The 144,179-nt window shown below is 38.6% G+C and overlaps 2 protein-coding genes, 1 non-coding gene and 1 pseudogene across 4 annotated transcripts; all 4 read right to left on the bottom strand.

Annotated features, from left to right (window-relative positions):
• LOC128317438 (4-galactosyl-N-acetylglucosaminide 3-alpha-L-fucosyltransferase FUT6-like) overlaps window positions 1-17,191 on the bottom strand; it is a 17,663-nt pseudogene extending 472 nt beyond the window's left edge.
• A 7,944-nt stretch (window positions 17,192-25,135) lies between these two features.
• trnar-ucg (transfer RNA arginine (anticodon UCG)) lies at window positions 25,136-25,208 on the bottom strand. Its single transcript has one exon. It is a non-coding gene; the product is annotated as a tRNA-Arg (tRNA).
• Window positions 25,209-25,857: 649 nt separating this feature from the next.
• Window positions 25,858-43,227, bottom strand: paqr5b (progestin and adipoQ receptor family member Vb). Of its 2 annotated transcripts, XM_026937444.3 has the most exons (8): window positions 43,080-43,227; window positions 40,072-40,199; window positions 32,805-33,010; window positions 32,513-32,639; window positions 31,976-32,017; window positions 30,957-31,053; window positions 29,292-29,436; window positions 25,858-27,675 (listed from the first exon to the last, which is right to left on the bottom strand). In XM_026937444.3, exons 1-8 carry the CDS (start codon window positions 43,131-43,133, stop codon window positions 27,413-27,415), a joined length of 1,062 nt encoding a protein of 353 aa, XP_026793245.1. In that variant the 5' UTR covers window positions 43,134-43,227; the 3' UTR covers window positions 25,858-27,412. The 2 variants fall into 2 exon arrangements, with proteins under 2 accessions (XP_026793245.1, XP_026793246.1); XM_026937445.3 differs by lacking the exon at window positions 31,976-32,017.
• Window positions 43,228-55,098: 11,871 nt separating this feature from the next.
• On the bottom strand, window positions 55,099-121,389 carry glceb (glucuronic acid epimerase b). The gene is made up of 5 exons (XM_026937441.3): window positions 121,196-121,389; window positions 81,475-81,589; window positions 69,046-69,554; window positions 62,799-63,038; window positions 55,099-61,177 (listed from the first exon to the last, which is right to left on the bottom strand). The coding sequence occupies exons 3-5, from the start codon at window positions 69,539-69,541 to the stop codon at window positions 60,153-60,155; spliced, it is 1,761 nt and encodes a 586-aa protein (XP_026793242.3). The 5' UTR covers window positions 69,542-69,554; window positions 81,475-81,589; window positions 121,196-121,389; the 3' UTR covers window positions 55,099-60,152.
• Window positions 121,390-144,179: the final 22,790 nt, after the last annotated feature.

The following is a 144,179-nucleotide window of genomic DNA, read 5'->3' as shown; positions in this document are numbered from 1 at the left end:
AGGATTTTTCCCTTGCAAGACTGTTAACATTAACTCATCCATAATGATAGCTTTTGTTTTTGTAAAGAACATTGTAATGGTACAGCTGAACCTACCTTTCCTGAATGAGAATATTTCCTGTTTACTGATGCCAAAAAAAATCTTTGGTGTAAAATAAAACTTAAAGGTTAATGGGGGGGCATGGTGGCTTAGTGGTTAGCACTGTTGCCTCGCACCTCTGTGGTTGGGGGATCGACTTCTGCCTCCACCCTGTGTGTGTGGAGCTTGCATGTTCTCCCCGTGCATCAGGGGTTTCCTCTGGGTATTCCTGTTTCAACCTCCATTCCAAAGACATGCACTGTAGGCTGATTGGCATTTCCAAATTGTCTGGAGCAAAGTCTTCATAATTTTGTCTTGGAGGCCCCAAGACGACAGGGACGGTTCCGACTGCGAGAGGACCGTTTAATTTCTCTGTGATGTAGTCCTTGTGAATGGAGTTCTCAAAAGCAAGGTAGAACTTACAGGTAGCCATAGTGGAGTATTAGTCTTCATCTCTCAAGCGCGCTCCAGCCATTCTTCCAAAAATGCGCACATCGATGTACTTCTTTAACTCATTGTAGTACTGCATCCTGGTCCCTACTCCTGTATGGCTGGCAACGTTGGACACGAACCAGCAGAGGAGCTTGTCCTTCTTTGGGATCACGAAGTCCTCATTAGGCTTTTTGCTGACAGTGAGTCGATACCTCACAGAAATGTCTGCATCCCGTCTGTAGCTCAGCGTGAGGTTAAAAAGGTTCTCCAAACCTGGTATCTTTGGCGTGTTGGTCGGCGATTCTACATGTTGGGTATGTGAGTGTGTGTGATTGTGCCCTGTGATGGGTTGGCACCCCGTCCAGGGTGTCCCCCGCCTTGTGCCCTGAGCTTCCTGGGATAGGCTCCAGGTTACTCTGCAACCCTGTGTAGGATAAGCGGTACAGAAAATGGATAGATGTTTAATGTAATGTTAGTAGAGTTAACAAACCAAAAGCAACATATCTTTTTGCTTGTTAAATCTACTAACATTACATTAACCATAACATTAAAATCATCTTATTAGCTGGTGGAGCAACTCAGGGCAGATGTATTGATAACATTAGTCCTACTGCCTCATCTTCAGCTGTCCCAATCTTTTCTGCAGATGCTTCATTGAACTGAGTGAGGTGTTAAAATGCCATGTTGCTTGTAGTGAATTTGCTAGCATTACTATCAATTAAACCTAGAACCAACTGTTTTCTAAAAGCTACATCTTGACTCTCAAGGACACTAGCGGAAAAGAGGATGTGGTAGGCCATCACTGGCAATCCAATTAGGGATTCCTTAATTTTATTTTACTTGAAAGAAATGCAGAAAGCTACCAATGTAATAACTACTATATTAATATCCATTAACTGCATGTCTGGCTGTCTGCTATTGATTATTAAATAGGAGAATATGTAAGGAATAAAACACTTCAGGGCATGCTATTATAGGAAAATAATCAACAACAGGGTTATGTGATGCTAAACACAAAGCAGAGTTACTGTTCACACACTGAAGTTGATTAGTTTCCAATAACAGCGTGTCCTGAAGTGTGTTATTCCACTTATACCACAGCAATTTGCCAGCGATTGCAATTTTTGCAAAATACTGAAAATTAAGCAACAGCTTCCGACCAATCAGAAATCAACAGCACTATTTTAGCACACAGGATTAGTTTTAATGAACAGTGATGTAATAATGACTACCACTATTGTATTTATTCCTATTAAATCTCAGGTTCTGTCTGATTCTGAGAGGCTCTTCATAGATTCCTTCCCTTATTACAGCTGCGTGCAGCAGATCCCAGATCAGGCTCCACGAGCAAGCCAGGGGAAGAGCGTCAGTCTGGTGAACACACTCACCACGCTGTTTGGATTGAAAATAAATATGGTGGTATATTATTACTGGGCCAGTCAACAACCCTGGACTATTGAAGTGGCCTCATGGCCAGTTTGTATATGTATTTTTCATGCAGGATTATGCCCAGTTTATTAGAAGCATGCAATGCGTGCTGGTGAAAACAGGCCTGAATAGTCTCCTCCGTTACTGCATAAACAAACACGGACCTGGGATATGCAGCTCAGCGAGAGTCTCCTGTGTGTTTTCCATGTGGTATCAGAGGTCAGCTTCTCAATCCACAGGTAAATTTTGCTTGGAAGTGAGAAAAAAGATGGATAAATATTATCAACAGACCCTGGTGGAGAAAAAAGCGTGTTATCCCTCTTTCTCTTTGACCGCGTTGCCAGACATGGAGTGCTTAGGCAGATTTCAGAACTGACCGATGTGCTTGTTTATTTTTCCCATGCCTACTGCAAATTCCAACATTTCCCCTAGCAGAAAGGATCCATGTGTGTCTGGGCCAGCACAGCTGAAAAGAGAGCGTGAGGGGAAGGGGAAAAAAAGAAGCAGTGTAGGAAAATATCAACAAGTTGTCATTTACATCAGAACAAGAACAAATAAACCCAAGAGAAAGGAGCTGCTAAGGAGTTAGGAATCTGTCTCATGTGGCTTCAGGCAGCCTGCCAGCCAAATGTAATATGGTTTTATATACAAAGAAAGTGCCTGGTTTAACATAATGAATATTCAATCATGCATGGATATGGTAAAGCAATTTCACAGAAGTAATTGAAAGCAGATTTTGTTTATAACAAGGTGGGGGGAGAAATAATAATAATAAAAAAAAGCCAAAGAGCTAAACTGTTGACCCAAAGGGGCCCAAAAATCTCTCGCTAGATTAAGTGTTTACAGTGCAGCCATACACTCTTCTAAATGAGCCTGAATTCCAGCCAGACCTGAGTGATCCGGTTACGGAGTGATGTAGAGTTTAGGAACCGGCTCCACGGGACATAATACCACATTTATGAGGAATGAAGCGAAATTCAGGCCAATGTGCAGCCCACACAGCTCTTTCATTCATCAGTCCATGGCTTTGATTAGGTACAAACGTCCTACCTCATATCAACACACTTCTGTTACAGCACTGCTACTTGTTTCTGACAGCACAACTTCTGTCTAAGGTTCCAGAAGTGACCACACAAGTTAGAAACTTGTAATAAAAAAAAAAACATCAAATGTCTTCTAAAGTGCAAGAAAACTAAAATGGCTGAACATCAATATTTTACATCACATGCTCGCTGCTCTTTCTTCTCATGAACAAATAATTCTCAGACTCTTATACACATAGAGTGATGATACTCAAGCAAATATAGATTCTACAGTTTTAGTCCTCCATCCAAATTTCATCTTCATGGAGGAAAAAAAAAGCTTATACCCTGGTAGAAGCTGTCAAAAAAAAGAGTAGAGCCTAAGCGGATTTCACAAGCAGCAAGTGTTCACTTTAATTCTGCAAAATAAAGCAGGTTATCGGGTTTATTTTGCGATTCCAGGCAACTTTAATAAATCAGCTTAGCCACAGCATAACAGCTTCATTCGCCGCAAATCTGTCCCCGGCAATAACATGCACCACTAAGCACAGATTAATTTAATAACTCCTTAATATTCTCAGCAGAGCAGGGTACGGCGCAGTCCATAACATATGGGTCTCCTTGCAGAGTAGAATATTGCCGCGGATGCAGATTGAAAATTACATCGTCATGTCATTTATATTCTATTCAGTCAAAGCTGTGCTAAAAAGTCCAAATCATCTCCCCACCGCTGGGGAGACTGTAAAATCTCCTTGCGGTAAAAGATTATGAGCAGGCAGTGGCATCTCATAGATTTAGATTTCATAAATTTCATAGCTGACACCGCAGTTCCTATAAAAGCTCTTCATTTTGGTTACGGTGCACGCCGGGGATTGCAGTTATTCACTAGCTGCCACTGGGAGTAGTTGTAATTTGTGCTATAGACCTCATATTGAATTAAATGAGAAAATCCCACACTACTATTCTTATGCATATTGTCTGTCTGCTTTCTCACACAACTCCAAGCCCTGTGTCCCCTGACATTATCATGGCTAATTGACTTACTCAGTGGTTTTCCCTGCTTTGGTTTTCCTCTGAAACCTCAAAAGGCTTCAAATGGTTGCATTCATAAAGCCTTCAAAAGCGGTTACAATGAGTTCTGGTTTTGCCTAGCTAGATAAATGACGATGGAAAGGGAGAGAGGGAGAGACAGAATGACTTTTTTAATGTTCAGACATAAATGTTTCAGCCATTTCCACTCCGGCAATCAGCGCAGACGACTGCATACTATCTATCAAACTTATCACCGGCCTGTTCTTATCAAACTTTATTAAAGCAGTAAATAAATAAATGTGAATAAAGTTGTAGTTGATTAAAGTCGAGAGAAAAATAATCTGAACTGGGCATAACCCTTTACTCTTTACTCTCTCAGGGCTGTTTTCACATTTGGCAACTTAAATCCAAAATTTAATTTCTAACTCTATGCAATAAAAAAAAATTATCCAAGATCCACTTCTGATCTGCTCCAAATGAAACAAACAAACAAAAAAATGATTAGAACAAAATAAAAGAATGGTTAGTAATGCTCTTATGATAGCCTGCTCTGCTTATAGGACACTTCGGCTATAAATGAACCCAGACACGGCATATAACCAGAAATGTGTATTTATTTTTAACATAAGCATTTTTTTAACAGAGCTACATTTCTGTGGAGCTCTTCTCCTTTATATATTTGTATGTTTTGGTTGAGGATTTTTCCAGTAAACCTTTAGCGGTTGTAGTTATCAGTGTAGCTATGCATAATACAGGATAGTAAGTAATGTTTCGTAAATTGAAAGTTGAGCTTTACCGAGCAACGCGTTACCTCGCTAAGATGATAGCCTCTATTAGCAAGTCTTGGAGGGAGAGCTAGCTTCTCAGCTAATTTGCCTAATGTATTTTATTTCTTTTGGCATGTTAGGCATTTTACAGTGAAGCCGCTGATTCCATCCTTTCTGCTTTGCTCTTTAATAAAACGCAGGTGAGTGCTTCCATAACCCTCTTTCAGAATCATTTTTTTCTGTCGTAAAGTTTTCGGTCAGTGAACAGATCGTATGTGTATAAAATGGCGAGCAGCAGTATGTATTTAAGATGGCGGGCTAAAGGTATTCAAAATATTCAAAATCAATTTGTCAGAAATCTTCAAGTAAATGTTTAATAATCGATAGCTGACATACTGATTAATAGTAGCGCCATTTCTACATGTGGACTTATTGTAATTTTAAATAAATTTTTGTTTAATACTTTAAATTGCTTTTAATGTGAATACTTCTTATTGGTATGTATGTAATGCAATTTCTCACTGAATAAGAATTAATAGATATACATTTCATAAATATGTGTCTTGGCACTTTTTCTTGAGGCTTTTTCTGTAATGAGTTTGCAGCTGAACTTGCATTTTATGGCAAAGCCGCTGACTCCATCCTTCCTGCTTTGCTCTTTACTAAAACAATTCAGGAATAAACATACAGTCAAAGGTTGATTTCTGGTGTTCTGTGATAAATACTGACACCACTTCCTCTGCTTAAAGTTGTAAGCTGTTTTAAGGGAAAATAGCAGGGCTGAGTAGCTCCATTTGGACAGGGGAAGAGCTAATTTCCGGGCCAGAAAAATGTACAGGGTTCTGAAACAGGGAAAGCTCTGTTTATCTAGTCCAGTATTATGAATCACAGTTTTTTAGGTGTCATTAACATGACACATATCTAAAAATTACAAAATGCACCTTCAAATCTTGCCTTGACATATTCATAGTCAGTGTTTTTCACTCTCATACACACTCTGTCTGTTGTATTAGTCATCGATAGGGCTGAGAACGTGAATCATTGCAGTTGTCATTGGCGGGATGCTCCGGATTTAACAGGTGAACATCATCTCTGAACAAGGGAGACAGGAAGCGAGTGAGGCCACTGAGGGCTTCAGAACCTGTTTGTGTGCTTTGAACACACGGCGCCGGCTGTACAAACACACCACGTTTAATTAGATGAGATAGAGGTGGGAATGGAGAGGGAGAAGGAGGGAGAGGGACAGGAGGCCCTCATGTATTTTCCATTAATGCTGAGGATAGCACATGAGGAGTGGGCTGAGGGTTAGGCAAACATAGCCTGCTTGAATTTATCACACTGTGTGCACACACATACATGCAGGGTTACGAGGCCAGTATGCTAGAACATCATCAGAAGACAAACACAGGAATGATAATGAAAAAAAAATGTTGTTGGGCACAGATGAGTTGGAGTAAATAGCTCCATGATTTTATCATGTGCAGTCCTGTGGAACTTCCTCTACTGTATTTAAGAACTGTATGTAAATCTTATTTACTATAAATAAATAGTTGACGATGATGATATACTTTTGATGCTCTTTGTCACATATATAGCTACTCTGTTTTCTTTAGCTTGTATCATTCATTGTTTGAGTGCTCAACTAGTCCACTCTTGAAAATTTGCAACCCTCATATTTAATTATGGTGCTTTCCCTTCAACTGGTGCAAAACCGCTTTGCACTTGTAACTCCTTTAGAGGGGCTGTTTGAATTTTTCAGTGCCCTCTGCTGGACGCGAGATGATTTGCAATTGTACAGTAAACACTGATGAACCTAACTTGCTCCTTTGACTTCCCCAAAAATGACCCCACTCCCTCAGCTTTAAGGAATGGCAGTGGCGATCATTTCTGTGTCAAAGAAGAAGTAAACAGAATCCTAAAATGAAGAAACGATAGATCTTTTGCATTGCAGTATTGCAGATCGCTGTTTTTCTACGGTATCTGTGAAATGTTATGAATATTACAATTTGATGAGCACTTTTAAATGTTACAAGCTGGACCTTTATTACTATAGAGTAAACTAACCTTTGTTCTGGATTGGGTGGAGCTAATTTTAGTTCCATAAAAAATGCAAATGGAAGCTTGGAATGAAAAAACTAGTGAGATCCATTGCACAGAAATTTGTGTAGCGCTCCGAAGGTATTGTTGCAATTATACGCATATTATACAGTAGGTCTAGAGTCACACAAGAACAAAATCACAAACTGACAAAAAAAAAAAATCACAAACTCTACCTTGAATTGTATGCTGCCTTAGTCATTAACTTAATAAATTAACTTAATAAATAAAAGGACTAATGTAAATGTACAGGGTTTTTTTTTTTAAATCTTAATCTTTTTTTCCTCTTAAAAAATACACCAAGAGTCACCAAGGGTCACACAAGAGCTAAAAACTTCCATTTATCAGAATGTCACAGCGCCTGTTCAACTGCCCAAATGCTTGTGCCATGTTCCAACAGTAACAGTCAAGACAGAGAGATAACTGCATATTTAGGCAGTAATTAGTGTGTGTGTGTGTGTGTGTATGTGTGTGTGTATGTGTGTGTGTGAACTGCAGACAGCAAAAGGCCTGCCCGATATTTGCTGGAGCTCCGTTTAAAGGCACTGCTGGGTAAACAGACTGGGGAAGGTCAATATTATCATAGGCTGCTCTGAGAACACTGGGCCTGTGGGGCTGCGGGAGGAACTGACAGCTGCTTCCCTTTTCACTCGCACTACACACTGATCAAACACGACACAAGTCCTAGGGTGGTAATTCTTCAGAATGTCAAACAAGGCAGTGTTTATTTTCTTTTTCCCAGAACACACTTTTTGACAACTTTCTGAACAGGACTTAACAAACACACAAAGTGTTTGTGTGCTTTTTAAATATCCACCCAGACATTAGTATATATTTTAACTCCCAGTTTATGCACTGGTCAGAATGACGTGCAGATTACTTGCATTGTATGCTAATGAGAAATGGTCAGGTTGCTGTTGACCTGCAACAAGAGCGGTCATTCTGGAAGGGTAGAGGGAAAAAAAGTAAGAAAATATTGAGCAGTACGATGCTGCCATCTCCTGGTAAGATCGTAGCAAGTCACATCAGTTATCCTATACGCGTGTTTCTTTGTCTTGATATACAGACACGCTCTCTCTCACTGTTTCTCTCTTCACATACACACACTGGCCACTTTAATAGAAACACCTTATCCACTCAGCCAATCACGTGGCAGGGGCACAGTGCATAAAACCATGCAGATACAGGTCAAGAGCTTCAGTTATTGTTCACACCAGTCATCTGAATGGGGGAACATATGATCTCACTGACTTTAACCATGGCATAGTTGTTGGTGCCAGATGATTTGGTCTGAGTTTCAGAAAATATTGGGATTTTCATGCTGTGAACATTCTCTAGACTTTTGTCTAGACTTTATAAAGAATGGTGTGAAAAAACAACAAAGCACTTGACCTGTGTCCACATGATTTTTTTTGCTTTGTGCTGCTGCCACATAATTGGCTGATTGGATAATTGCACGAATGAAGTGTACTAGTTTTCCTACTGAAGTGACCAGAACTCATTTTCAGCAATTAATATTTATGAAATCATTGCAATTTTTGCAAACTATATTAACTTTTCCCCCCACTTCAGTATTACGGGATATTGTGTGTAGATCCATGACCCACTTTAATCCATTTAATCCATAAATTCCAGGTTGTGACCAGAGAGAGAAAGAGTGAAACACATTTTTAGCCTTTCCCTGATGTAACTCACTCTTTTTTTAAAAAAAAACTTTCCTTATTCATTTCACCCTAACCTGTTTCCAAAGCAGAGTGCTCTGTTTGTGAAAATAATATCACCACATCGCATGGCACCACAGAAGCAATCACTTTCTGTATTTGTCTTTCTAGGAAGAGATTATTCCTACAATCTAGGCAGCATAATTCAAAGATAAGAGCATAATTCTTCTCTTGATCCCCCCAAGATTTATTTCCTCTGACAGCACACAGTATGAATCTCTTCCTCGTTCCCTGTGTTTAAATAAAGTGACAGGTACAAACAGTCTCATAAAGGGAGCCACAGACTCTTTATCATCAGGCCTTTTAAATATGTCAGAGTGTAGAGGAAAGAGCAGTTAATCTAAGCCAATAAGCCTTTCTCAGCAGGGCATTAAAACACACAGACATGCTCACATGTGTGTGCCTGTGTTTGAGCGTCTCCGCCTGCTTTGACATTCTTCATCGTCTGTCAACACAAGACGGAAAAGTGAGCAAACAGCATCAGTCGGAGTGTGTGCACAGCAAACGATGCCCTAACAGACTGACAGAGAAAGAAAGACAGAGAGAGCAGGCAGATTTGCACTGGGTCAGATGCTTGACAATCATCCTTTTTTTCTCTGCACTTTGGATCACATTTGTATTTCGAAATACAGAAGCTTAATATTGGATGGATTTTGATTAGCAGACATTCAAGTATCTCTGTAGTGTTTAAAATCAACTCATCAAAATCCATCCCATAATTTAAATCTCTCATCTGAGAGACTTCAGGCTTGCAATTGATTATATACAGTATATACTGTCCATGGGCTACCTGAAAATAAAAGGAATGCATATTTAAGGCTTTTTAAAGCTACTTTGAATGTAATTTAAGACAACGTACAACGTACTCAAGTGTGTACAGACCTACAGGGTTCTCTAAGGATTCTTTGAATGATATATGGTACTAGCTTCCTAAATATGCAAGGGTTTTTGTGGTAAAATGAATTCTTATTTTGTGAAAGGCCCTTGTAATTTGTATAATTTTAGTGCTTTAGTGTGCAAATTGCATATGTGAATTTACATTAAGAAACAATGCAAAAACTGCATAATATGTCATTCAGGTCACACCATCAAAAAAAAGTTTACTGGTGTATATTCCAACAAAAAGGCTTCTTGAGAGTTGTTTGGGTAGTTCAGGGTATTTTGCTTCCTAACAACGTTCTACTGGGAAGTCTTAGTACAAGCGAAAACCTTGGTTGTATGGTTCTTTGGTTAACAAGACAAAAAATATCTTAGGATTCTAGATTTAACCATTTCAAGGCCATTTTTTTTCATTGTCAGAGAGCCCACAATGACCCAGTACCCAACAAAAGAGAATACTATAAATTCTGTTTCTGTAAATAAATAAATATTTTTTTTTTATATTTTAGGGTGATCTGTTTTACATTTACATTTACATTTATGGCATTTGGCAGACGCCCTTATCCAGAGCGACTTACAATAGTGCTTTGAAGTCTATCAAAAATACATTCTGATATTGGCTCACTAGGTTACAAACTAGGCATACCATCAGTCCAAAACTCTGTTGGGGAGGCAATAGACAAGCGCTCAGACAATTTTTTTTTTCAAGGTTTCAAGGGATTGTAGGCAGGATTTAGAGTCTGTACAAACTTAAAATTTCCCATGTTGTGCATTTTCAATATATTCCAGGGCTAAAAGCAATGCACGGCCCTCGGCTGTAAAGATGGAGCTTTGTCCTGGAATGCAGATGCCATGGTGCTGGTGTCTAACTGCTAGTGCAGCAGATATACTGTATGTCAAGAAACTGCTCCTGGTATACACATCTGGGTGAATCATTGACATTTTATTGTAAGAAATAATTTTTTTTTTTTTTTAAATGTCCAAGCTTTCTAAATGGGGTCTTACACATAGCCCAAAAGGACGGCTGTACATGGGTTTGGTCTCCTACAAATGCTAGGGAGAAAAAAAACCCTGAGAATAGGCTGGACTGTGTTGATTAGGCCTGTGTTAGGTTGCATACTGAAGGGCCAGTTCCCAGCATCAGTGAGGGCTCACTGGCTTCAACATATAGGCTCTGAACAGTAGAGGTCTTAAATGCCCTCAAAGCAAGTCACAATCCTTGATTATGTACAGCGTCCAGCATCTTTATGTAGGATTTTCTAGCAGAGGCATATATTATATTTCCAGAGTGTTATTGGGATCAGAGCAGTGTCCTGTACAGGTGAAGTACTAATGTACAGTCTGCGCACCATTTTGTTTTCAGCAACACTTTTATAATATCTAACACTTAAAGACATATGTTCTTTAGGAATTTCATATGTGGGATTAAAGACAGTCTGTTGTCAAAAAAAGTAATAAAAACCTTATGATGTAGAGGAAAAAGTGTGTATGGACAGTTTTTGTTTTAGAGAATTTGAACCCATTACTGAATCTTTATACACAATTGTAACTGCTGTTCAATTGTATTCATGTTTCTTCCCCTTCTAGCAGATCAACATAAAGACTGCACAATATGCTAGACCCAGTCACATTCACAATACTGTCATTTTTAATACTAAAAAGAGGAACAGAACGGATGCTTCCCTGGAAGTACTCCCAGTTCTTGTGTGTGTTAGCTTGCCAGGGTAGTACCTGCCCTGACTTTAAAGTGTCTATTGGATAAAAAATTGAAGATTAAAAAGCACATTTGGTACAGGTTTTTTTTAAGATGCCATATTTCCATTTTGTCATATGCCTTCTCTAAATCAGAAAAGACCACTACAACATGTTCTTTTTAATAAAGGCATCATGTACATAAGATTCTAATCTAACAAGCTGATCAAGTGTACTCCTTCCCCTTCTAAAGCCACACCAGAATTTACTTATCTGACTGTAGGTTTCTAGCTTTCACACAGGATTATTAACCATTCTCTCCATGGTTTTACAAAGACACCGTGTCAGAGCTATAGTGTAGTAATTGTTGTGATCATTATTGTTGTATGTTTTGGTTGTATGTTTTGTAATGTCCAAACTATATTAAAGTATTTAAGAAGAAGAGCTAGGACACTATGGGGAAGATGTTTTATATATCGATAATGAATCTTGTCTGGCCAAATGGTAGTGTCATGGGACTTCTTTAAAGAGTTCAAGGGTTTTTTCCATTGAGAAGAGCTGGTTATACTGTATGGTTCTGTATTATCTGAGTAGAACTCGAGTTGTTTCTGTTCTTGCTGAACACATATTGCTTGGAATTCACAAAAAAGTTTTGCATTTCAAATGTCTCTGCTAGCTTGTTTGCTAGTTCATGTTTTGTGGTAAGTAGTGTGCCCTGATGTTTGATATGCCGTATTTGATATTTGTGGTCCACCCCCCTTGCCCTTCATCTTTCACATCATATCCAAAACCCTCTTTGTTGGTGTATTTAAAGTTAGGCTTTATACAAATTGTCTCCAATGTTTTTTCTTTGTTGCATTAATAACTCAGAATTTTGTTAGATTCTCTGTTTTTGAATGTCTGTTAAAAAGTCTTTCTGCCTATGGGCCTCAGTAACCTTTTTACAGTTTTCATCAAACCATGGATTACATCTTCAATTTGCTTTTACTGATGTCTTTGGAATAGCTTTATCTGTGACTGATATTAGAATATCAATATTACAACCACTTTATTGAGTCCTGAATACATTAAAGCTCTATACTAAACTTCTCCCAGCAAAGGGGCTGAAAGGAAGCTTCCATCTTTGCAAGCTTTTGTTGCACATCTGCTTCTACCAAGGTCATAATCAAGAGGTAATGATCACTCCCACATAGTGTAATCTTATACTTCCCATGAGAAATCAAGCAATAATTCAGGTTCACATATGGTCAAATCAATTGCAGAATATGTCCCATTTACTGGGCGCAGATTTGAGCTGTCATTTAACAAACACAGGGCATTTTTACTCCTCCGTCATCTTGCCTTTAACATTGTAATAGCTGCTTCTCCATAATGGATTGTGGCTGTTAAAATCACCCATGAGAACATATGGGGATGGCAACTGACCTATTTGGTTTTCCAAGTCTTGTAGCGTCACCAAAACATCAGGTGGTATATAAACGGAGCACAATGTGCTGGGTCTGTAAAGTGTACTGCTGTTGCTTGCAGGTTGGTGTCTATTGCGATGTGGCTAAGGATAATGTCGCGTCTAATTAAAATGGCTGTACCTCCAGAGAGATGTTGTGTGTTTGGGCCATAAGCACTGAACATTGTAAAATTTTTCAGAACAATGAGGCTATTTGGTACAAGGTGGCTCTCCTGAAGACAAAAGGCTAGAGGATTAAAAACAGCAGCTAGGTGCTGCAATTCTACGAAATTGGCTCTGATACCATGACAATTCCACTGACTAATATGATTACTCTGTGTAAAGTAGGCAATACATGTATTATATTATACCACAGTGTGGTTGAATGTTTGAATCTGAATCTGGGTCAGAAGGTGTGCAAGGTTTTGTTAGGAGATGTTTATTTAACATTTATGGACGGAGTCCATTTTGTGTCTGTGTGAGTGTGAGTATGAGTGAGTGTTAGAGAGATAGAGAGAGAGAGAGAGAGAGAGAGGCTGGTGTGGGAATGCCTGATTAAAGCAGCTATAACGTAGGCGAGAACAGAACTAACTTGTCTCTCGGACATTCCGCAACTTTAAATCTAACTATAAACTGTAAAAACGCAGACGTGTTATTCATTAATAAATAATATCTTGTAATCATTGGCAAATCACTGTGCTATGAGCAGAATAACACACTGCTCTATGCAATGCAGTTGGGGGGCAGAGGGGCTATCTTTTTTGTATAGCAAAATTAGATAGCTTGGTAAGGGGCATGTCATGTGATACAGATTCTAAGATTATGAATCTCTGCCAATTATCATATAGTAAACAAAATGAACATCCAGTTACTGAAAAAAGATCTAAATCTTGATCCAGCATCCTTCTTTTAGGGGTTTGTTTGGTAGCCATGACTATGTACATTTTGTTTCATCACCCCTACTCCTCACCCACCTTGGAGCTCAACAATCAGATGCACAGAGCTGCAGACAACATGCAGATAGGCACCAGGGATATAGGGATGGTATACATGAGTGATTAAATAAAGTGCTTACACTGTTTGATTGACACTTAGCCAACCCTTTTTGGAAAAAGATTGTTGAATAATATGGACACTTTAGTAAACATTTCATTTGCTTGCTGCTAGATTAATGAGGTTAGCTAACCTGGATAGGTTGTGTACATGTCTCTACTTCTGTGTGTTATAGAACAAGGTACTTGAGATATCTTGTCATGACGGGTTGCTGTATAGTCTTATGCTAGAACTGGCATATTGTCTTCTGTTACCATGATATGCTAGCACTTCATAGTAAATTCATAATGTCATATGTCAACATTTGGTTTAAAGATCCACCCATGTGATTGACGTGTGTGTGTGGATGTGTAAATGTGCCTGATTATTACTTTATGAAACAATGCTAAACCACAATAACCACAACAGACAATTTAATTTTTATTTATTTTCTTTTGTCTTGTTTGTTTTTATTTATTTATTTAATAAATGTCATTTATTTATTTAATTTTTATACACATACAAATATAAACATGAAAAAAAAAGTTTGTTGTCTTTGGTTCTATTTAGTATTTTCATTTTTTATTTGATTTGATTTGATTTGATTCATATAGCAGTTTTAACAATGGACATTATCACAGGACCCTTACAGATATCCGGATATAACTATAGATTTATCGCAATTGAGCAAGCCAGAGGCAAGAGTGGCAAAGAAAAACTCCCTCAGATGACATGAGGAAGAAACCTTGAGGGGCTCCAGACTCAAAAGGGAACCCATCCTCTTCTGGGAGACCCCAGAAACCGTGATTATATGTCATTATACACTGATGAGCTAAGACATTATGACCACTCACAGATGACGCGAATTCATGACAATCTCATAATAATTTCAAAGTCAGGGATATATTAGATGGTCAGCAAACATTTGGTTCTTGTAGTTGACGTGTTGTGAGATAAACGGGCAGGCGTGAGGACCTGAGCGACTTTGACAAGGGCTGAATCGTTATGGCCAGAAGGCTGCGTCGGAGCATCTCTGCAACAGCAAAGCTGATGGGGTGCTCCCGATCAGCAGCGGGGAGTGTCTACTGACAGTCATCCGGGGAGAGACAAATCATGAACCTGTGAGAGGATGTTGGGCGCCCAAGGCCCGTTTATGTGCGAGGGTAGCGAAGGCTATCCTGTCTGGTCCGAAGCATATAATAGTATATTTTTTTTATTATTCATTTTTATTTCTTTTAATTTTCTGGGGTTTTTTTGCCTAACCTTACTTGTCCCATACTTGTTTAATTTATTTTTTATAATTTATGAATTTATTTATATTTTTATTTTGTATTTTTATTTTTTTAATATTTATTTATTTTATTTGTATTACATTTGATGTTTGATGGTTTTTTTTCAACCTGCTTTACCACTTTCTCACCTGCTTAATTTCATTTTTTTTACCTGCTCCTTGGTTGGCTGTGGACCCTGAAGCGATACACACAGGTGTATTCAGGGTGACCCCAATTTCTGAGGATCCTCAATGCCACCAGCCTATACACCTCACTCAGAGAGTCCTGAAAAACACCACAATATAATATAAACTGTTCAGCAGTTATCACAAACCTGTACAGACAATCCAATAGATTTGATCTAACATGGGATTCCATGTCAGCTCCAGTGCACACTGTCATTAAAGTAAAAGGGGAATGTACAGAATACTAAGAAATTCTGAAATTCAGCTAATTATTTCTCAGATTCTACTTTACACTCAATTTACGTTACACTCAAATTACAAAATAAATTAGAAAAGTATGCAAAATAGAAACATTTTCACTAGTGCTCTCAGATGTTTGGACCCCACTTAAATATATATATTATTGTTCAAAATAAATGGATGATGTGAGTGGAACATGTCCATGTTATGTGTGTACACAGCCCGTTTGTGCAGCTTTGAATCGGTGTAGTTGTATTGTAAATACTGAGATCTGTGCACTAGTTTGAATTTATGAAACTTTACACACCAAGTCCCTTCTGCCTTCACTCACACATTTTACATCTTTTATTAGTGGAAAAATTGTCATTTCCTGTGAGTTGAATTTAGCTCATGTGCAAAAAAAAAAAAAGTTTCAAATTGTTCTTTCTCACTGGAATTTTGAAGGTCTGGATGGGTTCTCCGTTCTGGTCATAGGTGAATTTTCCCAGAAGTTTTCCTTTCTTTGTCTCATTAACTATTCCCTGTAGAAAGTGTAATAAATTGTAAAATATCATATTTATTATTATCAGTTATTATTATTAGATTATAGAGCAGAAATCAAGTTTAGCACATTATTATTGTTGTATTTTGATTGATTTGTGGACTCAATGTTTTCACTAGTTTAAAGTGCATTATATAAAAAATTAACTAAATAAATAGATATAAAAAGCTTATTTGTGGTCCCATGTTATTAGTCAGACAAGAGGGAAAAGATTTACTAGCACATTTTTGGCTCATGTCCAATAGCTAATGTGTGTGTAAGTGTTTGTGGTGACTCACATAAACTGCAAAGTCTTTCGGGGCACTTCTGATGTGGCCAGTAGGCGAGAACACTTTCGGCAGGTGCTCCATGGCAATGTGTGTGATTCGTACAGGGTGGGGCAGAGCGATCACCAGGTGCCCTTGAGAACCTTTAAATCCCCAGCACTTACCGGGGAAGATGTCCGACTGTAGTGATGCAAACAAAAATAACATGTCCATTTTAGATAGAAAAGGAATCATTAACAGCTGTGTTTGTGTTTAACAAAAACAGAATACTATCACTGATGTTAGTAAGTATAGGGTGAACTATATAGTACCAAACATAGCACCATATTGTAGGTTACATATAGTAAAACATTATTCTGTGTGTCTTACCTGTAGAACTGTTTCAGGTCCATGATTTTTGCACCATATACTGAAGTTAAACTGATTGCAGTATCTGGGTTTATGGGTCTGTGAACTGGTTATCACAGTGGAGCCTACAAACACACAATGATCAACAGTTAAAACATAAGTGAGAAGCAGCACGTGTTAGCAAGACAGTGTGATTAATATCAGTGTAATATAATATCTCTGTCTTATACGTAAAACTGTCTTTAAACCTTTAACCCTCCTGTTCTGTTCAATACATAGTCATGTTCTGTCACACTGACCTGGGGCATCTCACTACATGTTACAGCAAGTTATAAACAGCAGGAAATGTGTTATAAATCACTCAATATATCTGACTCTCATCTCTTTTACTAGCAATATAAACAATACTGATAAGGTTCATTCATCCTTTCCACATTTTGTAGTGTTACAACATGGAACTGTTGTTGCATCTCTAACTGATGCTCCACTGGAGGTTCAAAGTTTTGGGATATTTTATACCCTGACTGATACTTTTCCAGAACTTTGTCCCAGACTTGTTTTGGCACAACTGGGAGTCGAACTTGTGATCTCCAGTGAAATGTTTTTCTAGTGCACCACTCGGGCGATCCAGTTTTATCCCATTTTTAAGAAAAAATCCATATGGCTCATTTTCACATGAATGTGTTACCTAAAGACTCCAGCGCGTAGTCAGCCATTCCAGTATTATCAGTCCTCAGTGCCCCGTATATGATTTTTTCCAATTCCTGAGACATAAATCAATAAAATGTTCATTGTGGGATGAAGAACCATCATATACGTATAAAAATCAGCCCAAGTCATCCTATTTGGCCAGCACTTTGATTCACTGGCATAAGAAATGAAATATAATGAATTAAAAGTAGACAGTGCAGTTCCTGCAGAAACTGCGAGTGTGTTGCAATGCAAATCTTCAACGCTGACTGATTGTTACACACACACATCATAAATCTTCATTTATTACACATTACATACATAATGTTGCATTTAAACCTGGGCTAATTAATCCCTTTTCACCATCCACATTTCCGGTATGAGACAGAGGAACTAATTTGTCCCTTTCCCCTATTCATATTGTGTCTATGATAGAGAAGCAGGAAGCGTGCTTAAAGACAGTGCGGTCGAAATTCAGAAAATAATCACCAAATACCACCAAAGCGTAGCTACTGACATGGTTTGTTTGAGGAGATCCACACGATCAGTTTGACGCCTATTGTGTAGTTTCAGCTGGGATTGATTTATGACTCTTTAAAAAACTCAGAAAATATTTAGCAAATCGCTTAGCTCGTGGCATGGTTCGGTTCAAGCTTCGCTGATCAGTTTCTGCCAGAAATGTGTGGTTTGATTTATGAGTGTTTAAACAGAAATGAACTTTTTGGAAACGTGAAACCTAACTGCACCTTAATTTGAACTGCAGTTAATGCGGGTGTTGACTTGCCCTAGTGTCAAACAAATGCTCATAACTCCCAAAATTTATTTTGAGTTGATTAGATATTCAGAGGTTTTTGAAAGGGAGAGTAGCTGCACAGTTTAAGGCTTGAATGGAGATTCTAGTATCAATATGGAATTAGGTCTGCGCCAATATCTCAAAAACTGTGGAACAAATTAGTGGTAAGTAATAATAAAGAATAATAAATTTTAAGAATTTAAAATTTATTATTATATATATTATATAGTAAGAATAATAAATTTTATTATAGTGCTGGCCGATAAAAGGATCTCCAGTTGAATCACGATAAACGATATACTTTTCCTCAATAATTATGATAAGCCGAGGATATTCAAATTCAATAAACTTTCATTTCTAGTTTCCTGTCTCACATGCCAAAATAGACAACGGATTTAACCTTAACGAGTTGACGTAAAGCCACCACAACAGCCAATCAGGCTGCACCTTGAATTGCACACCAACTTGAGGGATTCAGGTCTACATCAACAGTAGCAAGCTATGGAAAGATGGCATGTAGAGAGAGGCCAGAGAGAAAAAGTGAAGACGAAGGTAGGCCATCAGCTGTTGATGACATTGCTCCAGATAAAGGGCACAGCACTCCCGGTTCAGATATCAGTAAATCAGCAGTTTCTGAAACACTCAAACCAGTCAATCTGGCACAAACAACCATGCCATGGTTAAAGTCACAGAGATCACGTTTTTCCACATTCTGATGTTTGATGTGAAGAATAACTGAAGCTCTTGACCTGTATCTGCATGATTTAATGCATTGTGCTGCTGCCACATGATTGGCTGTCTGGATAACTGCATAAATCAGCAGGCGTACAGGTGTTCCTATTAAAGTGACCGGTAAGTGTATATTATGGTCTGACAATAAATATTTAAATATTTTATAAGTAATGAACATTTGGTTTATTCAGTCTGCATTATTTAGAAGGATTTTCTTGAAAAACTTTGACAGTTTTATTAAATTCTATACCATGATCATTATCGTAATCGATCAATATGGAAAAATTTATCTTGACAACATTTTCTGGCCATTTTTCACCCAGCTATAATTCAATCTATATCTATACTCTACACCCTAAACACTATGTGCTACACCCTGCAGTAACATTAAGTCTTGAGGCAGTCATGTCACTTATCGAGAAGTGATAAAAATGATCCTGTGTGTGTAGGTGTATGTGTCTCACACACACACATTTTCTTACCTCACATTCTAGTGTCTGCTTTTTTATGACTTGTTTCAGTGAGTTGATGTTTTCCTGAAGCAGAAGACAGAAGGAAACAAAGAGAGAAGAAATATACCCTAAACTATACACATTATTCCGTTTATCCACATTAATCAGTCAGGTCCATAAATATTGGGACAGTGACACAGTTTTGGTAATTTTGCCTCTGTACACCACCACAGTGGATTTGAAATGAAGCAGTCAAGATGTGACTAAAGCGTAGACTTTCAGCTTTAATTCAAGGGGTTTAACAAAAATATTGCATTAACCGTTTAGGAATTACAGCCATTTTTTACAGAGTTCCTCCATTTTCACAGGCTCACAAGTAATGGGACAATTGACTGATAAGCAGTTTCATGGCCAGCTGTGGCCTGTTTCCTCCTTATATCATGATAAATTAAGGAGATAAAAGGTCTGGAGCTGATTCCAAGTGTTGAATTTGCATTTGGTAGCTGTTCATGGGAACTCTCAATATGCCGTCCAAAGAGGTGTTGATGCAAGTGAAGGAGGCCATCATTAGGCTGAAAAACCAAAACAGACCTATCAGAGAGATAGCAGAAACTTTAGGAGGGCCAAATCAACAATTTGGTACATTCTTAAAAAGAAGGAATGCACTGGCGAGCTCAGCAACACCAAAAGGCCTGGGAGACCACAGAAAACAACTAAAGTGGATGATTGCAGAATTCTTTTCTTATTGAAGAACAACCCCTTCACAACATCTAGCCAAGCCAGGAACACTCTGGAGGAGGTAGGCCTATCATTGTCAAAGTCTACAATCAAGAGCCACCTTCATGAATGTAAATACAGACGGTTTACCTCAAGATGCAAACCTCTGGTAACACTCAAGAACACAAAGGCCAGATTAGACTTTGCTAAAAAACCTCTAAAAAAAGCCTGACCAGTTCTGATGCAAGATTAACTTGTACCAGAATGATGGGAAGAGAAAAGTATGGAGAAGGAAAGGGAGGGCTCATGATCCAAAGCATACCACATTATCCGTCAAACATGTGGAGGCAGTGTTATGGCATGGGCATGTTTGGCTGCCAATGGAACTGGGTCACTGGGGTTTATTGATAATGTGACTGTTGATAGAAGTAGCAGGATGAATTCTGAAGTGTACAGAGCTATACTTTCTGCTCAGATTCAGTCAAATGCTGCAAAACTGATAGGACAGCACTTCACAGTACAGATGGATAACAACCCAAAACATACTGTGAAAGCAGCCCAAGAGCTTGGAAATTAAATGTTCTTAAATAGCCGAGTCAGTCACCTGACCTCAACCCAACTGAGCTGCTTTTCACTTACTGAAGACAAATCTGAAGGCAGAAAGACCCACAAACAAGCAGCAACTGAAGATGGCTACAGTAAAGACCTGGCAAATCATCTCAAGGGAGGAAACTCAGCATTTGGTGATGTCCATGGGGTCCAGACTTCAGGTAGTCATTGACTGCAAAGTATTTACCTCCAAGTAATAAAAATAATCCTAATATTTATGATTATATTAGTTTGTCCCATTACTTTTGAGCCTGTGAAAATGGAGGAACTTTGTAAAAAATGGCTGTAATTCCTAAACGGTTAATGCAATATTTTTGTTAAACCCCTTGAATTAAAGCTGAAAGTCTACGCTTTAGTCACATCTTGACTGCTTCATTTCAAATCCACTGTGGTGGTGTACAGAGGCAAAATTACCAAAACTGTGTCACTGTCCCAATATTTATGGACCTGACTGTACATTACACCCTAATTGAGGGGGGTGCAAGTTCTCAAAAAAAACTGGGAAGCAGGGTTCATGGGGAAAAGGTTTAAATACCCCCCGCCCTACAGTAACAGCAGTAAACTTGTGTATCATCAGTAAGTGTTAAGGCAGTAATGTCACTTACATTTGTTTTCTCCCCCAAGTGGATAACACTACTAAGGAGGGCAAAAATAACTGCACACATAAACACACAACACATACATGGCATCAACACACATGTCCCTAGTAGAGCAGATGAGTTTATACACACACTACATTGTAGGTTTATCAGGAAACGCTAGTGTATAGCGTGCTTGTTTTTAATAACTGATAGAAAAAAATAATGAATGCATGTACATACTTACAGGTAAACAGCAAACAGATGTAGAAAAAATAAACAAGGACAGTGCATCTGAAGAGAGATGGAGGGACGGCATGGTTATGCAGAGTGTGTACACACACACACACACACACACATACACCCACACACACACAGCTTACATTATGGGACCAAGAGGAATATCTTCTCGCAGTTCTTCGGCTGCCTGGATGGGATCCTCTGAAGGAGGACCCTCTAAACAAGTAAAGAATAAACCATTATTTTACACAGATAAACAACAGTTAACGTGTGTGTGTGTGTGTGTGTGTGCGTCTCACCTGTGGGAGGATGCATAAATTCACCTCTCAGATGTTCATGAGTGAGAACAGGAACTGAAAGAATCACACAGAATAAAGAGTGCTTTAAGCATGCTAAAGTGACACAATGCAATTTTTTGCTCTAAACATGACACAGACTTATTATTCTATATTTCTGTACAAAAGAAACTCTGGCTGCATGTTAACTGAGAAAAGAATCCCAGAAAAATGATAAATAATGAGTAGCTCCAAAGCTTCGCCCCATAGGTCCCACATGGCCTTGTGAGACACTTTGTCGTCATGGAGACGCCCAGTTGACTTACGATTTGGTTGAAAATACTAAACCGTGTAACTTTTGAAGAATATTTGATGTCTCAGAGCAAGAAAACAGGTTGAAGCTCTGCCGTTTAGCAAACTGAATACAAACAAATATATTCGTACATCATTCGTAGGAGCATTTACACAATTTACAAATGTGATATTCATGAAAATCCTGTTATTTTTAAAAATCGTTTGTAGTGAAGTGAAGTGACGTGACTTGTGGCCAAGTATGGTGACCCATACTCAGAATTTGTGCTCTGCATTTAACCCATCCAAGTGCACACACACAGTAGTGAACAGTATTGAACTTGTATACTAAGTTCTCCTCTGAGCATGTTGAAATTTACATAAAAGGAGACTCACTAATGTGAACCTCGATTGATCAGCTATAAATCATATAACCGCTGATGAGTTACTGTGATTTTATACACAGATTATGAATTGAATTATTTCAATTACACACAAATGTAAGGAACATTTTGTGAAATTCTGCTGTTTGATAATAATGAATGGAAAGAAAGTGATCCAAAACTAATCCATTTATTAAAACAAATAAGACTATTAATAAGTCATTCAATTCTGACAAAAGTAATGGCACCCTAAAAAAGGAGGAACAGTTATTGTGCCTCTATGGTGGCCGACACTCTGCAGGGGCTAAGCTGCATTATTGGAACACTTAACGCATGCTGTGCTTAGGAGGGGCTCTTTTGTTGTTGCTTTGCCTTTTTTGGAGTTTTGTGGGCAGAGATAAATATAAATCATCTCTGCAATGAATCTGATTAGTAATTTATGGCTGATGGGTATGAGGAAAATCAGCAAGATTTTTTAGTGACAAAAGCATTTACACACAACTTTACTAAAAGATTAACAAACAAAGCCCAATGTGTCTGTTTTGATTTTATGAGTGAGTTTATGTTGGAGTTAAGGCAGGTTGCACTCACTGTCTTACAAATTAATTCAGTCCCTTCCAGTATGGCGGATATGTTGACATATCATAGTAGCTAACAACCAGCTAATGAGCATCTACCTTTTTTTTTCATATCTATGTTACTATGGGAAGAGAAAATATTTGTATCTGATTGGCTGTTAGATGTGCATCCAATTTTCTTGATGGTGAGATTATGATGAAGCAGACATATTACTTTATAGTCCATCTTAATTAATGACCTGTTACATGTGAAATTGTCCACTTTGAGGAACTCACTTGCTTCTAGTCTCTCATAATCACGTATGTTGATTTCACTAAATGAGTAGAGATAGGCCCCACCCACTCTGCGGTTCCTCCTCCTGAAGTTCCTGGGGTGAGTGAGAGAGAAAGAATAAACAGATATAAACAGATATAAAACATAATGAATTAATTCACATCTATTCCACCCACACCCACACAGACACACACACGCACCTGGCAGGGTTCTCCCTATAGGAGATTTGTTGATTGGGACGATAATACCCGTTCGAGATCAATCTGGGACTGCGGCGAAACATTTCTGCAGGATGAGAGGAGAGAAACAGAAGAACTAAGCACAGTTACTGTAAACTAAAACAAATACTGAAACTTATCAAGCTAAAGTCTTTCAACATTATAGTACGAACAGTACTGTATTATCACTATGTTATCATCTGCAACATTTCTAGCTTGAAATGAAATAGTTATAAAAAAAAAAAAAAAAAAAGCCCCATTTAATTACAACATTCAACTATTACTTTGTTCACTTTTCTAGATTGCAGTGAGTCACAATGTGTCCTAAAACACATCAGCTACCAATATTTAAAGATGTAATCAGTGATTTTAACAGAACTTATCTGAAACTGGCTGTTTTGAAAGTTAGAATTTCAAAAATAAACATTTAAAACACTCTGTGCAGCGTTCCATTCAAAATACCACGACCCAACTCACATGTCCACATCTGGCTTGTGCTAGAACGCCTGAATACAATTCATCTGTGATTTTTGACAGAGTACCAATAACCATGATTTATAGTCAAGTTTATCAGTATATGATTTTTAAATTACAATAGCTAATGTTAAGAACACAAAAACAAAACTCAGCTTTGAAACTTCTGTGTAGATATGTGATTATAAATGTTTACAGAAACTGTAATCCTGAAATCCCTAGAGGATATCATCCACTACACAGCCATTAGAGCTGTAAGCTGTGGAGTGTAAGATAATTACACAGTGTTATAGACATATATAGCTAGATGAGTATACCTTTCTCTTGAATTGCTGCTTTCTGGTTGCTTTGAATACTCACACTCTCTGTGTTTGTGAAATTATGAGCTTTGGAATGAACCTTTGTCGTAAGCCATGCCTCTGTGATGTCATGATTCCGTGTAATAAAGTGTGTGTGTGGTGGGGGGGGGGGGGGTTCAACATTAAAGGTTTCAACAATAATTAACAGTAAAGCAACACACTAATTGTTCTCTGATTATTATTATTATTATTATTATTATTATTATTATTATTATTATCCATCCATTTTCTGTACCGCTTATCCTACACAGGGTCGAGCCTATCCCAGGGGACACCATGGATGAGGTACCAACTCATCACAGGGCACAATTATTATTATTATTATTATTATTATTATTATTATTCCACCTGATTTTCTGAATATATCTCCTACAGTTTTCGAGATATTGCCACGAAACCAACTCTAACATATCCGGTCTGATCCCAAATAGTGTACCTGTGCACAGATTTTGAAAATATTCATCCATTCTTCTGTTACACTTGTTTTTTCATTCTTTCCCCTCATTCATTTGAATGGGAATTTAATTTTAACTGCTCTAATTCATTCAGTTCCCAAGCTACAACCACCAAACTTCAAATGGTCAAACCTGGGGATATCAGGACCCACGCAAAATTACAGACAGATTGCACTCATCCTTCTTTTTCTATCCATCATTCAAATGTAGGTTTTGTCTGAATTCACTCTGTGAAGTGAAGTGACTTGTGGCCAAGTACGGTGACCTATACTAGGATTGTATATTGTATTGTATATTGTATATATTGCTCTGCATTTAACCCATCCAAGTGCACACACACACACACCCAGAGCAGTGGGCAGCCTTTTTTTGGGGGAGAAGCAGTTGGGGGTTCGGTGCCTTGCTCAAGGGTCACCTCACCTCAGTCGTGGTATTGAGGGTGGAAGAGAGCGCTGATCATTCACTCCCCCCCACCTACAATTCACCTTTGGGTTGCAAGTCTGACTCTCTCTATCCATTAGGCCACGACTGCCCCAAAACCTCGACCCCGGCAGGACTCGAACCTGCAATCTTCTGATCCGAAGTCAGACGCCTTATCCATTAGGCCACGAGGCCGCCTGACAGGCTGATTAGATAACTGCATGAATGTGCAGATGTACAGGTGTTCCTGATAAAGTGGACAGTGAGTGTATAGAAAGCATTTCTTGAGATTTTCAAAACTCATGTCTAATATGACTTCACAGTGGCAATAAAAATATATACTAAAACAATGGATTATATAGTATGTACTGCAATCAGCCTCTAGATGTCAGCAAAGAACACTTAGTCATTGGATCAATCCTTGTTAATGGAGCGTCACAGTGGCGTAGTGGATAGCAATGCTGTTTCACAGCGCCCGGCTTTCTGATGTGACCCTAAACTGTGGAGTGGCATATTCTCCCTGTGTCTGTGTGGGTTTCCCACTTCCCAAAACATACCAGGGACTGGCAACTCTAAATTGCCCTGAGGTATGAGTAAGTGTGTTAATGTGTGTGTGCATGGTGCCCCGTAATAGACTGGCATCTGATCCACGGGGTGTTCTCACCTCATACCCAGTTTTACTAGCACAGGCTCACAATCCACTGCAACCCTGACCAGGAAATAAAAGAATTACTTGGCAATTTTTCTCAATCGTTATAAAACTGTGTGAATTTTTTTTTATTATAAAGGCATTTACATTAGAAATATCTTTGACACAAAAAAATAATTAAAAATACACAAAAACTCATTCGTTTTTAGCTTTTAATTAGCACCATAACATCAACAATAGTCATGATATATCCACTGTATACTTCTCACCACTGTTTTATTTTATTCTTTTGACAGGACACCCATGTGCATTATTGTGCTCTATAGAATTATATGCTGTATGGCCAAAAGTTTGTGGACACCTGGTCATCACACCCATATGTGCTTGTTGAGCCCATTCCAGATTTAGTCCCCCTTTGCTGTTATAATAACCTCCACTCTTCTGGGAAGGCTTTCCACTAGATTCTGGAGCGTGGCTGTGGGGATTTGTGCTCATTCAGCCACAAGAGCATTAGGGAGGACAGGCACTGATGTTGGGCGAGGAGGCCTGGGGTGTAGTCTGTGTTTAATTCATCCCAAAGGTGTTCAGTGGGGTTGAGGACAGGGCTCTGTGCAGGACACTAGAGTTCTTCTACACCAGTTTCCTCAAACCATGTCTTCATGGAGCTCACTTTGTGCACAGTGGCATTGCCATTTCGTGAAGCCCGTATATCATATACTACATGAACACACAAAAAAAACTGAAAAACACATACTCACATATTTGCCCATATATACATACACATATACACACACAAACCTCACTCAGTTATACCTCCTGAGATTGCTTATACTTCATGAATTCTAGTTGCATGTCACAAACGTTGTGTGAGGCACCAAGGCCTGAGATGATCAGCAGCATCATACAATCATAGACATGTGAAGAAAATACTTATATAAATACACACACACACACACTTCACTTATTACTTTGTATAATTCTAATAAACTACCTACCTACCTGATTAAAGGAATACTCCAATGTTTTTAGCCTAATCTCTAGCTACTACATTTGTCTATGTGCAATTCAAAAACACAAGATCTCTGACATTTGCCTGCACTGCAAATAACTTAATAACTTAATAATAATAATAATAATAATAACTCACTTATAATGTAAGTCTGAGGGCAGTTGAATGTTTAAAATATGGGCCTGTGTAATGCAAATGTACATTTAAAACACCACCTGTTACTCTGACAGTAAAGATCTTAGGATAAATATAGTCCCGAAGGTTTTGTGGCAGCCGTATCTGATCAGGTGGAAATGGAAGTATTGCCTGTTCACCACTACAACGTAGCTATTAATGACAAATTCTAAAAAGGGAGTCCCATATTTAACCGCCGATTTATACAGATTGAGAGCTTAATTTACAAATATCTTTGTTAAATTCATCAAAGCAGCCTACAAAAATATGGGTTTTATTATAAACATTGACTCCACACCTGGCTCTAGACTTCCGTTATAAGTAAGTTTTGAATAATCAGGTTTTCCATTCTTTTCTCAGACTAGAAAAAAAACTCTTGATCAGACTTTCACAGTAGATTACGATTAGGTTGAAAACTGCTAGATTATTCCTTCACTTTTCAGAAATGACTCAAATCCCTTGTGCATTTTTTTATGCTTTGAGCCAAAATGTTCTTGTTTGTTGTAACCCTGCTTTAGATCTGTTCCAAACTTCCAGTGAGAACTCAGAGAGCTCTAGTTAGTGCCTTCATTTCTTCTTTGCTGCCTCGGACCCTTTTCGGGTTGCGTTTCCCTGAACAGGGCTGTGAAAAAGATGATAACTGAAGAGGCAGATGATAGTCAGGCTAATGACAATGGACAGCATGGTGGCTCCCAGAGTCCCTCTGAAGGTAATGGCAGGAGCGTGAACATACAGCCACGGCCGTCTCAGAGCCATGTCCATCTGTATGGCCTGCATTTGGAAGTGTGTGCCAATGATCCCACACACATGGAACAGCTGGTGGCTGTGGCCTGTAGGGGACAATGGGAACGGGTAGTTTGTGTTGTGAATGACTCATGATGATGCTGAAGCACAGAATAACAGCAAGACTATAGTTGTATACTGTGTAACTTTTCTAGACCTATGACCACTAATACATCTTGGGTAATGAGGCATTGCAACTTGCCAGTCATATGAAAGGGCTTGTTGGGTTCATTTGTACCTAATGAGCTGAAACTGAAAATACACTTAATCTAGTCACCTTTTAAAGGGCATTAATTCAAAGTTAAGGTCATTGCAAGAAAGCAGGTATGCCTAGTCCTTCGGTTGTGCTTTTTAGAACGAGCAGCATGGAAGACAGCTGTAAACACACTGCACACTGACATGTTATGCCTTTCCTAACATACCCTAATGTACTGTATCTTGGTGGACAAAAGCTTTTTTTTAAGAAAGTGTTTGTGAGGCTAAAGTTTGGTTGCTACTTAATAATAAACAGCTCCTCCATGTTTTTACCGACCAAAGAGACAGACCCAGCTTCTTGTTTTCTATTGACTCACAAGGCCGAGGTTCACACATTCAAGTTCACTTAGATAAATAACTGCATGTCTTTCACATCACGCCTCTGTTAGCCTTTAGTGAATTGGCTTTTCCGGCAGGTGAATTTTATTCACATTTGGTTTGACTACTGTTTTATCAGTGGCAGCAGAACAGCACATTTTCTTTTAGATGTTTCCCATATCACTGTAGTGAGGGGTCAAAAATTAGTAAATGCTACAGATAAACCATAAATGTTGGCACCTCTGCTATTGCTGTAGCACACTGGGTGTGATGAATGTGTAAAAATAAAATGTAATATTTTATGGACAAAGTGGTCGCTCTGCCAAAAAGTGGTCAGTAATTTTATCTGTAAGTTGGAATGATAGCACATGACACATTCAGAAGCCATGATGTGGACATGTATCTCCCCTTTTTTTCAGGGTAAAAAGATGAAAATATATCTTTCTTGTACCTGTAAAATTACCGAAGGAAGTAACCTAAATCTCACTTTATCTAGGCCTGATTTGAAGAAGGCAGTATAAGACATATGGCAGAGTTCTAACAAAAATGTAAGAAAGATGGTGAATGCTCAACATAAACTGATTAAATTTGTGTGTAATCTGTGATATTGGTATACATAGATATAAATGATATAAGTCTCCAGTATCAGCACTTCATCTAGTCATTGATTAATATCCTATAACATCAGGCTCCATCATGTTTTATACCTTACTTATATCAAATTCAGAAAGGGAGAGGCAAATGTTTTTACATTTTTTTGCTATTACTATGTTAACATTCAGAAATTATTGTTACTTGTGATAATGAAGGAACATTTGTGAAACCTAACAAACTAAATCTCTTGTTTGTATACATTTCTACATACATATGTATTTGGTAGGGAAAGAATTTTTAAACAGCATAGCATAACATTAATAGTGTACCTATTTAAGATTTCCTTATAATACTCAAACTCTCATCGCTTCATGCCAGTACATATTTTGAGTGCATACCATTTTGCAATAAACAACACAGACCTACTACACACCCTGCCACTGAACTGTTGTGCAAACACACAGAGCAGGGCTGGGAGTGACAAATCATACCTTACCTATTAGGTCGAAACGTCCAGGTGCCAGCCTCTCGGGCAGATGTGTGGCAAACAGAAAGCCTGTGAGGAAAGCCAGGAGTGTGTGATAAACGTGGAGAGAGTTTACTTCATTTGCAGTGCAGCCTTCTCCCACACACAGGAAGATCTAGATAAAACACAGTTTTGTATTGCTATCAAATGCTGTTTGACTTCCAAACTAAATAAAAGGATATGATTTAGTGAACCTCATATACAGTTGAGTACAAAAGTTTACACACTTTTAACAAAATAAAAAAAAGACAAAGAAATGTATGGGTTGATTTTTAGTTCATATTTCAGTTCTTTCAGGTTATTTTTCTGTTTATTAGGCTTTTTGTTTTGGGTAGTTGTATTATTGCAGGATACACAGGATACACTATTTTCTCCCCAATGGCCTACTTGCACAAATACTTCTGTATTATAACTACGATGGTTCCTCTACTTCTGGCTCATCCACTATAATAGCAATGGCTATTATAATAACACTTGAAAAGCTCCTTTTAGTTAGCTGGAGTAAGGCTTCAAACTATATGCTTTGTCATACATACATAACTATGAAGGTAAGAAAATACTTAATAATAAAAATGAACACCTTATCTAATGTTTGGTGTTCAAACATGACATTAGATATTGCTGTCTTGCTGTTCTGACAAATGCTACTGGAGATATAACAACCACGCTATTTCAAAAAGGAAATACGTCATAGCCCTGCAAGCAAGTAGCCTGTTTGGTCATCTGCCAATTCCCACCCACCAGCCAGCTCCCACCTATCATATGACAGCTCTCCACTGGGGAGGGTGAAGGCTAACACGTGCTTTCTACAAGACACGTGAAGCCAGCCACTCGCGTCTCTTTGCTGTTCATACTTCAATAAAGGGCAGCATAACACACAAGGAGGAAAATATTATGTGCTCTCTTTTGAGTACTTTAACTCATATTCACCCATTATAGCTAGTGTTGCTATGATTGACGTTATAGGCTCAGAGATTATACCATTCCTCCTACACAGAGAGATCAACTAGATTTGCTCCCTTGGCCCCTGGCCACAGATCACTGCGGCGTCAGGATTTGAATTCACGATATTGATACTTTTATTTGGAAGGAAACTGTAAAATACTGTACGTTTTATTTTTTGTTCTATTCAGAAACCATGGGGGAAGCAGTTTTTTTTTTTTAAATCCTGTTTTCTGCTAAAATCACTGCTGAAGCAATTTTTGTTGCCTTTGAATTTTTGTTTTTGTGTTATGTGTTAACTAGGCTGGATACATAATGCCAGGGAAAACTTATTTTGCCAACAATTGCTTCTAGGCTAAGGTTTTACACTCACACTGAAGGCCTGATTTGTCTTAATTACATCCATATTTGTTGGCGAGGGTTGGGACATCATCACCATGCCAAAAGAATAAATAACAGTTGAAGAGAAGATGAACTTCCAGGCCATCATGCATATGGTGAAGATGCTCTTTTGCAGATCTTTCAGTTGAACCCACGCCAGCAATACATAAATCTTTCACAACAGTCTACTGCAACAGGCTGCTACTTTTTTCAGATGCATATTAGATGAGCAAATACATCTAAAAACAAAGAATTTGTCCAGATTGTTGCTGTAGTATTTGTATGTGGGTGTGCATATGGTTGAAGACTCACCCTATAGAAGAGAGGAATGTTGTCGAACAGGTAGGGGTAGGAGAAGGCTAAAATGCGCAGCACTTTGCCCAACCTGGCTCTCTTGCTTTCGGCAAATCTGGGCAGAAGAAAATCAGAATATAAAGGTGTGGTAGTCATAATGTGCAGTGAGCTGGGATTTATAACGTGACAAAGGGCGTGTTGTGAAACTGAACAGACAACGGCAAATCCATGATTCATTAATACAGTTTTGCTGCCATTTTACCACTCGTGCAACCCGGCAAAACTTTCAATTCCTATAAGTTTGATCCATCATTCAGTCAGCAACTTTAAATTACATTTATCATGCAGAAACCTTTCATCTGTATTGTTGATTAGCAAGCAGTCTACATGCATGAATTAAGCCAAGTAATACAAATGGTAGGAAACAGAAGAGAAATTGTTAATTAAAGGAAAAGCCCACGCTGAAACACAATAAAAAAATTTTATTGAAATATTTGTGATTAGCAGTAACTGGTGATAGTTCGTTGATTGACGCTGTGTTTGTATTATTCCTGTGTGAAGAACACAGAACACAGTTAATGTTGGACTCAAAGACCAAGTTGGCTACACAGCTTTGATGGTGGCATTAGCCATGACAGTTGAAGCCTTGGAAGCTGATCTGTTTGAGAATGACGCAAGAACTAAATCCTACAAGATGAAGTGCGGTTGAAATCCCACCAGCACTGCTATCAGCACGTAGCCGAATGACATTGTGGGTAATGTAAGAAACCATCAATCAAAGTGAAAATAGGCCAAAATGTTGATGAAAGATGTTTAAACTAAAAATGACTTTCATTATAATATATATATATATATATATATATATATATATATATATATATATATATATATATATATATATATATATATATATTTATTTATATAGACATCATTTGAAGATCACGTTAATTAAAAATTAAAATTCAAGAGTGGATTTTTCCTTTATGGGTCAGGGATTTGTGCACACAGTAGTGAAGGTAACCAAATAAAGCATTTACCTGTTCACAGTGTTATGGTTAGAGTGTGGAGGGAAACCAAGCCTTAGCAGAAGAAAGAGGAGTAAGAGAAGCATTTAGCTACAAGCGGTTAGTGGCACTTACAGATTGCACAGCAAAACCTATATGAGACACATAAGAAATCTCATTTTTAACACTATTTATTGTACATATATTTAAAATACCTTGACTATGGATTTGCATGAATTGTGTTTTAATTGTGAAGGTCAGGCTAATGGAAACAGAAGCACTACATTATTTCTATCTCACTCTTTCCTCCTGTAGTTCAGATTTCCAATTGTGAACACACGCTAAACAAACTCACACTATTCAGGTCATTCATAATGGACTGAAAGCCTTTTACTGAGGTAAAATTGAGCACTGATGTAAAATGTACTCTATTATTGAACAAGATTGCACTGTTTATCCTTTTTTAAAAGGGTGCAACATATTGGCATGACATGAAGTGACTTTTGTTTCTATTCTCGTTTAGGATGGCAAATGGTTTCACTTGAGACAATGATAGACGATGACCTTTACCTGGAGTAACAGGCCATGGTAGTGGATATCACAGTGTTGACTACCGCCACAGGAACATAATATCGGTGAAACATACTGTTCACCCATGCATCTGGCACAACATACGCAGAGTAGGCAATAGCTGAACCTAAACATAGCCAGAAAGGTTCATTGTTAATGAAATACAATACGACGAAATCCAAAGCTTGAGTGTCTTCTCTCATGGCAGTGATTGGTTTATTCAATGCAATGATAGCTATAAACTACAGTAAATAACTGCATCACTAAAATTGTCTGTTTGCCCCTGCCATACCCAAGCTGTATAGACTCAGCGCTCCATAGTCAAAGAAGTAGCAGATGTGGCGGGAACATGTGGACATGGTGCTGAAGGTGTGAGCACAGCTGGATGCCAGCGGGTACACGCAGCAGGACAACAGGAACACAAGCAGTGGCCATGTGTACACATCGGTCCACACATCCTCTATAAAGACCACTGTCAACAGCTTGTACAGAAAATACCTGAGAGAGATAGAGAAAGAAAGTTTGTGCAGTCACAGTCTCCTCCGAAAATACTCGACCGGCAAGACCAATTCTATTGTTTTTGCTATACACTGAAGACATTTGGATTTGAGATCAAAAGATAAATATGACGATAGATCAGAATTTCAGCCTTCCTTTCCTGATATTTACACCTTGATGTGTTAAACAATACCCCCCAATTTTTAAATGAGCAGAAGTATAGGAACAGAAAGTCTTAAAGTAATTTAAAATAAATAACACTTAATATTTGGTTGCATATCCCTTGCTTGCAATAACTGCATCAACCCGGCAATCCACTGACAATCAACAAACTGTTCCATTCTTCTTTTGTGATGCTTTTCCAGGATTGTATTGCACCTACTTTCAGTTGTTGTTTGTTTTGGGTGGTTTCTCCCTTCAGTCTCCTCTTCAGGAGATGAAATGCATGCTCAATTGTGTAAAGGTCTGGGGATTGACTTGGCCAGTCTAAAACCTCCCACTTCCCCCAGCATATCATAGATATTTTCAATCATTTGTTAAAAAAATAATAATAATAAAAATTTGAGTGTTTAACATCGCCAGTTCCAGTCTGTGTGGCAAACAATGAAATGAGAGGGCATCTCACTTCTTACCTATTTCATCTCAGACACCCATGAACACTGGTCTCATCTGCCTCAAAACACTGACTTTGTTTTGCGACCAGTTATGATTAGTCTGGTCAGCATGATGCCCAGCTGTTTTCATGAATGTGAGAGATACTGCACGGGCTGATGGAGTTTTGTTGGGAGCGCTCTTTTCAATGATGAAACTGTGAGCCTTCGACTGTCACTGTGTTTTTTCACTGTCTCTTTTATGAAATGATTAGTTCCTGTTAGGAAATCAGTTTTGCCGGCTACATCTTCGTTATCCTGCTTTCAAACAGAAGTTGCCATACATTGTCTGCCTTATGTTATCGTACCTGAGTTTTGAAATGCCTTTCTGTGGTTGAACTTTTGCATGAATTCCTTTAAGTGGAAGGTTGTTGAAATAATGTCTTCCTCTTGTTCACTAACAGTAACTAAATCAACTAGTGGTTGATGATAGCTGCATTGATCGATGATAGAGTAGCTGATAGCTTAGCATCTGAGAGAGAGAGAGAGAGGGGCTGTTCAAACAAAAATCTTTCATTTTGCTATTTTCAAACAACGTGTCAATGGTTGCTCCCAGAAGCTTAGCAACTGTAAGCTGGTATGTATTAAAGAATTAAAGCACAAATACAAATAGTGAAATCTAAATAGTTAAAAAAAAAATAAATAATAATAATCCAAAGCTGTCACCACTGGTGAGCTAAAGAAGTGGTGGTTTTCAACCTAATATTTATCCATCACATTTATAGTGTACGATGAAATACCACAGACAAGATTTTGAACATGTTTCCCTGTACAGAGAAAATAACAGAAAAACCTGTTCACTCGAAATTCACTAATAAGAGAAATCTAAGAGCAGTCGTTAAATTTGGTCAGTGAATGTAAAATACAAGACAGTGCAATGTCAATTAAAAGCGAAAACTCTTAAATTCTAATAATTAATGTCTTATGATAGAATGTATGTTTGATATTATATATTTTCTACCTGGATATACTTGATATTGCATTTACATTTGTATATTTTGTTTAGCAGATGTTATCGCTTAATATATTTGTCAGTGGAGAATATATAGAGAGAAGAATTCCAATGTGCAGTTTTCCAAGTGTCAGCTGTGCAAATGACAAAAGACCTTCACTTTGAACACACATGAGAAAAACTTTTACTAAAGCTGTGTATGTATCCAACTTTCCAAAAAATATGGTAAAAAGTAATTGCATGTGCTATCTGACCCAAACAACTATGCTAGTAACAAATAGCCACAATCCTCCTTCTGAAAAAGCACAAATTGTACAGATATAGAGCTTCATTTACAAGTACCCTAAACTGCAGAATTTAGGAAACCATTCTTCTTCAATGTTCTTTTTTTTTTTTTTAACCCTTTTTTCTCCCAGTTTGTCCATTTGCCACTTCTCACTCACTAGCCAGCTCTCATCTATCACATACATGAGCTCACAGATGCACATGATTGGCTAGTGTCGTTTTGATTGACAGGAGACAGAGTAATGCCGTCCCTCCCAACCAGTGAGCACGGCCACATTTGCTCTCTTTGTTCACGGGAAGCTGTAGCATCGTTGGAATTCTCACAAAAACAGAGTATAGAAATCATTTCTACAAATGATATTTCGTATAAACTTTTATTAATACCTGAGTGACCTATGAGTAGTCTGTCTGTTCTTGCCTCAGTTCACAGAAATGTGCCAGAGTTTTTTGTGTATGTGTGTGTGTGTGTGTGTGTGCGCGTGTGTGGTAAGCGCACATATCCAATGGATACACTGGATAGCGATTAAGTTGGGGGTGGAACGCTGGAGTATTCCTTTAATTATAACAACATGATGTTTCACTTCTCTGGCTTAACAGTAAGTCCCATTTAAAAAGTTTCCATTACAATAACTAAAGAATGCAGCAGTACATAACATAGCACTCTTTAACACAATACAAATATTCAGAATTACCTTGGTCACACATTAAAAGATTAAAATTATGTCTAAGGCAATGCTTGAGATCATCCCTGGTATGGGAAAGGCATTTGGGCTGATATGGGAACCATGGTAGTGAGCATGATTACAGTGTTAATGATCTGCCATAGAAAAAACAGAGAAAAGCTTAACAATTGAGGGAGTGCATTGTATAAAACTGTTGACATGTCTAGACATGTTAGTGATGAATTAGTTATTACGAGACACAAACACACACAGAAATCAGAGCTGTCTAATCAGCTTTGTCTGATTGTTAGCACCGGATTGTGTTTGCATGTTGCTGTAAGTAAAGTCTATAAAGGCTAAAGTTACACAACAGAGCTGAGAGAATAGTATTGTGAACGGGAAATATTTGCAAGAGCAACCACAATCAGGCTGGAGCAAGCACACATTTCACAACCACTCCTGACAATAACGTGTCAATGAGTAATTTGTTTAAAACTGCTCCTGGTGAATTGGAAGATTCCAGGCATGAAACCTTCCACATGTGTGAAGGTTAATCAGTCATAATCAGGGAGTTAAGAAAAACATGGAGTGTGTATTTGAGGTGAAAACAGAACTGACCTTACAGTGCAATATTTGCACTCATAAACACACACACACACCCCAAACCCTGTCATATCGTTATTTATCAACATTAGCTCGCCAGCTACTTAAACACAATGCTGCACTGTTTTGCTAGCTAATATTCTCATCATTAGTAGCTATTTTAATTTAGTAGCTAGCCAGGGTTATTAAGATTACTAAGTTATCTAATTGTAGTCTAAGTATTATATGAGTTAGTCAAATCTAATGTGGTACATTTGGTTAAATGTAGGATTTATTTCTGATTTTAGCTATTTTATTTCAATTATTTCACTATCACATATTGTGACATAGATTGTGACATCTATTCTGTGGTATAGCTGTGGTATACACCGATCAGCCATAACATTAAATCCACCTGCCTAATATTGTGTAGGTCCCCCTTGTGCCACCAAAACAGTACTGACCCGTTGAGGCATGGACTCCACAAGACCTCTGAAGGTGTGCTGTGGTATCTGGCACCAAGTCTTTAGCAACAGATCCTTTAAGTTCTGTACGTTGACAGATGGGGCCTCCATGGAGTGGACTTGTTTGTCCAGCACATCCCACAGAAGCTTGATCGGATTGAGATCTGGGGAATTTGGAGGCCACCTCAACACCTTGAACTCTTTGTCATGTTCCTCAAACCATTCCTGAACAATTTTTGCAGTGTGGCAGGGCGCATTATCCTGCTGAAAGAGGTCACGTCCATTAGAGAATACCGTTGCCATGAAGGGTGTACTTGGTCTGCAACAATGTTTAGGAAGGTGGTAAGTGTAAAGGTAATACTACATGAATGCCAGGACCCAATGTTTCCCAGCAGAACATTGCCCAGACCATCACACTGCCTCAGCCAGCTTGCCTTCTTCCCATAGTGCATCCTGGTGCCATCTCTTCCCCAGGTAAGTGATGTACACGCACCCTGCCGTCCACATGATGTAAAAGAAAACGTGATTCATCAGACCAGGCCACCTTCTTCCATTGCTCCATGGTCCAGTTCTGATGCTCACATGCCCATTGTAGGCGCTTTCAGCAGTGGACAGCATGGGCGCACTGTCCAGCCCATTTTTCCTGCTTCCAACACATCAACTTCAAGAACTGACTGTCCACTTGCTGCCTAATATATCCCACCCCTTGACAGCTGCCATTGTAATGCAATGTTATTGACTTCACTTGTCATTGGTTTTAATATTCTGTCTGATTGCTGTATGTACACATTAAATAAGCATTAAAGTAAGAACGCAGTATTCCTCACACTTCATTATTATGTACACTGGACCTTTTCCTACTAATAAAACAGCAACATTATAAATTACGCTTGCCAGTTATGTGTTCAGTATGAACTGATATTATTTTTATTTATTCTTTGTTTCATCAAACTTGTTTGTGAGATCAAACACAATGTGATTTATATTAAACTCTCAGCAGGCAGTGATAGAATCCTGACATGAAATGAAAACTGGTAGGGGTGGGGTAAGCTTTAGCGAAACTATTTTGGCTAATTAAATATTCACATCAACACATCAGTTCACTTCTATCGTAAATTCAGATGTGAGGAAATGTATTAACTACAATGTTTTTTTTACATAGAGAGCACAATATAGTATTATATTAGATATCAAATAAATATGAAAATATCATTTCACTTAACACTGTCTCTGCTGTGCACTGAAATTTACTAGCTATAGGCTTATTATCTGACTGAATCACGAAATGACTGCTAAAATAATCACCTGTACGACACTGTTCACATTCCTAGGCCTACTGCATAATTAAAACCATGAGCCAGTTTGTTTAGCAGGCTAAGCTAATCTTTCAAGCTAAGTAAAGCTAGGCTATTATACTGTGTAAAACAGTATTCCAGATCACTAAAAGCTCTGCAATGGCAAAAAACATTTTCTGTAATGTTGCGTAACTCTGACTAATACAAAAATGGTTTCTGTGTCCCAGGAATTACCAGCTGACAAAGATGGGGTACCAGTTTGGCAAGCTTGGTAAGGCCATCTGCCAAAACAGAGACCAAGCTTGTCAAACTTGTACACCATCTTTGCCATCTTTGAATTTTTCAGCAGGGCTAATCACACGAACGGTATCAAGTTTGCTAACATTATTCTAACTTATTTCAAGTAATAAAAAAATCTAGTAGGTTTGTTAGCAAGCTAACTATTATGTTGCTTAAACAAGTAGCTTACTTTGCTAGCAACGTTAGCTAACATTAGACTAAACATTAGCTAACATTAGACCTTTCTATTGCTGCTAGGTGCAAATAAGCCCCAACAAAAAGATACATCCAGTTCTGTTTACTACGTAAAATGTCTATGTACCTAAATAAAGCTGTTATGCAGATCTTTCTTGAAAGTTCATCTCCTGAACATAGGGCTTTGTTTAACTGTCTTCCACTGATAACATAAAAAATGATGTAGTTTTACATGAAAGGTAAACTTAGATGACGTGATCTTACAAGAGTGTTTTCATATTTCAGTTAGCTTGTCCCCAAAGATATGAGGAAGTGAAAAGAATACTTTCATGCTTTGATTAGTGCTGGATGATATTCATGATTAATTAGGTTAAACGGAATTAATGTTTCAACTTGATGTTCAATATGTTCTAATTGATTGTACATGTTAGTGTTATAGTCAGTGTTTTAGACTTAACAAGCTAATATATCTGTATGTTGATTGATCTAAAGCAAATACTTGTTGAGACAAGCAGGAGGGAAGTGCCAGGTGTGCGTCCTCACAGCCTGACCCCTCCCTCCTGCTTGTCACACTTTTATATATAGAATAACTCATTTTAAAGGTAAGAAATACACTACGTTTACTTCTGATCTTCTTCTGAGCGCAGCTGTGTTGATTTGACATCATTCCGTAAACACAGACGGAACCCGTAGGTGAGAAGACGACCCTAAATTGACGAGTATGAATTTCAAGTTTTTTGTTTTTGACGTTTTCTTTGGCTTTTACTGGATGGAGTTTGGGAATTGCAAGTTGCAACTTCAAGTCAAATGCAGCATTATCTTAAACATTGTCTAGTGCTGTTCCATATGACAGGAAGAGCACAGGGGGACAGAAATGATTAATGCGGTGGCATTTCGCTGTTACTGTTTTTGCCCATCTACATTTTCCAAAGTCTATTAAAAAAAAAATAATAATTGCAACATTTTTCAAATGCATTATTAAAAAAATGTTTTAAAAAAGCAAAATCGTAAATTCATAACTTTGGAAAAAAAATAATAAAAAATTGCAATATCGCCCAGCCCTAGCTTCACTACATGCATACTGTAAACCTGCATACAAGATCAGTTACATCAACATCATTTAATACTGTAAATATTTGCTAATGGTCAAGAAATCAATAATACCATAATACTTATCTACCACAAACACGGCACAGAACAGGGACAGCGAAGCTGGCTGGGCCATTTTAGAGTTTTATTATTCACTGAGCCCTGAAGGATGAGATGCGACAGAAGCTGCTGGCACTCTGACATGTTTACTGCTGGTGGAAGACCTGGAGGAATGCAATGCTAGGAGCCCATTAGCAGACACAGGAGAAGTGTGCCATGTCTCCAGGAGGGCTGAGAATCTCAGGAAACTCTCAGGAGAAATGAAGTCCTACTCCTCTCTCACTGTCTATCCACTGTCTATTCAAACTCAGACACCAGCAAACAAACATGACAACTGTCACGCACACTGATTCTAGGTCTGTGGGATTAAAACGTATGTGTGCACAGCAGAGTGCTGATTACAATATAAATGTCTGGTTTATAAATGTTAATTAACTATACACTTTCTTAGACTGATTGCACAGTGGAGACTTATCAATATGAAAGCACAATCAAACAAAGCGTGTGTGTGTGTGTGTGGGTGTGTGGGTGTGTGTTAAGTTTTTTACCAGGTGGGTAAGAAGTGCGTCCAGACATTGAGAGTCTCGTTGGTGAGCTGGAACAGGCTGAGGATGCAATCAGTAGCAGAGCTGCGAGGGTGACGATACCCAGAGATAATACAGTCCTCCTGGAAGGCCTGCAAAGCACACACACTTCTCTTAAAAACACAGTAATCACAAAACAATCCTCAAGGTAAATTTAATACTTTTTAAAAACCTTTTTACATTAAATATAGGTTTAGGCTAAATGTGCATACCCAAGACATGTATAATGTGTTTAATTTGACAGATTTTTCTTCATTATCGCAGTTCGTCAGTTGGCGTATGTTAACGATGTATAGTGAAAAAACATCAGTTCTAAAGTTTACATCTACCTTTCTGAATTTGATATGATTTTTAATAACTTGCATTAAACTTACTTAGGCTCTTGTAAGTGAGTCTGTATCGCTTGAGCAGCGGGATACGTCCACATTTCATTTTTGACCCAGAATCCTTTTTTCTATATACACTCACCTAGCACTTTATTAGGAACACTGTACTAATTCTGGCTAGGCCTCCCTTTGCTCTGAAAACAGCCTCAATTCTTCGTGGCATGGATTCCACAAGCTGTTGGAGACATTCCTTTGAGATTCTGGTCCATGTTGACATGATTGCATCATGCAATCCCTGCAGATTTTTCAGGTGCACTTTAATGCTGCGAATCTCCCGTTCTACCACATCCCAAAGTGTTCTATTGTTTTCAGATCCAGTGACTGGAAAGGCCACTGAAGAACATTAAACTCATTGTCATGTTCATGAAACCAGTTTGAGAAAATTTTTGCTTTGTGACATGGTGCATTATCATGCTGGAAGTAGCCATTAGAAGATGAGTAAAATGTGGCCATGAGGGAATGCACGCTTCATGGTCAGCAACAATACTCAAATAGTTTGTGGAATTCAAGCGATGTTTGATTGGTATTAACGGGCCCAAAGTGTACCAAGAAAACATTCCGCACACCATTACAACACCTCCACCATCCTGGACTGTTCACACGGCAGGTTAGGTCCATGGATTCATGTTGTTGGTGCCAAATTCTGACCCTACCATCTGTGTGCCTCTGCAGAAATCGAGATTCATCAGACCAGGCTACGTTTTTCCAGTCTTCAACTGTTCAGTTTTGGTGAGCCTGTGCCCACTGCAGCCTCAGCTTTCTGTTCTTGGCTGACAGAAGTGCAACTTGACGTGGTCTTGTGCTGTTGTAGCCCATCTGCCTTAAGGTTTGACATTTTGCACATTCTGAGCTGCTTTTCTGCTCAACATGGTTGTGCAGAGTGGTTATCTGAGTTACTGTAGCCTTTCTGTCATCTCGAACCAGTCTGGCTATTCTCCATTGACCTCTCTTCAATATGGCATTTCTGTCCGCAGAACTGCCGCTCACCTGATATTTGTTGTTTATTGCACCATTCCAAGTAAACTCTAGAAACTATTATGTGTGAAAATCCCAGGAGATCAGCAGTTATAGAAATACTCAAAAAAAGCCTGTCTGGCACCAACAATCATGATATTATTGCATTGCACTGCTGCCACAATGTGTAGGTGTACAGCTGTTCCTAATAAAGTGCTCGGTGAGTGTAAACATTCTTTAACATCCTGCTGTTCTATTCATTCTATTTACATCCATCCTTCTAGAAAAAAAAACTGTTTAACACCATAAAAACCATATAAACCTCGTGAAACACTTCAATAAAAAGACATAATTCTGTGAGGGAAATTGTCTATTGTCTGTGTTTATTCTGCAGCAAGATGAAATACAGAACTAGTCAACAGTTTTGTTTTTTTTCTTGTTTCACAATTCAATCACTGTTATTGCCACAGACCAAACAAAATGACACAGAATAACCATTCAAGTAGGAAACCTAAGTCTTTGTGGAGCTTCTTAACTGTCGCACTCAGATCTTGAAAGATCTTGAGATCACTCTCAATGAGGCTCTGTTGGCATGTAAACCCATTAAATCTATAGCTAAAAAACTCATAGACATGCTACGAGTGAATTCTCATTTAGCTGTAAAGCATGAAGACGTGGTGTGCCTAACATGTCTCATTACAGTGATAAAGACTTTGGCCTTTTCTGGTTAGAGTTGATTAGATCTGGATTGTTCCAATAAAATACAATAAAATAAAGTCTTACTCACTCAGTATGTAATAAAAAAACATTTCTCAATTCATTTCGTTCAATCATAGGTTATTCCTTGGTTAGATTTTCAAATTTTAGATCATTTTAAGTAAAAAAAAAAATTAATAAATTAAAAAAAAAAAAAAAAAAAAGCTAAAATATAGGGTATTCAGAAACTTTCGACAGTTTCGCAGTGTATGTGTTTCATAAGAAAACAAACCAACTAGATGTGTATTGGTGTCTAGTACAAAATAAATATTTCATTAATTTAGAAGAAATTAATAGTTCTGCAGAGATCTATGATTACAGCCGTTTGCTACGATCTAAAGGGAAAAATGGTTCAATTTGAAGAAGAATAGCTTAAAAACTAAAACTATGCAAATTCAAATGTACAACGATTTAATACTTGTCAAGGCTGTTTATTCAAAAAATGACATTTCCTATAAATTTTATATAAAAAAAGACTTTCTGAGGACACATGGACACCTTGGCGAGCCTAAATTTCCTCTGTGATGGGATACAACTTATACCTTATGACCTGGACAAGACATATTGTAATTCGCACTTTCTCCTGCACACGCTACAGTGACCTGAAACTTACCTGAGTTAATGTTAAACATTTCAGTCTATCTGAAATCTTCATCATTCTCACGACTATGTTTAAACAGTCACTCACATCTAAACCGAGAGTTTTTTTTCCTGCATGGAAAATACACTATAACTTTTGTCTACTGAAGGTCATGCAGATTATTTATTACAAATGAACAAAGATTTATGTGCTAAAATGAAATCTAATTTCTTGTTCAGTTTCAGTGTGTAACCAGCAACGAACTGTCTGTAGTGTTAATATGTGAATGAACTTACTTTAGGCACTTGGTGTACATTGAAGACGCGAGGCAGCTTGACCAGACTGAACATGTTCTACAGGTTCCAGGCTGCTGGTGCGACTGCCACAGGTTTCTGAGTAGAAATGCACAAAAAGGCAGAGGTCTGGAAGACCAAGTTCAGCCAGGCCTGCCTTCTAGCCCCACCCATGCAAAAACACACACCTTCCGAAACACACACTCATTCAGTAAACTATCCTGTAATCAGAGTTGGCAGGTAAACCTGCCTAAATAGTGCACATACACACTCAGGGGGAAAAAACACACACACACACACACACGCCTTTGAACTCTTAGACTAAGGCTGGGTGATGTGACAGTTATACAGTTCCAGTACTAATGATCCAAACAGATTTTACATGTTTTACAATCTACTGATATATTTTATGCTGTGACACAAGCCACCATCATACCTCTGATGTTTTGCATTACTTTGCCATGGAATCTTGACTGTTTTCTCACAGCTCTGATATTGTTATTGTATTGAAATAATAAAAAGGATCTCTATTTTTGACTTATCACAGTTATCGGTTGTGCATTATAAGTAGCTGATTTCACACTAACATAGATTGTTAACCGAAGGTTTTACTTTCCCTCCTTTTATTTTTGTAGGTATCGCATAACAAACACAAAATTCTAATAAATCTAGGCACAAAATCATTTTGTATTTCTACTAGAAGTATGCCACGGGACTAAGAAAAAAGTTGCAGGGGCAGGTGGTTTTTCCTCTCATGGGGGCAGGAGCAGGCGTTAGATACGGGAGTAGGATGAAACTTATGGGACAATAAAACATCAAGTTCATTAACATGAGAATGTAATGAGTGCTTGTGTGGAGTGACATTCGTTCATTTTCAGTATCTGCTTTCTCCTCATCAGGGTCACTCTGTTTTAATTTGCTTATATTTTGGTAAAATAGAACTAGCTAAGTTTTCTAGAAAATGTCACATGCAGGTGCAAACAAAAATAATAACTGCGTCAGCGGGTGGGATTAATCAGGATTTCTTCAGGAGCAGGATTTAAAAAACACACACCTCTGTTCCTAATCTTTTCTATATACCGATCAGCCATAACATTAAAACCACCTGCTTAATATTGTGTATTTGTGCAGCCAAAACAGCACTGACCCATTGAGGCATGGACTCCACAAGACTCTGAAGGTGTGCTGTGGTATCTGGCACCAAGACTTTAGCAGCAGATGTGTAGGTAGTTGGTACATATCAAAGTAACATCCACACGAATGCCAGGATCCAAGATTTCCCAGCAGAGCATCACACTGCCTCCGCCAGCTTGCCTTCTTCCCATAGTGCATCCTGGTGCCATCTCTTCCCCAGGTAAGTGATACACACGCGCCTGGCTGCCCAAATGTGATTCATTAGACCAGTCCACCTTCTTCCATTGCCCCACGGTCCAGTTCTGATGACTATGTGCCCATTGTAGGTGCTTTCTGCATGTGCACTCTGACCGATCCGCAGCTAATGAAATAATCAGTGTTATTCACTTCACCTGTCAGTGGTTTTAATGTTATGGCTGATCAGTGAAAATAAACAGCAGAATAAAATGAAGGGCAACAGTCCTCAAAAGTCTTATGAAACACTTTTGAAATATTACGTATATTATTGCTCTTTTGTGGATTCTGGTTTAATTTTTCCCCCTATGATATGTGATATGTTCAGTAATCGCTTTATTCTGGTCTGGATCCGGAGCCTCTCTCATCTTAGGACACAATGCGCACACAGTCACACACTCACTCACATCTACTCCTATACTTTCTCACTTTTTTACAATTTGGCTTAAATAGTCTAAATTGTAAAAACTAAACTGAAAAATGCACACTTTGAAGCTATTAAGCATACCTTTAGTGAGATAACAGGAATCTGTAACCAGATCACCTCTGTGTTTTCCACAGCCCTGCAGAAGCAGATGTCAAGACACACACAGAAAAACCCTAAACATGTGGCTTTTTCCTTCCTCCTGTGCTTCACCTGGCCCTCAGCGTGTTTCTTCAGCCTACCTGGCTGTTTACAGGGCTGTGGCCTTATCAGTTTCACTCAGCCACAGAGAGAGGAATGAATAGAGGGTGTGATTATGAAGGAAATGAATGACAGTTGAAAAGTAAACAAATCTTTTCCTCTTCTAGCCACTTACGCATACACACACACCATTCTTTTCATGTAGCATGTGCTCTCAGTGCTGATTCACACACTGGGAAATGCAACACATGTATCATGTTGCTATAGAGATGCGTTATCTTGTGCATACTCTATATCCTTGAAAGCAAACCATATTAAGGTATAATACATAAAAGCTTTTATTCGTGATAAGTTGTTCTTGTTAGATGGTGAGCTGCTACTTCTTCTGGATCCATAACGACAACACATACAGTGCGATGAAAATGTCAAATGTGTAGCAAAGTACTTACAGCACAGAGTACTTTGTTACATAACAAAAGAGTGCTTTTCTTCATGACTGCAGTATTAAATTAAGGTGATAAATGGAGCCTCGACCAAAATCAGAGAGCACGTTCAGTCACGCCTGACATTACATTTTTGCATTTTTATTCCTGCTTTTTTTTATCCAAAGAGACTTAGAAATAAGACAGAATCCTTGCTTAAGGGAACAGCGGTGGCTGTCTGTCTCCCTGGTACTTGAACTCTAAACTCACTGCAGTACCAATCAGCTATCCAAATTTGTATATTTCTTCATTATATCTCTTTATTATTCATTAAAATGTGCAGTTTGTTTTGTAAAATATGTACTGCATAACACTTCTCAGTGTGACTTTTTGTCATCTGTACTCTTGCGATATTTTTCTAGTCTCTCTAATTGTCTCTCTCAGCTCTGATTTCTTAGCACCTCATTCACACTTCCTATTAGCAAAGCTTTGGCTGACAAAACAACCAGTGAAACTGAGCTTCACCCAAAAAACTGAAAAACTGTGAATCTGATTTGTTAGTAGGCAAATAAGTTTAAACTTTATTCAGATAAACAAACACCTGGATGCAGCTTCAGTGATAAAACGGTGAAAATGTATAGTAGATGCAAACAGGTGCAGGCGTAACAGGTGTAAGAACAGGTGCGGATTCCTAATGTAATGAGCAAACCAACCACATGAAGGCAGTGTTCTCAAACTCAAGCCTCTATCAAAAACTACAGTGTCCAGTCTCAACCTGCATTTATTTCTGCCATGTTCTCTCATGGGTCCTTGATGTAAATCTGGGGGTCCCTGACCGTATTACTTTTTTATTTCTGCTAAACCGCATGGTGGTGGAGATTACTCTCAAATAGTATCAAGATTGTTATGGTTATTTTTTTTTATTTATCATAGTTGCAAGCCTGGTCACTTGCAATGAAATGGGGTTCTTGATTGAAAAGTTCAGGAATAAAAATGTTTTAATGCCTCAGATAAAGTAATATGCTGGTAAATATTTGCCCGGTTGTTCCTAAAATTAAATCAGTGCCGTGATCATAAGGAGGTCATTGGAACTTCTACTGTGGAAGGAATCCCTGCTGCAAAAGGTTTGGGGCTCCCTGGCTTATGGAACATCCTCATGAGCATTGGTGGTCAGTTTGTGGTTTCCCCTACTGTCAAAACTTGAAATTTTAAATATAGGTTGGAAATTTAGCATGTACCGTCAGGTCCATAAATATTAGGACATTGACAAAGTTACTGTTGTTTTCAAGTGTGGTATTTTCATTTGGAATCTGTTGCTGTTAACTCTCAATATGAAGTCCAAGGAGCTGTCACTGCCAGTGAAGAAAGCCATCATTAGGCTGAAAAAGTCAAAACAAAAACCATTGGAGGCATATAAAAAAACATTAGGTGTGACCAAATCATACCATATTTGGTACATTCTTAAAAAGAAAGAATGCACTGTTGAGGCTAGGAACACCAAAAGACCCGGAAGACCACGGAAAACAACTCTGGATGACAGAAGAATTCTTTCCCAGGTGAGGATAATCTCCACAGCACTTGGCCAAATCAAGAACACAGTCCAGGAGGTAGACGTATCTGTCAACAATCGAGAGAGTACTTCACCAGAGTAAATACAGAGGGTTTACCAGAAGATGTCAACAACTGGTAAGCTTCAAAGACAGGATGACCAGATTAGAGTTTGCCCAAAAAAAAAAAAAAAGACCAACTTGTACCAAAATGATAAGAGGAGAAGAGCATGGAGAAGAGAAAGAATGGCTCATGATCTGATGTATACCACCTCATCTTATGGAGTGGGCATGTATGGCTGCCAGTGGAACTGATTCCCTTGTATTTATAGATGATGTGACTGCTGACAAAAGCAGAAGGATGAACTCTGTAGTGTATAGGGTTATATTATCTGCCATTACAATATTTCAACTATATATCAGATTCAGGCAAATGCTTCAAAACTCACTTAAGGCAAAGAAGAGAATATTCTGCAATATCCAAGTCAATCAGCTGACCTGAACCAGTTGAACATGTATTTCAATTGCTGAAGGCAAAATGCAAAACAAACTATCAATATTATTTTGTATAATAATAAAAAGTGCTGTAATTCCTACACTGTTTGCCCAATTTGGATGTAAATTTTATTTTCAACAGCTAAAATAACAATAACTTTGTCAATGTAAAAAGATTTATTGGACCTGACTGTATACAATGAATATATTTTGAATATTTACATTGAAATAAAATAATGCAAACAATTAACCTACACGAACTGGTCTACACAAAGTAGACTCATAGGTATGATTCTGAACCAAGGTTCAACAATTGTTTAGACTTGGCGTAATATCCAGGAGTACCTTTCCTTACAGTCCTGTTCCACCAAGGTGCTTGAGGAAGTGCTATTCCACTTTTTTATCAGGTTCCTCAATGCTTCCTCCCATTATGCAATCCTGCCGTTTCTTAGAAAGAACAGTAAGATGTAATGTCAATGTCCACTTGCAATAGACTCACCAAAACTGGAAGGTTGAAGACTGGAAAAAGACCAGGTGATTTTTTTTTCCTGATCGTTTCTGTGAGCCTGTGCCCTCTGTGAGCCTGATAGCCTCAGATTCCTGTTCTTGGCTGAGAGGAGTGGAACCTGATGTGGTCTTCTGTTGTTGTAGCCCATCCACCTCAACGTTCACTGTTTTGTGCATGCTGAGATGCTTTTCTGCTCACCACAGTTGTAAAGAGTGATTATATGAGTTACTATATCCTTCCTGGTAGCTTGAACTAATCTGGCCATTTTCCTCTGACCTCTCTTATCAGCAAGGCACACTACATTTTCTAAAGTGTTCATATTTATTTAGTGTAGTTTTTGTCTAGTATGCATACATATTTTAGGTGACTTGTACTTATATATTTGTTTTACACAATGACTTCTAAGTATGAGTAGATTGGGCAAACATTTAGGGTAGGTAATGACTTTATCAGGTAAGTAATTTACACTAATTTTGTTCAGCCTGTGCTGGTGAAGTGGCGTAGGGGGTGCTGTTGCTGCCTCGTAGTTCATATGTTCCTTCTGTTTTCATGTGGGTTTCCTCTGGTTTCTCTGGTTTGAAGCAGTTAGCAGTGAATAAAAAACTTAATCTCACTTGTTTGCTAACTGTCTATGGACAAAACCTGTTGCTGGTCATCTGCCAGGTCAGTCAAATTCCCTCTTTCTGTGAGACTAGACAGTTTTTTGCTGCATTTATTGATAATGTATCAGAATCTCTAGTGAAAGGCAAAGACCTGGCTTGTGGAATTTATGGGACCCTGACCAGAATAAACTGGTTGCTGAAGATAATTGAACAAATTAAGCATTTAAATATTATTCTGATGCTCAATCTGGCATATAAGGAATAATAAAACCTATGGCCTGTCCAGTCAGATGAGCAGTTGTAGTTATTTAAATTAATCTATTAGAACAGAAATAAGTACAAGAACTTCTTTAAAAATCACATTTCTATGATATTAGTGTTAAGAGCTGTATTTAATAAGAGTCAATGGCACTGTTTCATTATTTGCACCCTTGAAAGAAGTAGAGCCTCCCCATGTCCTGAATCATAATTTAACCCTGAGACTTACTCATGTAGATCAAAACTTAAAAAAAAAAAAAAGTCATACTAGTATTTTGAGTATGTATACTAACTTTATAAGTATGCATATTATTTGAGTATGTCCACTTATTTTGCACAACTATTATTATTTTATTTTAAATATGCATTCTTATTTGCATACTATTTTAAAGTATTCATAGTGTAATTTTTGTTTAAAATGTGTACATAGAGTAGGTCTCTTCTGCTTTAATCTTTCTGTATTTAAAAAAAAAAGTATGAGTAGATTGGGCAAACTTGGGCTGTTAATTAATATAAGTTATTAAATTATTTAAACATTATATTCAATCCATGGTCTCAATTTAACCCTCAGACTAGATAAAAAAAATCCTACAGGATTTTGCTAGTATATTTACTATATTTTATATCTGTATGCATTTTTTAAATATTGTGTATTAACATTTAAAGTATGCATGCTCATTTTGCATAAGGGTTTATCCAATTCTTTTCTAATCGTGCCAGTCCCTAAAGCTGACTGATATGTAATTCACTGTACTTACAAAACTGACCACAAGATGGCAATGATTTCAAATGAACCACAGCGTCAAAGGCGAATGTAGCCTGTCAAAGTGACTGCTATAATCTACATTCTTTTCGCATTTTGCCTTTGAAAAAACTCACACTGAAATTATTTTTAATCCATTTGCTTAAATTTTTAAAATCAATCCTACAATGCAGACATCTTTAAATGTATCTCGAAATAATGACCTTCTAGTTCAAGTGCTCCTCGAGCAAATATTTCAGTGAAAGGTAGGCCTCACTGTAAATCTCTAAACCCATAAAACAGCCTGAATAATGTGTGTGCAGCAGCCAAAATCTTTCTAACCCGAATAAAGCAGGGTGGAGTTGAGGGCAAGTATTTGAGAAATAGTTTAATGTCATTGAGACATTGATTCTTCACACACACACGCACACACGTGCACACACACACACACCTCTTCCTCTCTGGAGCAACCCAAGCTGTCCTTCCCACAGACATACAAATTAACTCTTTCATGCATAAATTATTTATACACACATCCAGATTCTTAAGACTTTCTTTTCTTTTTAAACTTAAAATTGCATGACATATGAATTTGGATTCTGCCTATATATCTAAATATCAAATATTAAAAAGTAAATGGATTGTCCATGAGTTTAAAAAAAAGTCTAAAGCAGTATACCTGAAATAATAATAATAATAAAAATGTCCTAAATTCTTAACATTCAGGTCTAAAACATGTAATTCTGAATACAATTTATTTATTTTTTTTAAGAAAATACCATTTTTGAAAATAGAAAATGTGCTTAGTTGAGTACTGTTGCATGACACAAAGAAAAATTCCCTTAAAAAAAAAAAAAAGGAAACAAAAAGAAGATTTTAGTTGAGTCTGTAGCACTACTTTTTGTGGAAAGTAAATCCTACTTACTTTAAGGAAAAACAACTCATTAAAAATACATTTTGATTCAGAAACACACTATATGGCCAAACGGATGTGGACACCAGACCATCACTGCCATATGTGGGCCTTCCTCAAACTGTATTCTGCACAGAATTGTATAGAATGTCTTTATATACCATAGCATTACAATTTCCCTTCACTGCAAGCTCCATGAACACAGGGTTTGCCAAAGTTGGTGTGGAAGAACTCAACTCCACTGAACACCTTTGGGATGAACTGGAAAAGTGGTGTGTTAATGTATTAATATAATGACATACAAAAAAGTATCTGAAACATTTATTTATTTATTTGAAAATGTTTGGAAATCTGAAATGTGCTCTTTTCTACTTGCACACTAATGCACAAGACATAAAAAACACTCACAATGTCTTAGAAATTTGCTCAGTACTGTTAATTGTAGGGTGTCTAAACTTTTGACCAGTAGTGTAGTTATAAGCAAACAGCTAATAACAACAATACAATTTCAGGCTTGAATGTTTAGAAATCTTACATTTGTTTTTATCATGATCTCAGTCTGAATTGTGAAATAAATCCACCTAGATCTGTAATAGTTTTACTTACACAATCAACCTGGAAGCACAGTATGTGTATATCCCACTGTTTACGTTAAGATCTACTTGAAACCCCCCTGAGTTTAACATTTATGCTTTTTCAGCAAGGTACCACATGCAGATAAAGAAAATGAGCAACTATATAGAGGTCTATAAAGGTATGTAAGTGTGAACTGTTCCTCAATTAAAAAAGATGAGCATGTGAAAGGTCTATCACGCTGCACACACTCTTGCAGAGAGCAATGAAGTTGATCAAATGTGCCATGAGCCGGAAAAAGCTAAATACCTTCTGCTGTAGTGCACTGAGTTCAGACTGAGCGAGCAAGCAATCCTCTCTCTCTCTCTCTCTCTCTCTCACACATACACACACACACACACACACACAAACTATACTTTGAAGGTAAAGTTCAACAATTTTTCAAAATTCCATTAAGTTGTCACTCCAGAATGGAGGCATGAAGTTTATGAGTGGGAATTGGAGCTATAGTGGGAGTCAATCGACTTGTGTCAGATCTATCAAGAAGTCTGCTTACTGCATTTCCTCCCTCTACACTCTCACTGCGTCCTTTCCTACAGCGTTTAGTCTGCTCTCTGGAGTGTGTGTTTACTGCATATGCTGCAAGGTGAGAACACTCAGGAAGTGTGAATGTGTGTGAGTGAGTGAGTGAGTGCGAGTGTGTGTGAGTGTGAGTGTGAGTGTGTGTGGGGCTTGGTGAGGTCTCAGCCTGATGCATAATTAAGCAGCAGCAGTTTGGAGGCCAGACACAGACGAGTGAAAGACACCGAGTACTACAGAGGGCACAGCCTGCCTGCAACACACAATCACACAATACACACTCCACCCATCACACATACAGCCTCTCAGGTCCAATCCGGCATGCTCCATTGCCAGCGCCACCTTCCCCGCTTCCACAGTCTGGAACAGCTCTGCTCCTAGCATCCAGATTAAGAAAAGAGATAATACAGAAGGAGAAAAATGAAGCAAACAAAAACCCATCTGGAAGCGAGAGTGAAACCTAACACTGCTCTGAGAAGACAGAAAGACATGAAACCAGTGAGGAATAGTCTGATGTAAGAAATAAAAATTCCCTGAAATGCCAACGGTTTCTTTAGATGCAATATTGTGATAGGCCTTTGTAAAATTATTGGCATCCTTCAAAAGATTTGGCAAAAATCAATTTATAAAATAAACATTACAACAATTTCTCTGTTTGATTCATATTTTCAACTCATAAGTGGAAAAAAAAAAAAAAAAACAGAAATCTGGACTGGAGAACAGGTCAAATAGCAGTATTTCCTCCCAAAAGCATCAGTGGCAAAATAACACAGCTAGAGAAGAAGTAAAAGAAATTCTTGAGGAATGAAAGTGAAAGAAATCAAGAAAGAAGAATGAAAAGAAAGAATGAAAGAAAAATAGACCACCACAAGAAAGAAAGAAAGAAAGAAAGACAGATAGCCAGAAAATACTTTTTTTAAAAAAAATTGAAAAATATTAAATATTAAAATGCTCAAAAGTCAAAAGAGGTAAAAGAAAAATAAGAAGTAAAAGAAACTCTTGAAAAAATATTTTAAGCAAAATTGCTCTCAATAATGTAGATGCCTTTGAAAAAATATGACCTTGTACACAAAGAGCTTTAAACATGAAAGAGAACAGTCGTTGCAATGCATATAAAACTACAGATACTCATCACTTAGTACAATCATGTAATAAAGTGTAGAACAGTTTAAACATGTTCATATCGGTACGTATTGAAAACATGAGCATAATGTTTGCATAATGTTTTGAGTTTGTCGTGTTTCAAAATCACTATTTTACTGCCTCCTAAATGGTTTGCTTAAAAGAGGCTCTGCTACTGGACTTCACAACACTGCAGTTACAACTGGAATCGTGCTGTGGTCGGATGACTCTGAAATTAAAATGATTTATTAAAAAAATAACCCACGCATACAAGGATAACAAACGTGATACCGGATGTTATATGGTGAGGGATCACTGATGCTTTAAAACTGTTTGTTATCTTAATCTGAATAATTAATCAAAATCCTTTAATAAGAGGTTAAATATCAACACAAGTGTGAGCAGGTCTCTGAATCTGCTGAAATGTCTGAGTCTCTGAATCTGAACGCTGTTGAATTAAAGAGAAGAGTCCACGAAAGCAAACCTAGGAATATAAAGGAATCAGAAATGTTCTGCTTTTCGGAGTGTAGATCCTCTAGAAGTTTCTCCAAATCTTGTCTTCATTACACGAAGAGGCTCAGTGCTGTTTATTTATTTATTATTAACAAATTATTAATGGTAGGGGTCCTGATAAATTTGAAACCATCTTGCAGTGGAAAAAACAACTTGTGGGTATTTTTTGAAAAATAAAAACTAAAACTAAACAGCATCCCCAAATGTATAAGCTCAAGATATAAGACTTTCCATGCCTTATTCATTTCTGCTCATTTCCATGAAGGGTACAAATAATTCTGGAGTTATAAAATCATGAGGAAACGTTAGTCGCTAAGCCTTTTTCTGTTGCAATGTGCTAGCAAATAATTAGTATAAAGAAAAATAATCTTCAAATCTACTCGACAAACAATCTGTGGAATATCGAGGCCAGGATTTAGTGCATTTTTCCTGAATCATGTGAACCACTGCAGTCCGGACGAAGTGAGGTGTGATAAATCCACTTAGCACGCTGCATGCACAACACCTCATCTCCTTGATCCCTCTCTGTCTGATTCCTGCTCCCTCTGACACACACATGTGCGCGCGCGCACACACACACACACACACACACACACACACACACACACACGTGTGCGAGCACATTCGCATGTGTGCATGCGCACTCACACAATGTTGGGGCTAGGCAGGTGATAATCTGATCAGTTAGTCATTAAACTAGTCCCATGCGGTCAGTTCAGCTTCAGAGAGGAGAAGAGCGGCGCCATGAACTACACCAACGTCCTGAAATAGAATGCAGTGACTGGAGGAGAGAAGAAACAGACAAGATAGCAGGAACGTGGGAGACAGGCACAGAGAAGATAGAAGTGGAGAGCAAAAATGTTATGGTTTGATAACAAAGGAGATGAAGAGTGGGAAAGGAGAAGAGGAGAGAAAGGTTAATCATGTCAGAACGAAAGAAAGAAAGAAAACACAGACAGAGGAGAGGGCAGGTGATGGGAGGAGAGGTGAGAGGAACTGAGGTAAGAAGAGGGCAGGTGAGAGGGCAGGTGAGGTGAGGTGAGGGCAGTTAAGGTGAGGTGAGGGCAGTTAAGGTGAGGGCAGTTAAGGTGAGGTGAGGGCAGTTGAGGTGAGGAGAGGGCAGGTGAGGTGAGGAGAGGGCAGTTAAGGTGAGGTGAGGGCAGGTGAGGTGAGGAGAGGGCAGGTGAAGTGAGATGAGGGCAGTTAAGGTGAGATGAGGGCAGTTAAGGTGAGGAGAGGGCAGTTAAGGTGAGGTGAGGAGAGGGCAATTAAGGTGAGGTGAGGAGAGGGCAGTTAAGGTGAGGTGAGGAGAGGGCAGTTAAGGTGAGGAGGGGGCAGGCGAGGTGAGGAGAGGGCAGTTAAGGTGAGGTGAAGAGAGGGCAGGTGAGGTGAGGAGAGGGCAGTTAAGGTGAGGAGGGGGCAGACGAGGTGAGGAGAGGGCAGTTAAGGTGAGATGAGGGCAGGTGAGGTGAGGTGAGGGCAGTTAAGGTGAGGAGAGGGCAGGTGAGGTGAGGGCAGGTGAGGTGAGGGCAGGTGAGGTGAGGGCAGGTCAGGCGAGGCGAGATGGTTCTAGACTTCAGTGTTAAAGGGTTTAAAGTGTGAGGTGTTTGGAGGAAATACGCTGAGGGTAGAACAGGACGTCTCACACAGCTAACAGCACAAACAAGAAACCACACTACTCACTCTTTCCTCTTATCTGCACAACGACGACTACGTGAGAAAACAGACATGGCACATTTAACATGCGAGAGAATGTTTTTAAGAAAAAAATGCCTTTATTTTACAACTTTAAAAAGCAATTTAAAGCACAAAGATTGAACTTTTTTTTTAATATAAACATTTTTTTCCTGCATAAAAAATGGTGGCGTGTGCACGTTGTGCTTGCATTGCAAACTGTGTCCAGCCTGTCAGGGCTCTCGCCGTCTCGCCTTTTTATTGCATATGTCACACATGACTGACTCCTCGTTGGTCTGCTTCCAGTTCAGGACTGTGCAGAAGAGAAGGAAGAGGAGGAGATGAAGAAACAAGAAAAAAAAAAAAGACAGAAAACAAATGCACACAGTGAACACAGTAGCAGCTCTCTGAAGAAGGTCTTGCACATTATCCAGAGGGGAAAAAAAAGACAATAATTATAAAACAAAGAATGATTAGAATAAATTAAACAGAGTGACACCTTAGTTGTGCTTTAATGCTGTTTACATCAACAGCTAACCCTAATTTAAAAACACAAAGCAACTCAGGATATGAAACAGAGATTCCTGTGACATATATGCTGCCCCAGGTTTCTAATTATTTAGCGCATAATGCTAGCTGAACAGTTGCACACATCCCCATAGACAGCTGTGATTATTATATTCTCTCCTCTGTATCTCTCTCTACTCTATAGAAATCTACTCTTACAAAACTAAACAGCTTTACAAGGCATTTTCCCCTTACAAAGGAAGGCAGATTCACACTCCTATTTATATCACCGCCGTTCATCACACAGCAATTTACAAAAGAAAAAAAAAAAAAAAACTCAACCTTTAAAGACTTTGGTATGAACAAAATAAGATTTTCAGATCCTCCTAGTAACGTAACAAGATTATTTCCCTTTTAAGAACCAAGTCCCGTTATAATGCTAAGTATGAAATGTGCATAGAAATATTCATGAGATGAACGTTCACGCCAGAACACTGATAGAAAAGTGATGTCTGAGGAGAAGACATAGAAAAAAGATGTCTTTTAAGATAAATCTGTCATGAGGCGTCAAGTCTCTTACCCAAAACCCCGCCTAACAAGCAGCGGCACAGTCCCGAGTAAAACATCCTGGCGTCTTCTACAATCTATTCTGAGCTTTTATTCCTTTAGTGAACTGATAAACAATTCTACTGTTGGTATGTGCTGAGTAAAATGGCCGACAGGCAGCGTGTTGAGATGGGCAGAATACTGTACATCTGTGTGTCTTGGCTGAGACTGGGAAAAGAGACGGAGCTCACCAGGGTAAAGGTTCTGCTACTGAGCTTGAGAGATCCGTGCTTCTGAGAGCCACAAAGTGATCAGGTCAAACGCTTACACACACTCGCGCACACACTCACCCTGGAAAACATCTCAATTTAAGCCAGAGCTATGCCGCACTGGGGAAGGCTTTGCACACTTTACTTTTACTCCACTAGCTTGCATTTTGAGCTAATTATTTATCTATAGTCTATAGAAAGAATCTTTCTGATACCAAGACTTGTATAATATTCTCAGGCTTTTTTTTTAAATAATAACTTTGTACTCTTAAAAAAATAATTGCTCTCATGAGTTACTGGAAATATTACATTTTCTCTTAAATAAGAGAAAAAAAAAACTTTGATAACACCAAAGATTTACCAGTAGATAGGGCTAGATAAAACCTACATAAGCCTATAAAAAAAATATTGGACACGTGAAAAACTTTAAAGAAAGTTTTCTCCCCCCCTCTAACAGGAGCCGGCTGTCAAAGACTGCTTTTGTTCATTTTGATATCAAGTTGACATAACACCTCATTGAATTTTTTTACTGACATAAGGTTGTTCTGATGATGACTTACATTCATCATTCATTAATACTTTATAGCTCAGAGTACTTCTGGTATGTCAGAGTTATTCAACGTTGATGGGAAGTCAGGGTAATTACACATAACTGTCATTTATGGTGTTGAGACTGTTACAAGATTTATAGCAATCTCATAAATAGTGATAGACTAAAGAAATTACCAAAGAAAAGATGAAAAAATGATCAGTCATGACAGAGCCATGGATGGCATTCCCAGAAGAACTTATCAAATCTTAGAAATGTACTATAGGTATACTGAGCTACAAAGTCAGTCAGTTGTCATGACGATCTAACACAACCCAACTTTATGTCAATAAAAATCTGTCACTTGACACTGGTGTTATGAAACGTTTGTTAGAAGCCTTAATAAATGCTTACATGGGTTTATGAAGGGTATTTATGTAGGTGTCAAATAGCCCTATAATCACTACCTTTAAGTAAAGTTACCAAAACTTGAATAGAGAAAATACACTGAATAGCTTATGAGAATCAGTCTTTCTCTTCTGCTTCAATGAACAGATTCGGTGCAATCTGTAGTTTGATGTACGCGCTACATACTTCACTTATATGAAGTATGAAGTTAAGCCAGATGTTCTGCCAATCCACATTCCCAAAGGGCATTCATTCAGCTCATGATTTAGACTCAAACTTCAAGACAAGGTAATGGTTTAGGAAAAGGAGAAAAAATAAAAGGGAAATGAGTCATGCTACAATGCTGCAATCAACAATCCATAAAATTTCATTATGCGTCCAATTCAAACCTGCTGTTACGAGAGGGCTGAGTAGAAACTATATAAATATTGTAAACCGTTTAAAGACCGTACACATATTCACACAAAGGAACCAAATGATGCGGTCATTGATAGGATGTGAGTGAACAGAATGTGAGTAAAACCTAGTGCGGTTCTGACTGTTGGGATCTGAGACCGTTTTATGAAGACATTTAGTTTCCTACAGCTTTTAGCATTTGGTTAAGGTTTATGGATCAAGATGCTGGGGAATGACAGCAAATGGTCGGTCATGCTACTGAAATGTTTCTGTAGAACTGCAGAGTCTGCAGTAAACTGTTCTCAGTCACCCTGTCCCAGTGGAGCACTGGGAAAAATCACTGGCTCACATTGCTGCTACATGCGGTTCACAATCAACCAAAACTGTCGTGGATTTAATACTCAGTCAAGGACAATGTTCAGAAGATTACGCCTGGCTAGCCCCAAGAAACGCCATTTATGGATTACTTACTCAAACTTTTTCTAAAATCATTTTATATTATTATTGTGTGGCCTCATATACTTTCTCCATTAAGGTTTCATATTAGTTCCTGTGTGCCTTTTGGCAAGTATGCAAAAAACACAGGCTGGGATTGTTGTGCACCACCCTAAATTCTTGCCCATGATATATCCATACCACTACAGCAGGAGCAGATTTATACTTTACAGAGATATCTTGTATCAACACTTTCAATAAGTAGATTTTTTTTTATCACCAAAACACAATCTTCAACTTCTGACACTTCCATTTCATTGCTAGATCTAATGGTCAATGTAGCCATCAAGGAAATAAATATGGTCTATTCACGCAGATTAACTGATAGGAAGAGATTCTATTCAAATTCAGAGTTAGTGTCAACGATTAGTCAATTTCTTAATTAATTTGTATGAAATTGAATGAAATCCAACCACATCTTCCTCAATTGTTTGCATTTCACAAATTTCTCATGAGAGCGTGTTGAGGAAATATACATTATATGGCCAAAAGTTTTGTGGACACCTGACCATCACACCCATATGTAAGTCTTCCCCAAACTGTTCCCACAAGTTTGAAGCACACAATTGTATAGGATGTCTTTGTATGCTGTATAATTACAATTTCTCTTCAGTGGACCAAGAGGTCCAAACCTGTTCCAGCACGACAATGCCCCTGTGCACAAAGGTTAGCGTGGAAGAACTCGAGTGGCCTGCACAGGTGAACACTGAACACCTTCGGGATGAACTGGAATGCCGACTGTGTGCCAGGCCTTCTTACCCAACATCAGTGCCTGACCTCACTAATGCTCTCGTGGCTGAATGATCTCAAATCCCCACAGCCACGCTCCAAAATCTAGTGGAAAGCCTTCCCAGAAGAGTAGAGGTTATTATAACAGGAAAGTGGGGATTAAATCTATAATAGGATGTTGAATAAGAAGGGTGTGATTGGTCAGGTGTCCACATACTTTTGGCCATATAGCGTATTGCAGACTTTCCTTCATTTCTGCAAATCAGCTGTTGAATGTCTTTGTTCTGACAAATCTTTTTTTTTTTCACAATTTTAATTCTTTATTCAATCAATTCTTTATCATGTGACTTGTCAGCCTATCTATTATAATAATTATAATAGCCTCACTTGGTCAGGCTCAAGGATCAACCTATGAATTATAGTATCTTTATATTATTTGAAAAAGCTCTGCCATTACAAATACACTGAGGTTTCAAAAACACACTGCATTGTGAATATCCATAACTCAGCCCAAACCTATTGCCTTTTTGAGAACATAAATGCCAGTGCTGGCAGCTAGTAGTGGCAAGTTTTTCCCCCATCTTTACCAAACACACAAAGTGTAGTGGAGCACTCAGGCAGCGTAGGAAGGACGCAAATTTAATTGTGGGGCCTGAGGTTTGTTACTGAGCTAAGAACTATGTCTTTATCAGAGCTTAGCTCGAATTGCAGAGACAACAAACAGTTGGAAGCATTTCCCAGGTTACCTTTCTTTTTGACCAAAAGACTTTTCTTAATTACTTTTACTGAGGATGCCTGATAAGGCATGGATGTTGTATTTTCCCTATTATTATTATTATTATTATTATTATTTATATTGACGTCTGCACAAGTATCAGGAGAGAATTTTGGAAGAAGGTTGTGATAATCACTGTGATATCCCCACGTCCAAGTGTGTGCGAACATAACTAATCGTCCTGGATACCTCACCTGCAGATTTAGGTCAAGCAAATCCCCACTCCAATTCAACCATACACACTTTTGCCATAAACATTGCATTTGTACTTAATTAGAGCCTCCAGCACAGATTAGTTTCAAGCCCAAAAAACCCGAGAGGTTAGCCATGGCTAATGGCTGGAAACTGCAGCAGGATTTAGCTAGACCATTCTGGGCTTTACCCTCAGTTCTTACTCCATGGGCTAACTCAGCTTCCCCTCAGGGATTGAGGCGTTTTATGCCGAGTGCCGGCGGGTATTTGTCCACCATTGCCTGCAGCTCTAGTTGTGCTTGGCTCGTCCTCCTTTCATGTAGCTTTTCCAGCGCTTGGCGAAGTCCCTGAAGATCGGCGAGTCATCTATGGAAGCCAACAGCTGCAACTGATTGATGTGCGTAGTGTGGTAGTCCCATCGTGCCAGGTTGGGCGCTGTGCCTAGCATGAAATGACGTAGATCATAAATGGTACCCGAACCTGTGTCATAAAGTGGCACCATGGCCTTGAGCGATTCCATGCCCTTGGCGTATAGTCGTGCTGCCTCGCGTCCGTTCTCGTCGCTTGCTGTCTGTGCCAGGTCATAGAGCCCAATTAGAGAGTAGATAAAGCCATTGAGGACGAATGAACTTGGTGTGGTTGGGTACTCTTCGTACCATTCGTACTTGTTCATAAAGACGGCTTTCACACCATGCTTCTCGGATGGCACCTTATAAGGACCTGTGGCACGCAGTGCTGCTTTCAGATATTTCTCATCCTTGGTAAGTAGATATGCCCTTACCAGGGTAGACATGGCCTGGCCTTGTGCCATTGCTGAATACCAGCCAGGCTCCAAGGGCCGGAAGCCCTCACCCAGCTTGCGGGTGACCATTATTGGCCAGCCGCCGCGTTCATCCTGGTTCTTCAGTAGCCAATCACTGGCAGCGAAGAATGCAGCCATGTGAGCCGTAGTGGAGATGGCCACATTGTCGATAGCACCTCGACCATGCAAAATCATCTTGACCACGCGCCGTGGCATGGTCTTGGTGGCTTTGACAGCCTTGGTGTTGGACAGGCCAATGCCCTTGCGCAGATCTGTGAGGAGGTCCCGGGTTACTGTGGTCCAGGCGGAACGAGGCCCAATGCCATAGGTGATAGAGCGGTCTTTAAAGGCAATGAGCTGACTGGTAGTGACATAGTGGATCACAAATGGAGGCCCCTTCTCAGTCGTTTCCAGTACGACAGACACGCTGCCATTGGAGGTGAATTTCAGGTCAAAGGAGATGATGAAATCCTTCGTGTTGCCAAGAGAAAGAGAGATGCCCTCAGAATTCTCTGTAGAATCAAAGAGGAAAGCAAACAAGTTAAAGAATTCTGCCTTAAAAATAAATGTCCTAGCATTCAGTTTCTTGCTTACTTTGTTAAAAAAAGGACACAAATAGATAAACATGCACACAGACTCCTGCACTGTTTAATTGTATCAGAATGAAGTCCTGATGGTGCAGGGTTCACATATGTCACTGCTCCAAGTAGCTAATTAGAGAGAGAGGTAGAACTGAGTGAAAAAGAACACTTGGCCAAGATCCTAATATGATAGGAAAAAAAATTACTTTCAGGAAAACACTACTGGTGCAGAAGATTCAAGAGATTCTCATTGGCCAAGCCTCAATCAGCCTGTGTCATCTCTCTTTATCTGGGCTGCAGAACTGCACATTCAAAACTTTGTCCAAAATTCATCTCTCTCTATTGAGCATGACTTATACTAAAGCATCTGTTCTTGCCTGCTGTTTCTTTCTCCAGTGACGGGCAACGAATACTTTATTTAAAAAAAAAAAAAAAAAGGATGAGGCTTTCCTGAGATAGGTAGGGAAGGCGATAAGAGAAACAGAAACACAGTGAGAAGGAGTAAGGTGGAAAGGCCGAGAGAAATAAAACAGATCATTTTAGGGAGATACTGAACAATCAGTCTCACAGAGTTTACTTGTGTTACTATTCAATGCAATCATATAGCCATTACTTAAGGCAATAAATAGAGTAAATAGATTTGTACCACTCTCCTCTGATTAGCTCCCAGTCAATAATGGAGGAGTGGAGACTACAAACAGTGCCAGAGTAAATAAGTGAGGAGAGTGTGAGTGATGTGAGGGACACAAAAGAAAGGGCAAGAGTCACTAAAACAAACAGAGAGTGAGCAGAAAATAAGTGAGAAAAGAAAGACAAAGGACCAATGTCTAATTCTGGAGTGCTAGATCCAGTGCAACCCAGCAGGTTTTGCTCAAATCAATGCTCTAGGTGATGACACCAATTACTGCCCGCTTGTGCAATAGCCTGGCTAATTCTAACGGCTATTGATTGGATCGGTGCTAAAAAGCAGCACTGTATTATTAACAACAAAATACATATTGCTGGCCAGAGAGCTGGTGCCTCCAGAGGTTCTGCCTGGTGGCTAGCTTTGTGTGGGTTCGCTTTAATAGGGTACAGATATCGATTTTTTTTGGAAGAGACTATGAGATGCAACGCAAAGCTGCTGATTGGAGAATTAAATGAGAACAAGAATGAAAGAGCTCAGAGAGATGAATTAACAACAGGGAGAGAAAGAAAAGATGAGCATTGAGTTTATGGAAGACTGGAGGCTTGGGCTGGATGATAATGATTATAATGAAAATCGCAATTAGGCTCAAATAAATATGCCATTATAGTATGCAACCAAACAGATGGTTTAAATATATAGAGCTTATGGGAGGGAAAAAAGTTTTAATTAAGAGAATCCGGAATTTCTCCATCATAATTAAAACAGATGATTTGTGGAAATGAAAAGGAACCAGAGAATGGAAAAAAAAAAAAAAGAAAAACAATAGTCTGACAACCACTTTAGTTTTCTGGCAAGGGAAAAAGGAGGGAATATAAAGAAAAGGAAAAAGAACACTGAGGGATTCAAGGTCGCCTGTGTCGGTACCTGGAGCGTTAAACAGACGGACGGTGGAGGCACGAGTCTTGTCGTAGCTTGTGGTGAGAGTGCAGCCCTTGGGGACACTCCACGTGTTTGGCTTGCTGTTGTGCTCCTCAGCTGTGTCATACACCTCCACATGGGGTGCTCGCTCAGTCAGGTTCTTACTGAAGTGACTCAGACCATACTGCGCTATCTGAATGGCATAGAAATAACCCTGAGGACCCCACTGTGTTGACAGAGGCACTCCTGGAGAGATGACAGAGAGAGAAAGTGAAGAATATAGGACAAAGCTATAGATTATATTGCAACCGCAGAACCTCATGATCGAAAAAAAATCTGTTGTTATGTTGTTATAGAGAAAATAGTAGAGCTACAGTTTTTAGTCTGATCACACCAACTTAGTCACCCCACAGCCTAACAATGAGATGCACAATGGTAACGGCACACACCCCTTATTATTAGCCTTGGCTAAAACACAGGTTCCAACCCTGGAAGTACCCCTTGTCCTGCACATTTTATTGTTTTCCCTGCTACCAACACACCTGATGCAGCTAATCAGCGCTTCCTGAGTTGAAGTGCAAGACACAAGATGGTACAAGACAAACACTATATGGCCAAACGTTTGACTAAGAATAGGTTAGAATAGGTTTGGACCCCTTAGTTCCAGTGAAGGGAAACTGTAAAGGAGACATTCTAGTCTGCATGCTTCCAACTTTGTGGCAACAGAAGACCCACATATGGGTGTGATGGTCAGGTGTCAAACTGTTGGCCATATGTTATCAACTCAACTATCATCATTCAAAAGCATAAACCAGACTTAAAGGAGTTGAAATGCCCACTAACTTCAACTCCACGTTTGTACATGCAACAGTTTTGTAACAAATAAAAAATAGTTCTTTAAAAATTTCAGTTCTTTTGTTAACAAGATAGAAACAATTTTTTAAAATCTATATGACTTCACAACATTCGACTGATCTACCATCTCTTTTATAGCGGTACATACCTCACCACTATGTGAGACACAGTGATGGAGGTGAAAGATCACCGTCAATAAAGGATGGATTCTTCTCCTAGCTTTAGAGGTCTGTACTACAGTCATGGTTGCCAAAACGCACAGCTCAATAACTAACCAAAGGCAAGACACAGCTGCTACGCTTCTAGATTATAACTTTGTTTCAGGCATTGGGAGTATACACACACACACGTGTACATTTACTATCTTACTATCTAGGTGAGGACTTTCCATTGACATTATTAATGCTAAAATGAAACATTTTGGCCTTAATTGTTTAAATAAAAGCTGCCGTTTTTGTAAAAGAAAAAAAAAAGGTTTTCCTTGTGGGGACAAGTCAATCATTCTCCCAACATCAAAACAATCAGATTTTCCTATTCGTTTGGAGACATTTGGTCTCCAATAAGGGATAAACAAATGTCCACACAGTCACACAGTCACACACACACACACACAAACTCTCTCTCTCTCACTCACACACACACACACACCAGCGGCAAGGGACAGAGATAAATAGATCAAACCACAAGAAAACACAAATGCCCTAATAAGATCCACTGCATTCCTCAAGGCCATTTTCCAAGGAGTGTGTATGCATACACGCATACAAACACACACATACACACACACACACAGTAAGAGGGACCCGCACTAGGAGTTAAATGGAGGCCTCAGAAGCAATGTCTGGCCTAGATTCTATTCAGAGACAATATTTGTCTGGAGCAGATGAGGAAACTAAGTGTCTCTCTCATACGCCTTTATACAGTACATCCTGAATTCCTTCCTCTCTCTCTCTTTTCCATATTATTCTCATTATCCGCCCCTTCTTTTTTGCCATCTTGCTCTTCCTTCTCATTTAGCACAGCCTGGAGTGTGTTTCCTATCCCGCTGCAGTTCTGCAGCACAGGACTTCTTGTTATTAGCACTATATGAACTACAGCCTAACACATATCATGTTGGAAATAACAGCTGGAACATCTCCTTGCAGAAGTCACCATGACCAACCAACACACATGCACACACACTGTCCCTGTCTCTTTTTCTCTTGTCTCCTGTTTCATACACACCCACTGGATGTGCACAAAGGCGCACACACGCACAGCATGTCTCCAATTTCAAAGGGAAAAACCTGCACACACCCTGCTCTATTTTTTCCTGCTGTTACTCTGAATTTCTGTTCCCAATTTGCACAAAAGCATTAGGTAAAAAAAAAAAAAATACTAAACCAGTTAATTCCTTCATTCTGTCCCTGAAAAATCTTTAAGCAGCTGAAATGCTGATGATACACACTTCTGTTCCTCTTCGCATTCAATGCATATGATCTGAGTACTCACTTCTCTAAACAATCTCCTCACAGAGGAGAGGACAATCGGGAGGAGCGTTTCACAACCTTGAACAAGCCCCTCAAGGCCCTCCTCCACCTCCCCAGTGCAGTAATTAATAAGGCAGAGCTCCTTAAAACCCACAGCAGATCCACAAGGAGCTCCTGGAGCCCACAGCCTCGGTTGTGAGTAATGGACAGGGGCCGGGTGGTGCGGGAAAACATGTCAGCGTCCCCACGAAATCGGCCAGGGACGAAATGAGAGCACTGAAGTAATTCACACTCCATCAGGTTCACCCAGCTGTCGGATTTATCTCCATTTAGAGACGACCCAATTTCTCCATTGAACACAAAAGATTACACTACAGACCTGCCCCTTCAAGATAGCTATGTGGAGAGGAAAAAGCTTAGCCATTTACCACTCTGAATGCACCAATGGAAATCTGCTGACAGGAATGTGAATGAATAATAGTCTGATGGCTCGAAAATGGTTTCATTGTGAATTGCAGATGAATGACAAAGTAAACGCTGCCAAGAACACAATGTTTCAACAATTTTCCCCCAACACCACTGTATGAATATCACACCTTCAAGCTATAACTTGTTTTGTTTGCTTTGTCCACCAGTTCCCGATTCCAGTCTCATGGTCTCACTGCCCTGAAGAGTTTCACATTTTCTCTAATCCCAACACAACTGATCCAACACTGTGATGGCTCTAGGGCTGTCAAAAATCTGCAAAAACTAAAATGATTTCATATTCAAATGTATTTCAGTATAAATCAGCCTATAATGGGTCGGCCACAATTACTACATAAAGACCTAACTGAAAATATTTACTTAGATGTTCAGATGTTGCATTATAACACTACTGTTATGCCTATATTATAAACATTACAAAGTCAACAGAAAAATAACTATGTGCATGTAATATAATAATATAAATATAAATATATACATTTTATTTCAATTGTAAATAAAAATGTTGGGCAAATAACTATTTACCATTTGCGGATCAGACTGGGCACCCCTGGTCTAGGCAAAATTAGAAAGTAAATAAAACCATTTCCACATCATTTTGGTGAAAAATATGGTTTTTAAATAGAAGTCAAAGTATGTTATAGGCAGAAAAGTATAATTTTGGCCAAAACTCCACTCAAAAAGCCACTATTTGGTTTCAGTTAGGATGACTGAATGGAAAGCTGAGAGCATTACTCCCCGATCATTTTTATTTATTTCTTTCCTCGGCAATAAACTGTGATTAGTTTGCAGCTACAAACACGAACCTGAATATGATGCCATTTAACGGCAATATTTTAGGGTAATAGCGTACAGTGTGGAAAGACGCCAGCATTAAAGGATAATGGATTAGTTTGCATTTTAGACAGCAACACAAACAGAAAGAGAAATCATTTTGAGTACCTCTCAAGTAATTACTGTGCCAACAGTTCACCCACAGTAAAGCAGGCTTCTCCAAATCTGTAAACATTACATCTCTTAGTTTGTGTGCTGCCCTGAAATATTTAAAAGGGAAGAATGCGGTCCGATGAAAAGCCCAGAATGTAATTTGCCTTTACGTTAGCTCTTTCTGCTTTAATCTGCATGTGCATGTGGGTTGTGTACTGGGACTACAGTGTCTGCAAACTGCAAAAGGAAAGAGTGGGAGGCGGATGTGCCAGAATGAAGGACAAAGCAGGAGTCCGAAGAGAGCCGCTCCTCCTCTTATTTGGCAGCAACTCTGGGCCTGTGTTAAAGAGGGACTAGCACAGAGATAGATAGAGAGAGAGAGAGAGAGAGAGAGAGAGAGAGGGAAAATGTCCTAAACAGCCAGCAGGAGATAAATGTGAGGGGAACTTCACTCTCAGAGCTCATTGACAGTGATGGAGCACTGTGACTGAGATGTCTGATTACACCACAGACGATGCCAAGGAGAAAAATGTGTTTCTTGGACAGAGTGATGGCGATGCCAAAGGACACGACTGAAGCGGCAAAGCAGACCACTCGGAGCAGCCGCTCTTCCTCTTCTCCCGACCCGGCTCACCGCAGTGAAACAGAAGATGCATGTTCGTACAAGCACAAAAAGGTTCTCCATTAAGTTTGGGGTCACCACAATCAACTCCTGTAATCTAGTTGGATCAATCTCAGTTTAATTTGCCTAATGTGAGTCCATTGATGGTCCATTACTCATGAGAGGCTAGGGGTGGATTTACTTAAGCCTGCCTTCCCAGAAAACTCTTACCAGGGCTCCAGGGCTAAATGACTATTTATAGCCCACCAGCAACCTCAGGCCAGTTTTTCTCTTTATCCCTCCATCTCTACTTTTCTCACCTACACACCAGAATTAAGTGACACATCCGTGGAACAACTGCTGGGAGAGAGGGGAGTATTGGATCATTTTCACACTTATTCAGAGAAACTAACAAACACAGGACATGCAAAAAAAAAAAAAAAAAAAAAAAAAGCTGCTCATCAGCAAGATGCTAAGATACTAAGCTCAACTAAATACTAAAGAAAGAAAAAACAGGATAGTGGTTCCAAGAATGTAATTTACCAATTCATTTTCTACACAGAGCTACAATTGAACTGTTATAAATACATAAACAGTGCTTAACTTGATTAAACCAAACTGCTCTTGCATTGGCTGGGTGTCTTTGTGCGATCACTGCACTTGCTCTCTTTAAATGCTGGGCCTCAGGAGAGGAAACTAATACTTTCATCCAGCAAGCATCTCTCTATCTCAGGTCACAAACCTTCAATTTGATATATATATTTTTTTCTGCCGTCAGGATTTCAGTCACCCACCCACACGACGGTCTAGTTCTGAGGCTATATACTCCCAGAGAATATAGTATAAAATATTTAAAATGTTTGTATGTTATCTAAAATGTTTGAACTAAAAAAAGACAAGACAGCAATGTCCTGTGGAACAGCCTTGTGATTGGTGGCAGGACACGCTACAAAAAGCTTTAACTAAGAATAGAACCGCCCACTTTACAGTAAAAGGTGAGAAATTCTGGCAAGGTAAATGTAGATATGGGAAATCACATTTTTTTATTTATTACTTTGTAGTAGAGGTGTCTGGGAGAGTGTTTTAACTAAAACTGGTTAACTAAAATTCTGACAAATTCCACTTAATCCTGTCTGCACCTACAGCTAGTTTTGTTTGTATCTACTCCTAATATTTTCTAATGACCTTAGTTTGTTATATTTCCCCAAAATGTAAAGAAATAAGTCATTTAAAGAACAGCTACCCTAACCAGGATAAAGCAAGATACTGAAGATGAATGAATGAACACAATAAAATATGCACCCATGTGGTCTTTCCTTGTCCTGCAAGTTTCATATCTAACTTCTAACTACTCACTCCTGCATGCATGAGACTTAAAACTGCCCACTCCAGCAACCTCCAGGGGAATGTCTACCGCCAGATCCTAGTCCCGATGCACATCTGTTCTTTGTAAAGCATAGGCTTCTAAGAAAGCAATCAGAGACTGGGTTCCCTGAGTCTTTATCTGAAAGTTCCTCAAATAATCTACTGAATGAAAAGAACTATACCTGCTGCAGAAACCGTTTACTAGCGTACATCTCAGGCGTTAATGTCAAAGACTGAAAATCTGAGTAAAAAACAGTTACTGAGTTGAGTGAAACCTTGCAGATAAATAGCTGTTTAAAGCAGCCTTGATTTACTTGACTAACTAGCCACTGATGAGGACTTGTGATCAAACTGCATGTAATATAAAAATTCTGTCCCAGTGTTCATTGTGCACAGATCTTGCCCTGATAACCTTCAAACTTTCTGCTGTACCACTCGAAGACTAACGCTAGGAAAATATACAGGGTATTACAGGTATAAGCAGTGTAAGACAGGGAACACATAGAGGACTATTTCTTGTTTTGATTAAGTAATTAACACAAGAACACACCTTCCACGCCACTGATGCACTTCACTCTGTCACGGACCTCCACATTGTACCCTTCGAAGGACATGAAGACTCCGCTGGGGCGGTAAGGCTCCCGCTGAGTGTACACTTTGGAATAGCTGTGTGAGAACTCGAAGCGGTCATAGCCGTCATACTGGACCACTTTGCCGTACACCTCAAAGTATTTCTCCATCCAGCTGAAGGGCATGTAGACCTCCGTGCCCTCGCGCCTCCCTTTAATAGTGACGTCATCGTTGATAAGGCAGTCGATCTCCTCGTATCTGACTCCGCCTCCAACCACTGGCGGGGCCTCAGGGGGCTGGGCCTGCTGCTGAAGTCCGGCCGCCCCGGGGCTGGGTGGGGCTAAAGGGGCCCGGGGCAGGGAATGTAACACCTTCTCATTGGTGCACCTGTTCCACAGCACCACGGTGACAAGAGAGAGAAGTGCGCAGATCACTATCAGGGTCTTGTAGTGGACCCGGGAGGCCAGAAAACGCATTCTCACTCCTCACCTAAAGATAAAAATAAACACGCATTAAATATCAATTCACACTGAATGTGTCTAAAACCATGAAAGTACATGTGATGGGTTTATCATCCTTCTCTTAAACATCTGAAAAGATCCATAAAGGGTACGTGTAATTAAAAAAAAATAAAAAATTGTCCTTATACAGAATCTCAATTTGTACAATGATCAGTTTCGTCATCACAATCACTGCAAGGCCCATTTGACCAAAACGTTCACACAACACGTTGCTATAGATTTGTTACAGGTGACCAAAAATAAAACCTGGATTCACAGCGAAATTTAGAACCTGGATTCTTGGTGAAATTTGTTCTGACACCCCTATTGTGAACCCTTCATGTCAGCCAGTTAGACAAGCCCATTTAAAGCTAAGCATTCAAATTAGGGCTGTCAAAATGAATTTCACTATTCACATTTATATAATACTAATGCTTTCAAACAAAAATAAAATATTCACATTTGAATGTTTAAAATGCAAGGTTTTATTTTTAGTTCAGCCAGTTGAGTTTTATTCCTGGCCAGGCAAATGAAATTCCATAGAGATAAAGAGAGGGAAAAGCCGCCTCTGCTGATTGGCATTGCTTGCTTCATCTTTATTGGTGCAAACTCAGTCTAGATCTTTGTTTTACTGACCTGAAAAACACCAAAATAGACAGAGCTCTGAAAATGCAATGCAACTCTTGATGAACAGATGTTGTTTAAAATGCATTCCACTCAGATTTCAGAATATCATTAAGCACCTTTATTGTGCACAAAAAAAAAAAAAAATTCACACTCTTTATGAATACTCTTCAAGTGCAACGTCCACATACCCTTACACATTCTGGTGGCAATCAGGAATTTGGTTAAAGACAACCTGATCCATATCTACATCATATTAAGCATAGTTTAAAAGGTCTAATCAATAACAGTCCTCACCGCATGAATACTCAATGAACAAACCCTCAGAGGAAAAAAATTCAATATCTGCCCACCATCTTAGCATACGCCTGCAGAGCTCCGAGCTCCCGGCAGCATACTGAGCAGTTTACCTTGTCTGAGTGTGGAGGAGCCGCCAGCGATGGGGAGTTATTATTCTGTTTGCTAAATTTGTCTTTGAGAAAGAGCAATCTGTTGCACCAAACGCAGACTGCAGCATCAGAGACTAGTGGTGTCTCACGAGAGACTAAATTATAGTGGCTGGATATGCACCAGGTCAAAGTCACCTACTGGTGTCCTGCAGCTCTCACACGTGTCACTGAGAAACTAGTCTAACTGGCAAGACAAACAGCACAGCAGATGCAATTCCAGCTGCTCCATATTCATCGGCTTTTTCACGCTGACAGACTGCAGCTCTTGTTCTGATTCGAGCATGGACTGTTATTCGAACGACGCCGCAAACAATGCCAATCAGCAGAGGCGGATTTTCCCGCCCATCATCTCCATGGCATTTCATTTGCCTGGCCAGGAATAAAAATCAATAGGCTGAACTCCCACCACTGCTAATTACTGAGCCTGCTCCGGCAAAGCAGACACACCGGCAACAAAGGCATGACCGTGAAAATCGTTACGACTCCGCACCTGTGTGTAGGCTAAACCAAGCCTAAGGTGAGGAGCCAGAAAATGAGCATCAATCACACAATGGGCTCGATCCATCTAGCCAAAAAACAAGCTCTGTACACACTAAATTAAACTGATTGACCTGGGAGGCTTAGCAAAGGACTGACTGAGGATTAACTGAGTAGAACAACAAGAAGCATAGTCGGAGTTTGTGCTGTTGCACAGCACTGAATCTTTTATACATTCGCAAGGGATTCATATGCTGCTTCAGACCACGTACTAAATGCTCTCTGAACAGGTCTGTGTTCTACCAGCAGCCTGTCAGAGCTAAAAACCATAAAATATTGCCTCATAAAAAAGGATCACTCATATTTGGCAAAAAGGCATTGCACATGGAGAAAATGACAGATCAGAGCAGACAGAGTGATTCTTCACTCTCATTTCCACACAGATTCTCTCTAACCACTGCTGAGGCTGCAAGGAGGCAGCAGAGCAAAAGCAAAAGATAAGCAGCTCATCTTCTTTCTGAAGAACTATAAATAATTTGATCTTTTCACAGCTTCCTCGGGAAAAGAGACAGAGTTCAGACTCCACCACTTTCACAGGAGGTAGGGGGGAGACATTGCAAGTCACAGAGCAGCAGTGTGGAGTCAGGCCAGGCCGTGATCAGGCAGCCCCACAGATGGCATGGGCTCGACCGTGCGGCTGCAGATGCGCCCTGCGACGAGAATCATTTGTATTCAGCCCTGCTAATATGTGAGAGGTATGGCTGAGCTCTGTGTAATCCTGAGATCTGACTCGACAGCAGTGTTACACAGATGTAATCCCCTATTTGAACAAGCTGCATTCAAGAGAACAAACTAAAAAGTCCAAGAAAGTTCCGTACATGGACTGAAAAGATGAGGACTTAGTCTCGGTAATTTAGGAATCAAGGATAATTGAGAGTGGGGAAGATTAAAAAAAAAAAAACTAAGCTAAAATAGGTCAGGATCTGTAGAGGGGAAACAGATTCCTGATATAGAAACCATGATACTGTAGCAATTTAGCCTTAATTGGAATAGGGCTGAGCTATATGAAAATATGATCTTATAATTGTATTGATTGTAAAATTGTAAAATTGTTGTATTGTAAAAATTATGTCTTGCAAGTATTCTAGGCATCACTAGAGAGTCTGGTAATTTGTCAATGTCAAAAACAACCTACCTTAATAAGAAGCCATCTGACATTTTCCTGTAGTATGTTGCCAAATATGTGATGGTCTCGCCTTTGCTTGTCCCTAACGGTTGTAAACAGATGTCGTAAACCTTTTTTTGAAACCTAGTGTCTGTCAGGCTACGAAAAGCTTGTTGTGTTACAATGTTTAGAAGCTAGTCTTCTCGTCAAGAAATGGTGTAGGATACATCCATCCATCCATTTTCCATACCACTTACCCTACACAAGGTCCCAGGGAGCTCGGAGCACAATTTCCACCTACTCAATGTGAAATTATGTGAAAAACAATCAGAAACATTTTAGGGAAAAACAAGAAAAAAATTGAAAAAACTTACAATAACCTAGTTGCATAAGAGTGCACATACCTAAATTAATACTTTGTTAAAGCAGCTTTTGATTTTATTACACCACTCAGTCTTTTTGGGTAAGAGTCTATCAGCGTGGCACATCTTGACTTGGTAATATTTTCCCACTCTTTCTTGCAAAAACATTCTAGTTCTGTCAAATTGTAAGGGCATCTCCTGTGCACAGCCCGCTTCAGGTCACCCCACAGATTTTTAGTTGGATTCAGGTCTGGGCTCTGGCTAGGCCATTCAAAAACTTTTTTTTTTTTTTGGATCTTTTGGTTAAGCCATTCCTTTGTTGATTGATGTATGCTTTGAATCATTGTCATGCTGAAAGGTGAAATTCCTTTTCATATTCAGCTTACTAGCAGACACCTGAAGGTTTTGCACTAAAATCGATTGGTATATGCAGCTATTCATGATTCCCTCCACCTTGACAAAAGCCCCAGTTCTGTCTGAAGACAAGCAGCCCTAAAACATGATGCTGCCACCACCATGCTTCACCATGGGTATGGTGTGCTTTTGGTGATGTGCTTTTTTGGCATCACACATACCTTTTGGAATTATGGAATTATTATAACTTTTGGAATTGGTCTCTTCATACCATAGCACATTTTGCCACATTTTTTGGGGTGATTTAGTTGAGCCTGGATGTTTTTTGTGAGAAAGGGCTTTCATCTAGCCACCCTACCCCATAGTCCAGACATGTTAAGAATATGAGAGATTGCTGTCACATGCAATAAGTGAATCTGTACTTGTCAGATATTCCTGCAGCTCCTTTAATGTTACCGTAGGTCTCTTGGCAGCCTCCCTGGTAAGATTTTGTCTTGTCTTTTTTATAAATTTTGGAGGGACTTCCTTTTCTTTGTGATGTCATTGTGGTGCTCCATTTTCTCTATTTGGTGATGATGGCCTATACAGTGTTCCATGGTACATCTAATGTTTTGGAAATTCTTTTATATCCCTCTCCTGATTGAAACCTTTCAACAAGTGAGATACCACGCATGCTTTGTAAGCCCTTTGTGGACCATGTCAGCAACAGCTGATCTTTTTTTGGGGGGCAATCAGAATAATTTCATTGATGACAGCTGTATGATAATTACTTTTGAACATGAGATTGAATGTGATTGGTTCATGCTGAACACAGCCACATCCCCAATTATAAAAGGGTGTGCACAATTATGCAACCTATTGCAATCTTTTTTATTTTTCCTATTTTTCCCTAAAATGTTTCTGGTTGTGTTTCACTTAATTTTTATACGTTGTAATATCACGTTGAGGGTGGAAACATTTCTGACATGATTTATCTTGGTTTCATTTTTTTACATCACAAAAACCTGCCATTTTAACAGAGGTGTGTAGACTTTTAATATCCATGTACTGTCAGAACTACAATAACACTGGACCACTGTTTTCACAGTGACAAGTTATTAGATGATAAAATCTTTTCTTAACCTTTCTTAAATCTTTTCTTAAATCTTTTCTTAAATGTTAAATTATTAAACTCTTCTGTTTGTTTTTTTTAACGTGACACTAGTGTTATGCTGGAACATTATTGCCAAACCTTGACAACGCTAAATATCATCATACCCATCTTCAAGTATGAAGTAGAAGAAGAATTTCCAGCCGAGAGTTGAATGCACCTGAATCTTTTATTATGCGTTCTCTCAGGCAGCCGCCCGTCCCCTCTTCAACCTCATCCATCTGATTCCCGCTCTTCTCCTTCTTCTCGGGATCCAGTGAGACTCACATAGCCAGCGGGCCATCATCTTCCTCAAACCCTCTTTACTAATTTAGATCCAAGTCTAACATTTCCACAAGGGGATAAACAACCAATCCATGCCCCGCCATGGCTCCACCACCCCCAGCTGTGCTCTTATTCTGGCACCCTGGGCTCTGGGAACACTGGGAGGTATTGTGGGCTGATAATGGCTGTCAGTAAGGGGGATAGTATGAAGCTGGCACACACGAAGCGGGAGAAGTGAATGCCTAGCTTTCAGCACGGATGGCACCACCGGCCCCACAGATTTGCTCCAGAGACTCCACGCCTGTCCCATCCACTTAAACCAGCAGCGTGCTCTCTATGCACCCAGAAATAATGCAAAGAGGGCTTGAGGCTACGGCTATGAAAGCAGGCTTATGAATGCCGGAGCTTGTACTGACAGCTCCATTGTTTTCAAGACCCAATCATGTAAAACGGGAGCTCTACGGCAATCAAACCCAATTTTTCTCAAGGGAATAAAAGATCTGGATAAGGACTCTATAATTAAAAAACTTTATAATACAGTGTGAGCTTGTCTAAGAGTGGAGGCTGATTACTTATTCCGATGCAAACGTTCTTCAGAAAAATTAAGGGTGTTACAATGCTTGCCAAGGAGAAACTATATCCAGCTATGTTGAATCCTAATACCACTGGGTGAACGAATCCAGCAAGCATTTGTCTCACAAGGCTGCAGCCAGGCTTGAGGTGAAACATGTTGCCAAGACCAAGACTGTCTTAGAAACTGGACTTTAACCAGAGACTTTGGCACTTATTAAAAAAAAAAAAAATCCTTCCCAGGGCCCAGGAGAAAATGTGTCTAGTTTTGTGGTACAATTATTTGCAGCCTATATGGCGATCTCTCCTGTCAGGACACAGCCCTTTGTCTACAGGACATGTGCAAGAGTGCTGAGTTAGCATGGAGTTCTGATAGTTCTTACTTTTCCAAACTCGCTCTGGTATGTTAACAGTGCAACACAGCTGCTCTCATTCCTGCAAAGGGCTGCAACTGTTGTTGCACTGGGTCTGAAAATAGAATGACTTCAAGCAAGATGGATTTTTATGGATGTGAGCATTATTAGCCAATTTCCTTGACTCTGAGGAACAATGCAAATGCCTATGCACTTGAGTATTTCATCACTTACCTGTGGGATGTTTCAATGCTTTCAATGTTCCAAAAAATTGTGTCACTTAATAATCATTTAACAACGTCAGAACCAAATTATATAATACTGCAAAACCACCGTATTTCTGCTCACTCTGAACTGTGTGGGAATGTCAGCTTGTATAATAACGTCAACAACGGCATGAGCATTTGAGAGAAAAGGTAGGTAATGTTACTTGGGAAAGTCAAAAATATCATGGAGATTTTTGTTGCACATATTTCAGGGGCACAGCACTTACAGCAAACGGTAAAATTAAGCTAAGATTGGTATGGATACAGAGTGGTTACTGCTCCTGCTTTTAGCATTACTGTGCTCACATTTTTAAAAGCCTATTTATGACACTGATGGCACTGCTGCAGCTTCAGAGGCCCATTTTTTACACAATGCATAGCCATCTAGGGTATCTTCTGTTATTAAATTTAATGCAATCGTCTCACAACAGTCCAGCTACTCTGCTAATTCCCATTCCTTTTATGGTTTTTAGTGCTGTTTTCACAATAGTTTGTCTCCAAAAGTTAACATCAGCTTCTTTTTTTGGCTCAATTGGTTTCACACTGCAATGATTATCAAGCTGCTTGTTCGCTGCTTGTGAGTTTGTTTTACCTCTGAAGGTAAATTAATATCATTTTATTACAGTTAAGTATCAGTTAATGACACACCAATTTTACAGACAGTTTATAGTTTTGTCTTTCGGCTTCTCATTGGGATAATAAAGTGTTCAAGCTATTAAAAGAAAAACAAATGGATGAATTAACTTCTTGTATGTTTTAGAAATAAATGAATTTTGTTCTGCATGGAATGGTGGTCTATGTTTCAGTATTAATACAGAGCAGTATGTGAATTTTACTGAGGCTACAAAGATTGAGTCAAGACCAAGTCTTTAAGGGTGTCGAGGCCAAGTGAAGATCGAGTTCAAATGAAAGCCTGGAGCCTCCTTCACTGGAGAATCACTCGCTGTCGTTGAGGATGGCTGCACATGGCTAGCCTAAAGTTTGCCGTGAGATTGCTGTGGATGGATACCCTAAAGATGGCATTGGATGATCTTACTTGAACAGCCTAAAAGTTGAACTTGCTACAAACAGTCCAGTCTCAATCATTGAACAGTGGATAACTTCACTTTGATTCTAAAGAAATCGGAAATGAACCTGATGATCTCAGGGAGTTTTTCCTTGCCACTGTCACCTCTGGCTTGCTCATTATAGATAAATTCCAAGATCATTAGAGATCTGTAAGTCTGGAATTCTGTAAAGCTGCCTTGTGCCAATATCCAAAAACCAAAAACCACCAAATCCTTTTCAAGGCCATGGCTTTATTCAACTAGGAGGCTTCATTACTGCATTGTACAAAATAATTACCCTATGTTTTCTAGAAGAGGTATTACTTTTTGTTAACTTGCATGTGAAAAAGAAAAAAGAAAATAGTAAGTTCACCAAAAATGGTGTAGGATATTCAGAAGAATAAGCTGTCAGGGGCGTTTTAAGAGTGCTTTCACACTCATTAGCCCGGTCTATATGTCTTAGTAAAAAAAAAAAAAACAAGGAAGGGCATGTGGAGCTGAAACATCCTCACAAAAACCATGTAAATGCATTGGTCAGAAATACAACAACAGAAAAAAGGAAACCAAAAGTAAACCAACAAACCTAAAAATCACTAAAAAGCACACTACTTTCTCTTTGTTTGTCGGTCCAAATATCCACAACATATCATATTTCAGCTCTGTCCTGTGGCTCAGTTTGCACCTCACAGCTCAGTTCAGCAGCTCGCATCTTTAAAAAATAAAAAATAAAAAAAGTCATCCACAACCCAAAATACATGTGATGTTTGTTCACATCCTGCAGTTGAATCAAATCTCTACAGTTCACTATTCATTATTCTGATCCTCACTATTTGTTATTTTGTGATTGCTGTTTTCTCACCTGCTTAAACGAACTGAACTAAAGAGGAAATTGGTGCAGGTTCAATTCAAACAGACTAAACCCAGACTAAACATAAGAACACCACACACAATTAGTAAGAAAGGTGTCACTAGAGCTTCTGTGGCAGAAGTAGTGGCAGACAGACATGTTCCTAATTACGTACATCATCTGCTTTTCCGATATAGTTCTCCACTTAGACCAGAAGTCGTTAACTGAAAAATACACTCTTCCTTTTGTCAACAGCAAGCTCACCACAAAAGCTTTGGACTACTCATGAGAATAAATTGGCAGGTGCTTTAAGGCGTTTAATATTCCACTTGTCAAGTATGCCTGGATGGAACAACGGTCACAAGCTGCTCCTGGCAGGCTTTTCACAGGTCATATTTTTTTTGGTCCAGAGCAGCCTGATCAGCCGAGTATGAAAACACACTCCAGCCGTGCTGTATGGCCTCGGAGCGAAATGCAGTCAGAGAGCTGGAGCTCAGGTGTGTCAGCACTAACTAAACCCCTGACATTTTCACTTCTCTTGCTCACCTCAGGAAGTGGATTGAGCCGAGTAAATCAGCTCCTCTGCTGCAGCTCTGAGGCTTGTTATCACTCAAACCAGGCAGAGGCCAGATGAGGCAGCAAGCATCAAGCTAAACGGAGAAAAGCCAAACACATTACTATTTTGAGAGTATCGGCAGCCTTGTTTATAATAGATCATCTGAGAAAATCGCTCCCATCTCCTGCTTGTTGGCAACCAGAATGACATTACCAGACTCATTAGTGAGACAAATTTAATACTGGCAGTCCTTTGCCAACAAGAAGCTATTGCTGGTTTGTCCACAAAACACAAAACAGACTATAATATCCTCTGACAACACACAGATAATGCTCTTTTCAGTGCCTGTGCGTCCCCGAGACCAATATTCATTAGAAATGCAGTAAAGATGAGCTCCCTTATCAACAGACCCGTTTAATTTAACACACACACACACACACACACAAAACTGCAAAGTCTACTACCATCTCTCAGTATAAAAAAGCCAGAAGGAACAGATGTACTACAGCAGATATGCTGCAAATAAAGCATTACATTTTGTGAATTACAAAGATTACATTTTAAAACTAGTGTATATATAGTAAAAGAAAATATGTATGTGTAGTATTATACATACATATATATATATATATATATATATATATATATATATATATATATATATATATATATATACACACACATATATATATATATATATATATATATATATATATATATATATATATATATATATATAGATATATATATATAGAGAGAGAGAGAGAGTTGAACCAATTAATAATGTTATTGGGACTCTCTGATGAATGGCATCTATCGGTAAGAGACTTCGAGTTGCCAAGGCAAGAATGATTTTTAACTGTAGAAAAATGTGCTGGCTTTACAATAAACTGAACACTGCACATGTAGCTATGTAAAGCTACAAGACGTACAATTTAGGAATTTGGCCCTCTCTGGTAGAAAAGTGCTATTGTGAGCTATGTGAGGAAGAACATTCAGTCACACAGTGCTCTTCCACCAGCATGTGGATTAATCTCACAGCTGCAAGTGCACATACTTAGGCTGTGTCTCATGTCCCAAACCCCATAATGCACACTAAGCAGTAAACCTAAACATCAATGACACCAATGGTGAAAGTGATGACCTGTTTAGTATGGTGAAAGTGATAAACGTAGTTTAGTAAGGTAGCATTCAGCTTGATTTGAGGTCCAAGTACGTGCGACTCAGTGCCTGATCAGTTTTTTTCAGTGTTCTGAGAAAAAAATAACTGGATTGTGCACAATAATGTGATTATCCCAGATTATTACATAGTACCAGATGAAGGAGGAAAACCTCTCTACTTGTCAAAGAACTTGTGTTTTAGCTACCATCAGCCAGTTAGCTCTTTCGGCTGCCTGTGCCCATGCATCAGTGATCCTGTGATGTAATTGTGCTCATTATATAAAAACAGAGCACAATAAGTGGCTTTGCGGTAAAACGACAGAACTCGATGCCTTTGGTGCCAATTCTTTACCATTTTGCTTTACACACCAAGCGTTCATGTCACTATTATACAGTTACAAAATGACCTCTTTTCCCCTTACGCATGGTTGGTGCAATCAAACTTTTGTAAGACTAGTCAAGCGTCTGCCAGCTGAGAGTTGAACCATTTTACAATCAGAAGCGATAGTTTCTTAACCCAGATAAAAAAAAAAAAGTGGTGATTATGAACGCATTAAGCCACAAGAGGGCTTGTGTTATAGTGATTTTGATCGTGAGTATGGGGGTTTTAGGCACTCTGCTTTACTTTGTGCATAATAATACCCTTAACCGTTATCAAATCACTGTAATGCACACCTTTAAAAGGCTTATTCCATCTATAAAATGGCATCAAAAATATTATAAAATCCAGTGTTCAATAAATTGAACAATAGGCTTTAGTTACTAAGCAACATAATGGAAAAAGATTAGAGTGCTCTATGGACAGAACAACATGTACAGCGATCAGCGTAATTGGTTTGATTGGTTTAAAACCTGATGGTTTAATACACAGTTCAGTTATTGTGATGCAGTCACACATCAGCATATACATCATGGACTTTACAGAGTCTTCGAATACAGCTCAGCCAATCAGATTTCAGAACAGAAACTATACGGCTTATGATACAAGTTATTTGCATTTAACCGTTTCAATTCAAATCCATACATGCTTGCATGCTTTTATTTTTTAGTCTGCATGTGTATCTTCAAAAGAAGCATCCTTAGCATTAGCATTAGCAGCACAGGTCCCGTTCAACTTCTTGTAAACGCCAGTAAAGTGTCGGCACTGATTCGAATTTTTCCTCCAATATTAACATTTAAAAACTCCATTGTTCACTGTTCATTCTTTCAATGGTGGTAATGATGGCACGCTGCTTAGGCTGTTGTCATGGTGACAAAATGGCCCCCGAAGCTCTGATATCACCAGTTTTTTTTTTTCGTTCCGGAGAAGGAGCTTTTCGATGCTGGAACTAAACTGATTTTGCTGGCAGAGAACCGGCTCTTTTGTCGTGGAAATTAGCAGAAACTAGCAAAAAAAATTGCCAAGGAAAACAATCACAAGGCCTCACAAAAAAATTAAAAAAATAAAAAAAATTACAAACAAAATCAGTCAAATTAGTAATGCACAACGAAACAGTGTTAAGTATCTCCTCAAGCAGTGGAAGGACGGAGAAAATTACTTTGAAGCTAATGCCCCTCATCCAATTCATCAGTAGTCAGGGGATTAGGGCTGTTATTAGCAAAAAGCTTAGAATATTACGGCCTGGGAGGGAGATTAAACACATTTCTCATCAATTGGAGACGAGAGAGAAACAAACTGCCCAACGGAGTCATTACTGTCCACGTGCCCAATCTGCAAACGTTTTGAGCAAAACACAGTTTATTTCTGACCGAAGAAGTGGATTCCAGCACCAGGATGTTTCTTAGCCACTCATAGCCACGGAAAACACACACAGCTGGAGAGTAAGGCTTGGGCATGGAGAGGCGATTCATAATAGTTTCCTGTGGATGACATGTTGGAGCTGCAGGGAGTGTAAGGATTATGCTTTAATCAGACCGAGCTGCACTGCACTACATACGCGAACACACACACACACACACACACACACACACACACACACATACACACACACACACACCATGAGGCTCTCCTGACAAAGTGCCAAGCTGCACTAATGAACAGTGCTTTTAGCTCTTCTCTCCTATCGGTTTTCCTTGCTTTTTTTTTCTTTGGGGAAATCTACCAGAGTCTATAAAGATTAAGGGATATGGAGGCTTGAGACTGCAAGCAGAAGCCATCCATCTTTCTTTGTAGGCTACATCAGAAAATCTAAACTGCACAGCTGGAGAACAGACAAACGAGTAACAGCGCACTGTGTGTGTGTGTGTGTGGCTCTGGCTTCTTACCCTGCTCCATTCACAAGAGAACGTGTGTGTGAGCCCTCATCTCTTATGCCCCGTGCTTCAGCCTTCTCTGTTAGTCCATCTGGACGAGTGGTCGAGCGTGTGTCCTCCTTTCAACCTGCAATGAAGCAAACGGTGGGGATCACAGTGTAAAGAAATGAAGAATGAAATCCAACAAAATGCATAAATTCATTTTCACCCAAGGACCTTTACTGGTGTGTTACACAACATTTTTTTTGTATTTTCAGATTTTGTTGAGTAGAGAAAGTGTTTAAATTACATTTTAATTTTTCTATTAAGAATCAATTAATTAATACATATCGGTAGGTAGATATTGGCTATGCTCAATTGCCCCTATGTGTGTGAGGATGTGTGTGTACGTTTCTGTCTGATAGACTGGTGTACTATGGAGGGTGTTGCCAGGATAGGACCCTGACCAGGATGAAGCGTTCACTAAAAATGAATGAATGAGCCCTTTATGAGCCAAACAGAGTATTCTTATAGTATACAAAACATCAAAATGTACTTTATGTTGATTACCAAAAAAAAAAGCTTATTAAAATTATATTTTTCCTAAATAACTAGTAAATAATCACAAGCTTTTATCATTCAGCCACACAAATTTAATACAAGCTTTCTTTCTGATGCTAGAGACCTTGACCAGGAGTGACGGTACCTTTTTACATTCAGGCATAATGACTCGGAGGCCTTAAATAGTTCATAATCTATGGCGCAGAAACAAATACATATGTGTAATTGTGTCTATGATGAATTTACAGGCTCGCCAACAGCCAGATCATTAATGTGCTGATGATCCATCAATCAAAATCTGCCGGGCCTGACTGAGCCTCTTCAGCCAGCAATTAATCTCCACCATATAACCTTCACCCAGCACCTGAAGAGAAGGCTGTTTTATGAAAACACTGCCCTAAATCACAAAGCAGAAAGTCTTTTTTTTTTTTTAAATAAATAAATAAATTGCGTTTATTGACTTTTTGACAAAGCACTTGGGGTAAATCAGGTATTAGAAAATGTACAAGACTGTCAGATACAAGGAATAGCAATTAGGACAGTGTTATACGATATGAAATACGTGGGAAAGGTTTCTGATTACACACACAGACAAGCAGATGGTTTAGCATAACTAACGAGTCTGTTAAATCTATAAAACCTAAACAGAGCAGCTACATTCCAGATAACAAAGTTTTTCTTTTTTTAACACATTTAACCTACTATGCACCAAAGAAACAGTGGCATGAAGAGAAGATGGACAGCATCATATCTTGATAGGAGCATTATACTGATCTTTTTAAGCTTTAAAATGTATATTTTATTGCTGGATTACAGAAGCTATAAATCATAAATGTCATCACTAAAAGAGGTGCTTTCAAAGACTGAAAAAAATCACAGAACTGCTTCCTTGACCTGCACTGATGATGGCTTAAATCACCCTCCCTCCTTCCTGTTTTATCACCCAAATTACAGCTGGCCGCTGACGTAAGGACGGTTATTTAGGCATTCCTGCAGGCTGCACTTAGCTAAGCTCTGGCACTGTGGAAGGGATGGAGGGGAGGAGGGAAGTGCACTTGAGGAGCGTGACATTAAACAGGCTTTTCAATCGGCCCGGCTGTCTTCAGTAGATCACACAAGCTTAAGCTCATTTCACCTTTGTGGAGAAACACAGCAAGTCCCAGAGCTGCGGTTCTGAGTGTTTTACGTGCACGACGTGAAGTTAAGCCACTGCTCAGAGGTGAGGTGAGGAAGTGGTGAAGTGGCGTGCACTGTGCAGATGCATCGACAGTCAGATGCACGGCTGTGAAGCTGAACTAAGGTCATTTTCAAACCTGTGTTTTTTTAAGGGTGAATGCTGTTTTTAGATCAGGGGAGTGATCCAAAGAACCGATTATTAGTCTTCTTGAAAACAGTGGTCTGGGGCTCGCTTCCAACAAACCACCAGGTGTGGAAGCTACAGTGTATGGCCAAAAGTATGTGGACACCTGACAATCACACCCATATGTGCTGCCGGGAAGGATTTTGAAGGGTGGATGTGGGGATTTTTCCACTCAGCCACAATAGCATTAGTGAGGTCAGGCACTGATGTTGGGTGAGAAGGCTTTGGGTGCAGTCAGCGTTTCAGTTCATCTAACACAAAGGTGTTATGCGGGGTTGAGGTCAGAACTCTGTGCAGGTCACTCAAGTTCCACTCCTACCTTGGCAAACCACATCTTCATGGACCTCGCTTTGCACACGGGGCATTGTCACGCTGGAATGTGTTTGCTCCTCTTGGTTCCAGTGAAGGGAAATTTTAAATCTACAGTATATAAAGACATTCTATACAATTGTGTGCTTCCAACTTTGTGGCAACAGTTTGGAGAAGGCACACACATGGGTGCGACAGTCAGGTGTCCACAAACTTTTGGCCATATAGTGTAGATGGAACATCTTACTGATATTTAAAGAGACTTTCCTAGGACTGGAGGACTGGAAAACACATGTCTCATGCCAGCCTGCATGGCTGAAAGTCTTCTTATAGGAGAACAGCTCCTCGTTTGCAGGTATTCCTGCACGAGGATCCAAAAAATGTTATTCATCGCTACTTGAGTGTTAGTAGCAAAGGAAAATATAAAAAAAAAAAATCAAATGGATGAACCTTGTGCCTGCCATTCTGCAAACCTGTATGCACATAAGTGACATAATGAATTGCATACTCGATATACAGTTTGGAAAGAATTCTTTTATGTGGAAGCAAACAGATTCAAGTAAAAGGAGATGCTAAAGCCACCCACCATCACTCTGGTGGTTCAAAGTGATCAATATTACAAAAATATCCTGTTTGCAGGCCAGAGCACTGCTTTACTCCAGTAGTATGCGTATGCATGTGATCATGGGGAGAAGAAGAAGAAAAAAAAAAAAAAAAGAGCACAAAAAGCCAGCGAGGCTTAGATACTGTTAGAAAGACTTGACCAGAAATACCAGCATAGCAAGAGAATGTTACAACAGAGGCAAGTCAGAACAAAAAAAGTGTGTGAGAGCTCACTGGCATTGCTCGCGTGGCAATTCTCTGAGGATAACTAACTCTGGTATGTACATCTGGAGGAGCTGGAGGAGTTGAAATGGTGCTGTAAGGCAGCTCTTGCGCACTAACAGGACTGAGCATGTTGTAATGATCAAGGCCAGGACACAGGGAGTAGAGGATCTCTAACAATAACAAGCACAGCAGCCATTTAAGAGATATGAATAAAAAAAAATAAATAAAAATACAAGCCAAGTTCCAGAGCTAAGTGGGAAAAAAAATGAACAAAAATGCATAATGGCGCTGGTTAAGGCAGTGTCAAAGTTGCTAGCCTGTCGCGACACTGTTGTGTGTGTGTGTGTGTGTGTGTGTGTGTGTGTGTGTGTGTGTGTGTGTGTGTGTGAGATGTAGGGCATCTGTTTCACAGCTGCAGTCACGTTCCTCACACTATTTGTGCTAACTATGGTAACTTTGTTTCCAGTACTTTGCTAAATACAGAAAATGCTTCAGCATTATGACTTTCTCAGGTTTTTGTTACAGGCAGAGTGTGTGTGTCTTTTTTTTTTTTTTTTTTTTTTTTTTTAAATTATCACCACCACCAACCCTGCATGTACACCCTGTATGTAACAGCACACCCGGCAAACCCAGTTTTTTTTACTTGCTTTAATATCAAAGCAATTTGTTAATGCCTACACTTTCATTAAATTAAAGAACTAAAGAATTAAAGCAATTATCAGTTTATATTTACATTTAATGTTGTGGAACTGAACAAGTTCATTCCTGGTATCACTTACGTTATAGCAGTTAGAAACAGGCTTAATTAGACTAAGTTAATAAGATAAAAAAAAAAGCAGCTTGTCATGTTACCAAGACACCAGAAAGAGCAAAGTTCTGTCCCAAAAACCTTCCTGTGGCAGAAAATATACTGACTGTTACAAAGCACTGACACTGGAGACTCCTTCCATAAATGTTAAATAAATGTCTCCTTACAAAAATTTTAAAGGTGTGAATTGTTTGCCCAGCGAGGGCTCTTCCCATCTACCTGCTCACCAGCAGTCATGATACTCTACACACAGAAACCCAACAGTGTCCTGACTAATCTTATAATAGACTTGCAACAATAAAATAATTAATAATTTCTTTTTACTGATTGAAAGTAAGTCAATTTCCATGGAACACCAGTGTACTGTGAAAAAGGGTTAAACAACACATTTTAATCTGTTTAATATTAGGTTTAGGTTACGTACAGTGTCTGCCATCCAACTCCCTGTGAATGAGTTATTACTGTAGAAAATTAATCAACAACTCCCAATCAATCAGATTCGAGAATTCAACAGTGCTGTGGTACAAATGTAGTTTAGTACACAAACATGCATCAAACGGGAGATGATCACCAGTGTGTGTGTGTGTGAACATTCACTATATACTTTTTTTAATTTTTAGAAACATGAACTAAATATACCCAAAGGCCTCAGTACATCAGTCTCTAAACTACGACTCCTTATGAACAGTGTGTGTGTGTGTGTGTGTGTGTGTGTTTTGCAGTGGCAGTTTATTTTATTTATTGTTCTGAACTGCACATATTTGGCTTGGAGCAGAGTGATGGAGCCCCAGGAGAAGGACTGCTTGTTCTAGAGGTACACATGTTTAAAACAATATTCATATCACACTGCATTACATCATCTGACACCGTTGTATCACAGCCCTCTATTGGGATTGGCCTGTCAAAGGCAACCAGACGGAGAGATCAAGAGGAGAGAAACAGGCTTCCTCCGTCAGAAACAGAAAGAGAGAAAAAGAAAGAGGAAAAACAGCCGCACTAAAATGTGTTCACAGGCGATGTCGATTGAGCTGTTCTGAGCAGGGCCATCCCTCCTGCAGGATAAACATCTCATTCCAACTCCCTGTTGTGCCATCTGGACCAGGTCCAATACACACATCGCAAACATACCTCGATCCATATGTCTACTCACACTGAGTTTTGGATTAGAGCTATGTAAGGGGAAAAAAAAAAAAAAAAAAAAAGTATTCAAATCACGATTCTGACTCATCAAGAACAGTGTTGATTCTCGGGCAACAATCAACAAACAGATTCCTTCATATCCTCTATGACCAGTGACCATATTTATACCAAAGACCTCACTCAAGCTAGAAGAACAAGAGAGGAAACAACGTTGGAAAGCTGTGAATGAATTTTAAATGCATCATATTTTTCCTAAAAAATGTTTCATATTATATACTGATTTACAGTTATTAAACTAACAATGATTGAAATGAATGACTCAGGTGAATGATTAGGCAACAAAAAGCATGAGTTCGAATCCCGATAATGCCGCTGCCAAACATGGCCAGAGGTCCAAGAGATGAAAGGTGTGTCTGAGCACGGCCCACATCCCTCATCAATCGGCGATAGTTAGGGGGCACCAAAGGACGATGCAATGTTGTACATGATCGCACAAGTCTGTCTGTGAGCTTGTGTATGTGGAAGAGGGCAGAAAGCTCTTTTCTGGGTGTGCATGCGTGTGTGTGTGTGAGTAGGAGTTAAAAAAATGAAGTTGGCTGGTTGAATATGTCTTGGAGGAAGCACATGCTAGTCCTCACCGTGCTGGGTTGGTCGCTGTCATGCGATAGGGGAGAGCTAGCAGGTGGGTGAGAATTGGCAAATAACCAAATTAGAAGAAAATGGTGTAAACAGCCAGTAAAAAGCAGTCAGCAGTAGTATTATTCGACTGAGAGAGGTTGCAGCACTAATAAACAGCAGTTATTTTTGTTCAGGATTTCGGCTATCGCATTACAAGCGTGCCAGTGAGTCTGGATGAAGCGCTAAATCAGAAAACTATACACAAGGATTCTCTAAATCCAGTGAAGATTAAAAGACAAGTGTCCTTTGAGTCTACTTATGAGTTAAGATGTCCTCTGTATTTCACATACTGCAGGGCAGATAAATACATTCACACCAAATCATCTCACACTCCATCATTCAATTTCTGTCTTCCAGAGCATTAAAGATTCATACGAGTGTTTCAAATACAACCTAGAGAAGGATACCGAGAGCTATTTCTGTGGATGAAAAAAAGCTAGAGAGAGACAGAGAGCAAGAAAGAGAAAAAGAGAGCAGCTCAATGTTGCTGCAAAACCTGATTAGCCACGAGGCAGAGAATACTTGCAGACAGACAGGCGACTACATAATGCATTCAAGTCTATACGAACGCATAATGACCACAAAGACACAAAGATTGGCTAAAGAAAACTGATCGGAGAAGCACACCATTCCTATTAATGATAATAAAAGATGAAATAAATGGGTTTGAGATTCAAGAAGAAAAAACACTGACCTTGTACTGTCCAACAATAGACAGCATATCCACTCACTCAGTCTTGCAACAAATAAAGTCAGAGAGGAAAAGTGTCTCTTTCTCAGCTTATTTCTATTTTGCATAAAATATGACCCCATTAATAATAGATGTGCACTTGAAAGGAAAATGCATTCTGTCTCATTCTTGATTTATAGCTCTGCCAGATAATGGTGCTGTAAGAATGGTCAGGCAAAGAACATCTTAATGGAGATGCCACTTTTTGTTCTCTTAACAAATCCCTTTTAAAATTAGTACGACTTTGTCAGGAGTAGACTTCCCATCCACCTACGCCAGGCTGAAGCTGCTTTTGGATTTTGTGCGTAAGACAACCTGAATAAATGCACCAAGTGGAAAAAAAAACACATCCCAAAGGGTTGGTGTATCAAAGAGCAAAAAAAGTGTGATTTTATAAAAAAGGTGATGGCATATTGAGCCTGTCACAGTTTCTCAGTAACTGCATTTGGCTGGAACTCTAAACTCTGTTGCTCCACTTTAGAAAATTCACACAACAGCTGACAGAAATACCAAATTACTCACAGTAATTGTAAACTGAAAAAAAAAAAAAAAAAAAAAAAAGAATCGCTTCAAATGTATCAAATAATTGCACAGACTTTTCAATAAAGCACTCACTCATCATTAAGTGCTGCTGAAATTGTTGGAGTTTCTTCATTGACTCTCCTAAAAAGCCATTAACAACATTGAGATAAAACCACAGCAACAGTGCTTTATCAAAAAAAAAAAAAAAAAAAAAAAAAAAAAAAAAAAAAAAAAAAAAAAAAAAGAAAAAGGAGAAAAAGCTCTTTGTTGAATCCCAGATGGATGTCCTCGAGGCCCCTTAAACTTTCTGGTCATAAAAGTGGCCTCGGTGATGTGTGCTCCCCTCCGACCCCGGAAAAGCTTTCTGCCCAGTCATGGTGAATTATGGGAACAAAAAGAGAGCTGAAAGGGTGTGTGTGTCGTGGCTAGGGAGATGCAGTAAGCTTTTTACGAACTCGCGTGGTTCCGAGGCCGTGTTTACACCTTGCCTTAACACTGAGTCTATATCTGCATATTTGTAACCGGACAGCGTATGATCTGACCTCGATACATGTTTACATGTTGTACAGATATACCTTTGTGTAGTAATTGAGAAGTGGAAACCGTTCTCTGGATTAAAAAAAAAAAAAAAAAACGTGCACTTGTTATTAAAGGCATAAGCTGGTAAAAAGTCAGGCCTATTTAGCAGTAAAACTGACAATGCACATTTAGAACATCACTGCTTCTGGGAAAGTTCTGACCAGTTTTTGAGTAATATTACAACAATCCTGATACCTTATACCATCCTTTACTTTGTTCTTCATGACTACAGGCAAGTGCCCTATTTTATGGTGGCTTTAACTTCAGCTTGAACCCAACTGAAGCAATCATTCATGAACCATAATGGAAATAAACTGCAAAAGCCCGAATTGCTAACAGTTAAGGGGAACCAGCTATTAAAGTACAGGACAAGTCTTAATGGCTTCCTATTGGCCATATAGTGCACTACAGACATTACGTGTTGCATGTAGGAAGCCATTTGGGATTTGGTCTACCCTTGGGTCTGACGTTCGCTGTTGCCATAAACAGCCATAAAGAAACATGGTGTCGTCAGTCTTGTTATGGAACTAAGTGCGTGCACAGATAATTTTTGTATTATTGGAACAAACAAGTACAAATTATTTATGCCATTATTTGGAAATGTCAGCTTGGTGATGCATTTTGTGTTTATGGGTCTCAAGTTGTATAACTTGTCTTGGAACATGGCTTTGCATAACTGAGATTAGACCACAGCGATGTTGAATTCTCGATTCTGATTGGTCAGAAGGTGTTAATTCATTTTCTATAACAGCAGCTGTGAGTGTAGTGCCACGTACAAGGCAAATCGCAGCTTTATATTAATGCCCTTGCTCTAATACAGAATTGCTTCAATTGTTTCTATGGTAACAAGCTTACACGGGGACTTGTATGATGGAAACTCCACATAAACACATTGTAAAAATGTGTGTAACTGTTAACTTGGTGAAGTGTTCTCTGAGGAGATGTTCATTTAGCATTGCTGGAAGGAGTCTCCAGCGTCAATGTTTTGTAACAATCAGAGGTAAAGTTTTCTGACAAGGTGCAATTTTTCTGTCTTATTAACGTCAAGAAAGAGGGGGAAAAAAAAAGAGAGGCTTGTGAGGGAATGTCTGTTTGGAACTAACTTGTTTAACAGATGTTCCATAACATTAAATATAACTATAACAGGACATTTGCTGGCATTGTCAAATTGCTGTGGTATAACAGGAATAAAACACTTCAAATGTGTTTTGGTAAGGAAACTAATACAGTTTGGGGTGGTAATGGCATCACACCACCTGTCACTGATTATTTTTCCAGATATTCTTTACATAACTGCCTGAGAGCTTTGCAAAGATGGCTGCCGAGTAGACAGACTTTACTATAGAGACTTTGTTGGGTCTCATGTCACCCATGTAATATGCAAATAAGGTAACTAGCAAGACTGTGTGTGGGAGTCAGCCAGCTGTCTGTATGCAGGAATAGGACCACCAGAGATTCTTTTTGTATGAAAGTCATTCGTTTTTTTTTTTCCCAAAAAAGCTCTTTCGCTGTTTGGGGTTCTGCGTTTTGCTGGAATAATTCAATATCATTCCATTCTGTGGGCATTTACTTTCTGCCTAATGCCAGCCTGATGCACTGCATTTCCACCTGCCAGATATGCGGATGACCTACACAAGTGGTAGACTGATCCGACCATGTTCCGAATGCAGTGTGTGCTTTTATAATGTGGACAAAATCCACCTGAGAAAAAGCATGTTAATGCGAGGTATAAGCAGGGCCTGGAGCTCAGCTGCAAATCTTCTATGCTTCTCCAAAAGGCTTTGCATACATTTGGGCGCTCCATCTTGCTCATATATATTCCCCCTTTGGAGTCAACACTAACAATTTATTAGGTACTAAATTGTTTTTTTCCCCATAAATAAACTTAATAGTTTTACTATTACACACTAGATGCTAATCTAGGGGTAGCTATTAAATAGGAAACACTGTAAGCTATGAGCTTGCATGGTGGATTTTTAGCCTGCTGACTCCAGCAGTGCTTTCACCATTCCACAGTGTTTTAATGCTCCTGATGGCTCAGTGTATTTGTCAATGTGTCATCCCTCTCATCCTCAGCAGGTCAGAGGCATGATCCTGCTACATCTGCACAGCACCGCTGCCAAACAGTGCAAAATGCAAAAGCAAGCAAGAAGGTAAACCTTCCCTCAAAGCAGAGCCAAAAGCATTTTTATATCTCAAAGTGGAGCCAAAAGGTACAAATATCACTTCACAAGTAAAAAAGAAAAGAAAAAAAAACTAACAAGAGACCTTTTCCACATAGAAACTATGACTTCAAACCCTGTGGAGAATTAACGAATGCTCATACTGTGCACCGAAGTCAATGCAAATGAAGTCTTTTAAAGGATCTCCTAACTAGGCCACTTAAGAAGGACCGCTCTGGGCTAAAGAACACGTTCGACTCTAGGGGAACTCGGGAAGGTTCAGAGAGAGCTCTGACCTGTCAGAGTCACCCCGGCTTGGATTAAAACCAACACCCTGGAGCTCGCACTCTTAAAAGGGAAGGAGTTGAAAGCTTGATCTGGACTTGCTGCATCTTCTGGTGCACAGATAAAGACGACGAGGAAAAAGGGTGCGATTTCAAAGCTTTGTCGATTTCTTCAGACGGGAAACCAAACGAGCCGTGTGAGCAAACGGTTGCGAGGCTGAAAGCTGGTGTCTGACTGCAGAGCGCGCGTGTGCGATTATTCATTGATGATAAATGCTTGGCACACATGGGCTAATGCTTCGGTGATGGCATTTGACAAACCCACACAGCATCAGGGAGCCCAGGGAGTGTGTTACTCATTGCAGAGCTCCTGCTGTGAGAACAGAGATACAGCAACACACCATGAGACACATACAAACATGGAATGACTTTCATCATGAAGGCTGTTTTTTTGGCACCCACAGCCCCTGTGTTGGGGTTGAGTGTGAGGGCTTGAGCCACCTGTCAGTTAAAGGCCAAGCTTGAATGCTGAGCATCTTGTTGCTTTCTGGACTAGCCTGGAATATTAAACAGCCAAAGTGTGAAATAAAAAGCCTTTCAATGAGGTGTGTGTCGTGATATCAGCTTTGCTGAGATGGTGATGTGATGATAAAATGCAGAAAAAAAAAAAAAAACGGTTGATAAGGATGAGTCTCTGAGGAGGAAAGGGGAAGGATTAGTCACCCGCATCTCAACTGTGCATATGCACAAGATATTATACACTAATCAAAGGCATCCCTTTCATATCAGGATTATGATTCATGCTCTGCAAGAAGAGACAGAGCAAAGAGAAAAAGAGATGCGCAGAAGCAGAGAGAGACATTCAGGCTTAAAGAGGCAGAAAGAGAGTGATGTGAGAAAGTAGGACAGCAGGAGGTGGTTTCAGGACATCCATCACTCCTTTTCCACGTCTGAAGCGCTCTGGCTGACAGCGATCTGAGGCAGGCAGCCGGAACTGAGCCTTTCCATCAATCTCCGCTGCAGCGTTCCACCCACTAACATGTTACAAATGCATGTTAGCAGCTTTGTATTGGACAAGCTGTAAATCAAGCGCTGGTTGTATATTGGGAAATGGCTAGTCTAAGTCCTGGATGCTACTCCCACCCATTCACTACACCTTTTGTACACTCTTCTGGCCACAAGCTTCAGAATAGTGAAGTCGCAATCTGAGTGGCTTTTCAGAGGAACGTGTAGTCGCTGGACTGTTCTCATCCCAGGTGTCTTACACACAATTTCCTCATTCTGAACATCCTGGCAACACACCTAGTACTCTCGGACTTCACTCATCTTCACCTGTATGTTGTAATAATTTATAAACCTGCCATCGGGTGTCACCCAGAAAAGCATGTGTTCCCTTTTGAATCTGGTTCCTCTCAAGCTTTCTTCCTAATGTCTTTCAGGGAGTTTTTCCTTGACATGGTTGCCTCAGGCTTGCTCATTAGGGATCTGGATTCCTGTAAAGCTGCTTTGTGACTAGGGTTGTTATGGTGTCACGGTGTCATGGGTAGTCACGGTGTATGATCAGATGGTTACTTCACACAGGGCATGAATAATTTTGACAGTAGTGGCTCAGTGGTTAAGGCTCAGGGCTACTCATCAGAAGGTTGAGAGTTCAAGCCTCAGCTGGGACATGCGAAGAAAAGAATTTCACTCTACTGTCTGTGTATATATGACAACAAAGGCATTCTTCTTATCACTGACATTTTCAAAATATTAATTCAAGTACATCAGGATTTATTTTTTACCCAATGTATTTCTTTACCCTGTTTCTTATCCCTATTGTGTCTGTCTGCTTCTATCAGTGTCTTTATGGCTCTGTCATTCAGCTTATAATGTGATAAATAGTGAAAGTGTGAGACTTTATTAAAAAAAAATGTAGAAAAAAAAAAACCACATAATTTGGGAAAAATAATTTAAAAAATAATCTGGGATTTTGCTCTTTAATTGGGTTCATTTTTAATTAAAATTCAATTAATACTGTGACATTTTTAGACTAGGTGATCATACCATGAAAATTTCAAACAATAACACCCCTAATTATGACAACGTATACTGTTAAAAACCCAATACACATAAAATTGAATTGAAAAAAGGCCACATCATGCATTTTTTTTTTTTTAAAGCAGTTAGTGCCAAGTACAGTGATTGCCCATTCACAATGCCAGTCAAGCGGTCTCTTCCTGTTAAAATAAGAGATTCTTGGCCACATTTATTTACACAAGGTGCCAGACTCTCTAGCAAATGCTAGACTAGCAAACACAGAGTCCTCTGTTTGTTCCCTTCATAATGCTAACAGCCGTTATTTCAGGAACTGGAAACGGCTCTACATGGACTACATGAGACACAGAACCCATTTACACTGGTCACTTTATACGCCTTGTATCCGGATTATATGATATAGCATCATATTTTTTTAAATTTCCTTTTGTGTGTTATAATGTCATACATTAGAAGTGGGTTTAGTTATTAAATGTGCCCTAGAGAGACAGATGCACTTACACACGTGTAGCATGCGGCTAAAATGTGTCCCAGGTCTCAAGAAGTGATTTGAGCAATCCAATTTTAATCAGTTTTAAATGCATCTTGGGTGCAACTCCACTTTTGATTACTCCCTATCTGGATATAATCCTGATACTTAAGTGTAAACGGAGTATAAAACACACTTGCAGTGCTGAGTCAAATGGATTACAAACTCTCAGGATGTCAGAGACGGAGCAGGATAAAAGTGATCCATTACTGAAAAAAGGAAAGGAGGAAACGAAAACACTTCAGACTATCCAATTTATAAGTCACTAAACCTGAGACACTGCTTCAATCCACCATTTGAGTGGCAATTATATGGTTCTCGCGACTCAACCGTGATGCAATCCACTTTAACAACAAACTCAATGATGTTTCATGCCAATCCTTCTGCTAAGACTGCGGCCCAAACAAGATTTGGAAAGCTCCATTAAATGAGAACGCTGTCATATGAGGAATAAAATACTAAAAGATAACAGGAGCATGACACACAGAATTCCTAAGGCTTAATCAGATAATGAATGCAGAACGACTGCAATGACGTGCCACTGAGTCTAAACACACGCTGACGCCGGGATGTTCACAGTCAGAACTGAATGTGGTGTCAGCGACTCGGAAAAAAACAGCTGAACACACAGCGCCAACAAGCACGGGAAGCCAAAATTAAAGTCTGATTTCAAATTAACTGTGGGTTTAATAATAAAAGATATGACAGAAACAACACGTTTGACTAAAGATGAACCTAAAGTACATGACAACAAGACAACACTCCAGTCATGGCAGGGAGACAAAAACAATTAAATGCAGTACAAACAAAATGAAAACATATTTAACACCTGTGCAAATTAATATCCTGTAAAAATTTGAAGAATTCAGTAATTCAGTAATAAGAATTTATTATTATTATTATTTCTTCTTATTATTATTATTAGTAGTAGTAGTAGTATTATTAAATAATAATAATAATAATACTAATAATAATAATAATAATAATAGTAATAATTGATAAATTATTTTTATTAACTTTTATTTTATTATTAATAACACTAGTTAAGTTTAAAGTTTGAACTTTTTATTTAGAGCTTTTTATAATTTTTTTAGGCTACTAAGTTTATTTTAACGTGCAAAATTTTAAACACACTACATAAATCTTAGACTCCGCTGTGTGTCACATTCACAATGACGGTCGTCATGACTTGACATAACCCCAGCTTTTAAAGTCCGGGCTTCTAGAAAAATACGAGTTTCCGAGTTGTAATTATGACGCTGTGGTTGCTTTCAAATGTGCTCACCTCGTAATTATGATATTTCCGACAGGACCTGAAAGCAGCATCACACACACACACACACACACACACACACACACACACACACACACACACACACACACAGCGCAGGTGCACACTGTAGGTGTGTCCAAAACAGAAGCGCTCTTGAAGTCTTGCTGTTTTATAAGTCATGAAGCAGAACTACAATAAACATTAAAATAGTCCATCAGGCAAGAGAAAACATCTGTTCTCACTCAAAAGAAACTATTAAGTTAAAATAATTTAAAAAAATGACTTCCACAAACTGCTCGATCTTTTTTTTTTTTTTTTTGCCATGTGGTCCATGGCCATTTATACAGGCTGGCTGATGCACTGGATTATGGGATATGACACAGAAATGCCGCCATCAAAGTAATAATAATAATTTTTAAATAAATAAATAAGAAATAAATCAGCCAGGTGAAGGCACCATTCTATGCGAACATTTAATTCAGATGTGACGCAGTGCCTTTCTGTCTCTGAGCACAGCCTTCGCAGGCAGCACTGTTTATATTCCAGACACACCCTTTTCTCTTGTTCCTCACGTTTGCAATCTGTCTCTCTTTTCCTCTTTTTCTCAAGTTGTCTTCTCATTTCACGTCATTTATTTCCTTTCTTCCTGTATGTCTCACATTTTCCTCCTGTTTCTCACTTATTTTTCTCATCCTGCTGTTCTCTAGTTCCATTTTTCTCTCTCTCTCCCATCCCTTGGTTCTTCCTTCTTCCCTTATTTCTTTTAGACCATGCAAATCTAGTTCTCAATACAGTACAAATGAAGATCTAAGACACCAACAAGAGTCAATGAGTCATTTGGGGAATGAGCTAATGAATAAGCACCAAAGAATAAATAAATGAATAAATAAAAATGATTATATATCAAAGTGTTTTACAATACAAAGCGTCCTTCTTGTGTGCTTTTTTTGTGATTATAAAATATGGCAAGTTCACATAGGCCAAATCTGAACAGCAACAGTGTAGCCTGCCAGTCAGATTCACAAATCCTGACAGTGAAACACACGCCAAATCTGCTGTGTGTGTCTGTGTGTGTGTGTTTACAAAAGTCTACAAAAATCCCAGATACACTCCTGCCATACGCTTCCATTGCTCAGGATTAGGCCTAATTAGTAATGAGAGGCGCCCTATTTTTTCACTACTTATTAAAATTCATCTGAAATATGAAAAAAAGCAGAAAAAGAGGCTTTGTAATATCCAGCGAGCCAACCATATTCTGCAGCTGCTCTTTAAAGCAACGCTGAGCTGCAGATGCAGGTCTCGGAACCTTTTCTGGCAATCTACTACAGCGACGGTGATCTTTAACACTCACCCAGCGCCGACCTGTCTGCCTTCATCCGCCTGCATCAGGGAGAAAATGCTCTTAAGGGGCAGGTGTGAAACTTTGTGCACCCGTCAGAAAGCACAGAAAGCACAGAGAGCACTGAGCCAAGCTTTCTAACACCACATTATTCCACTGGGAAACAAAGGACTGTAGGAAAAACTATAACTGAACCAATCAGGTAGAACTGAGCACTGTACGCAGGTTTCTGTTTGACATGAAACACATTTAAACTGATGGGAAGCGCAATTATCTGAATTATTTTTTATTTTTTTTTTACAAATATCAAAAACTTTCCACTTAGTTTCTGAATACACAACATGAAGAGGAAAAACCAACATTAAAATGTTTTTTGACAAGCAAAGTACAGCAATTATGAATAAATTTATAGCTGTGACAGGTTTTTTTATGTATCTCTACTACAACAAAGCTAAAAAAGCAAATTAGCAAGTAAAGCAGGACATGTATGTGGAAGAGGGCAGATAGCGCTTTTCTTTGAGTGTGTTACACTGCTTTGTGACACAGCATGAGCAGCAATACATTATTTAATTTAACATTAATCAACAGAGTCTCGGGTGTCATTACAAAGAGTCTCTTGACAACATTACAAACTTTTTTTTTTTTTAATCTTAGTAACTTTAAAGAGAGGAAAAAAATAAAGCTCTGTGAGGAAATGTCTGTTTATAACTGCTATAATGTAAGTGTTACTTCCAGAGCATTAAACATATCTATAAAAAGACATGGCATTCTTTACGTAATAAAAAATTGTTAGTGTTAGAAAATTGTTGTGGTACAGGGGAAATAAAGCACTTCATGGTGTGTTGTTACAGCACAATAATCACTTCAGCGTGTTAACATTAAATGTGCTTCACACTGGGCCACATCACACAACCTGCTTGCTGATTATTTTCCTATAACAGCACAGCCGGTGTTTTATTCCTTACTCACTGAACTGTAAATACATATTATAAATATATTGTGCAAATTGTTTGTACTCCACAATCAAGCACGCACAACCAATATTAAATACAGTGCATTGTTAATTACATGTACAACACACATAATACATTTGTGTTACATACATACATACAACAAGGCTACACAAAAAGGTTAAAAAAGTAATATATTATGATTGTGTTTCAATATATTAACTATATTAGCCTTTCAATATATTAAAGAATAAACTGGTGAAACTGTGAGGTGGCATGGATAAAGGATTATCCTGAACTCAAGTGACCAAAAGTGCCACAACACTATTTATCAGAAGGCTTACCCGGAGCTTTTAAAAGGTCAGAATGCTCACAAAACACAAAGACAATTCTGGTTCATTTGCATTTCGCAGGCTTCTACAAGATCCACACAGCAAACGCCAATACTGCAAAGACCATTAATAAACGATACGGACATTAAGACAAGTTATAGTGTCTAAACAGCAGCCTGTAACATCCAGAATACTGGATGATACAAATGATAGGAATACTAATGAAACAATATGGCTAAAAGCAAATCTGTTCTTCTCTAAATAAATAAATAAATAAATAAATAAAGTTTGAATAAGTCTTAAGAAAAAAAAATAAAAAATCCAAGCCATGTAATTAAGGGCGGCCGGCGGTGCGGCTCGACAATCTGCAATAAACACCTGAAAGAAAAAAAGTAAACAACTGACCCCAAACATGATATTAGCATCCTGACTCTGTGGAGACCTTTGTTCTCAGAGCTTTCTGTGCACTTTTTGATGTGAATTGCTGTAATTGAAAGGAAACCTAGCCAGCTCTCCGGTTGGGGAAAAAAAAAAAAAAAAAAAAAGGTTTTCAGAGCATGCTCCAAATGAGCAGATGGTTAAGGTGCTGATCTTCTTCAAACGAGACCATGCTTGGCTTGCTTCGGTGGTACGAGAGCGGATTCCAGATTGGAAGCTGACAGGAGAGGAGTGCAATACACACATGCTTGTTTGTGGTGGCATGCGTGTTGTGTGTGGATGTGTGTGGGCATACAAGCATGTGTGCATCAGTGAGCACAAAACGATCATTCCCTGGATGGTGCTGATTGTATTTAATAACAGCCTGCACAGAAACAACCTTTCACAACTAGAGATAAATAAGCATGCGTATATTAGTACATGTATATAATATACTTACACATTTATCTAATCGTTTGCCAGCTCTGTGGTCTCTGGTTATTTTCGTGATTTCTACTCACACTTGGCAGAGCTTTTTCAGTCGCCATATTTCTGACTAATGAATGAAAGACGTTTACAAGGAGGTTTTCAGTTTTACGTGCTCCTCAGCCAAAATTTTTTCATTTTAGCTTTTTAATTTGTGTTACTTCAGTTATTCGCAGTTATGTGCGGTGTGAAACTTTTTGAAATTTTTGCTCCCATTCAGAATCCACAAACAGACTAACGTGTAAAAGCACTCTTACTCTTATGTTGTGTCCTTTTATGAATACAAGAAATATAATGTTAATTATAGTGAAAAATAATGTAAATGTACACTATGATGTAAATTATAGTAAAAAAATGTAAATTATAGTGAAAAAAAACTAAATTATATTAGTTTACATTTTTTCTTAATGCAAATTATAGTGAAAAAAACTAAATTACATTAGTTTACATTTTTTCTTAATGTGATACAGTAATTGACTACTACCTTGCATGCGTTTATAACTGAGAAAATAAAAAAACATCCAGTGAGAGGCAGTACTGTGGATGGAAACGCCTTGTTGCCCAGACAGTATCGAGCTGACAGGAAGATACAGTAACTCTAATAACCACTCTCTACAACCGTGGTGAGGAGAAAAGCATCTCATATGCACCATACGCCGAACCCTGAGGTGGATGGGCTACAACAGCTGAGGATCTCATCAGGTTCTACTCCTGACAGCCAAGAACAGAAACCTGAGGCTACAGTGGACACAGGATCCCCGAAACTGGACAGCTGAAGAATGGAAAAAGATCAGGCATGATTTATGCGCTGCGCTGCTGCCACACGACTGGTTAATCTGTTTATCTTATAAACAGTCATATGGAGTTGTATATTTGAGAAGACATCTATTCAAACCTCAAAGCATGTGGTAGTACAGATAAATTTAAATGAACACTTTGGGAGATCCATCCATGTGTGGTATATGTGTGGGTAAAGAATTTAAAAAAAAAAAAAAAAAAAAAAAAAAAAAAAAAAAAGAGCAAGAACATCTGAAGACCAACTCACAGCAGGGAATGAAACTCACATCTCCTGACAGTTTTTATTTCAAACCTGTCAACAAGAGACTTCCTTAAACCATGTTTCCTTGACAACTCTTTCCTTTACAATGAAGACAGCAAAGATGATCTGTAAAAATCACCAACTCTGCACAGACGAATGTGTTAATCCTGCAATGCAGAACAGTAGTGCAATATCTAGTGTAACTGACATGCTGCAAATAAAGTAAGCATTTCAGAAATGAAGGGTTCAATGAATTCGATTTTCTGTAGCTAGCCTGAACATGACTAGGTCTCCCCAACATAAACGGAACATTTTATATATATTTATTGAGCTTGTCCTGAATATTTGGCAACCTAATGACAGACTTGAGAAAGGACAGAAGCAACTGGCAAAATTCATGTATGTCACTGGCAGCTAAGCATGTATTCTGAATCTGAAAAGTACGATGAGGTTCTAGGGTCACTGTTTAACGAATAAAAATATAAGATTTTAAGAATAAAGTTGAAACATTAAGAAAAAAGTCAAAGTTTTGAGAAAAGATTGATAATATAAAGAAAAAAGTCGTAAGGTCTAATATTACAAGAAAAAAGTCACAAGGTCTCGAGAATGAAGTCAATTTAAAAAAATGTCGTAATATTTCAAAAACAAAGTCATAATACTATGACAAAAAAGGTACATATCAGATCAACATTCACGTGTTGAGGAAAATGAGGACTTGGTAAAGTTATACTTTAATATTGGGTTTATAAATTAAGAAATATTTCATCTTCTGGCCCTCAGCACCAGTTTATTATTAGTATTAGAACGGTGAACTTTTTCCTTGTGATTTTATGACTTTATTCTGGAAATATTGTATTTTTACCCTTTAAACAGTGTCCCTAGAACACCATCATAGAAAACAGTCATCATGTCTGGATGTGTGCTTTATTTCACCGTAAGGCTCTTGACCCTCCAAGAGTACGCCATGCAATGTGAAAGTGGGCGAGTTGTAACACAAACAGTGACGATGTCAAGTTCATTTTACAAGCGTTATAAGGACGATGTTACGACCGCTTCCTGCAGACGCATATAGAGTTTAAAAATAGTTCAAGGGAATTTTACATGTTAAAAATGTCAACAAACACGTCAGAAAATAGAAAAAAAAAACAAACATCACAAATGATTTTCTAGTAAAAAGTCAAAATGTCTGTGCTAGTAACACAGAATGGAGAAGATACAAAGAAACCAGAAAGTAAGCGCCAAAATACAGAGGGGGAGGGAAAAAAAAAAAAAAGTACAAGAACCAGGTGAGAAAGTAAATGCACAATCAAGACAAAATGGCTGAAAAGACAAGAGCAAGCTTTTATTTTTCACTTCATTTGTCACCTTCGTGAACCATTTTCCCTGCACATGGAAAGTCTGCTATAAGTTCACAGGTTTAGGATGGATAGGAACCACACTTGCTCTGTTAGTGTTTTATGGAACAGTAATTGCTGAAGTGATGAAAATCATTTCAAAGTATTGATGTATACATACACACACACACACACGTGTGTATTTAGCTGCAGTATTTCCATTTCCTCATCATTTGCACATCAAACAATCTCACTAGCTGCTGAACCCACTGATTGTTCAACATTAGAAGCTCTGCTCCTCCTCAGTCCTCAGTCCTGAGTTTATAAGATCTACATATTCAGGCAGGATATTTATTTAAAGTGACTTACAAGTGAGATAGGATCCGTTCACAACAGATATCCTGCTTAAGGGTCAGTGATCGAGAAGCTGCTAAACTACCATCTGACTGATATAGAGCAATCCAAGGGGAAAATAAATGGGCATGGACACCTCACTAGCAGATTATATTCCTAAGATATTCAGTTTTCAATTGCGTTTGCTTAGTAGATAAGTGGCATCATGAAGGGATCATGGGAAAAAAAAAAACCTACAGATATTCACTGAGGCAGGGTCTCGTCATTGGTGGCAATTTTACTAGTTGGATAAATTAGCTTTTGTGAATGAGAGACTTCAGGAACACACAGTGAGGCAGAAACACAAAAAGGCAGGATTTAACTCTACTCATTAGGGATCAATACCATTTTATACACCGAGTACAAGTACATGTTTTATAGTACTTGACAGTGCCAGTAACAATACCGATACCTACGAAATGACTGACCTACTCAGAATTAATCAATCAGAGACATGACAGTAGATTGTATTTAACTCTGTTTAGATTACATTTACGTGCCTTGAATTGCAGCTTGACCCGTGTACACTTGGGTATTGTGCGTGTCTCAGTGCTCAGTGCTCGCAGAAGTGAAGTGTATGAGAGTTTCTCTGCATGCTCGCTTTCACTGCTCCGTGCTTTCCGAAAACCTTGCGTGTTCACAATTCACGGCACCTTGTATTCATTTTTAACGACCACGCTCGCCGATACTGCTCCGCGCTCTCTACACTCGCTGATGCTGCTGTGCACGCTCATGTCGGCCGCACTCACTCCGTATTAAAGATAACACCATGTTTTATCAGGTTACATGTTTTATAGGATGATGCTGTTGTATCTCCGCTTCAAATACATCCAGATCGATGTCATTTCGTGTCATGTGTCCGTTAATGCAACGACGCACACTATAGGCTTACTTCACATAGTATCAGGTGATAACAGATGTTGGTTTTTAATATGAATATGAGTAAATGAGAACAGTATTGGACAGACACCTGATACCAGTATCAGCTTCACTGTATCACTAATACTGATGCAGTCGCCTCACGGTTGTAGAAAACAATACGAAGAATAGATAAAATAATAGCTAAAGACTAGCTGTCATTTTCTAGTAAGTCCAAACACGATATTCTACATCAGAGACAATATAAGGATCTCATTTCATCTCGAGAGAAATGTCCCATCCCTAGTCTGTATTACTGATCTAAATCAGATAACTAGCTAGTCATACTTTTTAATTTAATTAATTATATTAACTACCATTTTCTAGCCTAGTTAATGTTTGTGGGCTACCAAATGCTAGACACAATAAAGCTTCCACCTAGCTAATGAATGAATGAATGATTTGTCCATCCATGCTTTAAGCTGATGGAAATTTATGAATGCTGTCTGTTCACACATCTTAAAATGTCCTTCTAACATCATATGTTCCATATCATGCCAACAGCAAATCCTTTCAAAATGTTTGACCAGGTTCTGTTTGGACTAAACACCCAAAAAAAAAAAAAAAAAGTTTGAGAGCAGTCTAGAACTCGCAGACTTTTTTGTGTGGATTTAATGACAAATGGTGGTCCCCGTGACCTCAAAGTGCTTTATGAGTCTGAAGAGCTGCAGAAACACAAAGGCTGCTGGGAAATGGTCCATTGTGTGGCAGGAGAGATGGGGAATTGAACACAGATGATTGAACAGCACCCAGGGAGGACACACTTCAGACTGCTCCTGAAGGGCACTCAGAGAGAAAAAAATTTTTAAAAAACATACCTCACACGTCGATCGAATCGAGCAAAGGACAAAGCTCTCCAGTCTGTGTTTATTCTTTTTCTGAGAAACTGGACCTCAGAGGATCTCAGTGCCCTCATAAATCCTCTGGCCTAATTGTATGTGTATTAATAATCAAAACGTCAAAAAAGTTTGGAGTTCGAGAACGAAGGGTTATTTCAATAATTAGGAAAGAAATCATCATCAGAAGACAACACACAACTGAAGTAACTCATCTCGAATGCGGAGAATGCTAGCAGACGTTTCGAAATTGACCCTGAATCAAAAATAAAATAATATAAATCAGGATACTTTAAGACATTTCTATGACAAACGATATTCATCAGGATATACAGTAGGGTAGGACCGATATGACATGTCATGATTAATTATGTCATGATACACTTTTCTGAGATATCATGGGTTACAACTACAAACTGTAGGAAGCAGATTACTACAGTTTTCTACAGTTTTTAGACATATTGGACGGACCATGAATATCCATGGTAGATAGTTATGAAAATGAGTTTTGGGCTCCCGACAATGAAAGTGTAAGTAACATTTTTTTGTACAACAAACAGGAAGGAAGCTATTGAAAAAGATAAACATTTCAGACATTTGAGCTTGCTGTGAGCTTGACCCTTTTTGGATCAATTCCAAAAATCTAATCAACTCAACTCTTGGTCACAATTATAATTCCATATAAATCCTACAAACACTCGTCCTTGAGATATCACGCTAACGAGAATCTCGGACGGATAAATCGAAAACACAATGCCTCCCTCACACAGTGGCGGAGGTTTACAAATGAACACCTCCGCTGGTGCATGGCTTCAATTTTCATTCCTAAACCTGAAGCAGGTCTTAAAAATGGAACGTATATATCAGAAAGAGAAACAGCGGAGTTCAGCGAGAAGTTTGTAATTACGCTCTCTTCATTTCGTGGAGTTAATGACACTCTGAGCTTCTCAAATTGCAAAAGCTCTGGTACCTTCACTCACTGAAATCCTACTTTATCATTTATTCAGAGCTCCTACATAATTATTCTTCCAGAAATAATTAAATGACATCAGATTTGTCCTCAAACAATGACTGTCAACACTGCCTGATTCATCATGTTTCATTCAGACATGTTGTTTGGTTTATTGAGATCCATAGTGTGATGCCATATCTTCAGGATTTATAGGAAATTATTGTCTGAAATATTATTATTACATAATAATACATGTTTCATGCACAGGATATCATAACTTACACTTCACAGAAAGCTACAGCTGAGTGAATCTCCCATGGTGCTTTGCTGTAGGCTACTTCACTTGTCTTATAAGGCGTCGATTGGATAGCTACTACAGAGAACAGTTTGAGACAGGCTTGCACTGAAGAAATAGAAATAATATCCTGTGTCCAAAAAAGAATTCCAAATAACTTATTTGTCCACTGCTCTCCATCTCCCCCGTGTTCTCCGTCACTAATTTTACAGGCTGGCTGACTCACTGGATTACAGTAGGTGTAGGAGAACAAAGGATAAATGCATGCTGCCTCCAAAAATCATTCAGATAAAGGCAGCACAGAAGGCACCATTCTAAGCTAACATTCGATTCGGACATGACTCAGTGTTTTCCTGTCTCAATTCAGCTTTAGTAGGCAGCATTTTTCAGGTTTTGGACACAGCAATTAATTCAAAGCATACAGCCAAGTGGAAAGTTTTAAAGAACCAAAAGAAAGAAGAACATTTCACCATGATCCCCGCAATCTCCAGGCCTTATTTGCAGAATCTGTGTTAATTCGATTATTTCCAGTTATTAATACAAGGACGTTTAAATTTCTGTCAGCCAGTGACATTCACCTGCGTCCTCTGACTACTCAGCGGCTCTAATACAGATCTAAAGCGTGACTGAATCGCCAGTTTCCTTCTAGCCATCAGACAAGAACTGCAGATGGTGGATCAAGTTTAGAAAGAAGTTTTTTCTCTTTAATAAGTTTTAATAAAGAAGTCAAATATGGAACTGTTACAGCATACTAACAGACAAGCTTTGATCATTGATATATCGGACAACCTGTATGCAACATAAATACAAATAAACTTGATTCTGAGCTTTTAGAAGTGATGGCATACTCTCTCCTCTGTCAATCACAGCAACACTAACCAATCGTGGGCATCTGTGAGCTCGTGTATGCAGAAGAGGGCAGATAGCACTGCCCCCCTGTGCAGCAGCATGAGCAGCAGCTCAAAAAGATGTGCTGCCTAGCTTCATGTGCCTCGAAGGAAGCACATGTTGCCGTTGGTATGATAGTGGAGAGCTGAATGGTGGGTGGGAATTGGCAGAGCAGGGGACGAAATTTGAGGGGGGAAAAAAAACCCTAGCATAGACAAGCCCGCCATTTTGTTCCAGATGTGCGCCAAGCAACAGTATGAAAAGCGGAAAGTCAACAGTCCTGCTTTTTATATCAACCAAAGACACCACTATCCCACCTTCTGGTTTTCTACTGCTGATTACCAGATGCAAATGTCCTGTGTCCTTTCCCCTTCAGTGAAGGAGCTTTTCTATTGGGTGAATTAACCAAAAAATGGAAATGCTGTGGCTAAGCTGCAAATTTAACTGTACATTGGCACCTCTGTCATCACCAAGAAGGAGAAGTGTACAAAATTAGAAACCTCTAAAGTCCATTAATGTGTAGGAAATGTGGTGTAAGATATTGTATTAAATATTTGAATTTACATGTACCTGTCTTGGCTCACGTTTTTATCCAAAGTGACTTACAATTGAGACGGGATACAGCTGAGCAGTGGAGTTAAGGGTCTTGCTCACAAACCCAACAGCAGCAGATTCTGATCAGAAGCCCAATGCCTTAACCGCTGAACTACCACTGACCCGCATTTTGTATGATGACATGACTTGAGTATTATTAAAGATTTATATTTCTATTCATTTTGTTGTACAACAGCACTCATTAGACATTACACTCGATGGAAAAAGCGAATCTGAAGAAAGAATCATTCAACCCAAAGCCGCTGATCACAAGTAGTCTAGTTAATTAATACATTTAACCAAAAAAAGAGCAGCAGGACTTTTCATGAACGCACCTCATTCATTCAGATTAAGGAGTGAAAGTAAGAAAGTGCAATAACGTTTGACACGGATTTAAAGCTTATGTCTCTTGATTTCCTCTTTCAGAAACAAAATCAGGCCAGTTCTTTGAGCAATATGCAAGCAGCTCAGGCTTTTAAATACTTCTGAAAGCATGAAAAATTGCTCCAGATTCGAAAGAATCCAAGATACTTAACAGAGTATCTGTATAAATCAGCTGCTAGTCTATAAACCAATTTATGCAGTAAGTCACAAAAGAAGCATGGCCTTCCAGGACCCTCTTTCTTTATGCAGACAGAAATAATGTAGGAAGGAACAGATCAGTTTGGTCGCAGTGCTGACTTACGGCCCAAAAGGCTAAATCACACCTACATATCAGTGAGCATTCACTTCATCTCACACAGCTGTGAAGCTCAATCGTGATTCTCTGGCTGCTCAGATTTGAACAGCGACATGCAGCAGAGCACTTGAGGGAGGCTTCTGATGATATATTCGCACACGGCTGGGGTTCGTCCCTCACCAGCATGTCAGAAATAACAATGAACAACGAATCGGATGACTTCAAAGCTTTTGCACACGAGAACTGGGTCCCGTCCTTTGGGCACAACTTGCGCTCTGCAATCAATAAGGGTCTGAACATCATCGCATGGTCGAGAGATTTCTGTATCTGCGGCATGCAGGCAGGGAGGCGGCGAAGAGGAAGAAGTGGAAGCTCATTTCCAAACAGACAGAACAGCATTACATTAGGAACCATTATAAATATTCCCGGTCTATTAATGTGGCAGGAAATGCAGCGTAAAATGAAAATGATGCCAAACTTGAGTGCTAGATCATACATGAGGTGAAATTTTATCATATTTCTCTCCATCTTGAAGAACAAAATGTTAATAAAAATACAAAAGCACTTGTTCAACCCTAGAAGTGCATGCTTTTTGCTCACTAGTGTGTTCAAAGAGGTAACGGGAGTGACGAGTGACGTCAGCCTTGTAACTAGTGGAAGATTACACAAGCTTTACCACCCAATTTACACAGAAAGGGGAGAAATTCTGGCAAACTGGTGTTCATAACATGAAGCAATCATGAACTTACGGTCCTTGGGGATTTAAGAAATTTTGCTAATGCACTCGGTGGATTTTTTACATTTTTTTCCGGCTCTGAAAAAAGAGCAACTTGGTCAGTAGGCATTAAACAAAATTTCATTGTCTCAAAATATCACGATACAAAATACTAGGCAGATGAATTTTGCTTCTCTGGGGTGTATCGCGATATTTTCTTTTAATATTCATTATGAGCTGTACTTCTAACACACTACATAGCAGCACCAGAGGTAATAGCATACAGATCACAAAGTTTAGAGTGGAAACCTAACTGCCTCGAAGCATGCTTAGTTACTAGTCCAAAAAAGTCAAGCTAATCAGAAGGAAGCGTTAGGGCACGTGTGTCAAACACCAGGCCCCCAGCCATGTTTCGCTCCCGCGTGAACTTGGAAAAAAATAATACCGAAACCCGTAGTTCACTACTACTCAACATTTTCCACTCTATCCAGAATTCACAGCATATCCGTAGCGTTGTCATCCGAAGGTAGTTACCATAAACTATCATATACATGTGCACTCCGGTTTCTACCGTAGCTGGCTTGACTGAGCTCTGAATGAAGGTTAAAATCAACACCTGTGTGCTGCGCTTGATGTAAGTCACACTCGCGTCTAAACCGATTCAGAGGCACGTTGTGTGCTGTGCTGGATGTGTATTGATGAGGAAATATACAAAATAAAATCGTGAGTGATTGGTAAGTGTGACACGCTCGTGTATTTCAGGTGGATGTCAGACAGCAGCAGGAGCAATGATGAGAGGAACTTGTTGTTTAGCCTAATCATTTAAGGCGCAATCTACCATCAAACAATCTTTCCATATTAATAACATTGCCATGAAATAACTTGTGACACTGAAAAAGATTATATTATAAATCTACTGAATGATCTACTTTTCTTACAATACAATGCATTGATATTTAAAATATAAAATGTACTAAATGTATTAAATAAAATATTTTATTTGTGTTAATATGATCTCATGAAACCTGTATCGGGGTACGTCTCGTATCATCAGATTGGATGCCAGGTCACCATCACAGGGTACCACGCAAACTCATTTACACACTCTTTCACACCTAGAGGCAATTTAGATTAGCTAGTCCACCTATTAGCATGTTTTTGGGAGGTGGGAGGAAACCCGAGAACCCAGAGGAAACCCACATAGCCGATTTTCAATTTGTATTCATGTTCAATGATCCTTGTGACCATGGAAACAGACTAGACAAAGCCTTTGTATTCCAGGCTGAAAAAGCCTACCAAGCAAGACAAAAGGGAAACGAGGCTGAAGTCTGACTTGAGAGGGATTTTAGCTTCCATAAAAGGCAGAGAAGAGTGTTTCAACAATGCAGCCCTGAAAAGATGAAACAATGTCAAGCACGGCAAAAGAGAAACTCACGCAGCAAGAACCTCTAAATTCGTGTTGATGCATTGCCTTAACTGTCTCAAATGTGGATAAGTTCATAGGAATCTGAGCATTAAGTGTTTATTTCGGGTTTCAGGACAATGAAATACTTAAATAAATAAAAACTGTACAAAAGATGTTATTTCTTTAGTAATGGCTAACTCACAGAGACTTGTATGGTGGATGTGATATAATTTAAACTTCATAACAAACAGACTGAAAAAAGAAAAATATTTAATCATGGATATAGTGAAGGTTTCAGTAAGGAGAAGTTTATTCGACATTTACGGAAGGAGTCTCCAGTGTCACAGTGAGTAACGTTTTCCACCACAGGAAAGTCTTCACGACAGTTCTCTGTAACATGATCAAGCTAAAACTAGCCCTTAGTTTATTAAATTTAAAAGGGAGGGAGAGAAAAGAGAAAGGCTGTTGAGAGAATGACTATTTATGGCTGCTATAACATAAGTGATAACAGAAATTAACCTATTCGGTGGATGTTCCACAACATTAAATGTAACTATAAACGAATAAATAGTATGATTTGTCATTCTTTAACTGATAAAAAGTGCTAGCTTAGGCAAACTGCTGTGGTTTATGCGGAATAAACACTTCGGGATGTTGTGTTATAAGGAAAAGATCAATTTCGGGTGGGTAACGTCATCACACCGCCCTGTCATTAATTTCCTACAAAAGGACACCCCCTTATGTGTTACTTCTTAATTAAATAAGTCATTTTTAAAAAATGAGAAGTAAAAGAACATTTTATCAGCTTCAGTAGCGCAAAGGGGCAAATGCAAGAAGCAGATGATGGATCTTTTTGTTAAAATTAGTGCAGGTCCTGCTCAAGATGGACTGTTGTCAAAAATTCTATTAATATATAAGAAACATATTAATATATGTTAATGAAATAATGTCTAGGACACCCCAGTGAAATAACTTTACAGACAAATCAGACTGTTAAAATTCTAGGAGGATTTGCTGAGCATTTTATATGGTTGAAAACGAGGTTGTATCAGGCTGCAACATTGGAGCCGCAATGTCAAAGGCTTCGGATTTTTTTCCCGATCCTGATCTTGGGAAGCTGAGAAGGGTTTAGATAATTGCCCCAAAGAAGCACAGGCACAGGGTGGGTCAAGGCAAAGGCCAACAGCTGCAGCCATCCATATAACAGCTTGTCATGTTCCCATCTACTAATCCATAATAAGAAAAAAAAAAAAAAAAAAAAAAAAAAAGATTAAGGTCAAGAGCTGATGCTTTCACTGCTATGACAAGGCATTAATTAAATGCCAACATTAATCTCTTTAAAAGACTTCTTTTTAAAAAAATGGAAAGGTACCACTATTCTAAGCTCAAACTAAGATACTACCAAAGATATCATGATACTGATGATGCATACTGTAACACAATTTATCACGATATCAATATGATACCATCATATCACCCAGCCTTACTAACAGCAATCTTTTATTAGGATCAATAATTTTAACCCTAAAAATTAGTAGGAAATTATAAAAAACAAACAAAGAAGAAATAAGAGAGCTTCTGGAAATATGTATTGTTTTAGCCAAAATGTCTTTTTTTTCCCATTTGGATATGAAAAGACAGGCCTCCTTTTCTGTAATAAAATAAGCTGCACTTGATGCATGCTCTAATTAAAGAACTAAAAAAGTCTGGTTCACAAAAACACAGGAACTGACTGAAGCAAAACCCTTCTGTGAATAACACCATGAAAATGTGACCAGCAATTTTGCTTACAATATCCTTTCCTAGAAGAAACCCTATAGAACTGTAAGAAGTGCTAGTAGAAGAAAATTTAAATAAATTTAAAAAAAAAGAAAAGAGAGAGAGAGAGAGAGGTTTGGGGTTGCTCCAAACACTCCCAGACCTGATCTCAGCTGGACACCAGAAGAGAGCAGGTGGGGTGAGACATGTCCAACAGTCATGTCAAAAGCCTGGCAGTTTATTGGGCAGCAGGGAGCGCAGCAGGCTGATGAGAGAAGCCCACCTCTTCCTGAGAACCAAAGTCTGGGAAGTCTAATCACCACCATCACTCTGGCTGCTTCACAAAGCTGGCACACAGAGAAAAAGTCTGGCCGGTCACTGCATTGCCAAATAATAACTGCGAGATCAGTGGAAGAAAAAGAAAAAAAAAAAAAAAAAACTTCACTAGTTAATATGATCGACTTTGGAGTGAAATCTGAAAATCACAGTTATGTTTGTTTAACTCAGGCAAGCCAGATAGGAAATGATTTTTTTTTTCCTGGTGTGTTAGGGCATGCCCTTGAGTTAACACAGCGAAGGATTCAACTGCCAGGACAAACAATCCCCCACAGGTTGAGCAGCGAGGAACCCCATGGACTTCATAACCACGTGTAAGCAGACCATGACACCAATTCTCCCACAAGGGAACAAAAAAAGGACACACCGAATGAACGAACAAAACGCACTCGAAATGAAGTGGATCTGCACAGCGAGAAAGCAGTGCCTCTTCCACAAACGTCAATCCAACATTCACAGCAGGTTGAAATTTTTCACCGTCTTTTGTGCAATTTTCATGGATGACAATATTCTCTCCGAGTAGACTCTTAAAAAGGAAGTCCACCCTGAGACACATTAAATATGTTTATTCTAGTGCTAATGTGTAAGCTGATACGGCGTTGCCGTTATTCCCGTGAGAAGTCTGTCACTCGGGCATCACGCGGGGGACACTGAAAGTGCAGGTACAATGGTTTTTAAAGGAGAGGTACTTTCAACAAATCTCAAATATAAGGGTTTTGTTTTGAGCTCCTAAAAACAATAGAGAGGCTCTTTTCCTCACTCGCCATTTTCCAGCCATGTTGAGAGTGAATCTGTAAAATGATACATTATGTAAGAAAACAGTTTGCTTCTCTAAATTAACCAGAGGACATATGACATGACCATATGAAATACTGAGCGATAAAGAGCACCAGGGAGAGATTATACACTAGGCTTGAGTGATTTAACAATTATATTAATAACTGTGCAAGTTTGCCATTTAGCTCTTAAATTTACTCTTATTAAGTGGTAAAAATGTAGGAGATTTTACTCCCAATTTAGGTTTATTTGCTTTGCATTTACTATTAAATAACTTGTTAAAATATCTTTTCAAACAGGTGTGTCACCTCACTATGGACCTATCAGTTGTATCCGTAATTGACCGTGGTTAAGCTAACTGCTCTTCACTAAACCACAATAAATCTAGCCACACGTAAAATTTAGGGGCTTTTAGACACTTACTGTTAGTGTTGAAAACAAAAAGCAAGAAGAAAAATGTAGACCTTGTGTGAAAGAAAAGAAAACTGGCCATACTCCAATTTTTTTTTTTTTTAATTCAGATGCGATTAGAAACCATTCAATCTGAATAAAGTGACATGCAAAATCCATAACAGACAAATAGGTCATAAGAACATTACTAACATTATGAATTTTGGGAATTACCTAAAATCTACCATCCAGCTGAGTTTTGCAACTGCCTCTGCCAGCGAGCAGTTCCTGACCTACTTCCCATTCATAACACTCCATCATGAGTGACTTCACCAGCTTTACAAAATTTTGATAGAGTGCACAAGGGCAGTAAGAACTTATTCCTGTTTTAAAGTGTAACAGGCATAACTGAATAAAAAAATAAAATAAAAACTTGTTCAATATTAGATTGATTCATAATTGGTTGTTCTGCAGAAACTTGCTCCCGCTGTGAGGTCCAAGTAATTTGCAAGCAAACCAAATGACACTCAGCATTGACTCTACATGACCTTTCACTGTTTGATCAAAGTGTAATACAAATACTTGTAGCACTTTATACAGCTTCTGGATATTGACATGTTACAACAAAAGTTAAAACTAATTTCTTTATACCATTTTAATTGTGTCATGTATCTGTATCATGAATATGAAGAGTCAATTTGTCTTGGTGACATTTTAAAGACTATTTGTAAAAAGTTGTCTTTAATTATAGCAGGGTTTTACATGGAAACAAAGACTGCGCTCAGAAAAAAATCATTCAGTTTGAACTATTTAGATCTTGACATTACTGGGAGTTCATGAGAATCACCCAGGAGCTTTCAGAAAGCAGTGCCCAAGGCCACGGCACTAAACAGAAAGAGCTCTGTGTTAAGATTCTCAGATCAGCAGCCAGCGCCACCGATACACACTCGAAAAAGGGCATTAAAGTGACATCTGTGAGAGACTGGTGCTGAACTTTATAGATTTTAGATCCGTCGTATAAAGTCGTATTCCAGAGTTAAAAAAAGTCAAACAAACAACAACAACAACAACAACAACAAAAAACCCACAACGACCCTCTCCAAACCAGAACATAACTAAGTTTTCTTTGCATCTTGACTCCGGTCCAACTTGAAAAGACACAGAGAGGGAGTAAAGACTCTAGTTAAACTGAGACGAAGCAGATTGAACGGCGCAATTTAACAAAGAAATACTCCAAACGAGCAGACTTCTCTCCTCCCTGCAGTAAAAACAGGAGATGAGCCAATCCACACATGAATCTGGAATGATTTTGATCTTACATGCTCTCCACTGGACTCCTGGAGCATCCTTGCTTTCTGCTAAGGTAAACGCAAAATGTCTTGAGTTCATTAATGTGAAAAAAAAAATCTATCAAATATATGTTTGACTCAGCTAACAGACAAGGATATGTATAGTTCACATCAATTAGTTCCTTATTTTTATTTTATTAGGGATGACAACAAAAATGGCATTTTCAGTTTTGCCCTAAAAACGATTATACAAAGTGCCAAATCTAACAATTTACAAATCATGTTAATGGTAATGAAAATTAGAAAGTGATTAAATATGCTGTTTTTCCCTCCTGCACATTTTCACACACTTGAATATGTGGAAGATTAACTGTGAAAATGTATTGTGGTTTTGTTAAATGTAAAATCAAGAGCAAGTACAAATCAGCATCACACAAGCCTACATCCGGAGCAGCACTAATCATCTGGTTACAGTCTCTTACTCTGCAATGCTGTACAATTAAGCCTTAATCAAGTTCCTTGTCTGAAGGCTTTCCTGACAATTCTTGTGTACTTAAATAGGGAACAAATAAACAAAGGCTTAGTATGCAAGTGTAATGGTGTAAGGAGTGTGTGTAGGCTGGTAAATATGACATCCAATACAATAGTGCCGAAGCAATGGGTGGCCTTCAGAGGTCTCCATACAGCAAGAGGGTCCTTGTTACACATTTAATTTGACAATAATAATAATAATAATAATAATAATAAAAAAAAATACACCAGTGATGTGAGAAGCAGCAATCAACCAAAAGAAAAAAAAAAACAACTGGTTCTGAGTTTCCAAAAAAACCTTCAACACAGCTCGCATATTGATTACAAGGATGCCATAAACCTGCGCTGTCTCCAGGTTTTATTGATCTCAGACGCCTGAAATCCATTAGCGCCCTTTACATTCATAGTGCTTTGTGTCCCCGCTAGGATACAGCGAGTTCTCCCTCATGTTTTCTTTAAACACCACTGTGTCGAGGCGAAAGAGCAGCGGCAGTGGATTAGCGGTGTTGGCTGAGGGCCGGGCGGCGCTGCTCTTTGGCTGGCTCGCCACTCATCGAGGGCATCCAAGTGCTCCGAATTACCAGAGCGGATTCTGCGCCCAACGGCTCCAGGAAGTGTCCAGCTAAGACCCGGGCGCAACCGACTTCCCGCATTTGACCATTATTAGTGCTTGCGGGAGGCCTTGGCTTGGAGATACGGCACTGGGAATTGCACACAACACCCTTTATATTGAGTCGAGAAGCTAAAAAAAAAAAATAGGGCAGAAATAGAAACAAACAAGAGCACTGAAGGACAGCACAGTGACGAATCCTCATGAACTGACTGTCGGTGGGTAAAGGTTCCACATCTGCACTTGACGGCTCTCCAAATAGCATCGTGCGTACAGTCTGTATATGTTCAGGCAGAATGTGTGTTTCTCATTCTTCTCATTCTTTGTTATTAGAGACTTGGATTATAATAAACACGTGGATAAGGATAATGATTATAGCGGTGCATGTGGTGCATGTGGCATTTCATTGCAATCAATGGCTGCAGGCCAGTTTAGTCTCCTTCCTGTCTCCTTGCTTCCTCTGTACGAGCCCAAGCTCTAGACAGATAAAATCAGAACCTAGAAATCCCCGAGCACCTTCATCCACAATGAGCACTGCGGAATATCTTTTAAATCAAATTGCTCTGTGGAGCTGCACAGCAGTAATAAAAGCTGATAAAGGAGAGTGATATTGCCGTATTACGGAAAGGTTTATCTTAGGAGAGTGCACTGTTTAATTACACCTTTAAAAAGGACAGCCCGGGATGAGAACAAGTCATTTCTACAGAGAACAAATGCATTAGATATGATTAAGGTTTACTAAAACTGGCTGGAGGGCGGCAGGATGGTGCGGTGGGTAACGCTGCCGCCTCCCCCGTTTCAATCCTGAACTCGGGCTACTGTCTGTGCAGAGTTCATGTTCTGTATGCGTTTCCTCTGGGTTTTCCAGTTTCCTCCCACTTCCCGAAAACATGCCAGTGGGTGGATTAGTTACACCAAATTGCCCCCGGGGTGAATGTACGCATGCGTGCTGTCTCCAAATTGGATAAAGCTCTTACTGAAGATAAACCTGGCCGGATTACTCACATTTTCTCCAAGGCAAACTTCTTCATGAAATTAGCCAGAACTAGTCTGCTATTCTAATTCATTCAGAAATCTTAAACCACAAAAATCCGCTGAAACAGTAAAAAGCTTCACTTCTTTCACAAGGAGCAATTAACCCCTAGGCTAAAGTTGCTAAGTCAAAAACTTCAGATTAGCCACAAATAACCTGCGAACAATCAGGAAGCTCGGATGGATTTTATACATGAGCAGTTTGTTCTGAGATATTTAGAGCTAATTAACCCTCAGGCACCTCTGTGGAGACTCTAAGAAGCAGGAAAAGAGGATTTTGTCATCAGCGGCTGAAGAGGAGCAGCCTGCACTGACCATCTGTTTCTGTCGCAAGACAGTAGAGCCAGAGGAGCAACAGACCGCATGATAAGCGCTTATTAAAACGGAACGATCGGTTAGGAAACTTCATGAGTATAAAATTAATACAGCTCAAAACGACTACAGTTATTGTAAAAGAGATGATTACGGCATAACCTGCAGAATGATTCCAGATTGCGTCTTCGATAAAAGCAGCCCGAATCTGAGTTTTATCCTGTGACACATTTTTGGATGCTGTTAACAAAACAAAACAAAACAAAAACCAATAAATCTGACACTCAATTCCAATTTGAGCCACTTTCCTCTCTTATTTAGCCCCACAGCATGATCTGCTCAATCTAGTATTTTTGGCTGCATTAAAAAAATAAAAATATAACAAAAAATAATAATAAAAACAAAATTTCACACTACATGCCTAAGTGTGCATAAAATGTGTGGATGTATGTATATTACGGCAGAAAAAACTATTATAATCACGCCCGGATCACGCCCTGGAATTTTCCAGGATTTAGCCAACATCCGGTGGGTTTTCCCAGACCACCAAATCAAAATTCAAATTCACCACACATACTTCCAGTTAGATTTGCATATTTCTTTGACACTGACTTGTTTTATGAATGTAATGTATAAATGGAATTAAAAAGCTTAATGACGTCTTTCGAGGAACGTGTGCGAGTGTGTGTGTGTTTGTGTGTGTGTGTGTGTGTGTGTGTGTGTGTGTGTGTGTGTGCGCTGATTTAGTCACAGTGCTAAACTGGAGGCTATAAGCGTCCTTTATTTGTTATTGACATAAGCATCATAGCTCCAGTGCAAAACTAAAAAGACAAACTGTGAACCCCAAACTTTGTCGGTGAGGGGAGGAAAACCTGTGCGAGTTATTTTTGGGTGAACTGCTCTTTTTATTAAGCACAGCGTGCTCTGCTACGTGATTAAGATTCCGACGTGTCCACTCAGAAGCACAGGAATGAGTCAGATGAAGCACAATACATTATGCATTCAGAGAAGCGCAGCTGTCAGCACGTCAGTTATTAAATCAGAGTGTGGGAACCAGTGGTTTACAGAAATTCAGCTAACACTTCATTACATAACTTCCTGTTTTTCCCCTGTTCTGGGGAAAAAAATCTGCCTTCGCTTTTGAAGTCGTCCTTCACAGCGCGTCCTGATGGTCTCTGAGGGGCACTTGATAAGTAAAAAAAAATTACAAATCTTACACAATGGAGGGATTCTCCGAACTCTGGTTCAGAAAATGGACACTGTGATTTAAAGCATCAGTTTGGAGAAGCAGTTTAAAAAAAATAATAATAATAAATAAATAAATAAATAAAAATTGTAAAATGATAGCTGAAGACATTTTTACAATATGTCTGGATTAGGATAGTTATGTCTATTTAAGTGCCAGCAAAAATCAATAGTTAAAAAGCTTTACATGTCTCCAAAAGTATAAATAATCGAACAAAGAAAATTAAATGACTCGTATAGAAGAAGACTGAGCATCCTGTCGGGTTCTTTTTGCTGTGAGTTGGTCAGTGTTCTACAATTTCTAGTCATATTTTACTCATATTTTCAACTAACTAACTAACTGGTTGGTGATATGGCTAAAATATTACATCACAATTTTTGAATTGTCAATCCACAATACATGCTGTGTATCATGATGCATAGATTTGCTCACAAACTGCCAGCAACACAATAGAGTTGCATTTAAATGAAAAAAAAAAGGAATAAAGTAATAAAATCTGTTCAGTGATACTTTATTTAATGTCTACAAAAATTAATTTTGTTTTATATTTATATTAAAATAAAATGGTTAGATTTATAATAACTAAATAAATAAACAAACAAATAAATAAAATAGGACATAGGAAAGAAGGAAAAAATAATATTTAAAAAATAAAAAAAATTAAGCATAAAAATAGTTACTTTTATAGATATACTTATATATACTTACTTATATATAGTTACTTAAATATAGAAATTTAAAAACGTAAGATTAAATACAACATTTTAACATCATATCAACTGCTTCCAATTGGATTATAATTATTATATTTTTATATTTATTATTAAAAATTAAATAAAAAAAATATTTCACAATATCACAGAAGAGTATCCTGACATAGTTTTGAATACAGTATAGATATTATATCATCACATCACCCAGCATTAAATTAGTCTGTATACACTTACAGACAACAAAAAGCACTTGGTCCTGTATGTACAGCGTGTTTTTTTTTTTTTACCCGATTAACTACTGGATGGTTGATTCTGATTATATAGATTTTGATCTGTTTGGAATAGATTTGTCAAATGTGTAAGTAAATGTAAAATTGTTCATTTAAAATAAAACCCATTATATTTAATTATATTGTTATTCCTTGTAATATGCAGTATCTGTTTAAAGAGTACACGGTCGTAGGGAATGTAGAAAAGCAGAGCTCATGTTACAGCCGTGAAGTAGATTATTTTCCTCTAACAATGTGTTTTATTCCTCTTACACCACAGCAATTTGCCAAACTGCAATCGTTATTAATTAAAGAATGACATTTTTTTCCATTTACACTTACATTTTATGCTGTGAGCCAAGTTCCTGTTCCTGTTATTCTGTATGTTACTGCAGCTACAACCAGTATTTCCTTTGCCTCGTTTTGAAGTTAATAATGTTACCGAAAACCTTCAAAGCCCTCTGTCCTGAAAACGTAAAGTTACAGCTTTACCTCTGGCAGTTACAAGGCGCTGATCATCGTAAAGGTTTCATCGCTAAACAATTTACCTTAACAACAATTCCACGTGTTTATACAGAGCGTCTGAAATGATAACATCAGACAGAGAGCATTAATATAAACCTCACTGCTGGAACGACTGTCAGAGCTGCTGTTATAGAAGATTAATCAATACCTTCTAACCTAGAAATACTTGCAAACTGTACACTGTAAGATATTCAGGGCTGAGAGGTGCATCACTGACAACACAGCCTCAGAAACTCCACATTATTTCTCTCTATGGATTACAGTTGCAGTAGGATTTCTGGCACTAAAGTCCTCCCTTCACTCCTGGATTCACCTGATCATCTGTTTCCAGCTCACTTTATGGTGCAAATGAGAACCTGGACTGTGTTTATAATCTACAATCATTACTGACATTAATGAAACTAATGAAACTAAATCAGGTCTTTAAATCCCTTTAAACCTAAATCAGTTGACATTTGGAGCATCAGTGTTTTTAAAGTGGATCTGGAAGGCAAGGACACGTCAATAATTCATTCCCTGAGATGACAGCCTGCCAAACTCTATGTGAAATGGTCTGATCGCTATGCAGAGCAGGTTACATTACAGCTGGAGAAAGGACGGCGCACAGAAAGGACGAGTTTCATTGCTGATTTGCCTCCGGCATTCTGGGTAACGGCTTTTCTTTTCTTTTTCCCCCCCCTCCGGTAAGGGCGAGGCATTTATATATTTGCCGCTTGTGTATTGTAAACCGGATCGACCTCTATTCCATCATTCAGGACAAATCATCTCATCATATAGTCTCGGAAATAAATTGTATCGAATTGTACTTTTTCTTGCACTGCCGCAGTACCATCAAGGATACACCTTCCGTATCCTTAGTATATATTTCCACATTAATATAGTATACCTTTATAAGTAATTTAAAGTACATAATTGACCAACACATCAACCTTCCCTAGTAAAAGATGCACACTACAGGTATAAAAGGCATCAGTGACAAGTACCTATCTTTATTTCTGAGAGTGTATTGTACTGATACACAATGTAAGCATTAAAATAAAAGAATTACTAGTAAACACCAAATATCGAATATGAATCTGAAAAGCTAATATCAGAACTCTTTTTTTTATTATTTATTTATTTTTTTTTTATCAAAGCATGACAAGTCGAAACAGCATCCTACATCAAGACAAGGTAAAGTCACCTCATGTAAGATCAGACTGTTACCTCAGCACTGACTTTTATACATAAAATCAATACATAAATACAGATTAAAATGCATTTCTTTCTTTTTTGCGTGTGCATCAGAGCACCTCTTTTCCTTTTCTTTTTCTTATCATGACAGAGTGATAGATACAGAGTGACATTTTCGGGGGTTTTAGGTAAGCTGGGGACTTTCGTGCACGGGTACAGCGTACATGCATGCTCATGGTCATGGACCTACTAATGATCAAAATGCAACTGGTGCTACCACGTACGATGTATTGTACTCTGTACTATATTGTATTACACTGTATGCATATAATACGCGTGGAATTTAAGTGTGATGACAATGTCATCTGTGATTTATACAGGGATCGCTCATCTCATCTCATCTCACCCCATCTCCCATATGAGAACCGATCATAATTGCAAGTACTTGCACTTTACTGTAATTACCTCCCATTACTATGATTATTTATATCACTGTTATTTGCACATTATTGCTGTTTGCACATCTGCATTTTATCCACTGTATGTATCTACTGTATCATATCGCATGCAGGCACGCATCGTGCTGTTTATCTCTACCTGTATTCTGTTCATCTCAACTTATTGTATCATAATTCTTATTGATTTCATTCAACTTATTTGCTATTTGCACTACTGGTTGGATGCGAACTGCATTTCATTGTCTCTGTACTCATACTCTGACAATAACAATAAAGCTGAACCTAATCTAAACTAATTACTACAGAAGTCTTCCAGTAACATTATCTAACAAACCTCTGCCCAGAAAGCTTGTCACAGAAAAAAAAAAGAAAAATAATTACTGGATCCTTTTTGATTGTGGTGCATATCCAAGCATGTGCAAAGAAGCTTTTTTTAAATATATACACAGATATTTATTGCACAATAACCACTACCTTTAACTCTCACCACTGGCTCATGCATGTTTTAAATCCTGTCTTAAAACCGTGATATTTTTAGTCCACCCTGAACATTTCAAATCGGATCACTCCTATTATTATTACTCGTATCTGATCTACAAGATCAGAAGGGAAATCTAGTGTGTGTGCTGGAAATGGTACAGCTGCATGTTCTGGGTTTGTCTGCTCTGTTGGTAGAGTTTGTAAGCAAACTGAGAAGTTTATCCCACGACACTAAGGGCAACTTCTCTGCCTCTTCATCCTCAGTGCACAAGGACAAGCTGATCAAAGTCCTGCACTGTGCTGTTTATTGAGAACAGAGCCTCCACTTTCCCTGCGTACTGCATGTGAACCTGCACACTGTAACTCGCGCTCTGAGCCCCAGCACAGCGCGAGACTCCAAAGCAACACACTGTCGACATGTTAGCATTCCACTTCCACACAAACCGCTCCAAAAGCTCTCCTCTCCGCCCTGCTTTCACTCACCTTCCCGCCTCAGCAGTGAGGCTCCTCAGCCCGTGTCACGTCCACACACACAGGAATGCGCCTCCTAAACCAGCAGGCAGGCTTCACTCAGACACAGAGAGACGCCGACGTCCGTTCTGCTTCAGCCAACAACACCGGAATGAACACACAGTTTACTGTAGCCTTGCAAAGAAGCGGAACACACTGACAAACACCGCGAGACACCACGAGACCAACCGGGAACTGGCCGGCCAATCAGAAGCTGAGATTTTTTTAACCAATTCAACTATGGACGGAGCTTGTTCCTGTGCTAGGATTGGACAGTTTTTCGTGATTGACACTGGAGACAGCCAATCAACTACCGCTACCGTATATTTACTAACAGAGTTGTGTAAAACTACAGAAATGTCGAGAATTGTACAATACAGATATATGTTAAAAAAAGAAAAAATGAAAAAGAATATATATATTCTTGTCTTGTCTTGTGTTAATTTAAACAATATTAGTCAATGACATTTCTTTCCATGACTAAAACTATTGCACCCAAATTCTTTGATCAAATGTAAAATCAATAGTTTAAAAAATGCCAGAAATGATTGACTGGACAGAAGGAAATGTTTTTTCAACCATGTTGATAATTATCATGGATGTTTTTTGAGATGTGACCTCACAGACATTGGACTGTACTGTGTACTGTATACTACAGTGCTGTTGAATTCTCATCAGAAGGTGTTGATAAGTTTTCTAAAGCAGCAGTGTCATTTTAATCCATCATCGTTTCTATAGTAATAACTAATAAGCTGCGAAATTTATAGAGCTAATAAGTTGTTTTGTAAGTTGTGAAATGGGGTCTCCATGGATCGAACTTGTTTGTCCAGCACATCCCACAGAAGCTCGATCGGATTGATATCTGGGGAATTTGGAGGCCAAGTCAACAGCTTGAACTCTTTGTCATGTTCCTCAAACCATTCCTGAACAATTTCTGCAGTGTGGCAGGGCACATTATCATGCTGAAAGAGGCCACTGCCATTAAGGAATAACGTTACCATGAAGGGGAGTATTTGGTCTGCAACAATGTTTAGGTAGGTGGTACGTGTCAAAGTAACATCCACATGAATGCCAGGACCCAAGGTTGGACGGCAGGGTGTGTGTGCGTCGCTTACCTGGGGAAGAGATGGCACCAGGATGCACTATGAGAAGAAGGCAAGCCGCGGAGGCAGTGTGATGGTCTGGGCAATGTTCTGCTGGGAAACCTTGGGTCCTGGCATTCATGTGGATGTTACTTTGACATGTACCACCTACCTAAAGGTTCATTGTGAATCTTGCCTCCAACCTCTTATAACGATGACACACCGTTGTAGGCAAGATTCACAATGAAGCTTAAACATGAAAAAAAGCTGGATTTCAGTTCTTATTCCAGCATAATTGCAAGAAATGCAAACATTTGCATTTGTTTTTAATACACAAAAGAAAAAAAAACACAATCTTCTTTCCCTTTTCTTTGTTGTGGGGTATCCTCTAGCAAGCAACCAAAAAGAGTGAAGTCATATTTACTAGTTCACCATCTGGTATGTGCAATCTTGTAAAAGACCCAAACATGACATTATAGCTAACTATAAGCAAAATATATGATTTTTTCACATAAGACTAAAAACTAAAACTAAATCCCAAGTAATACTGGCATTTCCACAGTGTTTGTCTTTTTAAGCGTCTTTTAGTTTTAATAAAAGTGATGCTGTGCTGAAGGACTCACCGCCTCATTGCATAAAGATAAGTTGATGTTTACTTGACTTTCACAGTAAATTTCACAAATATCCCCCCAAAACACACACACACACACAACACATTGCAGTATGAGTTTGGCTGAGTGTGATAGCAGTGATGATTTTGCAAAGATTTCACACACAGCAAAATCAAGAGTCAGGGTTATGCAGGAATTTGTCTATGCGAAAACAAACCTGAAGTGATGACGCCCTTCCAAAAAATTATCAATTCTCAAGTATTCAGGTATGACAAATGTGTCTAAAAGTTAGAACCAATGAATGACTTAACATCTTGGGAAATTGTGTCAGATAGCAAAGAAATGCTTAATGGCAAAATGCCAGACTGAACTGGATAATATTACAGTAAACAGTGTAGTGTAACAGCTGATATGGTGGTCACATACCATGTGTTAGACTATGCTCATTTTTAAGCAATGTGGAGGAAGACGGAGGAGAGGTTCCTTGAGCTGATAGAAAGAGAAGGAGAAAGAGAAGGCAACAGCAGCTTATTCATTCCTTTCCATCAGATCTACTTTAACCCATACACTATAAAAACTGTGAAGGTCTCTAATAATTCTATATATAATAATAATAATAATAATAATTCTGGCAAGGCATTTCCTTTTCTGTCAAGGCATTTTGATTTTCATCATCCACAAATCTTTTCACTTCTATCTGAAGACAGAAACGAACGTAATGACATCAGGGAGCTACATGTTAACTGTTCTGTTTTGCGGCTAACCATCCAAGTTTACAACTGGCTCAAATTTCCTAATAACAAACTCTTTATAACAGTTCAGAATATCTCTAACCTTGAGGGGAAAATACCAGCAAGTGTAGAACTAATAAAACAAAATGTTACTCATCATAAAATTGCCAAATAAATGTACGTAATCAAACTGTGAAGCTACTTCTGAAATGAATTAAATGAAAAGAAACAGCATTTGCACACAGCCAGCAGCTCTTTTAAGGCCTAGAAGATGGCAAATGAATGCCAGGAAGTAAAAACAGTGAAATTGAGTTAACGCCACAAGTACTAATTAAGCCGAGGAAAGAGCTGAACCCTCAAAGGATAGGCAAGTTTTTTTTTTGGTCATGCTTTTTTCATTTTCTGTGGCTGGTCAAAGCATATGAAAATAATCACGCTGACCTTTCTGAATGAAGAGTTACTGTAGTATTTACCAGGCACAGTAATATCCATGCTATTTTCACGCTATTAAATTTAAAGTTAGTTATGGATACAGTAAACCCTGTATAACTGGAACCCTTCATAAAATGACTATGAAAATATAAAAATGAAAAGAATTCAGGCTCAAGTAATATTGTGAGCTTAAACATATAGGTATATGATTATATGATTTTTTTTTGTTTGTTTTTTTTTAGAAAAAAATACTGGTTTCACAGTTATCTGTACCTCCACAATTGGTGTTTGCTCAAGACTCTCCTAGAAAGAAAAATAACAGAGCATCTTTGTGTCTAATAAGAATGGAGACACTTGTAGAGGATCCTGGACTCTCCTCCACGCAGAATATTTCAAGATCCTAGTCTTAAAGGATTCCTCTTCTCTTCAGGCAAAGGCAAACCAGAGCTTGGGGTAAAATATCCCTAAAATGATCCACTAACATACAGTATTTTACACTGGTACTTTGATGTAAGTTTGATGTCAGTTTGGCCACTTTATTAGGAACACCTCAACAATTTTTCTGATCACATGTACGCTGTGCAATGACATAAATTCAAGTCGAGTCAAGTGGGTTTTTATTGTTATTCCTCTATATAGCTTCTATACATTGGAACAGAATGTCTTTTGTCCAGGACCATGGACAAAACAGTACACAAGACTACATAAAGTGCAAATACACAGCAGTGTGAGAGGAATGCAAGACAATAAATACACAGAACAATAAATCATGCAGGTCAGGAGCTTCTGTTAACGTTCACATCAAACATACGGACAACATTTTTTCAGGAACAGTATATGACATGATGTGATTGTGCCACATGGGCGGAGTTTAATTCTTCTTCAAGTTTGCTAAATTTCAGGTAATACGGTGGTTTTCATTTCTGTTTTCTGTTAAGTTTGATATTTTATTACTGCAGTTTATGAAAAGAAATGTTATACATACAGTATATATAAAGCTGAACAATGACCAAAATTGGCATTTCTACCTGCAGTGTCTGGCCTTAAATATTGCCTATAATCATATTTCATATTTTTCATTTTTGTGAGTAAATACTGTGACGTAAATTTAACCAATTTCTGTTAGAAGAAAGGTAAGTAGTTCCTCTAACTGTTGAATATTTAACTCAATGTAAGTAACCGTAAGTTTGACCTATTCTTGAAGGGCGCCAATATTTTTGGTGGAGTGTATTACAACTAAAATTCCTCTAGCTTACTCAGGGGCGTCTGCTCTCTGAGATTTTGACACCAGCCATGCATTATAGCCGTGCACTGTCTCATTAGCACATGTCTCTATGATAAAGATAACAACGACCACCCTGCGACCCTCATCGGTTTTACAGCAACATCATGTCAGCCTGCTCCAATTGAAAAATGGCTGTGATTACGCGTCCACTCTTTCTTTTTTCTTTGCCAATACCTGTTTTTATTTTAAATTGTCTGGCTTGTGTAGGAAGAAAAAAGAGACAAAGCAGGAAAAAAAAAAACATGCTGTGAGAAAGAAGAGAATCTAATCCTGTGTCCTGGCAGTCGTCTTCCAGAGACATCGCTAGAAAACAAGGTGTCCTCATTAGGCAAGGGAGTCTTTTTATCACTGTCCAGCTTCTGCTGCCTGACAGCACACTTCATCTCAAGCAGTCAGGATATATTCCATGTGGCATCACTGCTAAAAATACACCTGCATCTACACACAAAAGAAAAAAATACATATGATTTGCAGCTTATAGGGTGTTAACTGTGCAATACAGTCTAGTTCAATGGCGAATTCTTACTGGTTGCTAAAGTTTTTGTATTTTCTTTGCATTATTTCCTGTCAGACATGTCTCATAGTCTTCTTCTGGCACCCCTTACCATAATTAGAATTGTTTTGTAAGAGTCTACATCAACCGTACTGACGAAACACAGTGCAGAGGAGTGCCTTGCTAAAAATCTGACTGAATATGGAAAATAGTCTATTCAGTGCTAATCCCTAAAGACGTCTCAGCCTGCAGTCTCTCTCCTCTCTTCCACTGCAGCGGAATTACAAGAAAGAAGAGTTTGGAAACACTCAGTGTGAGATGGCTGATGCTATCTCTCTCACAGTCTGTGTGTGCGTGTGTGTGTGTGTGTGTGTGTGTGTGTGTGTGTGTGTCTGGGTCTCCTGCTTCTCCTGCGCTTTGTAGTTTGACTGATTCAAGGGAGACTGACTGAGAGAGATAACATGCCCAGTCCATTTCTTCCTGCCTATTTGTATGCTGCTGCGGTTTCTCAATCTCTCTCTGCTGAGATGGAGCCGGACGCCTCTTTAATGCACCACTGTCCATATCTGATATCCAACTCTGCGCAAGAAAAAGGAGATGGAGTCAAAAAAGAGCAAAGGTGGTCTCACCCTGGATAGAGATATTTAAGCGTAAACATCTGTGTAACACTGATAACTTCTGACATTTTGATGTCACAAAATGTAATTGTGGAGCCTACTGAAACAGTATAGGGAGTGTGGATATGAGAAAGTGCGCTAGTTTTTGCAAGGATTTATGCCATGTTTTTTGTCCTCCTACACTCAGCAGAACGATAAAAATCTGTTAAATCAATAACGAAGAGTCTACGTAACAATTTCGAGCCCAGTGCTGAGAGCATTTAAAATGAAAACTGCTGATTATTATACTTGTGTATGTCGATTTTTACGTGTTTTCTTTTCTGTTTTCTTTTCCTACTTAATTATTATCACATTATATGGCAGTGACACAAGAGCTAGCATTGCTGCCTCACAGCTATGAGTCTTGAGTTCGATCCCGAGGTCAAGTTACTGTCTGTGCTGAGTTTCAATTCAATTTGAAATGTATAGCACCTTTCACAATAGACGTAGTCACTAAGCAGCTTTACAGAAATCCGGATGTAGATTTATATTCCTAAAAAGCAAACTAGAGGCAAGAGTGGCAAGGAAAAACTCCCTGAGACTTCATGAGGAGGACACTTTGAGAGGAACCTGGCTCAAAATGAGCCCATCTTCTTCTGGGTGACAGTGTGAGTATAAGTCATTACAATATACAGGTGTAGAAGAGTAAAGACAAACAGTAAGAAGTGTGTTGTGATGAGAGATGTTGTGAATAAGAGTCCTGGGATGAGCACAGGAAAGTCTTTATAATTACAGCAGCAGTTCTTTATAGTTTCGCATGTTCTTCTTGTGTGTGTGTTGAAAAAATGTAGCTAAAAGTAATCATTAATTTTATATAATCTTATGTAATCCTATTTCATGCGTTTCGGGATGTTTATTTAGAATATTTAGAAGCTCTTTACCATTGATGGCTTTTTCTGGTGCACCCTCAGGAAGTGTAGCTGTCTGCTTGGGACTGCAGAACTGCAGAGAGCACAGGAGGAGACCCACGGCTGATTGATTTCTGAGTTACAGTGTGTGTTTGCTGCAACCCTTTTGTTGTCTTTCATTCTCTCTGACCACTGAGCTTATAAAAGATTCATGTGCGCTCCTTACAGTGGTTGTTAATGCATCCTAAACACAGCCTCACTGAACCGGGCAGAACCCTCGTTCCATTTCTACATATTTACTAGCCCTGGCTTTCACTTCTGCCCCCTCTCTCAGATTTACACTCATTCTGCATGATGATTCTAATCAGATGTGAAGCTAGAGGACAGAACATAGCGAGATGATGCAATTAATGTTAGGGTGCTTTATAGAAACAGGTGTGAAGACGAGGAAATGTGCGCATGCGTTTCACTCGTTTACAAAATAATCTGAAAGGAAATCTATATTATGTTACAAAATGTATAAATGATTTAAAAGACACAAATGCACACTAAAGTGTATTGGGATTTTTTAGAGCTAGCATGTGTGTGGTTTTATTGCTGAAAGTGAGAATATGTTTGCATCCGCTAGATGTTGAGCAGTCCTGCACTGGGCGCCTGGCTGACATGTTGACTCGGGGCTGCAGAGAGAAAAAGAGACTAGGAGAGAGAGGAGACAACAACAGCAGGACCAGCGGGAGTAAATTGCACCAGAGAAATATCTACTAAAAAGCTCTTGCTCTCTCTCTCTGAGGACTTTCTCCTTTACGCTACTTGTAGCAAATAGAGCTAAGGGGGGAGAAAAATGCCTTGTGCATCTAAGGCATGCAAATGCAGTCCTTCCTTTTCCCCTGAGACAGAGGTGAGAGGCATAAGGTGTGTCACCAGGATCTTGGCTGGGAGGTACAAACATCTGTGTGTCAGCAAGGACACGAAAAATGGCCTTGTTATCCAATGAGTACAAGTAATAGTGCACTTGTTAAGATTTGCACTGACTGTCCTGTTATTAATGCAAGTTTATTAGTGAAAAGCCAGTGAGCTTGTTGCGTTTAGTAAAAATACATGCAAACACTGCAAATGTTCTTTCACGGGAAAATTCATGAGATCTTTCTTGTACTACACTATGACTTAACTACAGTACTTTTATAATAACTTCAATAGACAAACTCTATAGTTTATATGCAAACGTACTGTATAACTATAATAAGCTAACTATAATTAGTATGGTTAAATCATAATATTACTACAATAAAAATGTCTCTAAAACTTCTAGAACCTATAAGGGTCCATCTAGGGGAACTTCATCTAGGGGAATTTCATATTTCAGATAAATAGCTTAAAATATTAACTAAACCTCTATAGTGCTATTCAGCCCACTATACCTTGAAATATCCATCCATTTTCCATACCGCTTATCCTACACAGGGTGCAGGGGAGCCTGGAGCCTATCCCAGGGAGTGTGGGGCACAAGGCGGGGGAAACCCTGGACAGGAAGCCAACCTACAATCACACACACACATTCACACACTATGGACAATTTGGAAATGTCAATCATACAACGCAGGTCTCTGGAATGGGGGGTCGGGACCAAAGTATGCTGACCACTATGCCACTGTGCCCCTCTACAACAGCTCATGCTGCAAACATCTTATTCCATGACTCATCCATTATAGGTTATAAAAAACATACATTTTTGTATTTTCCACAACATTCACTCAACCCTATCAGGTATTACCAATTCGGAATATGTTACAAGGAAGTTTCATCATCCGAATCCGAAAGATCGTGGGAAGAAGAAAACTAAGCTCTCTAGTTCTTTTTTTTCTTTATTTTCTTTATTTTCAATGATCTTATATTGTTTTTTTTCTGTTGTATTCAGGACTAAGACACATTAAGTCTGTCACTTTTGTTCTCATTGTTGATTTGATCAGTTTCTTATTGCATAATAGTTAATTTTAGCATGTATTGTGTAATGTGAACGGAAATGATATTTTTAAAAAACTTTTGTAAATAAACACATTTTTAGACACATACTTTTAGAATTCAGATTTATTTATTAAAATATATATTTGGCAACAGTATAACTCCAGCAGCACTTTTTTACAGGAATATACTGCTGCCAATATGTATTCGTTTAAAAGTAGAGTTTCATACTTTCCACCAGTACAATATGCCATTACTACAGTATATATACAAACAAAGGCTGTAAATATTAATTACAGTAACTACCTGATAACTCTACTGCCAAGATGCTACAAAGTAAATTTACAGTATCTTATGATAACTCTAACTCTAATGTGATTGATCGTAACATTACTGTGGTTTAACTGTGGTACTATGTATAAATGTAATATTGTAAAAAAAAATAAATAAATAAAAAATGTATCCATCATACATTCATTCATTTTTAGTAATTATTTATTTTGGTCAGGACCGTGGTGGATCTCAGGAACATTGGGCACAAAGCATGGATACATACACAGCCCGGATGGGACACCAGTCCATCACATAGTGTCACAGTCACCCACACACATATACACACTTAATTTTACCTAAGGGTAATTTAGAGTGTCCAGTCCACCTACTGGCAAGTTTTTGAGAGGTTAGAGGAAACCGGAGAGCCACAGAAAGACCACAAAGCCATGTGGGGAACATTTGATGCCATGATAAGTACAGTTTTTTCACTAAGTGTTACTTAAAGCAGTGGTTTTCAGAATTAGGTCTGTGAAGCATAGGCAGGGTGTCTGTGATTTTTTATTTATTTTTTTAATCACAACCCCTATTATCAAATTTATTACATTTATTCCTGAGTTCTTAAAGTCATTAGCCAATTTGATTGGTCACTTGAATCGAATCCAAACTTCAATAACTCAAAACATGTAGGCTTATAAATAATGTCAAGTTGAACACTAATGAATTCTGTTGTTGGAAAGTTAGGCAATAAAAAGCTCTAGAGTTCCTATAAATAGACAGAATATTATTGTACACATAAGGTCTGTAACAACACAACCCCATAAATCTGTACTGGCACTGGATGTTTGATAGGATGCTACGAACAGGGTCTACAGTCACAAGCCTGTGAGTTTAATGCTTACAAGACATTTGATATATTTTCCTGACATTCAAACCCAAATGAAGACAGCTGAAGAGGTATGAAGAGGACAAGCTAAATGTATCAGAAAACATATTTCATTCATCAGCAAAGGCAACATGCCCTTTTCCCCTTTTATTCTTACTGTTTTAATAAATGGAACACAGGTCACTTTGGTTGCCTGATTTTAGAGTATCATCCACGCTGTGTGGCATCGTCTTTAGAGAAATAGGGTAACAGTTCTCAATGGAGAATAGGCCTACATTCTCAGCCTTGACAATCTGTAACGCTGTCATGTAGAAGAAAAGACCTGCTATATATCTATGTCTAAAAATAGAACTCATGCAAGTAAATCTTTTCCCTGAATACATAAAAAGAGTGACAGTGCAAATTAAGGCAGCAAAGCAAAGCCAGGATCATATACATATTTACTTTATATCTCAGATCTATGCATACTCTGCTGGAACGAGCAAGTGGTGTTCACATTAACATAACACCTGGAATGATACATGATGCACTTGCACTTAGAGACATATATCACGCCGGTTATGAATCCGGCTGCTTGTAAAAGTGAATCACACCATCATGATAGCACTTAATAGTAAAGCTGGAAGAGAGTGGAGCCGAGCCAGACCCGGCAGTAAAGCTGTGAGGGAAGGAGCGCAAACGCTTCATGACTCATCACACGGGGATCTTTTCTGCCCTCATGTAGGGGAACAAGCTGATTTATTACCTTATGGAGTAGTCTGGAGTCTTGGCAGGAGATGGAGAGAAAGCAAGAAGTTCTTCAGATGAAATCAGCTCTTTTTCTCCCCTTTTCTATCCACTTGACATTAATGTAGTCGGTCTTTAACATGCTTCCTCTTTAAATGACTGGCAGAGAAAATTTCTGAACTGAACAAGTGTCCATTAAATAAATAAAACCAGCCTGTTTATCAATGTAGATTGCACCTGCGTGGGTGAATTACTGGAAATGCAATGAAAATAGCCATAAATGCTTTTTTTCCCTGGCATATTTCCAGAGAGAATGAGACTCCTGCTTTACAGAGAGCCTGCTCAGTTTCCCACTGGCTCCAGCATGCCACATCAGACAGTAAATATGTAATTATGAATCCTCTGCTGTGTTGCAATGTGATTAGCTGCAGACTGGGAGAAACAAAGAACAAAAGCAATGGGATGGAAAAGTAGAGCCCACTGAGGTGAGAAAACAAACGGAGCAGCCACCGAGGCCATAAACCATTGATACGGCAGCCCCATCACCAAGCAACTCAATAATTTATCAGTGATTGCTGACAAAACTGGACTGGATGAAGCACTCAGTCGGTCAGGAAGGAGGTTTTTAAAGTAAACTCGAAATAGCTGCTTTTTGTTGGAGGTGAATTTCTAAGTGGCAGAGCAGCAGAAGCTGCATATCAATGCCTCTGTTGCGTGAAGGAAGCTGTGATTGCACTGTGATTGCATTGTCAGAGCCGGTTGTTTGGAGCTGCAGTGGTGTCACTCTTGCTACAGAGCGTAATCTCGCCTACATACAGTACATTTATACCTGTGCTTATCCCAGGACTCATAATCACAATATCATCACAATAAACATCCATTTAAAATACTAAAATATTAGCCTTCACTGTTCTACACCTGTATACTGTAATTATTTATAATCCCACTATCCGGTGTCACTCAGAACAGGTTCTCTTTCGAGTCTGGGTCCTCTCAAGGTTTCTTCCTCACATCAACTCAGGGAGTTTTACCTTGCCATTGTTACCTCTGGTTTGTTCATTAGGGATCTCCATCCAGATTTCTGAAAAGCTGCGTTGGGTCAATACCTTGTTTAAAAAACACTACGCAAATAAAATTGAATTGAAGCTCAACACAGACAGTAACCTGAGCTCAGGATCGAACCTGCCACCTTGGAGCTGTGACACGGAAACGCTGCCTGCTGTGTCACTGGGCCAACGTAAAATAGATCACAATTAAATGAAATAAGAACACGTATGTACAAAAATCTCAAAGCTTTCTAGATAGAATTGAACATACCAGGTGTTCTTATATTATCTTATATTAAAGGTGCAATAGTTGTTTTTTTTTTCATTCCTTACTTGTACAAATAACCAGGAACATATGTAAAACGTGATTTAAAAAAAAATGGACTATGCCATGGCCTTTAGCAAGAGTGTATTAAGTCACTGAGAAAACCTGTTTGGAAAATGGACTTCTGGTCCGGAATGCTTGTTTGTGTTTGGATGTGCCTCCTGTCAGTCATTTTATAGACACTTCAGGGGCCACTGTAGATTCTGGAGGTGGAGTTTCGTGAAGATGTCAAACCCATCTAACCATTAGAGACCTAGGCTGTGTTCCTATTCGCCTAACTTATACTATGCACTAAAAATATGCACTAAAAGCATGTGTAGCAAAAGAGTACACACTCCAAACAAACTTCTCATTACTTTTTAGCTTTTCTTCATTCATATAATTTAGGTTTGTGCTTAACATTTAAGTTCTTACACTTAAATATTGAAGACACATCACCAATGTTACATCCGCCATGTTTGCAGGTTGTATTCGATGAAGCAAACCATCACAAAACTCCTCCTCCCTCGCGCAAGGAGTTGTGAGCAATATTGTCTGAAAAACTGTCCACGGATTCACTCTTCGAAAATCTCCTGGTAATAGTACACCATCCAAGCACCTTTTGGATACTCATTTCAGCATAGTACTATTTGAGACACACTAATTCTAATCTCATATACTATTTAGGATGGATAGTATGCGAATTGGGACGCAGCACTAATCCTGAAAAAAAAAAAAGGCTGATCTTATCTAATGCATCTTTAATTGTAAAGCACAGTTTTAGGCTGCTTTTAAACATATACGTATTTCTTATATTTCTTGCATTTTTGCCCGTTTTTGTGGTCAGCGTGTATGTGTTTGTATTTTCCCAGTATCACTAGGTGGTACTTGTCACTTTCTTAATTGAAATCCTATCACAAAAATATACAATATTAAAAAAAACTTTTAAAAAAAGTAAAAACAAATAAATGAATAAGTCCACTACTTAAGACCTCTTCAACATAGTCTAATTTTTCTTGAATATTTAATTTTATTCAGCTGCATTTCATGTTTTTTTCCACCTGTTCCCAATATTACTTTAAATCCTGTTAGTATTCTGCACTACTCTGGCCCATTCCACAGTGTTCTGTTCTGCTCTGTTAGACATTTGCTTCCTAACACAGTGGAATAAGCACATAATGTAACAGTGTCCTAAACACACATGTACACAGGGACATACTTGCAAAACACACACTGACTTGGACTCTTATGGAGACGTACGTATAGAAGCATATGCAACACTACCGGAATGATGCGTTCCTATCGATCAGTGGCATGCCAAGGTTGCACGCTTGGTCAAGTGGCTGCGAGGACCCACTGCTGGAGATAATCCAAGGTAATGGACAGAGTCTTCAATGGAGGGCATCGGAATGACAATGTGTTTCCTGGGAGCTGCTGTGGCATACAAATTGAGGATACACAAGCAATGACTTTTTAATACTGACAACAGTGAATCAAGTGAGAATTCACAGCATGACATTGTACAACCACCCACACTGTCTTTGTATTTCCATGAAAATAGAAACTCTGTGCTTTGCATTTCTAGTTCTTTTATTCTGTATTTTTTCCTCTTTGTATTGTCTTCCCTTGTGTGTTTATAGTTTATGCAAATAAGTGTACCATTTGAAATCGGAAACCCTCTAGTTACTTGTGAGAGCCAGCATTAGTTTTCCAGGTTATTATTTATTAATCCTTAGATATTCTCTTCAGAACTTGGTATTATTTCTCTTTTAGCTCTTTTAGCTGTCCTTTTTTGGCTCTGGAGTCACTGAGACTGCTTTTTGGGTAATACTTTTATGTTAAGCTTCTTGTAAATAGCATTATTTACAGTATTAGCTTTAGAATGTTAATGTTAACATAGTAATTATTGCTTGTATTATTTTTTTAAAGAATAGGTTAAATAATATGCAAATAACATGCATTAACCAAAATGTATTCCATTAATAAATAAAATAAATCCTCATTGACTAATAAAAATAAATACACTAAATAATGTAGTTGTGGTTATGTAGTGTGTTAATTGCCAAAATTCATATGTGAAGCTAAATAGTGGGTACCAATATTTACAACCAGAGACCTGAGCTCAGTTAACTGCTAGTATTTATTAACATGCTGTAACAATTTTTTTTTTGGTAATTTCTGTGGGCTTATTTTTAGTTATGGATGGAATAAACATGAATTATCGCATGTGTTCTTGTATTATATTGTCAATTAATTTTCCTAATTAGAGTTTTATCATCATCATCATCATCTGTAGTTTCTGTCATGAATTTATTATTGATTGCAAAAGAAAGAACGATTTTATTCTGCTTAGTTTGAGTTGAGTTTTGAGTGCGATACTTGGTAGACGTGACATCAGGTCAGAATCAACCATCTGTTTACGTCAGGTCCCTGCTTCTACCAGCTTTTTTTTTTTTTTTTAGCTTTTTATGTAGACTATTGCTGTCTAGTTTATGTATGATAATGGCAGGTAGTTTGTTTTCTCATTTTTCTGAAAGCTGGCAAGAGGTGTAAGAATTAGCAGACTGGATGCATTACAATTATAATCACACTCCTGCACTTAGCAGAAGTAGACAGGCTGCCTTTTTTTGTATAATTACCATCTCAGATTTAAATACTCAGGGGTAAATAGGAAAGCCAAGACTCTATGACATTTGTTGCATTGTATTAAAATCTTACAGTGCTCTAAACAGCGTAACACACAGCTTTAAATGATTAATACGCTCGTAGTCTCTGTGTGATAGCATTTCCACTCTGGACAGTAAAGCAAGTTTTATGACATTTTAAACCTGAAGTGTATAAAACCACAATAACCACATTATTTTCACCACTTTCTGCAAATACAATGCACTTTTTAAGCCTTCAAGTGATACATGCACTAACATATTTCGATGCTATGTTACCATCACTTATAGTTCATTAATTCTTAAGTCAATAAACAACGCAGTCAATATTGTTAATTAATGAAACCCTAATGTAGTGTTACTTCTTTTTGTAAGTTGCTCTGGACGAGTTCATCTGCCAAACACTAAATGTAAATGTATCTATAATACACTGAACAGAAATACAACAGAGGTGGAGAAAGCTCACTTGATGAACTTGTTGAGGCAGACAGGGCAAGTCTTCACTAATGTTTGATTACAGATGGTGGGGCTGAGTTGCACCATTAGTCATATAGAACACGACCTTGCAGCCACTATCATCCCTCCTACATGTCTTTTTCATCCCCATCTTTCTCTCACTGACTGTTTATTTCCTCCTCTTGTGTGTCCCACTTTGGCCATCTGGCTCCTCACCATGTGGCGCTATAAAGGATGAGGCCAAGGACCACAGCAACCGAGATCAGCACACTGCTTATGAATTAAAAAGCTGGAGGAGTGTGGTGTAATTGGCAGAAGAGGAATAGTGCCCATTTACAGGCTGTCAGTTCGGATGCCCTAAAACTGAGTAATAAACACAGTCGAAAGAATTAGGCTGGAACAGAGAACTCATTAAATATTAAAAATATACTGTACATCAGCATATACAGTATTTTGTAACGTAATCAACACTTCACTAAAACAACGGTTAATAAATAAAGTAAACTTTGACCCCTTAAGCTTATTATACAGCAATTCATTAGTTATTCATGACTATGAATTATTTAGTAACTACAGTGTAACTATAGGTTAAGACAAGAGTGAGGATTGTAAGTTGTTAGGTTAAGGGGTTAATTCTTGCTATGGGTTAACTGCATTACAGCTGAGTTGTTTTTTCCCCAACTAATCTCTATCTAACATATCTGCAGCATATGTGTGATTACCACAGACAAAAATTTCCTGTTCTGAGAAAATAACAGAAAGCCTGTTGACGTCAAACTCTCTTATAATAAAAGTCTAAGGGCAGTTATTAAACTCTATAGGCAGATGTTTAAAATACTTAACTATATAATGCAAATCCAAAATTACATCTGTTAAACTCTAACACTAAACGACTTAGGAAGTGAGGAACTGTTCTTACGTAGTTTTAGGCAACTTTCCAACACTGTAGAAATACAGTAACTCTGGTTATTTAACTGGATACCCTGATTGCTAATGTGAAGGTTTTGTGAAATCCACTATGATCCTGCTGCTGTAATCATAAACACTGTCCTGTGTTTGTCCCAGGATTCTATATTCACTATAGGCCATATTCAGTTTTGGTCCAAATGTTAGGTCAATATTTACGCAGGGAAAGTTACACATATTTGAGTTGGGTTGTACAGCTGCTTGGGTTGGGTTGCGCAGCTACTTGCTAATTTTTTGGGCTCCCTATTCAGATCACCTGTGATTAATTCAAGCCTCTGAAACTGCCTCGGAATAGAAGCATCAGAGATCAGATTTTGCAATAGTGTCCAGACCGCTGCCTTTAAACACAAGCATTTGCCATTAAGCCTAAAAAAAAAGCCAGGGATAGAAAATACAGACTGAAGAAGGTAAGCAGTTGTAATACATGTATAATAAATATAATACAATTTAATGTAAAAGCAAGAGACAGATCAAAAAAATAAATAAAAAAGACTAATGCAATAATGTATGAACGAGAAGATGGCAAGCATTGAAATAAACATCTAATAGGAGTTTAGTATACTGCCAATATATTGCTGCAGGAATTCTCATAGTTGTAATTGTGCTGATATCACTCAGGAACTGTGCATAGAATTGTGAAGTTTGCGTAACTGAGACACACTGCTCTTACAACTTTCGTATATATTCTGAATAGCATTTAAATCTGTAGTTACATCTGAATGTGCACAATTGCAGTATTAAGTCCTCACTATATGCAACTCATCTGCATCCGGGTTTCCGTAAAGCTGCTTTGTGACAATGTTGATTATTAAATGTGCTACACAAATAAAACTGAATTGAACTGAACTCTACGGTACCATAAACTTTTCCTGAAACCCTAGTCTTAACTGCAGTGATAAATTATACAGGTTTAAAGCTTAATTACAATTTTACTGAAGAGTGAAAGATTCTTCAAAGTGTTCTATGTGTTATATGTTGTGCATAAATTTTTATTAGATGAACAACTGGCCTTAGACTTTCATTATTTAACTATATGTTAGTTTTATGTCAGCAGTTTGTCAGTTCTTTTTCCTGTACAAAGAAATGTCTCAGAACGATTTCGATCACTCTACAGATGCAATAGATAGAGATTTGGTTGAAAAACCCTGGAGTATTCCTTTAATACATTTCAAATGTATTAAATAATTTCACAACCAGGTTAATTTGCATTTTAAAGTGAGACAAGGTTTACATGAATGTTGGAAGCTAAAGTGTGGTTAAGACTTAAAAAAAAAATCCTCATGAGTTTAATATCCTTTCAGTGCTGGAACATATTGGGGGTGAGCTTAATATACCCTCAAAGGCATATTTGTCATAGAATGCATTACTGCTATAGGGATTATGTTTAAGCTCTTAAACCTTAATCTGTAAGTTCTGACAGTGTGTGGAGCTTTATAGTGGCATGATAGTGACAGTTCATAGGTTAAAGAGAGCAAGTTAATGAGAACATGTATTTCATCCATGCTGGTGTTTTCTGATTTGTATATGAATCAGAGATGAAAATGTATACAATCTGGACAGGGCTATGAGGTCATACCCTAGTGTGGTGTGATGTGTGTGTGTGTGTGTGTGTTATTGTGCATATCATATATCGTAAGCATTCCACAAGCAATGCTGACCACTTAGAAATGACTGCAAATAAGGTTTTAGTTAAGAAGCTTATAGTGTTACGCAGTGTATTGATATGCTTAAAGAAAACTGCCTCTTTGTGATCAACACAATCTTTTGCTCAATCAGGGTTTTGCGCCTGATTCTTATTGCTTTTCCTCTAGATGGCTATCAAATTCCACTCTGCTGCCCTGAGCACTGCCTGTCCCAATCAACATTAATAATGAATGCTTCAGTTCATTCCTCTATCTGACAATCAGCCCCATCCCTTTCCTACTGCTTTGTGTGTTACTTTATACCTCGGTATTAAAGCAGCAGTCATTCAGAGCTGGATTCGAGGAACTGAACTAGCAGCGAAAGTGTCTGTGCATATGTGAAGGTTCTCGGTTTCACCGGATAATCATGGTGTCTGTCATTGTATCGCGCACACACACACACACACACACACACACACACATTCATTCAGCACTTTAAAATGATACGCACTGTCAACAGCCTGAGGGAAGAGATGGCTTCAGTGTGAGTGTGGAGTTATTAAATGTGGAGAGAGTGAAAGACAGAGAGAGAAAGATTTGATCTGTTGCACCATACCGTGTACGTTATGGTCATCTTTCACAACTCCATCCTGCTCTGGGAATTGTCTTCCTTCAGCATTTTTCTTATTACCACTACTCTCTGTGTAGTGCTTTAATTATAGTCGATCACAAAAAATGTAGCAAATAATTCACCAATTCAGTGATACAACATCATACATTGGCAGTGTAAAGTATAATCATTACACATCCTACATATAGTTTTTTCTATATTTACAATTATTACAATAAACGGCATCCCCTCCGTAAACTACTGGTTGAACAGCAGAGCTCCTTTAGGAGGAGACAAGCGGAGAAAAGAGTGGTAGAGGAGGTCGTCTGTACCAACAGCGATCACACTGTACAAGAACTCATCACCTTGCTGGGAAACTATTTTGCACTGAGCTATGTCTTAGGATAAGCTCATTGGACAATAGCTGTACTTTATCACCATCCAATATCTACATCCATATGCACTGCCTCTTTACTTCTACTCATTTTCCCCCTTTCTTTCTTTTTCTCATATTCACTCTATACAATACTGTATATCCCTGTTCATTTTATCGCTGTCTGCAATGTTTACACAGTGAACAATATTTGCACTAAACTGCCACTTCAATTCCACTCAAGTCTGCTGCATATATCTACAATGTTTAGGTTAGCACTGTTGCCTCACACCTCCGGGGTCGGGGGTTCGAATCCCGCCTCTGCCCTGTGTGTGTGTGGAGCTTGAATGTTCTCCCGTGCTTCAGGGGTTTCCTCTGGGTACTCCGGTTTCCTCCCCGAGTACATGTGTTGTAGGCTGAATAGCATTTCCAAACTGCCCAAAAGGGTGTGTGTGATGGTTTGGCACCCCGTCCAGGGTGTCCCCTGCCTGAGTCCCCTGGGAAAGGCTCCAGGCTCCCCCATGACCCTGTGTAGGATAAGTGGTACAGAGGTTGGATGGATGGATGGATGGATGGATAGATGGATATATTTATTCCTATTTTGTTTCATTTATAATATTAAATTACGTTAGTATACTTCTATCTCTCTGCGCTGCTGTAATAGGTGAATTTCCCTCTGGGATGAATAAAGTTCTCTATCTATCTCTATCTATCTATCTCTCTTCAGACACAACAGTGCATATCAGTCTAATAAGAATCAAGCACTACATATTATTCCTTGAGCCCATGGGCTATGTTGCGACTCTTATTTCACACCGCCCTCTAGTGGTACATTTGCTGTGCTGCTGTATTGCTGCACTGCCATAAAGGAGAAAAAATCACATGTTCATAATTTAGCACATGTGAGTAAGATGTGACCATGTGTGAAAACCATGTGACAGTGCATTTGAACACTGCACATGTGAACACATGTGACATGACCTGAATAATGTGTGATAAATAACACCACAAGTCCAAGATGTGAAAATATTCAGCAAACACAGAAGGTTTTGCTAATGTTAGCATTTGGTTTTCTTTAGTTATAGTTTTTTTGGGAAACCATTTCATAATGTTCTGAGAACGTTGTATTTTGGTTCACAAATTTAGCACTCTTCCCAAAATGTTCTGAGGAGTATAAAACACATTCTCTTATGGTTCTATGACAACTGACAACTGAACAGTTGTCAATGTTCAACAAACGTTGCTTTTTAGTACTACTTTTTGTTACTACAAACAATCCCAGGACGTACCTGTAACTTTCTTTCATGGTCAACTCTCCATCCGAGTGAACACACAATATTTCCCTAAAGTTAGCATTTTGTTATTTTTGGGGAACCAATTCATAACACCCTGAGAATGAACATTTATCAATGGTTGCTTTACTATTTTTTGTAATCACTAACTTTCCCCTAAAATTCCCTTAGCATTTGGCTCCTGTTGTTTTTTTTTTTGGGAACCATTCATACCATTTCATACCACAAACTAACATTCTGAAAACGTTCCCGTAATGTTCTCAAAGTTCCTCAAGGGTTGCTTTTAGATTAATGTTACGGGAATGTTAGTGCAAGGTTCCTGAGAGTTTCAAATAATTTAAAGATTACTAGAACGTTATGGGAACATTCTTCTAACCGTCGTGGGTTATCGCAACATTCTTGAGAGGATGAAATTATCTAAAAATTATGAATGAATGTTAGGGAATGTTCTCTGAACCCTAATTCACAACAAAATGCAAACATTATATTTTCATAAAGAAAACTTTTCATGAAAAACCAAATGGCACTATAAAAGTTCTGTTCTCTGAACGTTTCAGGAACCAAAATGAAATATTCCGAGAACGTTCTGGGAACCAGTAATTGTTAGCTGGGTTGCTTAGCTCAGCGCTGTCCCAAAATGTTCTGGGAACATTATGATTATATGACAACTGACAAGGAACTTTCACCAAAGTTTAGTTTTAAATACAGTACTATTTTTTCAATAACAACAAACAAAAGGAATATTCCTGTAAAGACTTTCTGATGATCTCATCCCAAAACACAAGATTCTTCCTAAACAGAAAACGCTTCCTAATCTTAGCATTTGGTTCTCCTTTGGTAATTTTTTTTTTTTTTTTAAGAACGCTTTCATAAGGTTCTGAGAACATTCTGTTCAGCAAAGTCACTGCTGTGGTTTTTAGGTTAATATCAGGGCAATGCTCTCCAAACCATCCCAGAATAGTACACGATTTCAGAGAGGTTCAAATAGTTTAAAGGTTACCAGAATTTTAGAGGAACATTCTTCGAACCATTGGGGGTTGCCAGGTTTCCTGAGAAGTTTAAATCATCTAATCATTAGGGAAAGTTAGGGGAACCCTTCTCTGAACTTTGCGTTAGCATTTGGTTCCTCTTAGTTTTTTGAGACCTATTTCACACTATTTTATTTTGGTTAACCACAAACTAACATTCTGGGAATGTTCCTGTAACATTCTCTTACTCACAATGCATACCAAAGGTTGCTTTTAGGTTAAAGTTAGGGGAAAATTAGTGCAAAGTTTCTGAGAGGTTAAAATAATGAAAAGGTTACCAGATTGTTAAGGAAGCATTGTCTAATCCATCATTGATTATCACATTTTAAATGATCTATATTTAAATGATTCTCTGGACCTTAACGCGCTAAATATGAATGTTCTGTTTAAATATGGATGTTTGAAAACCAAACAGAACTAAAAAAGATCTGTTCTTTGGCTGTTTCAGGAACTAAAAACAAATATTCCCAGAATGTTTTGGGAACAATAATTGTTAGCTGGTTTGCTTTTAGGTACTATTTTTGTAACTACAAACTAATGTTCTGGAAACATTCATTCATGGTCTCATCCTAGCAAACACAGAACACTTCTCTATCATTTGCATTTGGTTCCCCTTTGGTTATTTTATTTTATTTATTTATTTGTCAACCATTTCATAATGTTCTGGGAATACTATATTTTGGATTAAAAGAAAAAAGTCAGCACTGTCTCCAAGTGTTTTGTGAACTTTAAAACAGTTCTCTTATGGTTATATGACAAAGACAAAGCATGTTCACCGAAGGTTGCGTTTAGGTATTTCATTTCTAACTACAAACTAATGTTCTGGGAACGTTCCTGTAATGTTCTTTTAGAGTCTCATCCTAACAAGCACAAAACGTTTCCCTAATGTTTCCCTAACCTTAACACCTTAGCTGTTCCCTTGCTATTGGTCTCTTGCTATTTGGCCATAGCTCTTCATAATCACACGACAAAAACAAAAACACATGCCCTATGCCCAGTCTATATGTGTAAAATGTAATATTATTTAATGTAATACTAGGCAAAGTGTCTAAAAACCACAAATTAAATTATATTTTTTGAATAATCAGGATTCACATGTGAAGGTTCTGTGTCCTTTCTTTAAGAGGATTTTCGTCACAATAACGTTGTCGCAGACATAAACTGCAAATCTGAAATGATTCCTTGGTCATAACTCTTGACCAATGATAGTGTGAAGGCAGCTGTTACTTAACAGTTTCCAACTTGTAAAAGTCTTCAGCACAGATGATGTTCTGCTTTGCGTTTTCTCTGAAATATGACAAGCTGCATTTTTTTCCCCTCTAAGACACGTGAAGCCAGCCAATGGCATCTTTTTGAACTGCTGCATCACAGGGCAGCGTAACGCTCTTGGAGGAAAGCGCTACCACCCCTCTTCCTCATGCAGGAGCTCCCAGACTCCCATGGTTGGCTGGTGTCGCTGTGATTGACAGGGGCGAGAGACACTACCCAACCATGGGAGTATGATGTTCTACAACATTACGTACTACAATGTAACTGTAAACAGATCAAATATACAACATGTTCTTCTTTAATAAAATTTAAACTGTTAGCATTGGACAACTGCTGTGGTATAAGAAAAATAAAACATTTCAGGACATGTAGTTATGAGAAAATAATAATGTTTCGGGCTGCTTCACACCACAACATTGTTGATTATTTTCAACGTGCCTCATTGTGTTTCATGCCTTACATATTTGCCACGAAACTGTAAATAAACAGGAAGAAATAGGTTTGCATTCCAAAACAATCCAAAACATAATGCATAATCAAAAGAAATATAGTTCGAATATAAATGAAATGTTTTGTCTTTTCGTTTTGCACACATTTGCAGTCAGCTGTAGCTTTAAACTGATGGAAATTTTTGAATCATACATGAATCAGAGATTAAAGGTCATGTCTCCATTCTGTGTAGAGCAAGTGCGTGTCAAAAAAAACCCCCCGTAAAACCCTGTAAAATCATACTGACACGATTGTATTTGCATTTCTAGTCATAAATATGAATAAAGGCTTACTACACTGCTATTTTCCTCACTCGAATTGCTTGAGAAGGGAAGAAAACTCCAGCAGTGCATAAACAGACATGCTCCATGCAAAGTTGACCTTTGAGAGGCATTTGTCACAAGCACAAAACTAAGCAACACAAGCACGACACATTTCTGTTTTGATTGTCATCACGTGCTTTTGCCTACTACTAATCAAACATTTCCTTTCAAGTATAAGCATCCAACATCTTTGTTAGCTGACAGAAGTAAATACTCTGTCTAGTACAAAAGTAAATAGAGACTAAAAGCACAGATCAATTTTATTTCTTTTGGACAAGTGAGCTGACTAACTACAGAGCTGCATCATGACCTTCCTCTGCTGGTTATTACATTTCCATAAAAAGATATGTCTATTACAGACTTTGTGGGTTTTTTTTTTTTTTTTTTTCGGTCACAATCCTATTAAAGTACTTGGTGAGAAGAAATCATTATTACAGAAATCATTATTACAGAAAATGAAGTCAAGGAGTATACCATGCTGTTTGTTCCAATAAATCAATCCAAATCCAAATTATATTACCATGATTTTATGTTGTT

The sequence above is a fragment of the Pangasianodon hypophthalmus genome, chromosome 25 (genome assembly GCF_027358585.1).
Source record: "Pangasianodon hypophthalmus isolate fPanHyp1 chromosome 25, fPanHyp1.pri, whole genome shotgun sequence".
Classification (NCBI taxonomy): domain Eukaryota; kingdom Metazoa; phylum Chordata; class Actinopteri; order Siluriformes; family Pangasiidae; genus Pangasianodon; species Pangasianodon hypophthalmus.
The sequence above is the reverse complement of the archived record's forward strand: the minus strand, read 5'-3'. Positions and strand labels throughout refer to the sequence as shown.

Excerpts from the sequence above, each read along its gene's own strand:
- paqr5b (XM_026937444.3), bottom strand. The coding sequence starts at position 43,133 with ATGTTCAGTCTGGTCAAGCTGCCTCGCGTCTTCAATGTACACCAAGTG. Across the intron at positions 31,054-31,975 it reads AACCATAACACTGTGAACAG|ATTTGCCGAAAGCAAGAGAG; the intron begins GTAAATGCTTTA and ends TCTTCTGCCCAG. Across the intron at positions 29,437-30,956 it reads ACATTCCTCTCTTCTATAGG|ATCTTCCTGTGTGTGGGAGA; the intron begins GTGAGTCTTCAA and ends TGTTTTATCTAG.
- glceb (XM_026937441.3), bottom strand. The coding sequence starts at position 69,541 with ATGCGTTTTCTGGCCTCCCGGGTCCACTACAAGACCCTGATAGTGATC. Across the intron at positions 63,039-69,045 it reads GTGCATCAGTGGCGTGGAAG|GAGTGCCTCTGTCAACACAG; the intron begins GTGTGTTCTTGT and ends TCATCTCTCCAG. Across the intron at positions 61,178-62,798 it reads CCGTCTGTTTAACGCTCCAG|AGAATTCTGAGGGCATCTCT; the intron begins GTACCGACACAG and ends TTGATTCTACAG.